Source organism: Lutzomyia longipalpis, chromosome 4 (genome assembly GCF_024334085.1).
Source record: "Lutzomyia longipalpis isolate SR_M1_2022 chromosome 4, ASM2433408v1".
Taxonomy (NCBI): Eukaryota; Metazoa; Arthropoda; class Insecta; order Diptera; family Psychodidae; genus Lutzomyia; species Lutzomyia longipalpis.
In genome coordinates this window covers 7,887,341-7,995,034 of record NC_074710.1, presented here as the reverse complement: position 1 = coordinate 7,995,034, position 107,694 = coordinate 7,887,341, and the positions used below count along the sequence as shown (strand labels likewise).

Genomic DNA, 107,694 nt, shown 5'->3' with positions numbered 1-107,694 from the left:
GGGAGGGCACAGTTTACGACCTTAAGCATTTTCTCAAACCTATGTCACGTGCGACGTTTCGAATGCTTTTTTCCTTCATCATCAGGCAAGTAATTACGGGAAAACTTTGTCTATGTTTTTTGTAGGAGTATTTTTCTATTTGTCTATGTTTCAATAAATGTGGAAAAATATTGAAATAAATTTAATTTTAGAAAATTTTGATTTTTAATGAGACATTTCCATATATTGGGCCTTATTCAGCGACCAAGAAACCCTTGAAATTCGCTTGAAATCTTGAAATTTCAGTACAAAATTTAAAGATTTCAAGGGTTTCTTGGTCGCTGAATTAGGCCCATTCTACGCAATTAAACAAAAAAAAAAGAAATAGAAATTGCTAAAAACAAGAAACAAACCATTTCGCGAATTTCATAAAAGTTTATAAGAGAAATGCAAAAATACAAGACAAGCTTATGTAATTTATTGCTTTTTATGTTTTCAGTCTTCTCAGTAGCAAAAGCTTTTTATATTTATTTCTCCTTCTTTCAAACCACAGAAAAAAATTAAGTAAATTATTTATGTAGGTATATGAAAAGATTAATTTTTTATTCGTAACATTCAAATTGCATAAAAAACTCGTGCAATTTCTCTGGAAGGCCAAATTGATTTCGTCAAAATTTGGAAAATGCTTGAAGGTGAAAAAAAATAGGTGGGATTATGTAAGGAAACACAAAAATTTTCAACGGGAGAACCTATCGGTTGGAAAATGCACAAAATTTCCCAATAGTAATATGGGGGGCAATAAATCACATTGGGAGGGGGAGGGGGCGTCCGCATAAAGTCTATTTTTATGCGATTAGAGGCACAGAAAATCATTTTTTTTGGGACAACAAATAAGGTTGGATGGCTAAATGGGCGTGTGAGGTGTGTGCGCGTAAGTTTATGTTTTAAATAATTTTCAAAAATAATACGACAATTGTTTCTGCGACGCAGTTTTTGTCCATATTATGTATAATTTTTGTGGAGAGAATTGAGGTGAGAAAATGAAATGCAATAAAAAGAGGCGCAGAAGAGATATCGGAATCAAGGCAAAGCGGGTGTCTGGCTCAAAGATAACATTCTCACTTTCGTTGAATGAAATCGACAGTTTTTCACTTTTTTTTTCGCCACACTCAATCACCATCTTTCTCCATCGAAAGCCGGGTAGACTGACTCTTTTTTGGCATTTTTTTTTGTTCCCACGTGTGTAGGGGTGAGATGGGCACAAAATGAGAAAAATGCAGAAGAAGCACTTAAATTGAATGAAATCGAGAACAATACGATGTTTCATTTATTTTCAAAATGTAATTTGAATTAGATTCTTTGTTAAATTCAATTTTAGAGGTGAGCTTCTGAGAAAAATCTTTCTTCCATCAAAGAAGTTTGATATGTAGGTGGGTTCCCTTGTGAGCTACAAAAAAAATAACCCGGGAATAGAAGTCACACATCCAGGGGCACAAAAAAAAGTTCCAGCATCGATTTCCGTAACAACATCCATGGCATCTAAGAGAGATCCAAAAGAAGAAGACGCAAAAAAAGCCCATAAAAGAGGGTGGGCCAAAGTGTGGTACAAAAGAGGAAAAAATGCCGTAATTTAATTCCATGGCGGTGAATCAGAAAGTTCGAAGAAGTTAAAAGGAAAAAAAATTAAATAAACGATATGAGAGAACTCTTAAGTAACAGCAGTTTTTCCAAAAAGAATTTCCCTCAGCTTGGAAAGAATTTTTCTTTCCATGCCATTCTATTCTATTAAAATATGGCTTGCAACATACCATGCAGGGTGCATTTTAGAAGAAGAATCTTGACAAGAATCCATGAAGAAATATTTCCTACGTGATTATATAGGTAGAATTGTATTGATTTTATTTTTAATCCTAAAATAAAACGCGCAATTTGCAGTTGCAAAGTATGCAATGAAATAAATCCGTTCGTCCTTCTATTTTCCAGGAAATTCAGATTAAATGAAAACTATGTAAAAAAAATTGCACGGAAAATATATTCTGAGATTTTTTTTGCAAAAGTTTAATAATTATCCATACCATAATAATCAGGAAGGGATGTTTTTTTTTAATTCGAAAGCTTTTCCCAATGCTAAATAATTATGGAAAAGCGTGGAATTATTTAATTGGGAAAATTAATTAGATCGCTGGAAAACTTAATATTTTAATGCTGCTATTCATATTATTAGTTTTATGTAATTAATAATGTGTATATTGCAAGCAAAAATGAATAATTTGTGGAATATATTCATCAAAATATAAACCTTTAAATTAGGCTTCTTTACTTACCAATTAAATGCAAAATTTCTTTTTGCCTATGTTCTGGCGTAACATCAGTTCGCTGATATTGTTTGTAACCCTTTGGCGACGTGCGGATTTATATTTTATTCAAAATTTAAAATGTTTTTCTTTTGTTTTCACTTTTTACGTTATTTCTCGCAAACTATAATATTTGAATGACAAAATAAATATTTTAAAAATCTTTATTAACCCTTGGAGGATTTTCCTGGACAAAGTGGCCAATTTCACGTTTTTCAAGCACAATTGAATTAAAATCTACTTAATATTTCGTGATAGATTCTACATCTTTATGAAGGGATGTTCAATTTACTTCAAGATCGCCGAAAGAAAACTTTGAAAAACATTTTCTTTTGAGAGAAAATCAAATTCAAAGTTTTGAGGTTAGAAACCTCAATCCTCCAAGTGTTAAGTTTTTATTTTAGTTTTTCAGTATAAGATGTTGATGTAATTTAAATTTAAAGACAAAAAATTAAATTTAGAAACTTATAGGAAAAAGGAATCACAGCTTAAATGCAAAATTTTATTTTTTAAAAAATCCAACATTAGAATAATCGTGAAATAAACACGCGTTTTTAGAATATTGTCAAACATTAGAAGTAAACTTCAAATTCCATATAATAAAAAAAACTATAGGTACTTCAGAAATTTTTCAAAGATCTGAAGATATTTTATGACTGTTGCTGGATGGAGATTTTCTTATTCAGATAGTCAATAAAATAAGCGCTTTGACACTATCAGCGACGTTTTGGTTTATTTTAAACCATCGTCAGGCACTACAAACAAGAATAAAGTCAAAAGCCAAGCCGCTCGTGTTATTGACTGTGACCGAATAAGAAACTTTTCAAAAAAAAAAGTATCCGAGTTTTACTGAGGCGCGATTATGGAGCCACCCAAAATTGGTTCTCCCAAAATATAAAAACGCGCCTCCCAAGATTTCGCCCTAGCCTCCTAAAATTAAATGAAATTTTGGGAGAGTGGTATTATGGTGTCATTCAACCAACATTTTCTCTCAAAATTTTGGTTGGTGCCAACCAACTGCTTTTGAGTACTTGGTTGGCTCACTTTTAGCCCCAAAATCTTATTTTTTTCACTAAAACTTAAGTAAATCCACCAAAAACGTAAAGTTTAATTAATTTTGTGTGGAATGTGACCAAAAATAGTGCCAAAATCCGTGAAAAAGTGTCATTTAGAAATTTAAAAAAAAATTGGCGGTTTTTAATACTAAATATTTTGGTTCGTTCGTGCGGTTCGCAGGTGACAAGAGTGAGTAGAAAAATTACTATTTTTTCTTCCGAGATCCTTAATTCCTTCTGAAATAAGCTCCCACTACTTGATAAGGTGCTTCCGGATGCGTAAAAACCCAAAACTCACGCAAATCCGCGAAAAATAAAATCAAAACATTGAAAAGTGAGGTTATGTTAAGTTTCGCCGCAGATTAAAATGTTCGCCACCTAAAATATGCACAATAATACCACCGCGAAGTGAATGTTGGTTACTCTTCCAACAATTTGTAACCAACATTCCCAATTCTGGGTGGCTCCATAATCGCGCCTCTGGTTTCACCTAATCCGGAAAATTTAGGATAGTAAATTCTCAAGTTTCTCATGATAGTTACGCCTTTTTACGTTTTCCTCCAGTTTCCTTATAACAATGATGCATTTTCGTCTCTTCATAGTTTGTAAATTTTTATGATTTCTCTCAATTCTGGGGAACTAAAAGTTTGGAATTCTTGATAGGGATTTTCCACGCTGAGAATTTTTACGGTTTCTCATGTTCTGCGAAACAAAAAAATACATTTTTCTGAAGATAAAAACAGATTTTTTATTTATTTTCTTTTATCCCTTCACTACAACTCTATTTAGATATCCTTTTCACATTGTTGTCATATTACATTTCCATTAGAATATTTATGGGTGATTTTTGTCAGCTCATTATATTCTAAGTACAAAAAGAATATGGAAATAATGCGATATTACCGTTTAATATATGAAGTACATTTTTTTCCACATACTATTCTTGTCCTAATGTTATTTCTATACTCGGGTGGTTTTCCCTCCCCAAAAAAAGATAAATACATTTTGTATGAATTTATTGGGCTCCTTTTTGGTTGTGTCACGCCATCGAATTTCATATGAAATGTATTTGTCTTTTTTTTCCTCCTATTTACAAAACAGTGTCCCGTGAATAATTGGAAGTCACTGTGCCTCTTGGAGAAAATTCTCAGAAAGGAAATTTTTTTTTGTACACGATTTTCCCCTTTTTTCCAATTAGCGGAAAAGTGTGGGGAAAATCCATGTATGTAGAAATATAAAAAAAAGAAAAATGTTCAATTGGCAAATTGAAATTGTTTTATTTTTTTCTTCACAAATGCATTTCAAAAGGCACAGTGTTCAAAATTTAATTGATGATTTGTTTTCAATGGGAAAAATCGAATTTTCGTGATTCAACGATGAAAGGTTAATTGCCCAAAAAGTTCTTTTTTTTTTGTACAATTTTTTTTATCAATGGGAAGTGTTTATATAGAAAGATTTCGGGAGCAATTGGTTTTTTTTTTTGGTATAAATATTGTTCATTTTGTTTTGGTGCACAATGTCACGTCAATATAAATAACACTCTTTTAGTATATATACCAACTATATATAATTCTTTTATATACCTAATATAAATAATATCATTAGGTTCCACATTGTCTTATCGAAATTCATGTATATATAGATGTACCTTTGTTCTCATTATTTTTTCTTCACAACGTTCTAACATCATTTTTTTTGTTAAATAATTGAAAAACTGTGATCCATACAGAGAAGTTGACACCACATCTTTATTCTTGTCATTTATGACCAAAATTTTCTTTTTTTTTTGACGTTTTATTTGACAATTCTTTTTTTTTTCTTTTTATATAAATGACTTATATTTTTTTATAAACATTTATATAAGATTTTTCTTCATTTTTTTTTGTTTAAATTACATTTAGTTATGACACAGTGAACGTATATAGTACACTTTAACTATTTCCACGAGTTTCTCATTAAGGATTATTCAGGATTTCATGTTAACGCTGTCACTGTTCGCTGGTGCTGCAGAATTGGCACTTTTATTGAACCCTGTTATTAGTGTTTCTATGATAAACTTAATTGTTAGTTTATAAATTCCCTCTACATTTGGTGTGTACCGATCCCCTAAAGTGGTTTCCACAGCCGTTAAAAAGGGTTTTTCTATTTTCTGTAATTAAATTTAAAAAAAAATGCATTTTTTATACACTATTAATTTACTTTGATACATTTATATGTTTTTGAAATGTTATTCAAATATTCGATTAAAAGAATTTTAATTGAATGAATAAATTAACTTCAGCTACCATTATTTGCAAATGACATTTATGTATTTTGTAATTTGCATTTTTTATGTAAATGAATTATTATAATATCGATTAATGGTTAATCAGAATTTTGCATTTAACACCTGAAAAATGTATAAGCGCGCTGATTTAAAGAAAAATCTTGAACAAATATTGAATTAGAGAAAACTTTATCTTTCTATAAAATTTTAAAGTTGATTTAATAAAAATATTCATTTTGCTTAATTTTAAATTAGGAATATAATGGTTACTTTCTATTTCCTTGAAGTAAACTCCTAAACTCTGTATTATTCTTGTAAGATTTCAATAATATAATTCAAAGGAATTTACCCGATTTTGTATGGAAAACCTCCTTATTCTAAGAAACAATCTGGATACCAATATATTTATTTATTTATTTATTTAATAAAGGGGGTGCCATCATTGCTGATGATTCCCCTGACCAATATACAATCGTGTATGATTGAGTAGAATAGAGAATAAGAAATCGCAAAATAAAAATTTTCCCCATTTGGCGTTGAAATCATCTGAGACATGTTGGCGAAAGTTTGTCCAAAAATGCAATTAATGACGTCATTATGGATTTACTTCTTTTAACCTTTTCGCGTTCCTTGGGACTTGGGACATACGTAGACCGAGACCCAAATTTTCCACAATATTTATGAATTTAATTATTTTTCAAAATAAGAAATGAATAAAATTGCCGCGTAGGGACCAAAATACATATTTTTCCTGAAAAATTTTAAGTGAAAGATTTTGGAGAATAAATATCGATACAGAAAGAATGCATGTTTCAATGTTTCTAAGTTTCACGTGGACGCAAAAGGGTTAATATAAAAATCAAATAACTTGTCAAAATCAGCGACGAAGCATTAGCATAAGTGCTTCATTCATTGAAAGATACGAAAAACACAATAATGACGTCATTTTTTGAATTTTTAGATAAATGCTTATTTGTTTTTCCCAGCTGATCTCACAATTATGATTAAAATGTACGTGTATGTCTAGAATATTTCCTTGAATTTTGTGTTTAACCTTGCGTGAGACAATTTACCCTGCTTTTCCTGTCGGCGCCAGGGGTAGAAAATTTAGAAAGTTAGACGTCTCCAAGTAATTTGTTACGAGTAAGAATGTTAATGTTTTATAAAATTGTTTTGAAGCCATGTTCAATAAAGAAATTCACCCACTTCCAGCCACTGAGGAAGGCCCGAATAAGGGTTGAAAGCTTTGGGAAGTAAATTTTCTACCTCTAGCGACGACAGGAAAAAGCAAAGAAAATTTCCTTGAATGAGAGATTTTCTCATACAGATTCGGATAAATTCATTTCATTCACTTTTTTGGTGTATTTATAAAAAAAAGTCATTTTGAAAACGACATTTGATAAAAATAGACTAATTAGAAAAATCTTCGTAGATTTTATTTGTAAATAAATCAAGTAAATCCTATCGCTAAGAAAATCCATCGTCACGAAAAGCCTAAATTATGTTAAGATGAGATGTAGAATAAAATAAAAATGAACTCACCCAAAAATAGTCCGCTTTAAAGTTGGGAATTCGCCTATGGGAAGCACCGACTTGGTGGAGATATTCAAAGAAAGCATCTAAATCATCAAGACTCCGTATGCCCTCGTCCAGTGTCTCCATCACTTTGTTAGCATGTTCCGCCAATTCTTCCGAGGTGGCTTGTTGTTCCTTCGTTTTCATTTCTTTGAACTTTGTGAACATACTTAGGAGATCTCCATGCTCTTCGAATAATCTGCAACACATTCAACATTTTTTTTATTTTAATTATATTGTATATAAATTACGTATTTGTTGGGAAATTCTTCATAATTATCTTATCAAATGTGCTATGAGGCATGCTTGATTTCTTCGAAATGCGATTTCAGTATGAAAATGTTTTTATTTGTCATATAAATGAAGTAATATAAACGCCAACAAGTTGAATTTGCAAATCAATTGAGAATATTGTGGAGTGAAGTTGTGAAGTTAATTTTGTACTTTGTTGGAAAAATAAAATCTCTGCGACGCAATGATTTTCCGGGGATATTTTAGTGTTTTCTTTATATTTTCAATGGCTATTTGCCTTGGTATTGCTCAAGATGTTGCTCCTCCTGATCTACCTGATTTATCAATCAAAACTACAACGAAAGCACCGGAAACCCAGGAAACTACCACTACGGTGCCATTCATAAGACCAACGCCTAGGCATATAAGTCACAGAATTCATTATCATTCCCGTATGTGTGATTATCGTATAGGTATGTAATAAATTAAATGAACCCTTTCACGCCCATTGTGTGCACCATCCACTGAAACATTGAAAATATTTAATTTCTCTCTAGAAAAGACCAAAGAAGATGTTCTATCTGAGAAAAAATACAAATATTTCAATGTTTTAAGTGGTCGTGAAAGGGTTAACAAAACTATTTATTACTTTACTGTATACACAAAAAAAAATCCTTTTCTTCCAGACTATCAAGGATTTTGCTACAGATGCTGCCCAAATGGCCGCTTTAGGTTTCGTTGCTGCAAGACAAGTTCCGTTTGGTGCATGAATAAATATGGTTCCTCAACAAGCCTGTTCAACAGTGATTATGGCTTATGAATTTCACCCATCCATTAATGACGAGGTTTTTATTTTGACGAGGATACATTTCTCAGGATACTCATTTAGGCATTTTGAACAACAAACTGGACGTAATACGAAAAATTTAATCACTCTCCTAATACAATTTGTTAATTTGCTACCCCTTTTCATGAATACCTGTCTAAAGTAAAGATTGCTTGTACAGTGTGTATCAAAATAATTGTTTCACAATACAAGGTGATTTTTTTTAATTCTGCTCTTGGACTCTTTCAATCTTTCGCAACAATCCAATTTCGATCCCTCTTCAATTTACGTTAAGCACAATCGTTAAGTGTCTAAATAGCTTTTAATTTTCCCTAAAAATTAATTACATAGTAGAGTTAAGGCAAGTTAAGGCATTGAAAGGCAATGAAAGTAGATTTAAACAATAAGAAAAATATTCAGATAGAATAACTTTTAACCTTTTAATAAATCAATGAAAAAGTCCAAAAAACCGGCAAAATAATTGCTTAAAGATGAGTTTATTTTTTTATTATCTACTTTAAATATATATGAACTCAATAATCCACGTTTGTTTTCATAAATTTACCAATTTTACCAAATTCGATTTGAAGGGTATAACACTGAACTAAAATTGCAAAATTTGCAATAGCTAATTCTGTGTACGTTCATGTGCACAAAAAGAGCTCAAAATAAACCAGAGACTCTGAATTTAGCAAGGGGCATTTATCTGAATAAAATTATTCGGATATTCGGAAATATTTGGATGATTCTCAAAAAAAAAAATCAAAATATTCGGCAAATAAGCAAATCTTAGCTTTTAATCTTAAATGTATAGAATAAGGGATGAAAGCACAACGATATTAAATTCAAGCCCAAAAAGTACTAAATTCTAGCCTAAAAAGTATTTTTTTTTAATGTTATTCAGTTTTCAGACCCAAAAAATCTTAGAAAGTACTAAAAAGTAAAAAAAAAAAAGTACTAAATAAAAGCTTAAAAGTACTAAACAGAAAGTTCTGGAAATTCACATGTTTAAATACTACTTATCAGAGGAAAATTAAAGGAAGATTTTTCCCACTTTCAGTACTAAATTGAAACCTGAAAATACTAAATTCAACCTAAAAAAAAAGTTATTTTACTTTTAAAAAGTTAAAAGATTTTTTAGCTGAAAAAGTCTCCGATTGAGGATTAGCAGCTAAAAAAAAGTACTAAATTGAAACCTACAACGTACTACAATCAATCCTAAGAAGTACTTAATTTAAACCGAGTAAAATATTCGGATGGTTCGCCGAAGAAATCAAAATATTCCCCAGATAAACACCCCTTTGGAATTTAGTTTGTTTATATTTACAATTTTAAATAATAAAAAAATCCCTCTGAAACTTTATTGCAAAATTTTGCCTATTTTACAAAAATATTTTGTACATATTTAAACTTCAGCCCATCCTTTCATTTTATTGATTTAACTGTCATGGTCAGTAGGTCTACTACACATTGAAAACATTCGGGATTTACTCAAGCTTATATACATTTTTCCAAAAAGCCACATGAAAATTCTCATGAGACTTACAAAGTGTTTTATGTGGGTGGGAAATATACAAACATTATATACCTACATATATGCATCGTGGACAATGGGTGAGCATTTTCCATGAAAATCTCAAACAAGAAAAATTCCAATGAATTCAATAAAATAAAAAGATGATCTTTTTTCGTGAAATAAATAATGCATAAAGGGAACATTTTTTTTTTTATGTTGAAGCATTTTATAATGTTTAGTAAGTGGGGTGATGTACTGTGTGCGCGGGACATTGATTGTGGTGCACACTGTGCGAAAAACCCTCATAATTTATTCACAATTTTGCTGAGAGGACCTATTATCAACCCTTAGCATTATCATGGGAATATATGTATAACAATACGCAAATCCCCAAATCACTCTAATGCCTTAATCCCAGAGCCATGGCTCAAACTTATGGGGGAAGTTTCTGAGACAGATGTTCCCTCGCCTTGTGTGGGGCAGCCTCTCAAGATCCGCATATTGTTGTAGGCGGAAGTATTAATTTTCAAGACGACGGAGATGGAAAAATTGCATACTATGTACACGAGATTCTCAATACAGATCAATTTATTTTATATGTTTACCTCCTCTTGTTAACTTTAAATCAATTAAATGCGATGTTGGATGGAAAGGGCGGTTATTGTGGGAGAAAATAAAATAAAGAGCAATGTTGGAAGCAAATTAAATAAAGTGGTGAGTGGAGTGATTATTTTTAATAAACCTCATTCCACATGGGGATTGGTGGGTTAAGCAATGATATGTGAGGTAAGGGAAGCTGGGGTAAAATGGTGAATTTTTGGGAGATAATTTTTCCTGAGTTCCTTGGAAATATTTGAGTTTTCCCATGACAACTATCTTATAGCAAATTTTCCGGGCTACAACCTCGTTTTAGACGATTTTTCTCTATCTGAACGGGAAAATGGATTTTCAGCCCATTTTCCAAAACCTTTCATTTTCACCATTTTGCCCCAACCCTGGGGTAAAATAGTGAATTGCGGTTTTTTGTTCCCTAAACTTAATTTAATGAGATTATTTTAGCAAAGCACTATATAATATCTATTGAGAATGAGAGATTCGTGTACCAGTTAAAACTATTTTTTAATAAAAAAAATTACAAAAAATAAAAAAAGCGTTAAAAATTTACTAATTCACTATTTTACTCCAGTTACCCCTAGTTTTTTTTGTTAGGAAGAGAGAATGAGTAGAAAGGGATTATTTTTTGTTTAATTTAAATCGTTTTACTTACTTGATGAACATACAAACTCCGGTGGGTTCCATGGCACGACTGATACCCTTCCATGAGGCCATCATTGTGTACTTCTGCTTTGCCGTGAGTGGCAACCTCGAATCCGTGGCCGCTGGCTTGGGGGCATCACTGGGAGCGAAGGCCTGCCCATCGTCACCCTTTGACACCCCAGAGAGTTTTCCGAGCTGACAGCCCATGGTGCTCGAGGATTCGTGCCAAATACGGCCCGTTTGATGAATTGATCAATATTCCTAAAGCGCGGGTGTTTTTTTTTGCTATTTTTTTTTTCAAGAGCTCACTCACTCTCAAAGGTATATGTAAGTACCTAGTCTAAAAAAATGCTCTCACACAATTTTTCTTTCTTATTCTCAAACTTTTATTCTTGCACAAAAGAAAAGTACTACAATGTTTCGCACACCGAAAATGGGCTACGAATAACCCTTTGCGGGTGGAAACTCACATAAAAGAAGGTTCACAATTTCGCACACAGAAAACATAAAAAAATAAATTTATTTTCTGCAATAAATTTAATGTTTTTTCTGGAGCATCTCAAGCTTCACTTTTCACTTTGATTCTTTTTTTTGGTAGATGTGCTTTCACTCTCGCTATCAATTCACTTGCGATGGAAATCACGATGAGAAAGAACAAAAAGCACACGCACGAGATCAAATTGCGAGAAATTGCGAGCCCTTGATATTTTTTTTCGTGTAAGGATGTCCCTGTGCCAGGGAGCTCGTGAGGTGCAAAGGATACCCTGCGAAAGACTACACACTCTGCAAAAATCACTTGCAAAGTTGTGCCTCAGGTGTCCTTCGGAAGCAATGTAATACTAACAATGGGAAGATGTTCTCTCCCTCTTTTTTTTTTACTAAAGTAAAAAGCACTTTTCTCTTTTTTTTTAAAGTTCACACTTGTAAGGTTCTTTGGGAAACTCCATATTCTTCCGCTTTTTTTCGTATCTTCTTTTCTTCTAAAAAAGGGAAAGCACTCACGGGGAATTGAGAGAAAAGTGGCGAAAATGGGGAAAAAGGTATCCTCTAGCACGAAACATTGCTTTTTCCAACCACTATGCGCAGAAAATTCTTCCACACAGCAATCCTCAAACTGCGACGACTCACAACATACTGCCACACTTCGTAAAGCATACCAAATAGCCCCGAATTTATATATACCCTGTTAATAATTTCCTGGGGTTCTGGATAACTTTATCACCTTCGTGAGCGTCGTGGCACATCGATTCCGACAATCGGTGGCGGACAATCGGTGTGTTTTTATTTTATATTTATATTTAAATAAAATAATATACTAATACTAATATATAATGTCACATTAATTTCCCCCAACACACGGACAAAGTAGAAAAAAAATAAAACATCTAGTCAGAAAAATACGAAAAAATAGCACAAAAATAGCCCAAAAGAATATTAATAAATTTTTTTTTCGTTCAACTTTAGCGTCGCCTTATGTCGAAATGATGCACAGTTTGGTGAGAATTTGTGGTAGAAGTTGGATGTTATCCAGCATTTGGTTGAATAGAACAATTTACCGTGGGATTCCCACCAATCTCTCTCCGCCCGCAATTAATTGTATTCTCTCGCGGTAGTCGTCAGAATTCTCACACGCTTTCCTGGAGATTGTCTTTGCGAAACAATGTGGATTTGCAATTTTAGTTTCATTCGAGAGATAGGAGAAGAAAAAAATGCTCCACCCACCCCCTCTTCCGAGCATTTATCTATGTATATGTAGTAGGTATATTTTAGTTATTGCAGCGAGTAATATGAAAAATAAAAGCATAAGATAGTGCTGAAATGTTATGAGCATAAGTTTATGATTCATACGATTCAGGTCTTTACTCTGCGTTGTAATTTGATTTATCTATTAAACATATAATTTGATTAAATGACTTTTAGCAATGTATCCAGGGACAGTGTTAAGGTATCTAAAAGTCTCATCAAAATTCAAGAAATTCTGCTTTTTCTTTCAGGAGGTTAAAAGAAAATATTTTCGGGGTCAAACATATTAAGAAAAAAATGAAAAATAGAGAATTTTCATTGGATTCAAACGTTAGGAAACAAACAATGCCTTTAAACGAACGTCAAACCTTGCAAACGTTAGAAGAGAAATGTCAAATCTTACAAATGTGAAATGTTTCAAAGTAAATGTTAAAAATTTGTAAGTGACAATATCTAACGATATTCAAGAAATGTAAAACGATTAAAAAGAAATTCAAAGCTTAAATGACAAATGTCAGACATTTGAAAGAAATGTCATATTAAAGAAACGTCAAACGTTTGAAAACAAATGTCAAACATTTGGAAAGAAATATTTAACAATACACAAAATGTTTCAATTGTTAGAAAAGAAATGTCAGACGTTGAAAAGACACACCAAACGTTAGTAAATAAACGTCAAGAATCCGATTGTCATTTTTATAAAGTTATTAAATAATTTTAAAAAAAAAAGCTCAAAAGGATTTCCCATTTGTGGAGACAATTCTTTCAGCATGAAACCAATACAGTCATGTTCGTGGATTTATGATGACGCAACATGGAGGTAGAACCCATCAGCACCCCCCTGCATGATATCCCTAAACCACCTCTCACAATAAACCTTCCGTGCTGTGGTATATCGACTTAGTGGGGAAACCCTTGAGGGAATGAGGCCAAGTGGTTCTTGGAATGATCCAGATTCATTGCAGGACGACGCAATATTGTCTTTTAGTTCACCTCATTTCTCATTATATTTTGCCCCCTTAATCTACTGTAATTGAAACTATGTTCATAGCTTCCTTTCCCCAAGTATCAGATGCTGTATAATTGCAGTATAGTTGGTTATAATCAAACCTAATGCATATATAGACTGAAAGTGATTTAATTGCAGCAAATAGAGATACACGAGTGCTTTTCAATTAAATGCATTATTGTGCTGCATTTCTGACATTTTCTATTTGAAAAATATTTTTCATGTTTCTCTCCACACAATTTATCGTTAAATTAGAAAAAATTTTCATCAATTTGAATTTTGATTATTTGAGGAATTTGCATTGAGGGAAGAATTTGTCGTTGTTTTATTTAATTTTTGGATATTGGTGAATTATATTACAAAACCTACCTAAATTAATAAAATAATTTTGATTGAATTTTATGTTAGGAATGCTGAAAAAATTAATCAATTACCAGCTTCAATTGAAACTACATATAAATTGTTAGATTGAAAAAAAATAAATATTTTTTTTTTTTAGATTAGATTACATTTATTAATGTCCAAAGAAAAATTGCATTTTCATAAGATAGGACTATACAGTCATATATTAATATAATATTTTAGTTGAAATGAAAATTCAATCAAACGAATTTTTTCTGCAAAATCGCAAAAAAAATCGTAATGATATCACTGAAAACTCGCTAAATAATTCAGTAAAAAACGTATTTAGCTTTAGCTTTAATTGCTGCTTTTCCTTGTATGAGTGGAAATTTCCTCTGACGAACACCGGAAGCCTTAAAAACAAATAGTAAATCTTTTATTTTACTTTTATAGAATGATAATAAAACAATTAAATAATCAACTGTCATAATATTACAATTTTCGAATTGTTAGTAACCTTGATCTTAATTTTCTCCTAAAAGAAAATGTTTTTCCAAGTATTCTTCCAATGATCTTGAAGTAATAGAACTTCCCTACACATAGATGTAGAAATTATCACAATTTTTTAAAAGGTTTTTAAGGGTTACTAGAATCGAGCCCTAATTTTGTATGACTGAAGTAGATTTCGTGAAAATTATTTTAAAATTTTTTTTTGTATTTTATGGATGCTAAAATAATTTAAAAAACTCTGTTATATTTAAGAGCGCTTTTCGATTAATGAGAATTTGCTCCAATTCTAATTAAAAAACGAAATATTCATTCGAATTTCATAATTCTAAGTTTCAAAATAGAAGTAGATGTTCTTAAAACAAATAAGTATTTGAATAAATGATTTTAATGAGTTATTCAAAATTCATAAAAATGCAAAATGATCCCAAAAGATTCACTTAACGTCCTCAAAGGTGGTTTCCTTTTGGATTATGGTGCTATTATTTTAACAATATAGGTGTGATTTTTCCTGTGTATGTCGTGCTTATTTCACTCCATAAAAACCATTGATTCCTGCGCATACATTTACAACCACGACCTGTTGCTGTTTGCATATTTTTTTATTCATCATTCCCGCACATTATTATTGAAGAGCCTTTTGCGGTTGTCCCTCTACTTTCATGTGTGGGACAGAGAGACTTAATGGGGAGTCCCAGAGACCTTCTTGATGCAAATCACATGGTTAGAACTTTCTTTAGACAATAAAAATAAATTTCTGGCAACAAATGATCGGCTACAAGTGCAAGGTGTAGCATTTCATTCATTGAATCGCTCCTACAAATTCATCGTCTTCCATGTGAGTGTGGTCACATAGAAAAGACATAAAAGGTGTAGGGTAAATAATTTAGAGGTGTTGCTGTTGAAACAGGTTTCCAAGTATTGAATTGCGTGCTTCTCATTTTTTTTCATCATGGTTCATGGTCGGATCAGGAAGGTGGAAAAAAAAATTTGGCGGATCGTTGGTGCACGATTATTAGGAAAGGGCCCATTAAAGAGGCGACTAGATAGCAATGTTATACACCACATCTTTCACATATAATGCTCCTATATATGTACACGATCCCCGTGTGGAATTGCATGATGATCTCTAAGACTTATGCGCGCGCGATCATTCCCATTTAGGTGGCTGACTTGGAGGTTCTCGAACGGCGTAACTGGAAATTGCTGTCTTGCGGCTGCCACAGCATTATGATGGTCTCTTTCACATACATTTTCATTGTGAAAGGTGTGCTGGAGCCCATGTGTGTGCGTGAATTCTTCAAGCTCTTTTATGCTTAGTTGTTAATCTGTATGGTTAGTCGAAAGCAAACACTATGCGCGTCGAGTTGTTTAAAGATCGTGGATTAAAGTGGTGAATCACCTGTGGATTGTCTTAAAGAAAAAAGTCCCGAAAATTCCTTAAAGGTTTTCCTCGTGAAACCTTCTTTTGTAATAATAATAAACCCCCAAAAAGGACGCGCGCCTTTGTTGTGAAGTTTTGAATGAAAGATTCAGTGATACAGGCCTATTCCAACAAAAGTGAGCATCGTTGAGGTCTTTTTTCTTATGGTTCGCGGTCATCCAGTGTGGCGCTACTCCTACATGTATATAAATTGTGTGCTCTTCCTTTAAGACTTTTTTTTTAATTCTCAATTTTTTTGCATTAACTGTTCAAGAGTGCAAGACAAGCTTAAAAAAATATTATTCTTTACTCACTTCCTGGGATATCTATCAACCATTCATTACACATAAAATGATTAAATAAAACCTACCTAACCAGGTTCTTGCGGACACGACGCACTTTATGAACGATTTCGCGATAATTCACGGCCAAGGGATAGACATTCAATTCAAAATGGTGTACACACACATTGATTTGGAAAATTTACTAAAAGAAATTTCCAATAATTATTTCAATGAGAAGAAAATACTGTAAAAATCTCCTCCACTTCATGGATGAGTAGCTCTTGAATTATATGTTGAATAAAAACTCAGGTAAAAAACGCAGAGATTAGATGCAAAACAATCGATTTCTAATCTTAAATTACCATTTCTTGCTAATTAATAAAAGCTTCGGGTTAATTTTTGAAATTTCACTTTTTACGATGCCTCAACGATCGTCGCATCCCCGCTGATTTTATGCTTCATTAGTGAAAATGAAGTAAATCGTTAGGCCATTTTTGAAAAGTTATAAAAATGATCTAATTTCATGTGATTTTATTTCTCCTCTCTGGTATATGTACTTTCGGTTAACGATTCGAGTAAAGAATCTCTTTCGGTTTAATAGTAGGTATAAAATAACTCTGCACGGCAATTTTTACAATATTTAGAATAATGTTGAGTGCCTGATAACAGCAATAACTCCACCACACCAGATTTCCAGCCTAAAAGTTTCTGTAGTTAGAATTAACTATTTTTTCCTTTAAAAAGAAGCGCAACATATTTCTTAAAAACTGAGGAATTACGTAAAAAAAAAAACGCCTAAAAAAATTTTTGAGGTTAGGATGAACTTAATTTTACATTAAAAAATGACGTAAAACATAAAATTGACGGAAATTAAACTGAATGCTGGTTAATTTTAAAATTCAGTTAAAGTTATATAGATATAGCGTAAAAATATAAAACTGAACGTGTTAAAATTTAGAATCTACGATAAAAGTCGACCAAAATGTTTTTTAATGTATGTACTTGATTTAAGATAAAAATTGCGTAAAAACACGTAAGTTAATGAAAAATTGATTGTACTGTTTAAGAAACATTACATTAAGAAAAACACTTTAAAAAAAATGGGTTAAAAGTGTTTTTTGAGGTTAGAATTTACTTGAATTAGAAAACAAAATGGCGAATAATAGTAAAGGTGGAATTCATCTGAGAATATGAATATAATATACAAAATTATAAAAGAAAATGTAAAAAGTAAGAAACAAATGTATTTTTAATAAGTTTTGAGTATTTTTCGTAAAAAATCTAAGAAGTATTTTATATCCCAGAATTTTAATAGTTTTATTTCACAACTTATGGTTTAGCCTTGAACTTACCTTAATGGCAAACTTTAAAGTTTCTTTCGTTTGTATTTCAAAATGCCTAAAATTGATTTTATTCCGTTGTAATACCTACAATAGGGTTCCAGTAATCTCTTTCAGAATATTCACAGACTATTTCTTTAGAATAATTCTTACAGACGATTTTTTTTAACTGACCAAGATGAGAAGTATTATTGAAATTGGCCTCTGCAATGGAGGGGATGAAAAGAAATAATAATTCCTCCAATTATGCCCATTTTGCCAAAGCAGTGTTATGTTGCAAGATTATTATTTTTTTCTTTTGGGATGAATCAGTTGGATTTGGCAGGGCTTTAACACTTGGAGGACCCAACATTTGGCACAACGCGGAGGATCAAATTGGTAATAAGTACCAGCTGATAAAATATGCTCAATAATTAATTATTAATCAGTTTATTGAACAAGGATCGAAAGTTTCACTAATTCTCAATCTCCTTCAAGCATTCCTACACCGAATTACTAAATATTTAAATTAGAAAATCGTCACTGAAAAAAAATTGCGTCGAATCAATGCAAAATTGCCAATTCAAACGACTTTTTTAGCTACAATTTTACATAATTTATTATTGCGCCTAAATAATCACAAACTTTGATTCTTTAAGTAACTTTTTAATCACTTCCGGCAATAAAATTAGTCCACATTAATTATTTTTGACTGAGGAAAAGTGAACAAGAGTACTTTATTTGGGAAATATGGGGAAACATAACCTCAAAACCACGGCAAAAATGTATGGCATTTTGACTGGTAGTTATTACCAATTTGATCCTCCACGTTGGATTCTGACTTTGACCTAAATTATCTTCCAAAGAAAAGACTTTTCTCGAGATTTTCTTTCTGCTATCATAAAGTAATTAAAATTCCCTACACATAGATGCTAAATTCATCGAGATAAGTCCAATAGATTTTATTCTGTGACGATTTTAAGGTTTCAATTGGTACCAATTACCAGTAAAGTCCTCCGAGTGTTAAAGATATTCTGGCGTTTTTTGAATACTCCTGAGGCAATTTTCTCTCTCTCTCTTTCTTAAAAACTAATTATATCTTTTGATGGGTTTTTGTGGAAAGCCTCTCTGAATGATTTCTTACTTCTTTTTTTTATCTATTTCTTCACACAAGTTTGGGAGTTTCTCGTGTTTCACATTAGAATGCTTAATTTTTAGTTTAATTTTTTTTTTTTGAATTTGAAGAAATGTTTTATTAATGTATGTGTAAATAATTTATAAAATGAAGCACATGAGCAAGAGGTGTGAGGTGTTGTATTTCAAAATTTTCCCCCGCAACAATGGGGCATTAAAAAGTCCGCAAGTCTTGACTGTTGAGAAAAGAAACTCTTGTACATTAATTCTTTTAATATTTTCACTACTTGTGGATTTTTTTCGGCCTTTACACGGCAAAGAGAGCAAAATGTGTTTGGTTGTGGAGTTGAGGAACGTTTTATTTAAGATCAAAAACGTTCCAAGAGGCAGTGGTGTATGACACGATTTCTTCGTTGTGGCTCTTTCTCAGCCACACTAGCACGCCAATTTTTATATATTGAATCGGCACTAATACACTCTTTGTGCCCCACTATGTTTGTATATAAAATACCTATTATTATATAGAATAATATATATATTTCTGCACACGTACATTACAATACTAATATTATAAGAATTTTTTCTTCTTCCATTTGTTAAAGAATGAAGAAAAAAAACAGCACTGATTCACTTGGTTAGTGACTCTTTCACTTTCGTGTTCTCTGTGTATTGGGAATTCTTTGGAGAAGCTTTTCCGCAGGCTACCCGCGGACGCTACTCATTTGAGGGTGACCGATGGAAAGCCTCAATGTGGCATAGTTTGTGAATTGCTTGTAAACACGCCAGACGTGTCTGAAAAGTCTTCTCCTCGCGGCCTTTATATACCTATACTTTACCTATATAGTGTACACAAGAAGGGGTATTTGTCTGAATCAACAAATTATCCATCAACTTAGAATTTTGACTTGTCAAGTGCTACATATACGTTCATTAAGAGTATATTTGTAAAATGAATTAAATTGAACCGTTTTTTGGTAAAAGTTTGTGCACTTTTTGGTACCTAATTTAAGTGTTAAACGGACCGTACAATTTGAAGATTACTCAAAAATTTCTTTAAAAAAAAGAACTCATTAAAACTGCTCAAATGTAGACGTAAAACTTCCCCATTAAATGGAAAGAATTTGCTTCAATTGGCAAATTATTATTATTATTACAAAGTTTAAGGAAAAATGACGATTTCCTTTCAAACTGCAGTAAATGAGTTAAAATTGAAGTGAATTTGCCTTTGAATAAATTTAAATTAATTTCAGGAAAATTTTTACTAAATTTTCCTTTAATTTAAATGGATTAGAGATATCCTATATTCTATCCAAAGTACCATTGCACTGCACTAATCAGTTTTTAAAGTAATTTGAATTGAGCTTTAATTGCTTAACCGAACAGAATTGCATATAAAGTTACTTGTTAAAACGTAAATAAATAATAAGAAGAATTAGAACTTTTTTTAAAAATTTTTTGAGCACAACACCTATTTTTTTTGTTCTTTTCTTAAGTGGATCTTAAGTGCAAAATTAATTTAAAAATAGAGGGTAGATTCTGATAAAAAAAATCTATTTTCCTTTTATAAGAACTTAAAAGTTTGCTATAAGATTTTGACAGATGAAGTTTTTAAAATCGGTTTGTTGTCATTAAATAAAAGAAAAACAAGGAATTTGTTCTACCAAAAAATAGTCAAAAAAATCATTAAAGAGCCCTGCAAAAGTAATTTTCCTTCAAAAATCCGATTAAAGAAAGAAATAAAATATCAGAATCTTATAAGATTTTTCCCAGAATACCAAAAATCTTATAATTGACAAATTGTAAGATAAGAAAAGAAAAGATTTTTATCAGAATCTACCCGTACATTAGAATTTCTTTTTAATATCTTCTTTTATAAAAATTTAATTAAATACCCCTTCGCAGCTTTTATTTCATATTCCACGTTGTTTCCTTCTCCGGATGCACCTAGAGCTTAATATTAGTGATTTTTTTTGTAATAGTTTCCGTGTAATAAAATGTAAAATATTGCTAGAAAAAAATGAAGGAAATGAATTATAAAAAAATAAAATTTCTCGTTAGAATTTTAAATAATAAAAAAATAGAGGATGAGAGTAACGCATAGAAAGAGAAAAAAGAATAGCTTTTCAATGCCACGAGACGAATTCATGCCTCGTGTTAGAACTGTACGGCAGGTGAAACAGCATAAACCGCGATTTCGAAGAACTCCAGGTAGACAAATAAGAGCTCGAATAAAAATTATTAAATGTGGTGCACTGCCTTTTATTTTATCACCTCACGCACAAAATAGTCATAAAAAACCTTCTTCTTTCTTTTTATTTTCTTAAGAAACTTTTAAAAGGAATTGACCAACAAAGTTAATTGCATTGTATTTTCTAATATTGTTGCAGATAGCTGCAGTGCTGAGAAAAATAATGGTGGATTTGATTCTCATCTACTGTCGAAGCAAGTAAATAAACCACCATCGTACAGAATGCCCCCTCAACCACCACCAGGGCCTGCAATGGTATACAGTGAGTCTACAATTCCAGGAGCTACGGCTTCAATGGATTTAACAAGTAACGTGGGCATGACAGAGAACAACCACGATGGTAATTCCGCCCTCAGGACGCACTCATCCAAGTTTCCGGTGAGTTTTAAAACAATCTCATTGCATAATATAGTTTTCATTCTCCCTCCTCTCGAGACTTCCTATTTTAGTCTACACAAAAATAAGAGGAAGAAAAGAAAAGAATCTAATTGAGATTTAATTGAGCAGATTGAAAAGGAACTCATCCTGTCTGGTGATAAGGGCTCCACAAAAATTCCCCTTATGAATGACTACAGGACCCCACCGGCGGGATTCCTCAAAAGTGGGGTCACACTGCAAATGCTACCACGTCCAGCAAGTGCATCAATTGCGCCAGATCATCCCAAACCGAAGCATCTTCAAGCATGGGTGAGTTTCAAATTTATTTTACTTCCAAACAAGAAATTTTCTATGCCATTGCAAAAAGAATTTATCAAGTAAAAGAATAGAATATAAATTGGAGATTGTCTAATACAGTGATGCTTCGCTTTATTACACTCTTTTAAATTTCAGTTGATATTTAGGACTTTTTTAAAGATCGATTTATGTTACATTTTAACCCATTTGCGCTCATGAAATTTATGTCTTTTAACTGTGTTTTCAAAATGATCTAGAAAAGTATATTCTCAATGAATCTTCTTTTGATTAGAACTTTTAAATTCTTCTTTTAATCGAAAAGAATCTTTGAAAAACAGAAAGGGGTAAATGTAGATTTTTTTTTAAAAACTCGAATTTTTTATAAAAAAAAAATTGAAACTCGTAATAGTTTTTCCATGTCCTTCGAACGATCCTAGAACCTAAATCTATAAATAATTTACTATGTGAAGTTTGACCAAATCTACCGACAATTTGACCAAAATTACCTACACTTTTGCCAAAATTACCGACAAAAAATAATTCCATTGCAAAATATTCGAGATATTAGGTTGATAGTGAAATATATTTGAAGAATAATTAAAAATATTCATTGCTTTGGAAAATATTCTTGACATTTAGGCAATATTCGAGAATATTTAGAGATAAATCTTTTCTTTTCTTTTCTTAAAATTTGTCAGTTAAGAGATTTTTGATATTCCAGGAAAAATCATATAAGAATTTGTAATTTCATTTCTTTCTTTAATCGTATTTTTTAAGGAATATAACTTTTCCAGGGGCTGTATTCTCTAAGAGTGAAAAACTCTCGTGATAAACTCCCGAAGGCTTTTTGCAGGGAAAAAGTGAAGAAAACTTCACGTGAGCATGATCCTCTAAGAAAATTGCATCCGTGATAAGCTCCCGTAAGATTATCCCGGTTTTCATGTTTCTTTTAAAGCGCTAAAGACATCAGGAGTTTATCACGGGAGTTTTTCACTCTTAGAGAATTCATGCCCAGGGGCTGTATTCTCTTAGCAGGAGAATATCACGCCGGTGATAAATTCATGTGAAACTTTTCACAATCTCGTTTTCTCCGAATTTCGAATTTGTATTCTGTTGCGGGGAGTGAAAAGTGGATGACAATTTTTGTGTAGAGCTTTTTCGAAAATGTCAAATCCAAAGCTCTCTTATAAATTATTGGGTGATTTGCACTAATTATCGCCTCAAATCACCCTAAAACTCAAAAATAATAAGAATAAATAGTTTTGTAGTGTTTTGTATCAGTATAAGTGCAAATAAAATGGACATTATTATTCATAGCAAATTGCGGGAGAAGGGGAAAAAAGTAAACATAACCTCAAATGATATTTTGGCACTGAATTTGTCATGGCGGGAATTTTATAATTTGAATTCCATGGTAGAATCCAATAATTAAATGTGTAAATTATTATGTTATTTCAATTTTCTCCATCTCAAATAGCACTAGAACATATCTCCATGGTGAAGCAATGCTATTTTAGTGGGTTTTAGAATATTTCATTACATTTTATAAGAATTTTTATACTTTTCCCCGCAAAAAGTTGAGGAGAAAAACATAACCTCAAACCATGAGCGTGATAATATCGCTGGGATATTTTCATCTCTTACAGAATACGATTTCGTGAAAAGCTTTATGAAACTTATCACGGGATAATTCTCCCGCTTAGAGAATACAGCCCCAGGGGTCTTTAATGATTTTTCTGACTATTTTCTGGTAGAACCAATTATTTCTTATCCTACAATGAAACGATAAAAGAATAATTTTAAAATAAAAACTGAAAAATCTTACATCTTTTAAATTATAAGAAAAGAAATGAAAAGATTTTTATCAGAATCGACTGCAATATTATGGAAAAAAAACAAAATAAAAGTTATATTTAATAAATTCTGTTATCATATTTTGTGAGAATATTTTCTTCTTTGACTTCCAATTATGAAAAAAAATGAAGAAAAGGTATGTGCAGAACTTCTTTCAGAAATTAAGGGTTTTTGTAAAATTCATAGCGCTACTGAAATGAATTTTCCAATATTTCTCTATATAACTTCCTCATCATTAAAATAGCTGATTAAATAAAAATTCATTTTAATTAATAATACGAATAATACAAATAACTTGTTCATTACACACAAAAAATTATAATTTTTCCTACTGAAACACCTTGTGTGGTAGTCAAATTTCATCATATACCGCAATAAATCCTCACAATGTAGCGTGTTTAGTTCATTATTTCGCATATATTGATTTTTGGGCAATATTCTTCCCACAAAAATTATGTAAAAGTTTCTTTTTTTTTGCTATTATACCAGCTGCTAATTGAATATGTTTCTTCATATGTGGCTGTTTGGTATCATTTGTAATGAAAATTTTATTAACTGTTTCACCGAGGGATTTTTCGCAGCACCTGTTGACTTTACCGTGGCCGGCATTTGAAGGGGAAAAATGTGCATTAATTTATGTACATACATAACATTTCATTTGTGTTTGTTTCACTTTTTTTCTCTCTTCTTTTCGCTGGAAATAAACCTACAATTTTTATATAAAATACAACAAAACTTCATGAGACTAATACAAACTTAACTATTAATGGTTGATGATGGCCCGGTGAAGGTAATTCTTATGGTGGAAGTAGAAATACACTCATTAGCAATTCGAACGTTGTACTCTTCATGCATGAAAGCAATTTCCACCAGGGATGGACTGTACATGCTGTAAAAAAAACTACATCAATGCGGGTACATTTGAAGAAGAATTTATTTTGCAAAAAAATACAAGTTGGGCGGGGAGCTCCCCCCTTGTGGGCCCCCAATGTGCATTTCTGCCATTGAAAAAAAATAATAATAGTGTGAAAAAATATTAGAAAGTATAAAGTTTCCATGAAGGTTTTTTTTATTTTCTTATAAAAGACAATGCTCCATCTGGCAAAGAGATGAATCCACCTTTTGCCATGAAGAATATTTGAGATTTTTAATTAAGATTTAGGGGATTTAGCGAAGAGATCTTTTTGCTTATATTAATATTTTTTTGGGGGGTACCTTTGTGCAGAACTCCCTGTCACAGCAGCAATCTGCTCAATTGCCGCCAAAAGTGGCATGTGGGGCGATTCCAAGAACACCAGCTCGCCTTCCAGAAGACGTTACAGCACTGGCGGAACGTGAGAATAACAGCAAGAATAACGAATTGAGGGATTCATCCAAGAATGCCGTGTCAAAGACCTACCACACACTAAAGGATTTGATCTCATCGAAATTCCGGAAGGATAATTCAGAAGGTTCGATGATTTGCCCATCCCCTAGTAGGGGCGTAGCCAGAACCAAATTTTAGGGGGGGTTTTAGCTATGTTTCTTTCATTTTTATTTTTTAAATTGTACGACGAAGGTTAAAAATTTCTTGTATTTTTTGTAAGAAAAACGGCCTTAGTGGCAATCAATGGGTGAAATTCACTAGTCATACCGTCTTAAGATCTCTTAGAAATGTCATAAATTTCTTTAAAAAAAACAAGTTTTTTTTAAGTTCTTATGCAAAACCAAAGATTATTTAATCCTTAAGAATTTCATAATTTTTCAAAAGAAAATCTCGATATTTTTAGGAAAATATTTAATATCCTCAAGTCTATTTCTTGTCAGGTTAAATTGGTTCAAATTCATATTTTCCGAAGATTTTTCCTGGGGCTGTATTCTCTAAGAGTGAAAAACTCTCGTGATAAACTCCCGAAGGCTTTTTGCAGAGTAAAAGTGAGGAAAACTTCATGTGAGCATGATCCTTTAAGAAAAATAATGCATCCGTGATAAACTCCCGTTAGATTTTCCCGGTTTTCACGTTTCTTTTAAAGCGCTAAAGCCCTTAGGAGTTTATCACGGGAGTTTTTCCCTCTTAGAGAATTCATGCCCTGATGCTTTTCAGGCATCTAAATTATTAAAAATCTTCGAAAAACATGCATTTTACCCGAAAACCCTGATTTTGAAAATCTTAAGTTTTGCTTAAAATATACCTACGTTGAAAATCTTTTTAAGAAATCTCACGATCCCAAAATCGAAACGTTTAGGGATTTTTGAAAGGTCAATCTGTTCTTGAGTTAATTTGGCTTGAGGGGGGTTTTGGCCCCCAAAACCCCTCCCTCACTACGCCCCTGTCCCCCACCCCCCGAAAATCTCTCCTTTAATGTTTTATTATTTTTTTTTAATAAGGCGTCGATGAACTCAATAACGTTCATCCATCTCAAATTTCGGGTAATCAATGCATGGAGTCGATGGAGCATAAATCCCCATATATGTCCCTCCCGGCGCATTTGAGGCAGAATAATGGGCTAAATAATTCTCAACCAAACATCTGGTCCGATAGATCAGCTTCGGGATCCCCGAGGATCCCATATCAGCACCACCAGATACCCCCGAGGCCGTATACGCCGGCTGATGTGATGAGGAATGTGAATCAGCAGCAGAAAGCAATGTCACAGCCACAGCTAAATATTCCCAAAGATCACGAGGAGGCCCCACAGAGCTTCCATCATCAGCATGTGAAAGCTGTGAAGAGGTCTTCCCTGGCAAATATCGACATGACGGATAGCGATGAGGGGGGTTTTGTGGCTCAACCACCACGTGTACCCGTTGTGTATCATCCCGGTGAAAAGCCCCATGGTCAGATGTATGGGAGTAGACCACAGAGCTCGCAAGGAGCAATTCCCTTTCAATCAGCCTACGCAACAAATCTCCAGCAACAGCTGAGCTATCAGGGTAACAAAGATTCCCAAACTCCCACACCAGGTAGCTACCATCAGCAGCAGCATCAGGTGCAAGAGGAGCAAATGTATAAGAGCCAAAATGATCAGAAGGATTGCAATTCATCGTACGTGCATCCCGATAGGGTGTGGCCGTATCCAAAGCCCCAAATGCAGGAGCCACCAAAAATACCCCAAAAACCCGATCATAAAACAACCACGGAGGTAGCAAAGCCAATTTCCGGCTCTGGCGCAAGCTCAGATTACGACAAGAGTGGCAATCAGAGTTCAAATGTTGACTCGGGTCGAGGGAGTGCAGCCTACTCGAGCTGCCGCAAAGGCACCACGGCGAATCCACCGGCAGAGCATCCAAATCCACCGCCACGTGCGAAGGAGAATGATTCGGAATGGGCGGACATTGTGGATGCGGAACTGAGACAAATTCTCGAGCCTGGAATGCAGAATCTCTCAATGCGACCAGAGAGTACAATCTCTGGGAGTGCATCATCGGTTACACCACCACTTCCGCCACTCTCCCCGGGTGGAAGTACGCGGTATACAACTCCGGGGGGTCAGGAAAAATCATCGGGGAAACAGGAATACGGTGCGGATAGCTACAATCGTCCTGGAAGGCATTCAGGACCAATTGGACCGTCACGTGCTGGTTGGCCGGGATCAGCTGTTCAGAAGCAAGGGCATGTGCGATCTGGTACAAAGAGGCACGAGCAGACACTCCTCAAGAGGCACTGTAAGTTTACACAAGGACACCTTTTTGTGTTTCTGAGATTTTTTAGAATTGTCTTTTTTTAGTATTCGGCCTAGATAACGATGTAGCCTCCACAACCACACGTTCACTTGACTTGGAATCCCTCTTGGGAGCACCATGGTGTGCTGGGCAGTCCGTGAGTGACTCAGAGACAGACACACAGGGTCTACGGCATATTCGGAGTCAGCTGGAAGGCCTTGAGTACATGTATAGTGAAGTTCTTCGGATTATTGGCTCAAAAATCCCCGGAATTCCCAATCGACTGCAAGATAATCCCAGGATTGGGGTGCGACGACGCCAAGGGAGTCTCTCGTCGCTTCCGTCAAGTTCAGTGAGTGGGAGACCAATCCGGGAGCGCAGGAGGACAGATGAGAGGAGGAAAGTTCGCGATATGAAGGGGATTAATAAGAGATTTCAGCGTCTTGAATCGCATGTGGTGACCCTGGCACGGAGTGTGGCGCACTTGTCGTCGGAAATGCGTTCACAGCATGTTGTAACGCAGGAATTGGAAAGATTACGCGATGATCTGGCCACGCTGCGTCTTCAGACGAATCACAGTATGGGCTTCCAAAGTCACGGGGGTGCTAATGCGGAATCACCAAATCTCACAAATCCAAAACGCGTGAAGAAGCTCACGAAGTTCTTTGGGGAAGATCCACCACTCATGAGACTCTTCCTTAAGAAATTAGGATATGAGGTGAGAATAAATTGAATTCCTCAACTGCCTCCCCAGACTCTATGCTAGAGACTCTTCTCTAGAGGGAAGAAGAAAAATTCTTTTATTCTGCGTGAAATTAATAAATTCTTTTTACCATTTAATTGCACAGAAATACGCCACATTGTTTGAATCGGAGAAAGTAGGTATGATTGAATTGCCCTATTTGGGTGAGGAGCGTCTGCAGAAGTTGGGTGTACCACTTGGTCCGAGATTGCGTATCCTGCAAGAAGCTCAAATATCCCTCTGCAAGGACACAACTCTCTGTATCGTATAAAAAGTTTAAATTCTCATACCCTTTTACCCCTTTCCGCTTACATTAAAAAGAACTTTCGAAGAAGTTCTTCTTTTACTTTTAGATTTTTTATTATTATTATTTTCTAAGTAGATTTCCCAACATTGATGAGCAAAATTTAATGTAAATCATCAAGATTTTTAGCATCATAAATTTTTTCTGGGCCGGATCAGTGCAATAGGAAAAATGTAAAATAATAAATAACTTCATTTCAGATAATAATCATTTATTGCACTCTATTTTTTTAAATTTAAATAAAACATACAATATTCACTGAAAAAATATAATTCAACAGAGTCTATTCGAAAATATAATTAGTTAACCCTTTCATGTCGACTCAAATGTTTACAGAGAGAAAAATGTCTGAACATTCCAAAAATTTAAATTTTTTACTTATGAGATCAAAAGAAACTTTTTGTAAAAAAAAGTTAGAAAAATAAAACATCAAACAGTAAGAAAAAAAGAGGCAAACTTTGAAAAGGAAACGTCAATCGTAAAAAGCAACGTATAACGTTAGAAGAAAAAGAACGTCAAGCATAGTAAGAAGAAAAACATGAAGCATTAAAATAAACGTCAAAAAATGACAGTTTGGGAAAAAAATGTCTAAAATAATAAAGAAACGTTACACAGAAAAAAAATTGTTGAACATTAACCCTTGGAGGATCTAGGTGCTTAACGCAAAAACTTTGATATTAATTTTCTCTCAATAAGAAAATGTTTTTCCAAGTTTTCTTTGGACGATCTTAAAATAATAAAATTTCTCTACATACAGGATAATAACGAAATGTTAAATTATAGAATTCTAGTAAATAAATGATTGAGTCCATAAAAGCTCAATCAATATTGATTGTTCATTAGTTGATCAATAATTGAAAAATCATTTGAGCCTGTCAGTCGATTAATCATCATTGGTCAATCTCAGATCAATTCTGATTGCTCAGTAATTTATCATCTATGCAGACCTACATGATTGATTACAAATTGAGCGATAATTGTTTATCAATCGAATTGATTACATATTGACCTGTTATTGTTTATCAATCCGATTGATCAACTATTGATCATCTTTGCGGACCTATATTGCCTCAATATGACCACAATAATTGACAATGATTGGCAAAATTTGTTTACTGGGATTATATTCTGTGGCGATTGAAAAAAAGAAGAATCGTTAATAAAATAGCATCAAATGTTAGAATGAACGTCAAATAGTAGAATAAACGTAAAATAATAAAATGAATTTTAAGTGTAAGAAAAGGTACCTTAAAAACGTTAGAACAAGAGAACTTAATATCAAAAGAATTATTTATAAATTGTTATTTAAAATTTAATAATATTCCAGCATAGTGCATGGAAGGGTTAACGATAAATAATTATTTACTCCCACAACATTGTAAATTGACCGAATATCCAATATTTCTTCATTCAATTCTTTAGTCTTTTTTTTTTTACCTGAGAAATAAGAAAATTTATCATGGGATTTTCAAGACAGAGCTTAAATCCTAAACAAGGATTTATTTCTTTTTTATTTTTTTAATACAAAAACTTTTCGAATAGACTTTCAAAATTTCCATTAAATTTCATCAAAATGACAAAAGATGAGGAGATTATCATAAAGTATTTATTGATATTAATTAAATTTAAAAAGAAAATTGCACAACCGTGACCAAATTTATTTTAAACCGTGTTCTGATGGAGACATTGCACGTTCTAGTTGAATTAAAATAAACTCGCATGGCCCACGGATGATTTTTTAGGAGAATTATCAGAATTATTGTGAATTTTTGTCTTTTTTATTTGTTGAAATATATTTTAAGATTTAATTATTATTCTTTTGTAGTTTGTATAATGTAAGTAATTTAAAGAAAAAGAACAAACATTTAGTGAAGATAAATAGATTAAAAAATCATTGTAATCCCTCTCTCTCTACTATTTAATAAGAAAAGCTCAGAGATTAACTAGTTTATACATAAAGAGCAAAAGATTATTTTGTATATTTTGCGTATAAAATCGGCACTGTTATCAAGAGAGAATAATTATGACATTGCAGTCAAAATGGAAGATAAGGCCTCTGGATTTTGTTATGTTCAACTCAACAAGACTGAAAGTATTTAGTCGATTTACCAAATATTTCTACTCTCAGTTCCATCCAATCTTTCGGTGGCTAACAAGCAGTGTTGCGTTCACCAAACATCCACAAATAATTTCAACAAAAAAAAACTTTTTAAAAATATCCATTTTTAACTTCTTTTTTTACTTAATAAAGTTTTTCTTCTTCAAGAAAGTGAAAGAACAAAAAAAAATGTTTTTCAAAGTGTCCCAAATTGGTTTTATCCTCAGCATAGTATTGTGCTTGAGTGCAGCTGAACTCGTGCGTTTTCAGGAGTGTGAGGAAAAATGTGAGTCAAAAAAAAATCTTTCATAATTCTCTTATCCTCTTAAGAAAAAAAAAGCTGATTTGAGTTTAAAAAATTTTTGCTCGTTGCGAGACTTAATCTGGCCTTATCATGTGAATTTGAATGAAAAGTAACAAAGCTTCATCGGTGGTAAAGGTCAAAATATGATTAACTCTACCAACATATGATGGGGAAAATGTGTTGATAAACTCTCTCACGATGAGACAATGACTTTAAATATTTATTGAGAGTTTAGCACGATAACTCTTTTGTATTTAAACTTTTAGTCATTTTATTGTGCTAAACATTGCAAAAATTTATGAATATGATTAATTTATGCTGAAAGTTTGATCTTGGCCCAAATAAATCCAGGAATTTCTTGATATCTCACTAGGAGCTACACACTAAAAATAATTTTAGAAAATTTCCCGTAAATGAACCATATATTTATGGAAAAAATTCGTTTTCGTTCCATGAAGAATTTCCTTAAAGTTTAGTTAAAAGAAACTATCCCTTTACAATTTACATAATATTGCTGATTTTTTAAAATATTTATTTTAGTTTATTTTAGCCCCACTTGGAGGTCTTTGGGTCTATTGACCCAAGCAGGACCGCTGACAATTTATTTTAGTAAAAAAATAGTAAAATTTTAGTCGTTATGAAGCTGAATGGTTTTAAAAGGAGCATATGAAAATGAAATTAGAACAAGAAAATTCTATATTTCAGATAATTTAATAAAAAAAAATTCCTACAAGAATTCTATTAATAACACAATAAAGTTCATTTAGAGATTTACTGAAGTTGTAGAAAATAAAACAAACAATTTAATGTTTTTCCTTGAGCTTTAGTAAAATTTCTTACTAAAATTTTTCGTAAGATTCGTGCATTTTTTACTAAATTATTTTTAATGTGTATATATTTTGAGCTTTTCTCAACTCTTGTTGACTTTTTTTTTTGCTCAACTCATACAGAATTTTAATTTGAGAAAAATTCGAGAAATTGTGCTCTATTATCATTGCCACCACTGTTAATATTCATCTTCTCCACAATAAGCTTACTTTAGCTGCAGTGGATTTGGAAGCGACTATAATCGCGACCACCCCAAACAAATCCATTATGATTCATTTTAAAATGGGAATTCCTCAATTAATTTGTTTAACAATGAAGAGAATTCCAGAAATGATACAAACAATTATCATCCGCAGAATTTAATTATTAACCTGCTGGCCGCCAAGACCTTGGAGCTTCCTTAGAGCGCCAAGGTGGGGTCGTTGAACGACCCCAAAAAGGAAGTCGATTTTCTCATAAACTATAAAACCGGGAACTGTCGGGTCACTACCTTTAGACTCCTTATATAGTCCTCTTGCCCCTTGCATCACAAATTCGCCACCCGGAAACACGCAGAAGAAGATATTAGGGAAAAACATTTTTCACTCATTTTTCACACTTTCTTCGTGAGAAAGCCACGAAGTTGACCGCAACTGCTATTTTTTTTCACTACTTCCCCACATTCCCCTCACTTCCCGCACCGTGATAAATGGCAATATTTCTCGAATATTCTTTATTGTTTTGCACATTTATATGCTTCTAATTATGTTTTATGTTGTTTATGTTACTTATTCGCGATAATTCTGACACTGAGATGGTAAAGTGAGAAAGTAAACACAACCCTTCAACCCCCTTCAACCATATGATTTATGATGTGACTAACTTCATTCTAAGAAATTTTCCGCAGCATGGCCGTTACACCAATTTTTGAATTCCCTTCTTCTACATTTTCCTTAATAACTTTTCTTGTGGTGGACGGATTGAGCTGAAATTTTTACACAACCTCCTCAGATAACCAAGGAACTTATTTCCAAAAGATGGGAACGCTAACTTTTATATTTATTAAGTTATAGCACGAAATATAGGGCTGGGGTCGTTCAACGACCCCGCTTGGCGGCCTAGAGGTTAAAAAAGATTTTCTAATTTTCTCTATGAAAGATATTTCTTCACTAATGAGTTTTTTTTTACAATAAAATAAAATTATCAATTATTATTAATTAATTATTTAAATATGATTTTTTTTCAATAATTTCTTGTTTAAATATTTCTTCAGCTGAGCTAGCATGTACAATTCATGCTGTTCGGATAAATCCATGCCCCGAAGCTGCAAATGATCTTCCGTGCAAGATCAAACGTGGCCGATCGGCAAGCATTGAATTTGACTACTCAAGTGAATTCCGTGCCACGGAGCTGGATAGTCGTGTGTACTGGAGCAACGAGGGGGTGGATCTACCCCTAATTGGTGTCGATACAAATGGATGCAACATTGTCACGTGCCCAATTGAGGCGAACATCAACAACACCTACACGTGGACACTCAACGTATCGAAGAAGTTCCCCATTAGACAATTCGACATTAAGATGAAGATTAAGAATGAAGATGAGAACTTTTGCTGCTTCCTCACCAAAATTCGCCTGACAAAATAAGCGATAGGAAAAGTGCTGAGAATAATTTCATGTGAAGACAACCACAATGCTCTCTTTTGAGGATAAAATAAATTTTCAAATTTTTGTATTTTAATTGAACTTTATTTTTCACATTTCCTTCCTTCGTTTCATCCACCACACGCAAGAAGCTTTACACTGATTTAAAGACAAAAAGAATGGTTCTCAACGTGATACGATATAATCATTTTTTTGGGCTTATTTTTTTTCTTTTTAAAGAAATAGTTTATAATTAAATATGATATTAATCATTAATATATGGCGATAAATTTGATTTTGCAACATCAATATGTGATATGTTTTTCTTTTTTCTAAAATGCCTCTATAACTTGGTCAGAATATCATAAATTCTGCAATATATATATTTTTTTTACTTTCTAATAATATCTTCAACATCTTTCTTTAAACTACGCCAAAAAACTTTGGAAGACTTTATATCATTCATTGGATTTTTTTTTACTTTCATTTAATTTATAATCATTTAATTTAGAACCCTTTGTGGTCAATTAAGGGGGTTAAAAAATTATTTTGGCTGTTTTTCTTCTTTTTTTTAACATTTAAATAATTATTAATTCATTTATTTAAGTATGAAATAATTTTGATTCCTTTTATTTTTTTTAAATAACTTAGGGGAGACCGGGGTAAAAATAGTCAATTTGCGTAAATCCTTATCTGCAGGATTCCCCAAGAGCAAGAAAATTTCCTCGATAGGTCATTCTTATAGGAAATTTCCTGGCCTACAACTTTGTCTCAGACCACTTTTCTCTATCTCCACGGGAAATATGAGTTTTCGAGCTTTTCCTAAACCCTTCCGCTTCTGACTTTTTTTAAACGCGGCGGGTAAATATAGTCACCAGTTGGCTAAATAAAGTCGGTCGAATTTTCCGGCATTTCCAATGATTTTCCACCTGAGAGATTGATAGTAGTTGATAGCTAAACTTCTCACCTTTTGATCCACGACAAGGAATTTCACTTTTATACGCACTAAAACAGAGAATTTTGCGATTTTCTCAAACACGCCATTTTGCAACAAATGAATAGAAAATATGCCAAAAATTTCGATCTCCCATATAATTTACATGGGATGACTAGATCTACCCCAAGGGGTATGTTTTGATTCAAATAATTGTACAGAAAAATCATTAAAAGTTAGTGAAAAATACACCTTGGCAACGTTTTCTGAAGTAACCTAGCTAGTGAGAAAAATTATCAGATTGGAAAATTGCTGAAGGAAAACTTCGGAAAACTCGTTTTTCTCAATACGCAAAAGTTTGGGAAATGGGCCAAAAATTTATTTTCTTTTTCAACTCCCAAAGTACTGATCACATAACCTCCAAATTACTGTCAAAAATTATAGGTTGGTAGGGCTTTGCACCCTAATTTTTTCCGATTTTTCCGATTTATGTTTTGGGAGAAATTGGCATTTGAAAATTCCAAAATGACTATTTTTACCCCGGTCTCCCCTATGGTTTAATTAGAATTTCTGTTTTAATAAATTAATTTCTTCAATTTTACAACTTAATTAAAAGATATTAGATAAATTGATTTTGGAAAAATTGATTTAAAAAAGGAGAGAATTCATTACAATGAAACAATTAATTTTCCGGTAGAAAAATTTTCTGTTTGACAGAAGAATGTTTTTTTGCCCAATAAAACGTTCTTTTTATACAGAAAAATATTCTATTTGATCAGTAGTACGTTCTTGTTGATTAAAGTAGGAGAGATTAGGAAAATAAGAAAATTATCAGAAAAAATTGTACATTTTGGTCAAAGAAAAATTCATTTTCAATCTTCTTTTTCTTTTCAATTAAATGTAATGCAAAATAAAACAATTTTCCATTTTTTTCTGCTTAAGAGAATAAATTTTGTTCATATAAAACATTCTTCTGAACTAAAAGAGTATTATTCATTTGAATTAAAGAATTAATTTCTCATCAAATATAACGTTTATTTTGTCCAGAAAAAAAAATATAATCATCAAAAGAAGAATAATTTTCTGATTATATAAAGAACTTTCTTCTGCTAAAAAGAGAATTTTGAGATCAATAACTGACAAAAAGGACCCTTAAAACGCCTAAAATGCTCCACCAGAAATTAATTCTCAGAGCAAATATTAAACTTTTAAAAAAATTATCACAATTATTAAAAAAAAAACAAATAATTTTCATCCATTTGTAAAAAAAAAAATAGAGAAATTTATGCAATTAAATAATCAATTAAGATAAGATGAAAGAGGTGGGCGGGGTACAGGCAAAGTACAGACACGCACTTAATTTACTCCATTGTACCATACTGCACCTTCTTTACTTTGAAATACCGCCACAGACCGTAGCCCGTGATGATGCAGAGCGTAACAATGGCCAATGTTGAACCCACGGCAATGGGAGCTGTCTCATCGCGATACGTCCCAGTGGCACTGCACTGATACGACGGGCCCCATGTACTGGCCTTCTTGTACATGAAGCTCTGCATTCGCAAATCTCGCAGGTAGAGCTTGGCCAGATGCCCCGAACGATCATCCTCATCCTGCGCAAACATCGTGATCACCTTTTCCGTGTCACACGTGTAGGACTTCCCAACGGGCGTAGGGAACAGCAGGGTGTTGTGCTGCGGCGTGGAGAGCTTCACATCGAGATTGGGACGATCTACGTGCTCAAAGACGTGATTTGACGATGAGTATGAGAGATCTACGTTGTTGATATACCATCGTTCCCCACCGGGGGTTTTCTTGAAATTCATCGTCAGAACGAAACCCTTGAAACCCATTGTGATGCTCGATTCATCCTCATAGCATTCGCCGCTTAAATCAACATTGTCCGGAAGAAAAATATCTGCTTCCTGAAGGGAATTTAAAAAAAAAATAGTTAAAAAAAATCAGAAACAATTTTACAAAACACGAGAAATTATAAACAAAAAAAATAATGAAACGTTAGAACTACAAATCTTAATTCCGCAGTAACTAAGAAAAACCGAAACTTGAGCGAAACTTTTGTACTTTTCACCTATTTCTATTGTTGTTTCGGGTTTCTTGTGTTCCGTAGGACTATTTTCACCTTGTTTCTAACGATTTTTGAAAACTATTTGCTCGTTTCTCATGTTCTATGGAATTAATTATGATTTTTCACGTAAAAGAATTTGTTTTCACGCTTTTCGAGTTCCGTGGAAATTAGTTTCTTTCAAAGTTTGCGTACATAGTTTCGTATTTTATGTTTCTTTATCACTTGGAGGACAAAACTGGTAATCGCTGCCAATTTGAGTTTTTAACCCTTTAACGTCCAACGTGAAACATAAAAACATTGAAACATGCGCTCTTTTATCGCGATTTTTATTCTATGAATATTTTTTGAGGACTTTTCTCAGTCAGAACGTCTTCTTTGGCCCCTTATGCGTGAATTTGATGCATTTGTAACATGGAAAAACAATTACATTCATAAATAATTGAAAAAATAAAATGTTTCACGTTTGGGTCAGCGTTAAAGGGTTAAACCGCCATAGATTAAAATCTATCCAATTTATCTTAATAAATTCTACATCTATGTGTAGGCGACTTCAGATACTAGAAGTTTGTTAAAAGAAAATCTGGAAAAACATTTTCTTATAATAGAAATTTAAGCTCAAAGTTTGAAGTTAGAAATTTGTGTCTTCCATGTTTTAAAACATTTTTCTAGTTTCTCATGTTCCATGAAATTAATTTAGATTTTCCTCAGTTTTTATGAATTTCTTCGTTTGTTTCGCATGTTCCGCGGAGATAATTTTGACTTTATTTTACTTTGTGCGAAACTAGAGTGTTTTACGGAACAGTTTTCATTTTTTTTTACATTTATCAATAATTTCTTATTTTTTATAACAATTTCTTCTAAAATAAAAAATTCTTTAAGGATTCTTTAACAGCCAATAGTTCTTACCTTGTCCTCCCCTAGTCTGTCCCTGTATTGAATACTTAGAAGCCCATCTGTCCTTATTAGGATGCATGTCGCCCCATTTGTTGCATTAACACGATAGAAAGATGTTGTGGCAGGAGAGGGAGTCACCTATTTTCAGCACAAAAAAAGCAATTTTTAAGGCAACATAGAAGATGGAAAATTATGCAAATAAACTCATCCATCCTACACTCTGTGATGACTTTGTTGTGTATTTCGTAACTCTCGGCTTCTTTGTGGACAATCCCTCGAGCTGAAGACTCACAGCGACCTTAAGGAGGGAAACTATTTGGGGGTAATTAGTTGGAAAATTCACATTTTCCGTAAACATTTTTTTTTTCCTTTCAGCATATTGAATGACTTTTCCATTTGGACTTACATAAAATAAAAATGAAGAAGAGAATTTTCTCTGGCAGCTTTTGCATTTTGCTTCTTTCCTTTTGTTGCCCTTTTATTTTCTAGTCTGTTCACACTTCTTGATTTTATTTCTCAACAATTCCGTTATGCACAATTCCACTGAATTAATCACAAATATTGAAAGATTTTAAATGCCAAATTTTCCATTAGATTTTCCCTCATTCAAGGAATGCAATAATGATTTTTTCTTGGTTGGCGCATGAGCAGAGCAGTGTGGCGTAAAAAGAGGAAAATTGCAATGAAAATCAATAGAAAATTCATTGAGAAAACTTGTAGGAATTGTAATGTTTTGTCATTTTTGCTTTAATTTTAAGGAATACAATTTGAGTTTCCTTGTGAATTAGAAATTGTGTTTAGAGAGAATTATTTAGAAAATTAAATAAAATTATTTTTCAGTTTCAACATTTTTCAGTTAGAGAGCAATTTTATAAATTAAATACCTTTTGGCGGGAATTGTGAACTGTTCTCTGTGAATGCAGCGCCGCCTTGGGGCAACTAGGTATAGTATACACTGTTTAAAAATATGTAACGGTTAGTATGGCTTTTTTCATTTTTTTTATTAATATTTTTAATTAATTTTCAATTATAAATGTTTATCTGAGAAAATTGGAATGTATAAAAAATATCTAAAATTTTCGTTAAAAATCAAATTTTTTTTTTTTTGATGACCGACATTTCTGACATCCACAGAGCCAGTCATAATGTTTGGTAAAGTCGGTAAGATATTATTCTTTGAAAAATTGAATGAAAATCCTAAAGAAAACATTAAAAACAATAAAATGTGTTTATCGACAAATTAATTTTAATATTTCTGAATCTTTTATTTCAAAATCGTGGAATATTGTCAAATAGTTGAATATTTTCTAATACAAAATATTTCCGCATAGGGAAATGTGGCCCAATTGCGACCGCCTAAATTTTCTCCCAGAATAATTGAAAAAAGTCATATTAATCATAGAACTTTTCGCAAAAAAAGCAAATTCTTTAGGTCAAAGTCTTTTGTCCATTTTAGAACACAAAACTAATTTTTAAATGATTTTTTTTGGATTAAAAACGTCTTGAAAGAGACAAAGAATGACAAAGCGGAGAGAAAATGAAACAAATTTGGCCGTTACACCAATTTTTGAATTCCCTCTTCTTACATCTATATAATAAAGAAAGGTCTGTTTGTTGGTAATCTTCCGTCGTGTTCGGCTATACAAATCTACACCGTTTGACCGATCGCGATGAAATTTGGTACAGAGGCTCCTTATATCAGGCGGTTTCGAGTGGCCGTATCCATTTTCCCCCCGAAGCCCCCCTTCAGGTATCCCCCATATAACTCTCATGCAGTTTTTGCGAATTTTTGAATTTGGCGCCGGAAATGTTGTATGAAAATGATTTCTTCCCTTTGAATTTTTTTTTTTGAGATTGATGAGTGTGCCCAATCATACTTATAAGTCATCACAATTTTTTCTCTCTAAAATTTGCGCGAAGCGCAAAACCCCCCGCGAAGCGGGGCGAGGAAAATTGGAGCGAAGCGACAATTTACCTCGTTTCTGTTAATAACTTTCTTTCTGGTGGTCGGTTTGACCTCAAATTTAAAATTTAAATTTATTTTCAGAAGCTTGGTTTTATACCTCTTAGAACTAAGGCGCAATTAATCGAAAGATATCTCTGGGGTCGGTCACCTACCCCTCATAGTATACGGAGGGTTAACAGGCGAATTACTCGCAGAATTATTTAAAAATTGACTAATATTAATTCTGAAAAATTATTTCTATAATTACAAAAATTTTCTTAAAAAAATCTATAGATATTTTTAATATATTTATGTTTTACTATTCGTCTCACATAAAGTTTATTTTATCTATAAGCTCCTTTTGGCGTCTTGGCTTTGATATCCTATCAGAGTTAATTTAGGGAAAAGCTAATTAATGGTCCTTAATCTATCTTTTTTTTTACATTAAATAAAGCTATCTATCTATCCTTAAGAACGTTAAAGATATGAATTTTAGCCTTTATTAATCGATTTTTGGGGAGTTTTTTGTTATAAATTTCTCTGAGTGTATTTTTGTAAGGGGTGACCGCGCTGAATCGATGAAAGTTTCACAGCGTCGGCGTGACGCACCCCATTCGTCTACCAAATGCTTCCAGCATCCGAACTCAATCAAGAGGACTGTTCCAGGATTCGTTTTCGGATTTTATCAGTCTCCAATGAAAGTGGCAACTGAGTACATCAAGGTTCACGTACGGAGCCTTTTTTATATTGTAATTTCTAGTGTGTAACAAAAAAAAAACTTTGCTCTTTTTTTTTGGCTTAGAAAGCACAAAATAAGGAAGAAACGAAATGTGAGTTTACATTAAATAATGTTAATTTCCCATCCTTGGCCGTGTGTTTGTGCATTAAATGTTGTTTTGCAAAAATAGGAATGTCCTGCAAAATGGCTAGGAGATAAACTCATTTTTTCTCTCTCTCTTTTCTTGCAAATGATATACAATACAGCGCTAGCTAAACTCCCTAATTGTGGCATATGTACAAAATGACGCTCATGTTTGTAGGATGAATTTTTCATTTGAATATTAAAATTGATGATTATGTATAGTTTACCCACCAATTAGAGCTTTCATCAAATTTTCCTCATATCTCATCAATGATGGAGAAAAAATTGAATATTTCACTACCAATGATTACGTTGAAATTATCGTCATTAAACTTGTTTTGATTTTCCGAAATGTATTTTTTTTTGTATCAAACGGAAGCTAGAAAAATTGTCTCACACATTTAAAGCTCTTAAATACACCAATGCTTAGCTTGAGAGGTTGATTTTGTGCATTCTCAGACACAATCTAAGATGAAATTCATTCACATACAGTTCAACCACATTTGCACTCAGGGTGAGGCACCCTTTAACTCTCTGGCAAAAAAAACAACTTTATACAAATTTTGAATAATTAAGAGACATTGGGGCGAAATGGGTCATGCAGAGGATTTTAAATGAAACAAAAAAAAAGCGCAAAAGAGTGCATTTTCCTGCAAACAAGAGAAAATTTATCTAAAGAGGAATTTTAGAGCAGAAAATGCTGAAAATTCTTTTCAATTAATACTTAGAATTTTGTATTATATTTCAATGCAAATAAATTGAAAGAGAAATTTTATAGTACAAACAACATATTGCCCCTACACCATCCCAGCTCTTCCTACTTTTCATTAATTAATTAATATAATTAAATTTATTATCATGTGAAAATGAGATTAAAATTAACACTTTCCCAACCAATTCGGGAAATTTTCAAGAATCCTAAAAGGAAGTTATGCAAAATATATTTAAAAAATTTTTAACAGGAAGTTTACCCTGAATTTCTCCAACTAATTTTTTTTTTTTGAAGAAGTCTAATTGGAAATTCAAAAAAAATCTACTTTTGATGAAAATGCTGGGAAATCTTATTTATTTTCTATAATAAAAAAGTGAAAAATACGGGAAATTGATTTGAAGAATTTTCTTTGATTGGAAAAATCCTTCCAGGCATTTCTAAGAAAAGAAGCTTCCACCTTTCCTTTACACCCTTTGAAAGATAAACTAGAATTTTCTCAGTTTTCATCTGTTTGTATAGTTTGTGTATAAAGTACTTTATGGCGAAAAATCTCACCTGTGTGTTATTTTTCCTTTTTCCTTTCACAAAGAAAATTCAGCAAATTAGGTCGTTTTGAACAAGATAATCTCTCCCCTAAGAATATTTAGCAAGTTTCTAAACAAACTATTCTTATATGGAAAGAGATTATTCACTTTTGTTCGTCTTGTGACCTACAAGCTTTAAAAAAACAAAAGGAGTTTATACATTTTTGTATAGGAATACACATCGTCCTAGAAATCTATGGGAGAATGTGATTAAAAGTTAAAAGGATATTTTGGCAAAGAAATTCTCCAATGGAATTAGTCAAGAAAAGCCGGCAAAAATTTATCTGAAAATACAAGCAATGACATCATCATTTTGTTTTTTTTTTATCTATTTCAATGCAAGAAAACATCTCCAAATAACTTCAGAAACTACAGATAAATCATAAGCATGATTGTTTTATGCTTTAACCCTTTCACGTTCTTTGGACCATTCCCTGTAATTTCTAATGAATATTTTAAAATGATTTCTTCACAATTATATAGCTAAAAGATGAACCTTTCAAGACATATTTGTTTGATTCTTAAAATTTATTTCTTTATATTTTATCTTTAATTTAAAACTAACTTTTTTGTTGGCCATCGTGGCCAAATCGACTTTTTAAAATTCTCAAAAAATTAAAATATATTTAACTTTTCGTGATGAATTCTACATCTATGAGTAGGAAAGCTTCATTACTTCAAGATCGTCGAAAGAAAACTTGAAAAATTTTTTTTTCTTTGAGAGAAAATTAAGCTCAAAATTTTGAGGTTAGAAACCTGGATCCTCCAAAGGTTAAAAAAAAAAGCTTGATTATCAAACCATTCGATATCAGCATAAAGGTGAAGTTATTATTCGCAATTTTCGGGAAAATTTTTGATTCTTTTTTTAAATTATTTTCCACAAGAATATGTGTACCCGGGTTGTTTCCTCTAATGATGTATATTTCTGATATTTTTATATTGTAACGAATAAACTCCTTTATTGAATTAATACTTAGCTTCCATATAAACAATATCTAATGTATTTGTCGACCCGATTTTCACTGAATTTTGCATTTGGTAATTTATTTAAATTAATTACTGAATTTGAAAAAAAAAACAATACTTTCCCAACGACTTCATTACCCTTTCTATTTAATACCTGATGAAAGAGATATCTATCCTCAAAAAGTCTTAAAAATGAAATTGATAATAGTCCTTTTTTTTCTTTTTTTTAGATTAATTACCAAAAATGGTAGACAGACGTATGGATACGTTTGTGACGCAACTACCAACGATTGGTACCATCGATGGGTTCGATCTCATTTCGGATTTCATTGATGGTCGACTAAATTACAGTGTGAACAGCAGCACAGAAGATACGGACTCACCACCAGAGCTCAATATGTACAAAGTAGTGATTCTATCGATTGTCGGCTCAATCTTGAGCCTTCTTACCGTAGCTGGGAATGTTATGGTCATGATTAGCTTTAAGATCGACAAACAATTGCAAACAATCAGCAATTACTTCCTATTCTCACTTGCAATTGCTGATTTTGCTATCGGCCTCATCTCAATGCCACTCTTCACTGTGACCACTTTATTGGGTTACTGGCCATTGGGGCCACATATTTGTGACACGTGGCTAGCACTGGATTACCTCGCATCGAATGCATCAGTGCTCAATTTGCTCATAATCAGCTTTGATCGCTACTTTAGTGTCACACGACCACTTACATATCGGGTGAGTTTACTAAAACCAAAATAAAATTAAATAATTTCTTTTTTTATAAAAAAATTAAAAATAATTTAAAATTTATTAGGCAAAACGGACAACATCTAGAGCTGCATTCATGATTGGATCCGCATGGGGTATAAGCTTATTGCTCTGGCCACCCTGGATATACAGCTGGCCGTACATCGAGGGAAAGAGGACAGTGCCCCAGAATGAATGTTACATTCAATTCATCGAAACTAATCACTACATTACATTCGGCACCGCCATTGCTGCATTTTACGTGCCTGTAACCGTCATGTGTTTTCTCTACTATCGCATTTGGCGCGAAACAAAGAAACGACAAAAGGATCTTCCTAATCTACAGGCTGGCAAGAAGGATTCATCAAAGAGATCAAACTCAAGGTATGGCTCAACTGAAAATTACTTGAAATGTTTTAACCCTTTCGGGACTTCATGAAAGAGAGGAAAATTCGATTTTTTATTACTGCATTTATCCCTTGAATGATTTCAGTGAAATTATGGAGAAAATTTCTGGCTTAAGCTACGTAAATTGATCCCTTTGCATTCTTTAGATCATACGTAGATCCAAACGTGAAATATTCTATTTTTTCAAAATTTTATGAGTTTGCTTTTGTTATTCGTTATCGTTATTCTACGATAATAATGCATGAAAATCGCGCTGAAGAAGCCAAAGAAGACATTTTGCCTGAGAAATGTCCTATGAGACCATCCATAGAGTAAATATCGTAATACAAGGAGAACATGTTTCAATGTTTTTGTGTTTCACGTGAACTCAATGGGTTAGACGCATTTCTAACGTTAGAAAAGCAATATTCAATTAATATATAAATTTAGAAAAATATAGTGCTTCACAATTGTGTCATCCTATGGACGTGAAAGGGTTAATGTTAAATCTGATGTATGTATGATGAATCTCTATGCTACATGAGATTCCTGAATGCATGCGTGGTTTGTAATTAAATAGAAGAGCGTGGGATGGAATAGACTTATGCATAAAATGTCCTTGATATTCTTCTGGAAATCCTAAAAATCCCTCCAGGCATTCTAATAAAATAACACGATACTCCTTGCTTTTTCCGCACTATCCGCATTATCCTAAACTATATTATTCTATCTTCGTTCTATTGCGATGGAAAATGCAATTTTTCAAGCTATTTCTGTACTTTCCAAATTGAGAAAATTGTATTGAAAATCATGAAGATATTGAGTGAATTGAACTTGAGTTTAAGTATTTTATGATTGATTGAAAATCACTGGAAATTTATCGAATTTGTTTTATAGGTCAAAGAAATAAAAAATTTTTTTTTCCATTTGTTGAGATTCATTAAAATGTGTTTTAATGAATCTTTTGTGTTAATTAGGTAATCAAAAGATACTTAAGATATGACTAAAGAAAGTTTCCATTTCTTATTGAAATCCACTGGGACAAATTGGCAAAAATGTGCCCAAAAACTGCACACAATGACGTCACCATTGTGTTATTGCTCTTTCAATGTTTGATACATTTTCGCTGAAGTTTCTTTGATGTTTTTTTTTTAACATTATTGATGCAAATATTGAATATTTTAAATTCAATTCAACTAATTTTGTATCAGAACTTTCTAGCTTTTTTTATATTAATAAATCATCAATATATGTAATAGGATAGGGGAGAGCGGGGCTAATTAAGTCACTTAAGGGTTTGAAAAAGGCTTAAAATATCATATTTCCTATCTAGATAGAACAAAATGATCTGAGAAAGAGGTGTAGGGCAGTAAATTTCCTAAAGAAATGAGCTATACATTTCGCTTTATCTATTTGGGAAATATGATATTTTGAGCTTTTTCTAAACACTTAAGTGATTTTTTTAACCCCGGTCTCCCCTACTGATTCCACATAATAATGTATATACCTGCCTATATGTACTGTACATATAATAATATTATGTAGGTATGTGGTTTGTAATAGTGTGTTGTGGGAGAAAAGTTCATGGCAAAAAGTTTCAGTGATTAAATTCACGTTGTATAGACGAGACATAGGGGGATGCATATTGCAACAGTGAACGTCGGAAGCGGAAGAAACTGTCTATGATGAATCTTTAGAATGGAAATGTATGAAGGGTGGTGAAGAATGTGATTTTGCAACACAAAAGACACACCACAAATGCCTTTGACTTTACACATAGACAATCATTTAAAAGCCTTGAACACCTATTTATGGACCTTTATCTCAAATTCACCTATAAAATAAACCTTTTTATTCAATTCCTTTATAATATTTATATCAAAAAGAAACATTTGTTTTTATAAATAAATCCTCCTTTAAACTATTAAATTATAAAAGTTTCCAAGCAGCAACGAGCAATATGCTAAAGTTTTAAAAATTAATACGTAAAAAAAACTTTAAAAGTTATAAACATACAATCAAACCAAAATCATCTACAAGCTCTCTCAAGAAGAAATTTAAAAAAAAAGTTATACATAAAGAGAATAAAAAGCTCATACAGAATTAACCCTATGCAAGTCAGTATGAAACATAAAACACTAATTGCGATATTTGTTTTTTTGATGTATACTTACAGATTTTTTTTACACTTTATTCTGCTTAAAAAATTAAATAAATTATCAAAAAAGAAAGACAAATACGAATGTTTCAGGGTTAACCCTTTAGTTACGGCATAAAACACAAAAATATTGAATCTGTCACGAATTTATCGCGATTTTTATTTAGTGGATAATTTGAGACGTTTGTGAGGACAATTTTCAGTCAAAACGTTTTTTCGGTCTCTACAATGCAAATTTAACCCTTTCGCGTCCACGTGAAACATTAAAACATTGAAACATTCGCTCTTTTATCACGATATTTAAATTCGTGTAAATAAAATGTTTCACGTTTGGGTCAGCGTATGACCCAATGAACGCGAAAAGATCAACGTTTGATTCAGCGAAAAACTTAAAAACTTCCCTTTTTGTTTTTTTTTATTATTTTTAGCGACGAAAATACCGCAGTTAATTATTCCGGAGGAATGCCTGCGACCCAAGTTGGAGCCCCAGAAACGGAGGGATGGAGAAGACCACGATCAGAATCATCGGCTGACGCTGAAAGTGTCTACATGACTAATGCTGTCCTTTCGGACTCAGCATACGCCCATGGCACCCTCTCACGCCGATCAAGTGTAAGACTAACAAACTTTTTTTTCTTCTTAATTTTATTAAATAATATGGGAGATTGGGACTTATGGAGTCAAGCAAAGGTTAATAAAACCTATAAATATAATTTTTCATTACGAGATTGGGCAAACAGGTGCGATAAAATAAAACCTTAATTCTCTATCTCTTAAACCCTTTGTCTAACTTGCCCCTATCTCCCCTATCTAAAAATTATTATTGAAGTTTTTAAGATTATTTTTCTCTTGAAATTGATAAAAAATTACATATTTCAATAATATTTTCAATGGTTTTCAAATTGAATAATACATTCATAAAAAAAATTGTATAGAAAAAAATTGTGAATTGAATGTTAACCTGCTCTTCAGTGAGTTCTCAAAAAATTCAGTAAATACAAAAATTTCTGTCTGACACAACAATATTATCATGTCTACTGAAGAAGTTGTCTAACATTTATTTTTATTTAATTTGTACATGCATTTTGGCACATTACCTGCAGACGGCAACAAGCGGCATCCCCAACAAACCACAGAGTTGTCTTGGCAGTGTAAAAGACTGGTGCATTGCATGGTGGCATTCGGGGCGAGAAGATTCGGAAGATTATGGATACGAAGCGGAGGATCCATCAGATTTAGGGTATGCAACACCTGTATCCATAGAAACTCCTTTACAGAGCTCCGTTTCCAGGTAGTCTACATTATTAACATCTTTAAAAAAAAAGTCAATCAAGCAATGTCAAAAACACAATTTTTATTTTTCAAAGACTAAAAATTAATTATTTTTTTATAATTATTTTTTCTTTGAGAAATCCTTTGGCTTACACACGTTTTTTTAGTGATGGATTGTGCTTTCAAAGAGAACATTCTAGCTTAGCTGGTAGCTCACTGATTAAATATTAATTAATGTGTTTTTTATTTGTTGTTGTTATTTATGAAATAGCTAATTGCACCTTTTTTATTTTAGTTTATAAAATTGAACACTACAATACAAACACTTTGGAGGCAAAGTGTTTCGAAACAATGAATTTTCAGCAACTGATTTACTTATTTTTTTTGAGTTTTATGTTGTTTTATGTTGTTCTGTTAAATTGCCACAGCAAGAATTTCAAATGAGTTTTTTTTTAAATTTATTTATCACAAAAAACGACATTAAGTCGTTATTGATCGTTGCCTATTTACTTTTACATATTAACAAATAGATTGAAGATATAACCCATATACTACCTATTTAGTATTAAATATAACGTAATAGAATCAATAGAATGTATTGCACCATATCAATATCTATTAGAACAAAAAGAAGTATTGACATGAGTTGTTAGATGTGTGAACGTTATTATAAAATAGTTGGAAAACTGCTTGTACACGAACCACCCAAAACAACCCCAGAATAAAAAAAAAATAGAGAATACAAAATTTCTTTAAATTTAATATACAAATTTTTGTATTCTAGATGTACATCCTTAAATGTTATCCGTGATCCTTATGCAACGGCACGCCCAGGTCTCGTGGCGGTGATACCAGATGTCTCACCAACACCCCTGCGAACATCAATGGTGCCTATGTCGCAGCTGCCGGAGATCCAGGCTGGGGCACGTGATTCGCGTTCCCTGCCCACGCCCAATCGCATGGGGTCACGATCCGTAAGTCAAGATAGTGTGTATACAATTTTAATTAGACTCCCACCGGATGGTGGGCAGGGTGATGAGAAGGCGCCCTCAATCAAAATGATCCAAGATGATGTTCCCCTACCGCTGGTCGGAGGACCCCCACGGCGTCCACTGCCGTCGCGTGATTCCGAGTACAGCCTACCCCTTGGGCGGCGTTTGAGTCATGCACCAGATGTGCGTATTCCACTGAATGCCAAAATCATCCCCAAAACGTACCCAGCGACAAAAGCTCATGCGCCCCCGCGAACGGCAAAAAAGAAGAAGAAATCCCAAGAGAAGCGTCAAGAGACAAAGGCCGCAAAGACACTCAGTGCCATTCTTCTTAGTTTCATCATAACGTGGACACCATATAATATTTTGGTGCTACTAAAACCCCTCACGGCGTGCACAAAGTGCATCCCACAGGAGCTGTGGGACTTTTTCTATGCGCTATGCTACATTAATTCAACCATTAATCCCGTGTGCTATGCCCTCTGCAATGCCTCCTTCCGGCGTACATACGTCCGCATCCTAACGTGTAAATGGCACACGCGGAATCGCGAAGCGATGACAAGGGGTGTTTATAATTGAAATTTTCCACCGCAAGTCCTTGTGACTGCGGTGCCATTGTTAAAAGATGATCCTTTTGGACCACATTCATGTGCACTCCATTGTATCATCTATACACGTTTCAGATGATTTTAATACCAACCTAGTTATTTTTTTCTACACAATCTAAGTGAAAAATAATAAAATAAGGCTTTAAAATCTTTAAAAAAAAAAGTTTTTTAACCCTTAAAGGATCATAATTTGAAAATTCTCTTGAAACAAAATGAAAAAAAAAATAACGAAAATTTTCCAATGATCCTTAAAGGGTAAATGCAAAGATTAAAATAAAAAAAAAATGAACTTTCGTAACAAAATAAATTTTAAAGTCTAATTTCATTATTTTTAGCAATGAAACTGTAGAATAGAAAATTCTGTTTATATATTTATTTTTTTACCTTAGGGGAGAATGGCCCGAATTCCGACCTCTTGAGCTTAATTTTATTTAAATTACTTTAAAAAATCATGTAGATCGCAAGGAAGTGTTTTTTTTTAGTATCTTAACTCCATAAAGGTTTCGACAAATCAAGCATTTCTTTAGAGGACAAAAAGAATTACTTTTAGGTTAAAAAATATCAAATATTAAGAAAAACGTCTTCAAAGTTAGAAAATTACGTCAAACTTTAGGAAAGAAACGTCAAAATTTAGGAAACCTGTCTAACGTGAAAAATTAATGTTAAACATACAATTAAACCCCATACGTTAGAAAAAAAAGTAGGTACATATGTACATCAAACATTAAAAAAGTAACGTAAAACATTGGAATTGCTCAAAAATAAATTAAAACGTTAATAAACCGTCGATATGGTTTAATATTCATAATTTTTATACCTAAACCTTTAACGCCTAAATCGTTTTCTTTAATCCAGACAAAATTAATTTGACTAGAATACTTTATGCTTACATTTGTCAATACACCAACTAATACGAAAGAATAATATTTTAAAAATATTTAGCTTGGAACCAGCTTTAATATAAAAAAAAACCTTACAGGGTCAGATTTGGGTCATTCTCCTCTATGTAAAAAGCTCACTTATCCAATAAAAGTTTTTAATTGGGTTTCCCTTTCGTGAGGAAATAAATATTTATCACTTTAAATGGAATTAAGAGAGTTAAAGAGTTGGACGTGTACAATTTTCCAGGAATTTTCCAAGAATTTTGTGGGAACTATTTTTTGTGATTTTTTTTCACACAATAATATAGCAAAAAAATATATATTCGATTGGTTTAAAAAATTATAAATATATGACAAAATAACTTTAAAAAAAACGATGGAATTGTTAAGTGTGTTAACCTGATGTGAAAGAAACATTTCGAATGTTTTTTAAAAAAAATCTACTAAAAGCTCCAACTCTTTGTACGACCAAAAGGCCTTTTTTTAAATTTATTTTTTCCATATAAGTAATAATAAAATTATCTTTTTAGTATAATTGTTACCTATTTAAAGCTCCATTTCTCCCAAAACGATCAAGTGAGAGAAATAAGAAAAAAAACGATTGAAAAAATCTTAAATCTTGCAAAATTTAGGGAAAACATTGAAATTATGTAATTAAATATATTTAATGTATAAAAAGAAAAAAAAATACAAAGAAAAACAACTTGTACTGTAACGTTTTATATTATTTCACTGATCTCTAAAATACATTGAAGTGATTGTTGAATTATGTACAACGGATTGACGCGTCTAAAAGGACGTTATTTTGTGATTTAAAAAGATATTATTTCTTCTGAATTAATTAATTTACGTTAATCTGTAGGTTTAACAGACATTTTTTGAAGAAAAAAAAAAGGATTTGCGAAATGGAAATGCATGGTAATGTTTTGTAAAAGAAGTTTTAAAAAAAAGTAATATTGAAAATAATAACAAGAAAAAAACCGAATTCTAGATTTTATATATTTTTTAAAGTAATGAATTACTCGTTTAGATTAAAAATCGATCTTACCAGAAACTTTTCAGTGATTGATATGCGTATTTAGATATAAATGCTTATAAATATTAAACGTAGTACCTAAATAGATGAATCCTCAAAAGGTATAAGAAGAAAAAAGATGAAAACCACCTACAAAAATTTAATTAAATATATACAAACATAGGTACATTGTGTGGTGTGTGTATTACAACAACAAAAACAAATGAAAGTGTAAATAAGAAAAATATAGAATTTATAGTTTAAGCTTTATTTTCTCACCTCTATTGTTTTTTTTTTAATAATTCACAAGATCGTTAAAAAGTATGGTCAAAGAAATTGGAAAGTTGTTTGATTAAGTTATAATGGTGCCTCATACTTGTACTTAAATACATTGTTCTAAAATGAAGTGATCCACTTGGAAAGCTCACTAGAAATCGTAAAGGAAAACATAAAGTCGTAATAGTTTTTACGCTTCCTACTCAATTCTTTAACATGTTTAAGGAATTTACGTACAAAAATCTCGAAAAAATGTAAACTGTGAGCAAACGCATGTCTGAAAAGCTTTCCAACTTTTTCTTAATAAAAAAAAAAGTTGGATAATTTTATCCAAAAAAAATCATTTAACCCTTGGAGGGTTTGGCTGGCCAAAGTGGCCAATTAGACATTTTAGCTGTGTTTCTTTCAGACACAGCTTTTGTGTACCGAGCAAAATCGAAAGTCGTCAGATCGGGCTCAAACTTGGGATGAGCACGAATTAGGGTCCCCACATTCCAAAAAACGTATGCGCCAAAAAATTTTTTTTTCCGGCCGGCCGGCCGTCCGGCCGTCCGGCCGGCCGGCCGGAGTATAACCCTAAATTGCGAGAGAACGGTGATAGATAGAGACTTGCGGTAAACGGCAAAGTTTAAATATCGACTGGAAGACATCCGATTATGACGTCAAATTTTACCCCCCTCCCCTCCGTCCGCCATTTTGGATAACCTCAAAATTTTGTTTTCGCTATATCTCAGCCCCTGTAATAGCTAAAAATCTGAAATTTTTATATGTTGTAGGGGATATCAATACCTTTCCAACGATACCACATTTTCGAAAATCGGTCAAGCCGTTTAGTCAATATGGCCGCCACAATTTTTCATCGAAAATCGACCATAACTCGAAAACGGCTTGACCGATTTTGATCAACCCGGGCTCAAATGAAAGCTCTCAACAAACCCTACAACTCTCTAGAACATCCGAAGTTTCAAAAGTGACCGCTAGGGGGCCAAAAATCAAAAACAAAATTTTCGATGAGTTTTCGATGAATATCTCGAAAACGACGACATAAATTTTCTTCATTTTTTGATATGTTATAGCTGACCATATTATCTAGCTCCATGCCAAAAATGAAGAAAATCTATGGATCCGTTCTCGAGATATAGCCCTCCAAAGTTGGTATGTCATATTTCGAGTTCTACAATTCCGATTTCGATCAACTCAAGCGCAAATGAAAGGTTTCGTGAAACCCTACAAATGTCTAGAACATTGCAACTTCGAGAAATGACCGCAAGAGGCGCTAAACTCGAAAACAAAGTTTTCGAAAATTTCGAACTCGAATTTTTCGAAAATGGCGACATAAATTTTTCTCATTTTTCGATATGTTATAGCTGACTTCAAGACCTTTCAAACAAAAAAAAATTTATGAAAATCTATGGATCCGTTCTCGAGATATGGCCTTCTAAAGATTTCTTAGAGTATGACTTTTCTACTTTTCCCGACTTTACGCGTTTTTAAACTAATTTGCGTTCTATTTTGCTCTCACAAAATTGGTACACTGAAAGAAACACAGCTCTCGTAAGCTTGGTCAGCTTACCAGTACATTTTAGCTGTGTTTCTTTCAGACACAGCTTTTGTGTACCGAGCAAAATCGAAAGTCGTCAGATCGGGCTCAAACTTGGGATGAGCACGAATTAGGGTCCCCACATTCCAAAAAACGTATGCGCCAAAAAATTTTTTTTTCCGGCCGGCCGGCCGTCCGGCCGTCCGGCCGGCCGGCCGGAGTATAACCCTAAATTGCGAGAGAACGGTAATAGATAGAGACTTGCGGTAAACGGCAAAGTTTAAAAGTCGACTGGAAGACGTCCGATTATGACGTCAAATTTTACCCCCCACCCCTCCGTCCGCCATTTTGAATAACCTCAAAATTTTGTTTTGCCAATATCTCAGCCCCTGTAATAGCTAAAAATCTGAAATTTTAGTATGTTGTAGGGGCCATCAAGACCTTTCCAACGATATATCATTTTCGAAAATCGGTCAAGCCGTTTTGTCAATATGGCCGCCACAATTTTTCATCGAAAATCGACGATAACTCGAAAACGGCTTGACCGATTTTGATCAACCCGGGGTCAAATGAAAGCTCTCAACAAGCCGTACAACTCTCTAGAACATCCGAAGTTTCAAAAGTGACCGCTAGGGGGCCAAAAATCGAAAACAAAATTTTCGATTAGTTTTCGATGAATATCTCGAAAACAGCGACATAAATTTTTTTCATTTTTCGATATGTTATAGCTGACCATATTATCTAGCTTCATGCCAAAAATGAAGAAAATCTATGGATCCGTTCTCGAGATATAGCCTTCCAAAGTTTACATGTCATATCTCGGGTTCTACAAGTCCGATTTCGATCAACTCAAGCGCAAATGAAAGGTTTTGTGAAACCCTACAAATGTCTAGAACATTGCAACTTCGAGAAATGACCGCAAGAGGCGCTAAAATCGAAAACAAAGTTTTCGAAAATTTCGAACTCGAATTTTTCGAAAATGGCGACATAAATTTTTTTCATTTTTCGATATTTTATAGCTGACTTCAAGACCTTTCAAACAAAAAAAAATTTATGAAAATCTATGGATCCGTTCTCGAGATATGGCCTTCTAAAGATTTCTTAGGGTATGACTTTTCTACTTTTCCCGACTTTGCGCGTTTTTAAACTAATTCGCGTTCTAGTTTGCTCTCACAAAATTGGTACACTGAAAGAAACACAGCTCTCGTAAGCTTGGTCAGCTTACCAGTACATTTTTAATTGTCACAGAATAAAATCTCTTAAAATTATTGTGATAATTTTTCTACATCTGTGTGTAGGGAAGTTCCATTACTTCAAGATCGTCGAAAGAAAACTTGGAAAACATTTCCTTTAAGAGAAAATGAAGGTCAAACTTTTGAGGTTAGAAACCTCGATCCTCCAAGTGTGGTTATGTTATTAACCATACAGTGGGACCCCAGTACAACGACCACACGGATGTACTCTTCACACTCATTATTTTCAATGCGCGAGAGTAGTTCAACCAAGCCGTCGTTGTACTGGGGTCCCACTGTACTACGATATGTAGTAAAATTTACTCTACGTTTTTCTCTTATTTCACTTCTTCAATTACTTTGCTCAGATTTAAAATTTAACGCAAAGCTAAAAACTTAATAAATCTTCATGATCCAATCCTTGATTTACTACGGCGTAATGAACATAACCTCACAATAATGTAATATTAAATTGTAAGTAAAATACATGAGCTTTACACTGAAAAAGGCTGGTCCTTTCTTTACGATAAATAAAAGATTACATTGAGGGTCTGTTGTTAAATACGTTGTATACCCAAAGAGCTCACAAGAGACCCTCAATTATGTGTAGTAAACTTTCCTTTACAATTTCTTTAGTGAGCTTTCCTCATAAATTAGGTGCTTTTATGTGTTTTCTCTTTTTTCCTAAAAATTCATTTTTAATTCATTTTTTTTTTCAAAAGCGAAGAGTGAAATTTTTCATTAAGCAATTTAAAAAAAAATAATAATTTTACTCCCACGACTGTTTACGTGAAAACGAGTGTGAGCAATAACTTATAAATATAGGTGTGTGTAATGTTAAAGAAAATAATTCTATTTAGCAAGAGTCTAAAGGCAGGGCATTTGTCAGAAAATAAGGAAAGAGTCATAAATTGGCTTCCATTCTTCGTAAATATTTATTTTTTAGTTTTATTTAAAGCCTAAATTTTCCCGGAAAATCAATTGATCGAAAAATAGAATATAAAATATTCCGATATAATAAAAGAAAAGTCGTAAAATAAAAAAAAGGAACAAAACCCGAAATTAAAATTAATGGTAAAATATAAATGTAAATGTAGAAAAAGAACGTATCCTTGCTGAATAAATGTTGATGCATTTTAAGGTATAATACGAGGATTTTCTACACACCACTCAGACCTAAAAGGGTACCATGAAAGTTTTTGCAGAATTTGTGGAGAAGAATAATCAGCAGAATGACGACCTGCATGATTTCTCAGAAATTCTGAAAGTATCCAAAATATTGGCACAACATCTCTCTAACAAAGCATCTATATAATGAAACAAAAAAAATATGAACAGGACACTGTAACCCTTTATATATACAAATACCACAAATATGTAATACGCACACTTGTATATTTAATAAAAATATTTAATACCTATAACTGTTTAGAAAGGCCAATAAGCGAAAATATTTGAAGAAGAAAAAAACAAACATTTAGGATAATTTCTCAATGAATTTTCAAAAAAAAAATACAAAACAATAGATAAAATAAAATATTTATAATAATAAAATAAATAAATACATGTTCTGGTACACAAATAAATCTTATTGCAATAATCAAAGATTTTATAATTAAGTAAATCTACATAAAATTTGTAATAAAAAACTTACTCGAGGAAGAACGATCTAACAAAATTTTCAAAGTCATAAACACAACAAAAATTTTGTAAATTAAATTATTTTAATTTTTTTTGAAAATCACAAACTCAAATCTTGAACATGTATAAGACGGCTATCACAAGAAAACAGTGAAATTTAAATAGTTTTGTAACAAAATGTCTCTACAACGCTATTTCGGTGTACATCGTGGGTGTGTAGATTACAGTCTAATTAATATAAGAAAAAAAAATTGAAGAGAGAATTGAACTTCCACTATTACCCAAAAAATCCAATAATTGAACACCGACAGGATTAATGAAAGAGCATTTTTTGAAGACAAAAAAAAAAGAAAACAAAAGCTTCTTGACTAAATTGGTAAAAAAAAAAATGGTCTCCAAAAAATTCATAAAAAAATCAAAATAGATTTCCTATTTCCTAATCAACGTAGAATTTGTCTCGTTTTTCTAAATCCTAAAAGAGTTTATTCACTTTTGTTCGTATGAGAAAATCATTTAAAATGCACACTGAATTATAAAAATCTTACTGAAGACAGAGAAACGTCTTAAAGAAACGCTAACAATCGGTTTTCCCCGAAATCAACTGAGAATATTTCCTATAGAGCGAAATTGAGCGATAATGAAAAGAGTGATGATTTAGTTTCTTGCTACCTATATGCTTTTCTTGATCACAATCGCGTGCACATGACGTTGGGGGTCAGAGGTTACTGTATAAGTTTCCCACTACACTATATATTAGTTTCGTTTTTTTTTTATTTTATTAAAAATTGTTTTTCTCTAACCTTTCATACTTCCGTATGTGGTGTGTAATCTCCTTAAAGTTTCATACGCGCTTGAAACTTTGTAGCTTCTGCGAGTGTAAGAGGGACGGGATATTAGTTAACCCTTCACGTTCTTTGGATCATACGTAGTCCCAAAAGGCATGAAACATTATATTTTCCTGAATATCAATGAATTTAAGTGTTCTTTTTTTTATGTTAAAATGGAGTGAATTTATATAAATGGAGCTACACAAGATGTTCTGACTGAGGAATGTTCTCTGAAAACATCCATAGAACAAATATCGTGATAAGAAGAGCGCATGTTTCAATGTTTCTATGTTTCACGTGAGTGCGAAAGAGTTAAAATGCATTAAAGTAGTAATCCCAGGGATATCATGTTCTTTAATCCTTTCGTTAGAAATACATTAAGACTACGAAGAAGAGGTCAAAGAAAACGTTTTGACTCCAAAATGACCCTTTGAGAGGATTTACAGAATAAATATCGAGATAAAATGATCGCATGTTTCAATATTTTTATGTTTCATACAGACGCGAAACAGTTAAAATGCATGAAGCTTCGTGGAGCAAATTATACGAACAAAAAATGAATAAACCTCTTTTGGTCACCTTAAAATGTATTATTTTCTATTTATTCATGCATCATTTTTATTACTTTCACTTTTAAGTCTTTATAATATTTTTTTTTACTCACTCAATATCAGTTGAAACATTTTTAGGAGATAAAACTGACCTACATTGGGTTAGCTGGTGTATTAAACTACTTACTCTACTTTCCTTAACTTTATATAGAATTTTATTTATGTTTTAAATTGACAAGTGTTCCTTTCTTAATGTATGTAAGTTAAAAAAGAATATAAACAAAAATTCTCTAAATATCTTTTTTTTATTTTAAAACCTATTATTTATGCAGTATTACAGGAATTGTGTAGGTTTTTCTTACAAAAGAACTTTTTTATTTGTGAAGTAAGGAAACCTAGTAGGGTAGAAATAAAATCTTAAATGATATGTATATTATATACATACACTTAATAAAAAATATTCTACCTACTTATATATGTTTAAGGAACAGGAATAAGAGAAAAAAATACAATAAAATATAAACGACGATCTCCTTTCGGAATGTGATGTGAGAATAGAAAGAAAAATATTCTTGTTTGAACCCTACTAGTAGATGAAAAAAAAAGAGATTTTTTCTTCATTTTTACCTGTTGCCGACGCAAATCCGCATTGGCTAACTTTTCTTGCAACTTCTCAATGCTAACAGGTGTTGATGGTGCTTCTTCAAGACGACGAAGTCTTTCAGGTGGGTGTTTTCTTACCAAACTTTCATCATTGTCATTCAGTGGAATCTCAAAAGCAGTTGAAGGTGCTACAGAATAATTAATAACTTGCATAAACTTCAATACACGAGATAATAGAGGAGTTCAGTAGTAAATATGTTTAAATTAATTCTGTTCGAATATCTTAAAGATCTTTCTTAAAATTTAATAAAACGATGAATGCGAATTATACTGCATTTAGTATTCTCGAAATATTCTTTTCTTTAAATTTTTGGACTGTATAGAAATTGGTAAGAAAAATTGTTCGTTAAAGTCGAATAAATTCAGTCAAAAAGAGAGTTTTAAAACTTCACGAGCGTAATTATAAGTACCTATATGAATATTAATCTTAAATTGATTTTTTCTAAGCAATTTAAAACTCAAAAAACGTAGAAAGTTAAAAAAAAAAATCTATGGATTGTCTGTCTGTATTCTGGAGTCAAGAATTCAAGATCTTGATTTCATCTAAATCATAAAAAGGTCTTCGTAACAATAAATATACGAAAAAATTAAATAAGATCCTAAAAAAAAATATTATTAGTTGTCTAACAAAAACCGAAGACTTACTAAATCAGACTCTAATTTAGCGAAAACAAATCAAAATTTTTTTCTTTAAATTTTTGGACTGTATAGAAATTGGTAAGAAAAATTGTTCGTTAAAGTCGAATAAATTCAGTCAAAAAGAGAGTTTTAAAACTTCACGAGCGTAATTATAAGTACCTATATGAATATTAATCTTAAATTGATTTTTTCTAAGCAATTTAAAACTCAAAAAACGTAGAAAGTTAAAAAAAAAAAATCTATGGATTGTCTGTCTGTATTCTGGAGTCAAGAATTCAAGATCTTGATTTCATCTAAATCATAAAAAGGTCTTCGTAACAATAAATATACGAAAAAATTAAATAAGATCCTAAAAAAAAATATTATTAGTTGTCTAACAAAAACCGAAGACTTACTAAATCAGACTCTAATTTAGCGAAAACAAATCAAAATTTCTTAAAGTGGAAAAGTCTGTTCGTTTTGTATATTAAAAATTTACCGAAGGGAGTAATATCTACATAATCAATAATATGTCTTCCAAAGGTTAAATATCGACTAGAATATGTCTAATAGTTGGGTCAAATCCGCCCCCATCCAATTATTATTCTGAATTATCTATAAAAGTTCAAGTTTCCTCTCTAGGTATCTTCCCTAGAGAGGAAAAAAAAGTTTCTTATGGGTGAAATGAAAGAATATTTTGATATAAATATTTTGCTGATTATTTTCTAATTTTTTAATATTTTACGTCACATGTAAAAATTGAAATAAAATTGAACTTACGATACGTATGATTAGAGCTTTCGGGAGTTTGATTCTCGGGGGCAAGTCTTGCACTTTGTGATGAAGAACAACCCATTTTGTATACCTTTTTTTTTAAATAATATCAAACAAGATCAAATCACTTGAGCAATTATTTTGTCAACCCTTTGCCAGGAATGTACGTACATATATATCCAGTCAATCCTGCACAAACAATTAAAAGAAATCACAAAACATATTATTTTTAAACTTTTTTATGGTTTCCCAATATTGCTTTACAATGATTTAAATTTATATATTTTTCTTCGTTTTGAGAGAAAAATTTATTCAGTAGAGAAGAGTTAGGAAAAACAACCACAATACTTATTCGAATTACGTATCAAAATATTGGAAAAATACATCGGAATATGTTATTTTCCCTGGGTTTGGAGGGAAAACAGCCGCAATGGAAAAAAGACGCATGCGTTTGAAATAGACAAAAGCTCCTCATTCATAGGAAGTGAAAAGTGAATCGAAATTATCATGAGTCATTAAGCATAGAGTTTCCACACTCTTCCACCCGTCCTGAACAATTTCTATCAATAATGTACATTTCAAGCAACACTGGCACTACTCTCTTTAACCAACTGAACCAACTGATCTTGCAGAAAAAGAAACAAATATAAATTTATTTATTTTCACGAAAAGACGAGCATGAAAATTTTGTAAAAAAAAATGTTGAAATTTTACAGAAATAAATTGTTCAAAATACTTTGAATTTATAGGGATAGCAACTTATTTCTTTAGGACATTTTTTGCCCTACAATTCTTTCTCAGATCATTCTGTTCTATCTAGTTATGAAATATGATATTTTAGGCTCTTCCAAACCCTTAAGTAAATTGATTTGCCCCGCACTCTCCTAAGATTTTAATTTTTTTTTAAATCTTAAGGCAAGATTGGTTGTAAAAATCGTTAAGTTTACATTATTTTATTCAATCATCTCATTATTTTCTGATCTTTATGTTTCCCTTTCAAAGTTAATAAAACTTTAAAGCTTTAAGCTTAAAGCTGTATGAAGTAGCATCAAGAGAGAGTTATATGCCATTGTTGCTGCTAATGTGCGATATGTAGATATGTATATCGAGGGCTGCATTGTAAAACCGGCTAAGTCGGTTCGGAGCTCATACCGACTTAGCCGGTTTTACAATGCAGCCCTCGATATGGAACATAATGTGTCCACATATGAAGCACTAATAGATAAAAATGAGGTCATTATTCTATTCACTCACAAAGAAGGAAAACAAGAGAGCTTTTTATGCCCAAAGGGGCTAATAATTTGTGTTTCCTTAATACTCGTGTGAAGAAATATTTTTCAAAAATTATTGTTTAAAATCTTATTCGAGCTAAAAATTAATTAAATTATTATCTCTCATGTAAGACTGATAAAAATATATAGCGCATAACTTTGCAGGTAGTTTCTTTCTTTTCTTTTTCTTTTCATTCTAAAGACACGTGACTGTCTGACTAAAGAATCCCCCCATAAGTGGTTAAATGTGTGCTTAAGCACACAGGACCGGAACTTCCTAATGTAGCAGCAATCACATCCAAAAATGACAAACTCAAGCTGAACGACAAGTGAATAACAAATTAAAGTCTTTTTAACTAAACGATACGCGACACATCTTCTTAACAATCTTAATATATATAATTTCAATACATACTACATGTTAAACACATTGTCTTCAATTTATACGTTTGTGCAAAGTCACTTGCATTCTTAACAAGAACTTTTTATTCCCGGCAAAATAGTCATGCCTAAAAAATGCAAGAGTTCCTTTGAATTATTGAAGAAAATTCTAAAATTCTGAGACTCGGCAAGAAATGGGTTAATAAACCCTCCAAAAATAGCATTGAGCACAAAAACCACGAATTTTTATGTTTTCAAAAAAATTGTATAATATTGTATTACAGAGAAGAATTTATTTTTGGCACAAATTGTTGCGACTCAAATTAACTAAATATACATATAAAATTTAGGCGAGCTCCACGAGGAAGGAAAATTTCATTTCGCTTGTTAAAAATAAAAATAAACCCCAAAAGACGGGCTTTCCTTCACATTTTTCACACACACGCACGCACGCAATCACGTACAATGTGTGCATAAACTATTTTAAATAAACTACATGTTCTTGGTTGATGTAAATAAAAAAAATACGCAAAAAAAATGTTAATCTGCTCAACGGTGTTCAAGCCAAGTATTCTTATTGGCTATCTTACCTCTACGTCACCATCTGTCTGTGAAATATAATGTAATTTGATGGGAATAGCACAATCAGCAGGAATGAAAGTTTAACATTTAATTTTAAACCCTTTCATGGTCTTTGGGCCATACGCAGACACAAACGTGAAACACTTTATCTCCTCAATTTTAAATGAATTTAATTTATTTTCCAAGTTACACGTTCATTAATTTCACGTAGTAGATGCAAAGTTTTCCGTGACCATCCATAGAATAAATATCGCGATTAACTCTTGGAAGATCGAAGTTTCTAACCTCAGAAGTTTGACCTTCATTTTTACTCAAAAGAAAATATTTTTCCAAGTTTTCTTTCTGAAGTAATTTTTCTCCCAAAATATTAAATATATTTCTTAATTCTGTGGCGATTGAAAATGTCGAATTGGCCACTTTAGCCAGCAAAATCCTCCGAGGGTTAAAAGAGCGCATGTTTCAATGTTTCATGAAGGCGCGAAAGGGATAAACTGAATTGTGAATGTTGAGCATAAACTTAAACTGAATATTAAAAAGAATTTTTATTTGTAAATTAAAATTTTATTGATTGTAATAATTTTTTTTATAATCTGTAAAAATTTATATTTTATTATAAAATTTTATTGTAATGATACATTTTTGCATATAACAAAAATTATTTATCTTTCTTTCTAACTGGTCTTGTATAGTTCCTTTATTAAGGATTTATTTTATGTATTTTTTTTAAATAATAATTCAGCATATTGTTGGAGAACTTTTACATAATAGATATGCAATGGAGATCAGACCGCGGAAACTATCAGAATTTAGCCGCCGACGTTCAGACGAAGAGATAGAAAAAAATCTCTATTTAAATAATGTTGAATTAGAAACAAAAATAAGATGGGAAAAAGATATATTTTCATCGTTAATCTGAACAGAGTTATAACTCTCCTTACTACATAACTTTTATACATTTTACAAATAATATTTTCTAGTGAATTTCTATCCAGTCAATCACCACAATAAATATTAAATGCCTATAGTACTTGTACCAGATATAATTTATAATACATAGTCGTCAAAGTATTGCAAAGGCTTGATATATACTTTGGTCTTTTCTATGCCTAAACATAAACAAAACCGAGACATTTTATGTTTTGGCTTAAATCGGACAGTATGCAAAAAAAATCCATAAAGAGTGCCCGCTTATGGTTAGATTTTATTCTAAAATGCATCATTTCTCCACTTCTTCTTCTTATTTTTAAATTTTTTAGGGCCGGACGTCATTTCGACATCCACACAGCCTCATCTCTCCACAATTTTTTCTCCACTTTGGTGAATTTGAGTGTTTCGTGTGAGCATCTATTTGTACTCGGGAGCTTTCGTGTATGTTTCGGAAGATTTCGACACACACCTACATTCTCGAAAGTGGGGAAAAATCTTTGAAATAAATTATGGAGAAATGCTGCATTTCAGATAAGAATCCACCCACTGCCTTGAGGAGGGAGGCTCTTTATTTATTTTATTTTTTTTTTAATAAATGAGCATAAAATTTCAAATAATATTTGAAAAATTTGAAAAATAAAAATAAATCAAAGGGTATGTAGCATTTTTAAATATTATGTACAGTAGATAATGATGTGTATGCAATCAGACTATATAGAAAATTGACTGCTACCATCACTCAACAGTTTCCTTCTTAATTATCACCGGTGAATGTCGTCCATTTGCACTATGTTCTTCCTTAATGGACGACAGTGTTGTGAGTGCTGGTGGGGTTGATGCTGTTGTTGTTGCCAGTGGTATTGTTATGTACTGGTGAGCACCATCTTTATTTTATTCCACCAAAAAAACAAAATAATTTACTTAATGTACCTTCCACCAGTAAAGAAAAAAATTTAAAACTTACCTTCATTTGAGCGAAATTGAAGGTGTCCCGCTTGAACGAGACTAAATAGAACATCCTGTGGGAGGTTGGCAAGGGCTGCTGCTGGGTAGAGAACACTACCTAGACCACTCTGAAGCTGTGGCATGCCACCCGCTGTGGAAGATATCACAGATGAAGACATCTTTGACGGTGTTTCCGGTTGTACACACACCGTCGATGTAGACGGATGTTTGTGCTCCACCATGTTGCTATTGCTGATGGAAACTGAGGGTGGTGGTGATTCGGCACCTGAAGAATCATCGGAATCTGCCGATGAAAGAGGTGATCGTCCATCCTGAAAATTTACAAAAGTTATACTTTTTTGTGCTACACGTATTATTTTCTTTATTCACAAATTTTCCTTTCAAAGAATTTTAATAATTTTCAATTTATTTCTTATTTTACAGTAAAATTTATCCCCTTGAATAGTTCGAATAAAATACGCATTTTTACAAATATGCTAGACACAATGGCATGAAAATCAATACCTACTACATAATGAATGTATACATATGTTATGTTATATAGAAAAGTTCAATTGATAAAGAAATGAAAATATAGCGAGTGGAGAAATCTTGTCAGAGGCATAGCGGCATTTTGAGTCGTATGGAATGCAATCATTTCCAAATGTAGATACATCATCATTGAAAACCTCGCTCCTCAGCACCAGGTAAAGTTCCCCTGTGTGGAAATGTGGAGGAATTTCACCTTGCATGCATTCTATCGAATGACAAAATGTTTTTGAGCTTTATGTGCTGCAACATTTGATGAGATTGATCACATTTATGGTGCAAAAAAAAAATCCCCAGAACATCCAACTTTGGAAATATAGAGAAAAAAAATCTTTATATTGAAAGATTAGAGATGAGAAAAATCCACTTTTTCTTACAAAAATCTCGTAGATTCTAAACTTGAATTATATATAAGCTTGCACAGAAGCTTGAAACACGTAATCCCTTAGTTTGTTCAGGCTTTTTTTTATCCCGGTAAAACACCGTAAAAATATATATAGAGGCATGTGGTACATGGAATGGAATCATTCTCCCTCATCCAGTTCAACCTGTATGTAGCCAAGAAGTCTGTCGTGCATGAGAAACTGAAATTCTTTTATGATGGGAATGCTGGGATGCACTTAAGACACGTCCCATAACATTTTACCCGCGTCAATTTTCAACGAGGAAAGAATAACTAATGAAAATTTCTTTGAAAAAAAAATTATCAGTGAGGATCTGCTTGGAAATGTATGTAAATATTTATACATGACGGTTTTTTAAATAATTTATAAAACAATTTATTATTCCTGAATTATTCGGTACTAACGAGCTCTCAATTAATAAAGGAGTTTCTTTGTTGGAAACTGAAGTATATTTAACTAAGGGCATAAGTTATGCTTATTAGACCTTCATAGAGCGTCAACCTGCGACTCAATGAAATATGAAAATTAACGAAAATTAAAAAAATAGGATAATCGTCCCAGAGGCACAGTTAAAACCTATAATACAGGGTGGCCAGGAAATTAGGGCATGATTTTAACCGCGAATAACTTTTGATTGGATTGAGATATCTCAAAACTTCTGCCACCAAAAGGTGCGTAAACTCAAAAAGTTTTATTTGCTTTTTATTTCAAGTCCATATCTTAAAAATTGTAGCCGCTAGAGCAAAAAACAAAACACTTCTTTTCACGTTATTTGCTCTAGCGGCTCAAATTTTTAAGATATCGGCTTGAAATAAAAAGCAAATAAAACTTTTTGAGTTTACCCATCTTTTGGCGGCAGAAGTTTTCAGATATCTCAATCCAAGAAAAAGTTATTCGCGGTTAAAATCATGCCCTAATTTCCTGGCCACCCTGTATTTATCTCAGATTTGCCCATTTACTATTCAGGTGAAATTTTTCCAATCGACGAGCATTTGGAATGAAAATAAGGAAAAACAGAATAATTATGTAAAAATTAAGCATAAATTAACAACTTTCAATAGTCGTTAATTTGTCTCTTTTTTAAATATGACGAATATTTTGGTAATTATGGCGAATCATTCGAATATTTACAAAGATATGAATCATTTTAATTCACATCCCTCAAACAACATCCATTGCTAAAAACTGACTAATATTAAAAGATTAAACTTTTTAAAGCTTTTTGTGATTGGAGACTGCTTTTTTTAGGGTTGAAAACCACATACTTTTAAGCTTGATTTTAGCAATTTTTGAGTTGAATTTACTACTTTTTGGCTTGAATTTATCACTTTTTGTTCTTTCTAGGCATAAATTAAATATTTTTTAAGCATTTGTTCCTCAATCTCTGGAATTTTAAGACTTAAAAAATATTTTTTACTTGAATTTAGTCTTTTTTAGGCTTGAATTTAGCATGATTAGGGATGAAATTACTATTCGGTTAAAATTTAGTCCTTTTGAGGCTTGAATTAAATATTTTTTAGGCTTCTGCTTCTCAATCTGAGCCATTTAGAGGCTTAAAACCAATATTTTGATTTCTTTGGCAAATAGCGATAATATTTCCGAAGATCCGAATAATCTCAGTCAGATAAACATCAATTATGATGAATTTTAGAATATTTTATGTGTTTCAAGATTTTTTACTGTTAATTTACATGTCTAGAAAATATGGAACTTTGCAAAAACTAAAAAAAGCTAATGAAGCCTAAATGAAAATATTAAGTACCAACCTATTCTTTCGTTTTAAAAATTATGTTTTTTAATTAAAAAATCAAACAAACATAATCAATATGCATAAAGACTATTATTTATGACAGTTTTCTCAATCATAATTTGTAACGCAATTACACCTACCACCACACCCACTTCTAATGAGAATTATTCATTAATAAGTAAATTACAATATTCTAATAATCTTAACAAATAACATTCATTAAAACATCTTATTATCGGCAAGTTGAAACATTTTCATATTTTTTCTCTTTCAAATCACACAAATTGTACAAAGTTTTTCAATTAAAATTTTAATCCTTTGTTAATTAAATGAACATGAAATACAATTTACTATGTATATGTTTATATTACATTTCTCTTATTTTATTCTCGGGTGAACTCTTTTGTTCGCATTGTTGTGTTATATATAAAGCTCTCAAGGAGGGAGAATTATTAGCTACTAACTTCTTTAAAGTTTATCCGCGAAGAAAGAGAACAGAGTGTGTTACATGTGCGGCATATAAGAGGAGGATTTGGAAAGAAACGCACCTGGATATTAGAATTGAAAAACAATGCAACACAATATAACTTTTTTACTATAAAACAATACAAATGTCTCCTTAGAATGCGATCGGTCATTCATTTTAACTTTATGAGATTTATTATGAAGCTAAATGATTTGTTAAATTAATAATAATTTATTTGTTGTTTATAAAATTATTATATTAAATGAATCATATACATAAGCAGATAAAAGAAATAAGTACCTTACCGTAAAAGATTAGAGAGAGAGAAATTAAAGAGGAGTAATAAGGAGTATAAGTCCAAATTACAAACAAACATAATATGAGCAAAATAAATAATTTCCTCGTACATTTTGCCAATTCAATATTCTTGTTGATTCCTCTTTTATTGGTTTCCCCCTTAACACAAAACCGAGAGAGAGAGACCATTTTCAATGGACAATGGCGAGGTAAAAGGAGTCTCCGCGGCACTGCGTACGCGACAGTGAACCATTGAAACAATTTTAATTTGAATAATATCCCATTTAATTGTACATTGTATCAGATAATTGTCCCTCTATCGACCAGTTTAACTTTAACTAGACAAAAAGATACGATATAATTTGAATTTTTAATGCTTTTGCCTTTATCTCAAATGGAACAATTGAAAATTTTTATATTGCATTTTACTTGGCGTATTTATACCCCACAAAACTATCATCGCATGTATATGCGGTTAAATAGGCTAGAAGAAACGATTGAAATATTTTTCGCTCTTTAATTATACAATTGGGTGTAGTTTACCAATCATGATACGGAATCCTTAATATAGAAAATTTCACCTTACAATGCCCTCACAGATTAATTCAATATTTAAATCTTATTTATATACAATAATGAGTTTAAATAATAGCACACGATATACTCAAAAGGAGTTCATTCACCGATCATTGGTTAAACGTTCATTCGAGGAAACAATCGGAACATGCGTAAACTTAAGTAAATATAAAAACTTATAGGAAATCTTCAAAGAGATTTCTAATTTTTTATACACTGAAAAAAATTGGCAAAGATTTTCTTGAAAATGAAAACAATGACGTCACCATTGTGCTTTTTTAGTCCCTTTTAACCCCTTAACGACCAATGAGACGATTCCGTTCCATAGCCAGATTTTGAAAATTCTTAAATTTCGGCAGTTATTTTATTTTTTGAGTGATGAAGCATCAGGACATGAAGGACGAAAAGTCAAAAATTTAAAAATGGAAGTTTTGGTCAAAAATGTCAATTTTAAGCTCAAAGAAACCAAGAAAAAAATATTTTCATGTCATTCCACCCACTGGATTCCTTATGGTCCTTAAGGGGTTAATGCATGTATCTTTAAAAACACCTTGCCAAAACTCTCCGACGAAGCATTAGTGTAAATCTTTCGTGTATTTTAAGAGGCAATAAAACAACCTCTTTCTCAAAAAGGACAAAAAGCACAATGGTGACGTCATTGTTTGCATTTTCTAACAAATCTTTTTCGATTTCTCTCATCTTATTCTAATGGAGCATGGGGAGATCCTTTGACGTTCGCTTTTTTACGATCTGTACATAGTTCATGCTATTCCCTCGAATGAATGACTTCCTCTACAGAAACTAGTAAAGTCCTTTTCTCACATTTTTTATGTTTTGTTCAGAAATCACAGCAGATGGACAAAACGAAATCTATCTTTTATACTATTTATTTTTCTCACCGTGGTTTGTTTAATTAATTCAGTTGTGTAACGACAATTTAATTAATTAATTAATCTTGTAAAAACGCAATTTTAATATGAAATTTTCTTATCTGCATAGTTTGCATAATCTTGTTTAAGTTTATATCTAAAATAGTTGTGGAGGATTTTATAAAAAATCACAGCTAAAAGAAGAAGGGTTCGTCATTTCTTTTAATTGAAGTCTTTCATTTATTGTTGAATTTTCATGATTTTCTCCTATTTAGAGGAATTCTTTTAGGAATAATTTTTGTGGGGACCTATTTTTTTAACCATGCTAATGGCTGTGTTTACGATATATTGAAAGAAGCTCCATTGGGAATTTTGCTCCACACACCATTGGGGGAAACCATAAAAGGCTTCCGTGTCCATCTATGGTGATGCCTCTTGTGAACACGCCACTGTGCATTCGTCATAGGTGCGTTGGTGTCTTTTGATCTGTGTCTCTCACATATAGGCTGTATGTATATCTTTTCATTAATTGAGGCAAAGTCAAGCAGGATGAATATATCTTGAGGTGTGTAAAAGCTCTTGAGCGATCAGAGTTGGACAATAAAATTAAAAACTTATGTATAAAATCTCTTTGAGGTATTATTTTTTGCAATTTTACAGCCAATGGTAAGCATTCAATTTTTGCAGTAAATTAATTTATAAACAATGAGAGTAAATTCAATGAATTTTTATATTTCTTTTAACGAAGATTTTGTTTAATCTTCATCTGTGCGCTTAATTCTTTATGTAATACGCAAAATCAAACTCAATAATTGATATAAAATTAATAGAATCGTACATAATTCCTATGTAAATGCCTGTTGGATATGAGCGTGGAAACTCCGAACCGCATTGGTTAGTGGGGCATTTGTCCCAACGCCGTTGGGACATCATGGTGGTTTCCCCCACTACAGCATTCCCCTTCACATCCGGGTCTCTCGGAATAACCGAATTTTTCTTTCTCCGTCACTTATTCACCAACCATTATACAGTCCACAATTAAAATAAAGTTCTTTTTGAAAATTTTGAGAAAAAAAAAAAAAAATAAAAGTTTTGAGTTTCCAAGTATCAAAGTGTTATTTATTGATTGCTAAGTTATTGAAGTGTGAGGGAACTGATCTAAGAAGGTACCTAAGGAGTGCAATTTAGAGGATTCAAGAGGAGAAAGCAGCTGAAGGTGAAACCTCGTGGCGAAAGGAAAGATTCAGCACAAGGCCACCACGTGGATTTTTTCTGATCCATCTCCCCGGAGGCTAATTATTTTAACCTGTGCTGTATTTCAAGGTACGAGATTCACGGAAGTGTCTAAGGGATTGTGGAGAGAATTGGGCAGAGTTTAGAGGCAATAACTTAATCATTTATTTCTACCATACTCATTGAAGGTACGCATACTGAGGAGGTATCTGTGGGATTAAGGGAGAGTTGGGCAAAGCTGGACGCAATTAATTCATTCTTTATTTCCACGCTATATTGAAGGTACGAGATTCACGGAAGTGTCTAAGGGATTGTGGAGAGAATTGGGCAGAGTTTAGAGGCAATAACTTAATCATTTATTTCTACCATACTCATTGAAGGTTAGTGTCATACATTTCTGATCCATCTCCCCGGAGGCTAATTATTTTAACCTGTGCTGTATTTCAAGGTACGAGATTCACGGAAGTGTCTAAGGGATTGTGGAGAGAATTGGGCAGAGTTTAGAGGCAATAACTTAATCATTTATTTCTACCATACTCATTGAAGGTACGCATACTGAGGAGGTATCTGTGGGATTAAGGGAGAGTTGGGCAAAGCTGGACGCAATTAATTCATTCTTTATTTCCACGCTATATTGAAGGTACGAGATTCACGGAAGTGTCTAAGGGATTGTGGAGAGAATTGGGCAGAGTTTAGAGGCAATAACTTAATCATTTATTTCTACCATACTCATTGAAGGTTAGTGTCATACATTTCTGGTCCATTCGACCCTACAAGAAGGAAGGACGAACTAGCAAAGATGGCAATGAAACAACGAGGTGGCATAGTCTCCGTGATCACGAAGGTGGAGAACTACATCAGTGAGATGACTTCCGAATCACTCGATATGATGTCCGCAAACGGCAATCTACAAGGACAAATGGATCTCGTGAGGAGTATGAAGACCAAGTTCCTCGCCACCCAAATGGAAATCATTGGCGCTCAGAAAGACCAAACCAGGAAGCAACAGGAAGAGAAGGGACTTGCGGAGTTCATGCAACGTTGTGACAATCTCATCACCAAGATTGGAGACATCATGGCCGAATTTCCCTCTGGAGACACGACACAACCTACCCAGTCTTCAGACTTGGCGGGATTTCTGAAGGAGTTTCTTGAGAAGTCACAAGCCCAGCATCGGGAGCAGATGGCCACCATCATTGAGACGCTCACAACCGCAAGTATACCCAGTTCAAGTGGTGTTCCCCCAATAAAGTTGCCCCAAATCACTCTCCCTACGTTTGATGGAAAATACTCTGACTGGATGTCCTTTAAGGATCGATTCCAATCTGCCGTTATCAATTACCCAAACCTCACTCCAGTTCAGAAGTTGAATTACTTAAAGTCATCCGTCACGGGTGATGCAGCCTCTTCAATCAAGCATCTCAATGTAACCGATAACAATTTTGAAGTTGCTTGGCAATTGCTCATTGATAGATTTGAGCGCAAGAATGAGATCGTGGCAGATCATGTTAGACTGTTTTTCAAAATGCCACGTGTAACTCCCAACACTCCTCAAGCTATCCACCAAGTACACAATATCTTCTGCGAAACCCTCATGGCTTTGGACGCCATGGACATCTCACAGCGTGACCCTTGGGTAATCCAATTCACTTTGGACAATCTTGATGCCGAATCCAAGGTGTTGTGGGGTCGTGAGTGTAATGGTGATGTTCCCACAGTAGAGAAGTTTAAAGCGTTCCTCACACAACGATGCATTGATCACAACAATTCCCCATCCTCCTCTGGGAAGCTCATGAACAATCCCACCCGTTCTCAACCGAATAAGTCAGTCAAGAAGAACTCTACTGCGCTTACAGTTTCTGCAACCTCATCCTGCCGCTGCTGCAATGAAGCAGGCCATCCCCTGTACAGATGCCCAAAATTCCTGTCCCTGTCAGTGGATGATCGGTTTGAAACGGTGAAAACTCTCAAGCTCTGCCGAAACTGCCTGGCGTCTCATATGACGAACACGTGTACCTTTCACAAATGTAGGAAGTGTCAAGGAAGACACAATGTACTTCTGCACGATCGATTCGTCACCAATCCTCCCTCCAATGAAGCTAGTTCTGGAAGCAATCCTCCGCCCACTCCGTCGGTACCTGAATCGACTCCTCAAGCGTCTTCGCCTACTGTCGCCATTTCTTCCACCTCCGGGAGCTCTGATGGTCAACCACCCAAGGTTTTCCTCGCCACTGCAATGGTCGACATCCTTTCTGCGAAACGTGAGAAAATTCCATGCCGCATGGTCATGGACAGCGGAGCTCAATTGTGCGTGATGACCACAAGCCTCTACCAGCGACTCAAGCTTCCAAAACTTCCGACCAATCTCACTGTCCTTGGCGTCGGTGCTCGACGAACCAACCTCCATTTCCGAGTACAAGCCACAATTGTTTCCCAATGGACAGGAGAAGCTTTCACGTTTGACTGCTACGTCATGCCAAAAATTACTGGGAACATTCCCAACTGGGATGTAGACGAGTCTCTTCTCAATATCCCTCATGGAAAGGTATTGGCAGATCCTCAATGGCATGTGTCAAGACCAGTAGACCTGCTGCTAAGTGGCGATCCGTATTACGACAGTTGGTTCCATGAAACATTCCATTTAGGACCAGGACTGCCGCGACTGAATGAAACAGCTTTTGGATGGGTCACTGTTGGTGAACATAAGGCTATCTCTCCCCGCTGTGAAACCAGCTACAATCTTTCTCTGGTTTCCCTGAATGAGGCTCTGCTCAAGTTTTGGAAATTAGAAGACATACCAGATGAGATGCCCATCACTGATGAACACAAGGCTGCTGAACTCCATTTCGCCACTACACTTACTCGAACTCCTGAAGGCCGATTTCTAGTCCAACTCCCATTCAACGAGGATGTTCCTCCTTTGGGCGATTCTCGACCTCAGGCAATTCGTCAATTCTTGGCTCTTGAACGTCGATTTGATCGCAACCCTGCAATGAAAGAATTGTACAAGGCTGTAATAGATGACTACATATCGAAAGGATGGCTCGAACTTGCCCCCGAGCGCCCTGTAGATGTCTCCGCTTCCTATTACATGCCGCATCACGGAGTCTTGAAGGATTCTGTATCAACCAAGCTCAGAGTGGTATGCAACGCCGGTGCCAAGACTTCCACAGGAGTTAGTTTGAATGACAAGCTGCTGGTGGGACCGACTGTCCAACCGGAATTGACCTCAATTCTACTCAAATTTCGGTTGCATCCTTTCGCCATGATTGCTGACATAAGCAAGATGTACCCGCAACTGGTACTCCATCACATTCATCTTGACTTTGTACGAATGGTTTGGCGAGATGACAAGAACCAACCAATTAAGGATTACAGAATGACTCGGCTCTGTTTTGGCTTGGCGTCTTCTCCCTTTTTGGCCACCAGGGCATTGATTCAACTTGCTATTGAGCATCAGGAATCACATCCACTCGCAGCTGCTGCTCTGCGTGAGGCTTTTTATGTGGATGACTGTGTCATATCCACCAACTCTATCACCACCGCTCAACAGATACAGAAGGAATTAGTGGAAGTGCTCAAGAGTGCAGGATTCGTCCTCACAAAGTGGATGAGCAACAATGAGCTTCTTACCCCACTTCATTCACCCGAATCATCAGAGGAGTCGGTACTTCTTCAGGACCCTATTACCAAGGTCCTAGGCATTCCTTGGAATTCAAAGTTGGACACCTTCCACTTCACATCACCGATATCTCTCTCAGAGATTGTGAAATCCAAGCGGGACGTCGCTTCTTCCATTGCCAAGCTATTTGATCCACTAGGGCTGGTGGGTCCTGTCATCATTGAAGCAAAGATCTTCCTGCAAGAGCTTCATGAGGTAAAGGCATCTTGGGACGACCCGTTACCTGAGGAATTTCTCTTGAAATGGAGGAAATTCGTACAATCTCTGGAGGGACTCAAGAGGATTTCCATACCCAGATGGATTTCAACCATCAACAACCCCTATCGGGTGGATCTCCATGTCTTTTGTGACGCAAGTTTCAAGGCATATGGCTCCGTCGTCTACTATGTTTCACGAGATAGAGAGGGAAATACTTGCTCACGAATTCTTAGTTCCAAATCTCGAGTAGCTCCGTTGAATAAAATTACTATCCCGCGTTTGGAATTATGTGGAGCCCTCGTGGGAGCTCAAATGATGAACAAAATTCAGGCGTTGGTCAACCCCGATGCAGTACATTATTGGACAGATTCCTCCATTGTGCTAAGCTGGTTGAACACACCACCTGACTCCTACAAGGTTTTTGTGGCAAACAGGATCACGAAAATCCTCAGTCTTTCCAACGCATCACAATGGCGCCACGTCCCTACCAAGGACAACCCAGCCGACATTATTTCTCGAGGTTGCACCCCCGAGCAACTGGAATTGTCTGAACTCTGGTGGGCTGGGCCTTCATGGTTGACTTTAGATGAATCGTCTTGGCCTAAGCTATTTTCTCCAATCCCGAAGGCACCATCTGATGTGGAGTGTCTGTCTGTCACCATCCAGGAGCCAGCTTGGCACACCGAGTGGATAATTCGATTTTCCTCATTGAGAACAGTCAAACGAGTAATGGCTTACATCTTGAGATTCACTGGAAGATCAACGTCATCATCTGCTACTCCTCATCAGTCAGTGAGACCAATCTACATGAGTGAGTTAGAGGAGGCTTTACGACGTCTGATACTACTCGATCAGGACCACTACTTCCCCAGCGTCAAAGACCATATCCAAAATGGGACGCTATCTCGCTCAAAATGGAAGACTCTCGCTCAATTGGCTCCATTTGTTGATGACAATGGGTTGATCAGAGTGGGAGGACGTCTCCAACATTCATCCGAATTGTATGCAGCCAAGCATCCAATCTTGCTCCCGAAATCTGCTTTGACCAGGTTGATTATGAAGAATGAGCACGAGAAACAGCTGCATGCAGGACCATCCCTTCTACTTGCAACCGTTCGGCAAATGTACTGGCCAATCTCTGGTAGGAACATGGCCAGGAAGATCATTTTCGAGTGCGTTACTTGTGCAAAGGCCAAACCTCAACTTCTACAACAGATCATGGGAAATTTGCCAGCACACCGCGTGAACCTCACCCGAGCTTTTCACGCCTGTGGAGTCGACTTTGCTGGACCGTTGATGATCCGAGCTTCCTCGTTGCGTGATCGAGCGTCACGACGTCAACCCAATGTGAAATGCTATGTGGCAATCTTTATTTGTATGGCTACCAAAGCCCTCCACATAGAGTTAGTTTCCTCATTGACTACGGAAGCTTTCTTGGCCTCATTTCGGCGGTTCGTAGCTCGTCGAGGGACTCCTCGGCACATGTATTCCGATCGAGGTCGGAATTTCGAAGGAGCAACCAACGAATTAGCAAGGCTGTTGGCAGAAGAAAATCATCAACGTGCTATACTGGACAACACGCTGGACAGCGGCGTCATCTGGCACTTCAATCCACCCAGTGCTCCACACCACGGAGGTGCTTGGGAAGCTGCGGTGAAAAGTACAAAGCATCACTTGAAGAGAATCACGATGTCGTCCGCCTTGACGTATGAAGAACTTTCCACCGTGCTGTGCCAGATAGAGGGGGTCTTGAACAGTAGACCCTTATGCAAGATGTCAGAGGATCCAAATGACGGTGAATACCTCACTCCTGGTCACTTTCTCACTGGTGGACCCCTAAATTCTCTTCCTGATCCACGAATGACAACCATCCCTGAGCATCGGCTCTCCATGTGGCAACAATGCCAAGCAAGGACCCAAGTGTTTGCTGAAAAATGGCGTACTGAATATTTGAATACCTTGCAGCAACGTTCCAAGTGGAGGGATCCTCAAAGGAATTTGAAGACAGGAGAAGTGGTTCTGCTTCTTGATGAGAATCAAAGGGATGGCTCTAAATGGATACTTGGTCGTGTCCAGGAAACTCAACCAGGAGCTGATGGATTTGTCAGGGTCGTCTACGTCCGAACAGCAAAGGGAACCTACAAGAGACCCATAACAAAAATCGCTAGGCTACCCATTCCCCCTCAAGATGAAGATATTCTGGATCCGAGAAATCAGGAGATTCCTCAGCCCAGCCCCGGGAGTGTGTTGGATATGAGCGTGGAAACTCCGAACCGCATTGGTTAGTGGGGCATTTGTCCCAACGCCGTTGGGACATCATGGTGGTTTCCCCCACTACAGCATTCCCCTTCACATCCGGGTCTCTCGGAATAACCGAATTTTTCTTTCTCCGTCACTTATTCACCAACCATTATACAGTCCACAATTAAAATAAAGTTCTTTTTGAAAATTTTGAGAAAAAAAAAAAAAAATAAAAGTTTTGAGTTTCCAAGTATCAAAGTGTTATTTATTGATTGCTAAGTTATTGAAGTGTGAGGGAACTGATCTAAGAAGGTACCTAAGGAGTGCAATTTAGAGGATTCAAGAGGAGAAAGCAGCTGAAGGTGAAACCTCGTGGCGAAAGGAAAGATTCAGCACAAGGCCACCACGTGGATTTTTTCTGATCCATCTCCCCGGAGGCTAATTATTTTAACCTGTGCTGTATTTCAAGGTACGAGATTCACGGAAGTGTCTAAGGGATTGTGGAGAGAATTGGGCAGAGTTTAGAGGCAATAACTTAATCATTTATTTCTACCATACTCATTGAAGGTACGCATACTGAGGAGGTATCTGTGGGATTAAGGGAGAGTTGGGCAAAGCTGGACGCAATTAATTCATTCTTTATTTCCACGCTATATTGAAGGTACGAGATTCACGGAAGTGTCTAAGGGATTGTGGAGAGAATTGGGCAGAGTTTAGAGGCAATAACTTAATCATTTATTTCTACCATACTCATTGAAGGTTAGTGTCATACAATGCCACAGAGGTGTTTTCAATAGGCGTTATGGTAAATAAATTTATGTATTAGACATTTAATGTTACAAAATATGACTTACTAATTTTTTAAAATCAAAATAAACCAATTTAACCTCAAGATGACATTGAAGAGTTTTCAGTGTCAGTTTTATAAGGAAAAATTTGACAATTTTTCATCTCAATTTTCAAGTAAATAAAAACCATTAGAACACCGAAAAATAAATTGAGAGTATCTCAATGACAGTCTAAATCTTTATAATCATTTACACTTTATTCTACTTTGTGATTCACTCAATAATTGACTTCAAAAGTTGCATTATACATCAACTATATACATTATGTAAAAAAATATATATTGCAAAATTCTTATTTATTTTTCTTTAAATTGCAAAAGTTGCAGAGTTGTGTAAATTGAGAAAAAAATAAATAATAATCCCGCCCACCGTATGAAACCCATATGAATCTCAGGTGGGTAATTTACTAGAGAAGTGGGGGATGGAAAAGCCACCAACAGGTGAAGCTTTTCATTTGACAGAGAAGATTCCAACAACAGTGGGATTTCTTTTTACATCTCTGTCAATCAATAAAAAAGTATGCGACAACATATATTGAACAGAGACGGTATCATCATCACATGCAATACGATCGTGGGTAAACGAACAGAGCCACATATATGTCTTTCGCGGTCAGTAGTCGTCCAGCCGGCGTACAGAGCGCATGTCTCGATGCGCGAGTCGCGATCTTTACACCGCGTTTTTAGCCCAATATTCGTGTTTGTTTTAGAGATCTAATATATTAAAAATATCATTAAATTTAAGTGATTTCATTAAATTTTCACATAAATCAATTATTTATTCAATCCTCTCTCAGTTCCATTCAAAATTTCCACTAAATTATTTGTTTTAAGCCGTTTTTTATGAATTTTTTGTACCAGATGGGCATATGATTGTTTTGAATTATTAAGCAAGATGTAAAAGACATACCAATACCATCTTTTCAACGTACATTTTGTGCCAATTCAATGGACCCGACGTGAGAGAGAAGAATGAGTCTTTTTTTCTGGTAAGTTTCTTTCACAATTTTCTTCTATTGTTATTAATTATTTTTTTCATTTTAATTTAATTTTTGTAAATTGCCTCTAATCGGAATGATACACGTTTTTTTTACAAAAAATGTCTTAAATTAATTTTCATATCAAAATAATGATTGAAGTTTTGTTATTTTTAATTATAAGAATTAGACTAAAAAGAAAATATTTGTGTAAAAAAAATTAAAATTGTTCGCAGCGTTTTATTATTTTCTTTGATATTTTTTTTAATTAACCATTTTTTTTCTACAATACTTCTTTCTACAATGGTTTTTGCCTTAAAGCCATTAGATTTTTTTAAAAAAATATTTGACTATATTTTAGTATATTTTCATGTTTTATTTATATTTCCACCGTCGGAAATTTAAATGTCTCCAAACAGAATCTTTCTTATTCTATTTTAGTATATAGGCTTAATCTTTTTACAATACCTAAGGAACTTTCTTGATAGACTTTGTGTTTAAACTTTGCGTGAAGAAAATTTTCTTTGTTTTTCCGGTCTTCGCCAGGGGTAAAATTTGGACGAAATTTTCTACCCCTGGCGACGACCAGGGACAAACCAGGTCCAGGAAAAACAAAGAAAATTTCTTGATAGACTTAATTAAATATTTTAAAAATATTTTACAAAATAATTCAAATAAATATTGAATGTTTGTTTATTGTTCTAATATTTAAATCAAATATTTTAAAAGAATTTTAATATACTCTAAACGTTCTATGTAGAATAAATTATTAGAGAGAGCTTTTTCTAATAAAAAACTACTCACTAATTTTGCATATTAGTGGGTGAACTAAAATTATTTTTTTTATTATTAGGGGAGAGCGGGGTTAAAAAAGTCACTTAAGGGTTTAGAAAAAGCTCAAAATATAATATTTCCCAAATAGATAAAGCGAAATGTATTGCTCATTTCTTTAGGAAATTTACTGCCCTATATAACTCTTTCTCAGATCATTTTGTTCTATCTTGCTAGGAAATATGATATTTTTGGCTTTTTCCAAACCCTTAAGTGACTTTATTAGCCCCGCCCTCCCCTACGGGTTACATTCATTTAGGATTTCCCCAAAATTCTTTTTGTCTCTTATAAAATTAAGCTTTTAATTTTAGAGAGCTTTTATGAGAAATTTTAAAAATTTAACTTTGAACGAAGTAAAAAAAGATATTTAAAGAAAACTTCGGAAAAATTTTACAATTTCGATTTTATTCATTCTATTTAATCAAAGATTTGCCGTTGAAAGATTATCGATTTACAATTCATCATTTATTGAGAATAGTGTTTTGAATATATAAAATGTAGGTATATAATATCTGCATATAAATTGACATCCAAAACGGAAATTGCTGACCATTTCCGCGATCAAAAAAAACTGTTACCTATACAAACATACAAACAATGGTGCAATTAATATTAAATCCTCGTTCTTAAATGTAAGGGAGTCGGCGGAACTGTCGTTAAATTGCTTTAGCAGTAATTATATTATTCTTTATTAATGAACGCCAATGCATTTTCTTGTATATATGCGTCACGACGTGACTAAAATTCATAAAATCCCTCGTGAGTAAGTCTAATAGAGGGAAAACAAGTACAAGAAGACAAGAGCAGAGACTTTATTTTGTTTATAAAATCTTGTCAATAATATTTTTTTAAATCTATTTTTACAAAATATTTTATAAAATATATTGTATTATACATTTTAATATTTTTTTCATTTATAAATATTTGCCCCATTATTTTGAATAAGTTTGAGAGCTTTATTTGTTTTCAAGATAAATTCTATAAAGCATTTGTTTTATGAATTCAAAGGAAAAACAAGGTTCAATGGAAGTCTGTCTTTCTTATTTTAAATAAAATCTTTCTCGATTTTTTCCCAATAATTTTTCAGAGGAAACTGAGAAATATTTTGGGTTTTTCTGGAAATGTTTTTTTTTTACTGTCGAAGAAATTTTAATTTATTGTCTTAATAATCTTGATGATAAAATCCATAAGCAGGAACAAAAGTGAATAGACTCCTTTAAACAATAACTTTTAGCAAACCAAAAATAATTATCATATATCTAAATCCAGTTTTAAATGTCTTATAAAAGAAAATCTGAATGAATATAGCCGGAAAAGGCTTTAGGAAAATATCAAAGTATCAAATTTCTCAAAAAGATTGAACAAAGTACTTGTAAAGAATTTCCCGTCCATTAACTATCTCTAAGACAATTTTGAGCTTTTCTTTAGACGCTTTAGTGTCCTCATTAGCTCACGTTTTTAATGAAATTTCATTCTAACGCGAAAATTCCACTACTAGCTTACACTTTAATCAATTCTCAAACGAAAGATTAGGAACTCTATTGATCAAGAAGTTTTCGAATACCTTCACGAGGGGACAAAGATGATTTTCTTGTTGTTCTTTTTTATTTCAAGTTGTGTATATTCTTGTGCTAACATAATTTAATAATGCGTTCTTGTGCATTTTATGCTGGGGCGAATATATCGGGAGCCAGTTACGATGGCGATTAGCATTGAAAGAATGCCACAAAGCTCCCAGCGTACAACAATCTCGCGAGCGTCTCCACGGAATTCGGAACATGAGAACCTGCGTACGTGTGTGACTCACCGATAAGTCAGTGAGGGCGATATGCCTGTGGGTAAAATGACAGAGATAAACTGTTTGGAGAGGACTTGAGTATCTGATGACGTGAATTTTACAATATCGCTACCCTATACTCGAAAGTATTAAAAAGGGACAAAATAAATTATTTCACGATGAAGAATTGTACATTTTATATCACTAAAATGTGCTTCCCTCACTCAGCTAACGAAATTCCTTTTGTCATCTCCGTATTCCTGCTCTTTTTTTGTGCCCAAACTCCCGCCGATGCAATTTAAGTGAAGAAATAAAAAATCCTATAACACTCGTGAAGTCCAATTTGGTATTCTGCACGAAGCTCAGTTGTTGACTGTGTTCGATTGTGTGTGATTATCGAGAAACTGCACCAATAAAGGGACTCCGCGCAACTATTGGAAAATACCCTACTTGACGATGCTGAACTTGCATTTTTTTCATTATTAAATATTCCTTTTATTTTTCTCATGATAGGACATGACTCTTAATTGTAGAGGAACTTGCTCTTATTTCCAGTAGAATTATTTTGAATTTATGATTAATTGATAGAAAATTTTTCCCAAAAAGTAGCTTTGCGAGGGCTGCATTGTAAAACCGGCTAAGTCGGTATGGGCTCCGAACCGACTTAGCCGGTTTTACAATGCAGCCCTCGTTTGTTTAAGGGGGGTCTCTTTTGAGAACTGGTGAAATTAAATGTTTTTTTTCTTGTGGTTTTTCTTAAACTCGGTTTTTAAGTGTTACCCGCATTTAAAGACTTATTATTGAAGATTAAGAAAATCACTTTCCGCCATCTTATGTGCGACGCCATCTTGTGATTTTCTTCAAAACTCAAAGGTAGGTTTTTCTCAGGATCTACTGGATGGATTTTGATGGGGTAAAAAGCAGATAAAAGAGAACATGTCAGTGGAAAATGTACCGGAACAAAATTTTGAATTTCCATTCTGGGACTAAGAAAAGTGGAAAAACGTCAAAAATATCTGAACAAAAATCACATTTTTCCACTTTTCTCAGTCCCAGAGTGGAATTTCAAAATTCTGGTCTATCAAAATCTGCATTGGTATCTCCTCTTTCATTTGCTTTCTTACCCCATCAAAATCCATACGGTAGATCCTGAGAAAAACCTTCATTTGTGTTTTAAGGCAGTTCTGTAAAAAGGTGGAAAATCACAAGATGGCGAAAAGTGATTTTCTTATATTTCAATAATTGGGCTACAAATGTAATCAACATCGGAAAACCAAGTTTAAGAAAAACCTTAAGAAAAATGAAAACATTAAAAATATGTCAATTCCAACAATTTGCCCAAGAGACCCCCCTTAAAGGAGTCTATTCATTCTTGCATAAAATTCTTATTCACCTGATTCTAGTGGAAAATAGCCGTTTTCTTGAATATTTTTAGAAGTCAAAACACTACCAAAAAAACTCCTTTGAGAAACTTCTTTTTTTTTTCAAAAAAAAAAAGAAAAGATAGTAAAAAGTATGCCGTCATTTATATACTCAAATAACTTTTTATTTCCACATAATGTGGTAATATTGAACGCAGTTTTTGATCTTTTTTAACTACATACTTTTATGTACATATATATCTTAACAAGTGTGAATGAATAAAAAAACCGCGCAAGACCTACGAGAAAACAGAGACGATGTAAGAGAGAAGTATAGAGAAGATGGAAATGTAAAAAAAAGTACATGTTCTGGTAGAGTAGAGTGGCAAAGAAATTGTACACACATCGTCATTCGGCAATAAAAGCCAGCAACCTTCCAAATAAGGATTGCACATGGTTAAACACGGGGGCTAATCTACGTCACGCAAACCCCAAAAAGCGATTTGATGCTGCACATTTGTTGTTTATGATGAAAACATATGACTTTTAGGATCATTCAATGTGCGGGGGTGGCTTTCGGGCTGCAAATTAACCACTTGTCCACCATGTGGCCTTTCCAATGGGGCGGTCGATTGTTCGCGCGATTTTGTTGATCGCGACGACGCGGCGGTTTTCTTTTCCCACTCTCCCAAACAGTATACAACATACACTATATGCCTTCGTTCCCACTGCTCTCATGTCTCTGTGTGTGCACACTTGGAGCTCTCCTCAAGATGATTGCGATCAGCCGTATATTTTAGATTCAATAAAATATATATTTTGTTACAAAATTTCTCAATTTTTTCCTTTTTGTATTTTATTCCTATTTTTTTTTTAAATACTTTCCTATTTAAATCAAATGACTTGAGAGGTTAAATAAAGACTTCGAAAAAGCTCTCTTAGATCACATTAATCCATTCCATTAGGAAGTAGATTATTTTTAGCTTTTTTTTAATCCTTGTTTACGTCTTTCTTGTCAATTTTATATACATACATATCTACAATTAATTACTATATTTATTAAAAATATTCCTTTTGTCTTATTTCATTCAACCTTAATTTTTTTTATTTAAATATTCTTATCACATAATTTCTATTATATTTTTTTATAGATACGCTACAATGAGGCATCCTTCATATTCTAAAGGGATTCATCAAACCTCTTTTGAGACTGAACTGTTTTAATTAATAACGACCGAAGATGATTAAGGGCTGTTATGAAGGATTAGAACTATTTATGAAAAGAGATGAAAATAAATTATGTAATATATTTTTTAAATAAATAATCAACTTTTTCGAGTGTTTTATTTATCATAAATAATTCATAACCATTATTTTCATTTTTTTATTAACATCTTATTGATATCGCAAAATGCACAAATTGACTTAAAAAAACATCACTAAACAGACTAAACAAGGTAATAGTTATTCATTTAAAGGAATCCTAAAAAATATCTACTAAAAAATCGCAATGCCAACATGTCTGAAGATTGACAATTAAAAAAATATATTTTAAAACTTTTTTTCAATAGTTTATAATGATTTTTTTTTAATTTTGAAGGCAATTAAAATATTTTATTTTAATCCCTTAAAATATTTTCTAACCCGTTTGCAACAACGAGGGTTTATAACGGGCTTTTTAATTATGTACTTGCCTTGTATATTTTCATTCTTTTTAAACTTTTTTCACGGTCAGTAGGTTTTTTATATGATCGGTTTCATTTTTCATTTTTCTCAATTTTAATTTATTTATTTTTTCCGAGAAGAAAATGTTAAAAATTATCCAAATTAAATTAAAATTTTTTCGGAGACAAAAAAATGAAAAAGAATTGTCCCGAAAAAAAATTAATGATAAATTTTAGGTATTTTTAAAGAGATTCTATTTATCGGTGGTTATGAAACCGAATTTTAGCATCAAATGGGTTAAGATGGGAAAACTAATTCATTATGCCGTCTTGACAACGTCTCGGACTAGGTGAAAATGTCTTGATCTACGTTTCGAAAAAAATGCTGCCAATTCAACCGCTTTATTATTTGCAAAAAATCTACTGAACAGATTTTAATAAAAGTTCATGAAAAGTATTTTAAATTGAAAAAAAAAATAGAAAATGAATTTATTCAAAATTAGATTCGTTTAACTATTAAAAAAATATATTCTTGACTTGGGAAAGAGTATTATTAATTTGTTTAAAATAATTTAAAAATGTGAGATAAGATTTTTTACAAGAAAATTTTAATTCCTTATACTGATTGTATGTATTTTGTAAATATTCCAATAAATTTTCAATTATTCTCTTGTTTTATTTTGTGAGCGAAATGGAGTGAAATATTTAACATAGTCGCCAAAACAATAAAGATAATAAATATGTAAGTAAATTTGAAGGAATGTAATTTATTTTCTTTCCTCATCATGCGTCGTCTTTTTCTACATTCTCAAATCAGTTCCAGATTTTGCCAAGAAAAGTCAACAGTAAATTGCAGAATTTTCCAGTAAGATATTCATATTCAAGTAAGTAAATAAATTTTGTACCTACTTCAAAAAATCTTGAAGAAAAGTATTAATTTATAAATTGAAAAGAATATAAAATTTTTTTAGTCAAACGAGCTTCTGTGCAATACAGAGGCAATATTTTCTCTTGCAAAATTCAATGTCAACGCTCGCGCGTGTCACTATGAATTATTCTTGAACGCGTGAATGATACATAAATTGTATATGTAGAGAACTTCTTCAGACTACTTGGCACGCGCTGCAGATAAAATTGCATTTAACCGAATAATATGGCAACATTGCAAATTCAATCTGTGCCACTTTTCCCACATTGTATGAGAAAATCCTTTTTTTCATTTATTGTAGAATTCCTTTTATTCGTCTATCAATTCTTTTGTCTTTCAAATTATATTATATAATATACATACATTTATTTTTAAAAACATTTTTTAAAAAAAATTTACAGCTATTACAAGGATTTTAAATTAAATCAGCGAAGTCAATACTAAGGATAGTCTTTTGTTTTTTCCAAATCATTCATGAGTAATTAGACATAAAAATCGTGTCTAATTTGTACAGGGATATTTCAAATTATCTGACGCTAATTTTTTGACAGATTTAGTGTTCATAACCTTTGACATTACTAATTTAGCGGACCCACATTAGAACGTAAGAGAATACGTAGAGGGTTAGACGAAAAAACGCGTTAATAGACTTTTCTATTAATTTCTTACTTAATATTTAATTAATCTCAGACTAAAAAAGTTTTTTTTTCACCTTTCATTTACATGTAACGTATTTAAATACGTTTTGACATTTTCTCACCTTTAACTTCGTCATTTTACTCCAGTTTACTTAATCTCATACTTTTAACTTTTATGTAAGTTTCGTCATTTTGAATTAGAACATTTCTTAGAAGAAGGATAATATTTCTAAGAAAGTGTAAAAGGAAATTTTTTCATTACAAAACCGAGAAGTCAAATTTTTGCTACATTTTTCCGGGGAATCAAAAAAATATTTCCATACTTGTTAACCACAATTTTCCATAATGTTAACCATTTAAAAGATAGATACTTTTTTTCTTAAATCAATTTATTTTTTTGCAATTTTTTTCCTTAGTATTGCCTTCCTGAATTTACATTCTCCATATTTATTTTTAATTTTTTTCTTATTCATATATTTTTTACCTTATATTGTGTAGTACATCGCTCATTATAATCTACATTGTCTATTTGAATTCATACAGTTTTTAATTCTTCATAAAAAAATTGACTAGACTTGTGTTTTTAATCTTTTTCCGATGCATATTATCATGTAAATTAAAAATAAACTACCGAAACTCGTAGTGTAAAGTCTGCACAATTTTTTTTAATCCTATCAATCATATATACACATAAATCATATGTAGGTGTAAAAAAATCTTTGTGGAATGAAAATTTTGCAAAATGTGTTTGATGATGAAAAATTAGTTTAAATGTTATGATTTGTTGTTTAGATAATTTTTAAATGTGTTTTTAATAGGCTTTAAAGTTTAAAATAATTTTAAGTTAAGAGAATTGAAAAAAATCAGGATTTAACTAATTGATTTTATAAACCAATTAAGATATCGTTTTACGAGGGTTAAGATTTAAAAGGAAGATAGCCCATCGAAATAGAAAGTTTTGTAAATTATATGTATTAAAAAATCCATGTAATTTCTTTTTTTTGTGTTTTATATAAAGCTACACAGATACATAACGCAATAATAGTTGGGGGAAAAAAGAAAATTTCCTCTGGAGGTGGAGAAATGATCATCTTTTTGCTCATAGCTTTATTTGCTTTAATGCTAATTGATGACAACAGAAAGTATTTGGCGCCAAATGACCAACTAGTGTGGGTGGATTCTTTTAATTTTTTTTAGCAGTTTTTCGCCGTTACTTGCGAAAATTATTACCTTAATTTTTATTTATTGTTGAACTTTTTGGATTTTTGCCATTTTGCTTTTACATATATAAAAATTTTCCTTCATTGTTTATAAGTATGGGTCACAAATTCCCTTTTTCATCTCCACAATAAGACAGTGAAGATATTGGAAAAGTGTTATGAATATTTATTTGTGATTTTGTTTTTTTTTGTATGTCTAAATCATAATGCAAATGAAATAAAAAATTAAACACTGATCTGGCTGAAAATATTGTCTTTTAGTGCTGCAAGAGCTTATGTATGTCTCAATAAATAAAAATTAGTAAAAATTAATTTATTTTAATTTATTTTGTAGAAGATGTATCAGGGATATTTTAAACAATATTCACAAAAATTTTATATAGAATTTTAAAAAGTTAAAGTATGAAGTTTATGTTCTGAGCCATTGAAGAATTTTGCTAGACAACGTAGCCAATTCGATTTTTATATTCGTCGCAGAAAAAAAATATTTCTTTAACCAATCATGATAAATTATATATCAGTATGTCTTGAGGTAATATCAATTATTTTAGGTTCTCCAAAAAAATTTTTAAAAAGAATTTTCTATTTGAAATAAAATTATCATCAAAGCTTGAGGTTAAAATGATCCCTCAAAGTGTTAATGGTTGTAAAAAGCCATACAGTATTATCAAAATTCTTTGAATATATCAAATATTCTCCAAATACTGAAAACTATCAACTTCATTTTCAAAGAAATCAAATTTTTTTATCTGTTTCAAAGTTGAAGTCAATAGTAGGGGAACGTGGCCCAATTCGGACCTCCAAAGGTCCACGCAGAATGAGAAAAATTGGTATAAAAGCAATATTCTTAAAGGTACCATTTTAAAGTCCATTAAATGCTCTTTTAACTCCCATTACTTTCTATATTTAAAGTTTTTTTCAGTTTTAAGTAATCGCGGATTGAAAAAGACCTTAAGAGGTCAGATCTGAATTGGGCTACGTTCTCCTATTGTTAAATGAAGTCATTTGGAATAAAAATTCAACAATAGCTACAAATCAATATTTATGTAGGCACATAACCGTAGATATATTCAAGATATATCACATTTGTGAGGCATCTAAAATAATTATTTTAGAAATTGTCATTTTGTGATATTTTATTCGGATTTTCATTAAAAAAATTTCTTTGCTAAAATAATGACCACTCATCCATTATTTTCATAACATGAGAGTTTTAATATATTTTCTCATTTTCCTATCCGTTCAAGGATTCTCTGTGACAATACCGTGATCAGGAAAATAACCTATAAGACATGATAATTATCCTGAAAGCTACACATATCCTACTATTTCGATATACATACATATAAAACAATCACAATTAACAGATTTAAAAAAAAGAGTTTTGAGGAATTTTATTTCAAAATATGGCAACGGCAATTGCAATAAATTATGGAAAGACACAATGGAATGTTATTTGGTTTTTTTTTATTTTTCTTATTACATTAGTAAATGAAAAAGATGAATAGCTAATGAATTGTAAATAAAATTAATACATCCTTTAGCAAACATTGGGAATGTTTGATGGGGAGATTCCTTTAACGAATCGTTCTTATTGAGAAAAAAACCTTAAACAAGACTCTTCACAGTATAATAACATTTCAACATTTCAGCGCAACAGTCAAACGTTCATTCTATTATAGAGACATGTGTAAAAACCAGCCTCTAAGTACCTATCCTCTCCTTGTGGCACTAGTCATTTATTTAAAAAAAAAACATTCTAAATATGTATTTTATTCACTATGTGTATTTTTAAAAAGAATCCATCCTTCTTTGTAGAAGAATAAAATATACCTAAGCAACAGATTTCAACTATTATTACATACCTACATACATAATCTAATTGTTGTGTTTTCTGAGAAATTCTGAGATCTCATATTAAAAAAAAAACAATTTAATTTAATTTAATTAAAAAAAATGGAAGCTACTACTTAAGGGCACGCCGAGCATGCTCATTGTAGGGGTTTTACCTCTCAATGAATTCACTACCGTTGTGCATGTGCATGACTCATGTGCGTTGCATGGGGATGCGGAACATGCCCATGATGCGTATGACCAGAATGGGGGGCATATGGGGATGCATGCGATAGTGGTGATGCTTGCCCACCACCACCACCACCACCAAATGGTTGCTGCATCAACCCCTGCTCGAGCCCATAGTGCCCCTGAGGATGCCCTAAATGTGCATGCCCATGGTGCCCATGACCATAAACTAACTGTCTTACTTTGGAGTCCTCATCACCGATGTTGTAGCTCAGCTCTGTCTCCTCGAAGCCCGTGGCGGACATTCTCTGATCACCCGCCCCGGTGCTACTTGGTGGATCCGGGGAATTTAGGCATGTCTGAATGAGAGCCTTTCCCGCTTCAGATGTGATCATAGGCTGCAATTTACGTGTGGCAAATGTGTACACGTGACCCGTTTCTGATGCCACCAGCAGCATAACTTGTGTCCCCGTCAACGTTGATAGCTCATAAGCCTGCAATGGAAATTATTTTTATTTATTTTTTTAAGGTTTTATTTTCACCGTTAAATATGTTTTTTATGAATTTGCAACATTGCATTAAAGGAATTTCCATGAGAGAAAAATTAGAGATTTTTCATAACAAAATTTCATTTGACTTCTTACAAATCTTTCAAATAAGAAAAGAACTTGTAGAACCCAATGAAAATGCGTAAAAGAAAATGTAAAATCAACGAAAATTTAGATAATTTCTACTTCCCCAAATAGAAAATGTCTTGAAAAACGAAAATAAGCAACGAGGAAAAAATGTATTTAATTGGGACGCTTCTCGTTCACATCAGGACGCAATGGCAATTTGTTTCTTTTTTAGTTCGCATGAGCGTTTTATTTATAAAACTAGTGGCGTCGGCGAAGCAACACCATTTTGCTTCCTCGTTGGATGTGACACAGCGTCGATTTTCCCCGAATATACCATTACACACAACAATTCATTCCATACAATAAATCTGCACGCCTAAGAGATTAATGAAAATGGTTTGATACATATTTTATTCTGAATTTATACATTTCAAAGATTATGGGAAATTGTGTGAATTTTAATTGAATATGCTTTGAAAATTATATTCTTCTTATTAAAAATTAAAATTTCATTGTGTTTTAATGTATTATTGAATATTAATTGGCAGGAAAAACCTTTAATTTTCTATAAATATACTATAAATAAAAAGGTTTGATTATCTTAACTCCTCCACCAAATTGTAAAAGTTAAATAAATATGGTCGATTCTGTTAAAAATCTTTTATTTTCTTACAACTTAAATGTTGTAAGATTTAAACAGTTGATGTTTTTAAATTGTTCTATTGTAGTTTCCTAAAAGAAAAATGGATTAGTTTGTTTTCCCAGAAAGAAAGATCTCTAAAAAAAACCTTGGAGAAGTAATTTTCTTTTAAAAGAACAAATAATGAAAGAAATAAACTTTCAAAATCTTATATGATTTTATGCAGAATACCAAAAAAAATCTTTTAACAGAAAAATTGTAAGAAAAAAAGGCTTTTACACCGTAGAAAATTATAGAGATTTTCCATATATTGTGTGTAATATCCTTTAACATCATCACTAAAAAATTCTCTACAATTAGAATTAGAACTCTCTTCTTACCAAAAGAAATTTTTACCTCATTTTTTTATTAAAAATACCTTGTATCGTATTCATAAATGATAAATATCTTCTCTTCCATTTTTCATTTCTACAAAAAAATCAACTTCAACAGAATTATTTATGTAATACAACATACCTACACATTTTTTCTATCGCACATAACGGCCATATTGTTAAAAATCTTTCAAAATTCACAATTTAGCCTACCTCCACAACCATTTACTACCACAAAATTCACCACCTTTCAATCCTAATTTGTGATATTCATTTTTTTCTCCTTGTCTGGAGGCTTTTGAAGCTTCACTATAAGCTCTCCCCCTACCGCTCTTCAGCTTCCATTTCACACCACTTGGTCCGTTGTTGTAGAAGAAAGAAAGAAGTTTGATTGATTTAAAAAAAAACTGTGGCTTCAATGGAGACGAAATAAATTTTTCTCTCTATAAAACGCAAAAAGACTGATGTGGTTTTCATTTAAAAACTTCTTCATGGAATCACCTCCCTCACCTCTATATCCGCACACTTTCCTGATACAGTGCCACCACCGTACCCGCGATAAATCCAATCCGGCAACCGGAAATTTCCTCAATAGCAAACGACGGTTGTGATGGTATTTAATAAGAATAATTTACAAATACACCACCAATGGAGATATATAGTGGGTAAATCGATTTCCTCCTCATGTAAAGGAAGCTGTGAGAATTCCCACAGGTAATTTAATTTTTCCCAATTTAAATAAACCAATATCGCTGTTTTCGTGGGACAAGAAAAAGGGAGAATTTAGCGAATTCTATTGAAGAATTTTGAGAAGATTTTCTGAAATTTTCCTTCTTCAAATCTTCCTCTTTCATGGAAAAAATTTTATTTCTTGTCGAGATTTTGCAATACTTCTTTCTCTTTATTTTCCAACTTTCCCCAATACTCCTGGACCCATTTCCTTTTATTCTATATTTAATTTTTAAAATTCTTTCTTCTTTCTTCTTTTAAAGTTCTTTCTTCAACAGTACATACTATGAAATAAATATTCTACTACTGAAAATAAATATTCTACTACTAGAAATATCTATTCTACAAGAAAAGTCTTTATAAAATAGGAAAATGAAAGGACTCTGTTCATTTTTGTTCATGGCAACCTAATTTTTAGGTCAAAATTAATTCTATTCCAAAAAATATTGAAAAATATCTCTTATTCTAAATCTATTTTTGAAAGAATTCTGGAAATTGTCAAGGTGTAGGTAAAATATTTTCAAGGAGAAAACATCTGTAATTCTAGACCTTAACTACTTAACCCTTTCAATCATGACAATGTAAAGTCATCTTTTTTTTTAAATTCCCAGATTCATTCCTTTTAAATAATTTTGATGAGCAACGTGATGAAATTGAAATAAATAAAAAAAAATTTAAAAGAATTTATGAAAAAAATGCCATTTAACTCATCTTGGACTAAACAGCACCTCAAGGCGTAAAAAATGTCACAAAAGCTCTTGTTTGACATTGACCCGGCTGGCAAGTATTGACTAATATAGTGATCATATTTTTGCAATCAATATAAAAAATATTTAAAGACAGAACGGCTTTTCTCGTTCGATAAATTTTAGGGAAATTTATTAGAGAAAAGCTTTAGGGAAGAAGATAAATATTTATTTTTTATCTTTATTATTTTTTAAGCATTATTAGAAAATAAAGAAGTAGTTGTTCTCTAATTTTTATGATCAATTTCAGCAATAAATAAGTACCTAATCTCTTTAAATTCTAGCCGGAACTAAAGAAATGTCAATGTACCCAATGTAAACCAGTTGGGTATTTCTTTACGACTGTAATTATTTATTTAAAAAGACGTAAAATATAATACATGCTGCAGTATTATACAAATGCTGAATGTATTGATAAAATCACGAATATTTATATCATTTACAAATAAAAATCAGATTTCATAAAACACATAAAGAAAGGAAGAAAAATCAAAAATTAGAAAAGCGAAAAAAAATATTTAAAAAATAAGACATAAAAAAGCCGTTAAATTTGCCAAAAGATCAAACAAAGAGCGAGGGAGAGAATAAGAAAAGATGAAGAGAGGGAGGGAGAGATCAAGAAAACGAGCTTAAAGAAACGGAGAAGCATGTAATAATATGTGTACACAAAATAATAATAAAAAGCCATTGACAGGCGCCGCCGCGGGTCAGATGAGAAAAGAAAATCATCGCGTTCTGCACTTGACGCATCCAAATGGTTCTTGAGAGGCATTATTTGATGCCACTGGACTGGGTAATTTATCAATAAATCCGCACATTTGCATCTTTATCGGGAAAATAAGGTGATGGATGAATTTTATGCAAGTTAAATGGGCTATAGCATTGAGGAAATGAACATGAATGTAACCATGTGGTTCCCGCCAAATTGATTGGGAAAGTGCTAAAAGAAAAGTGTCGAAAGATTCACATCTACAAACTCATAGAGATCTCTTTTATAAATTCTCTTATTCTTCGCATACCCATTATTCGTCTCTACTATTTGAACGAGCAAAAGCGTTTGATTTGGACAATTAGAGAGAATATATCGGCTACATATATCTTGTTTTTTTTTCTTTAGCTACATACAAGGCATGATGAAATTCCTTAAGCAAAAAAAACATAACGTTTTGAGGGCTAAATACATGTAGTATGATCATATCGATAGATTTATTATTACAAATTCATATACATTTTTTTAATTTAGCAATTGTCAATCGGATCTGATGTTGGGCACTATGTGATAGTTAACCCTTTTACGTCAATTGGATTGGATTTATGAATTTTATAGATTTTTAATATTAGTTAAGAACTTTATAATGAACTAAGTATTACGTATAAGTAAAAGAAAATACTTCCACAGAGAAAGTTTATGCAAATAACCCTTTCATGACAACATGAGATATCGGTCTTTTTTGTCAAAATTTATTTATTTATTTTCTTGAGTCTCCAATCTTTAAAAAAAAACGATTTCTTAAAGTTTCCTTTTTTTAAAGCATTTTCTTTGTTAACCCTTCTCATCCAATACAAATTAAAACATTATATTTTCTTGAATTTATTTAAAAGAAATCAAATAAGATAATTTCATAGAGAAAGGCCTTCGAAGTTCTTTATCAGAATAAATTATTTGATCATTTGTTTCATGTTGAATGCGACAGGGTTAAATTGCAAATTGCAAAACTTTTTTCTATTAAATTAATAAATTAATAGATGCTTAAAAGTATATGATCCAATATAGTCATGAAACTCATTAAAGAATTAAATAATTCAAATAATATTAACCCTTTCGAGACAGGGTGAAAAACAAAAGTAAATATTTGTTTTCAAATATGTATTTCCTTACAGAATATTTTTTTAAGTTGTCGGGAAAAAGGGTTAAAGCAATAAAAAAAATTTTATCTAAATGAAAATGAGTGATTAATTAAATTGTACAAATCCCATTAACCCTTTAACGTTTTTTGGGTCATACCCTGACCCAAAACGAAAATCATTTTTTAGAGATACTTCTAGTTAATATTTTTGGATGCTTTCTTCGCCAGTATAAAGCTAAAGGATCAACCTTTCAAGACATATTTTTTTGATTCGTCCAATAAATTCCTTTATAGTCGATTTTTTGCACCAAACTTGGGAAAAATTGGTCGATTTTCATCACTTTGAAAATCAGTCTTTTTTTCTATTTTATAATTTTCCGATAGTCTAAATCGACTTGAATCTTATAAATAGACTAAATAACAAGAAAAAATTGCTTTATGGGAACCTTGAAAGTCGAACCAATTTTCCAAAACGCTTTTCCAAACTTTTTGGGTCAGCATATGACCCAATGGCCGGGAAGGGATACAAAACGCGTAATTTTTGACAACTCATTTCCCATACATAAACAGTGCGGTGAAGTGGCTGGATGAGCCAGGATTTTCAGTGATTTGAGTGATTTCCTGGCCAGAATCTCTGGCCAGGATGTGTTCTGATGGAGGGATGGGTATCCTCCTTTAGTGTTGTGTTAAGTTTAATGCAATTTTGTGGTAAATAAGTGATAAATTTAACGCAAAACCGTGACAAGGTGCGTGTTTATAGTGTGGAGAAGTGGCTGAATGAGCCCCGAATTTCAGTGATTTGAGCGATTTCCTGGCCAGAATCTCTGGCTGGGATGTGCTGTGATGGAGGAATAGGTATTCTCCTTTACTATTCTGTTAAGTTTTCTTCAAATATGTGGTAAATAAGTGGTAAATTAACCACAAAACCGTGGCAAGGTGTGTGATTAGAGGAACCTTTACCTGGGATGACACTGAAAATCCTGACCAAACTACTTCTGGTCGGTCTGAATCTCATTGTAGTTCATCCCAGGGTGCTTCCGAGGCGCCTTGGGGGTAACATTACCGGCCACGGACACAGAGTGTTTCTTAATTGTGAATATCAAAAATCCGTGTTTTGTATCCCTTGCGGTCCATTGGGTCATATGCTGACCCAAAGCTTTTCCGGAAAATCCGTAAGTTGGAAAAATTTTTTTTCGACTAAAATCTGTATAATTACGCCCAATGAGTTGGAAAACAGCAAAATTTCCAAAATCGGCCCAGCAGTTTAGGCGCGGACCTTAAAGGGTTAATATTATTGTAGGAGGAATATATTTATGAATGAATAAACATAAAACTCATATATAACTGAAGATATATTACTGTAAGAAATGTACATAGGTATACATAATAAAACGCAAGAAAACTAAAAACATATCACATTTCCTTGAACTTAAACTTGCTAAAAAGAACCCGCGATGCTGCATTGAAGCATTTTATCCTTGGACATCGATTTATGTGGGTGTTAAAGCTAATTAGCCAAGTGACTTAATTACCACGTGGGCAACGTTGAATTAAATAAATGCTAACAAAAAAAATATCAAATTGAATTAATCTTTAGTTTCTTTTTTTCATCATCATAGTTTGTGAATGAAAAAGAAGTTTATGCAGTGTAGGCGTTAAAATCTTGGGCAAGTTTCTTGTTTTTCCGCAAAAGATTTTTGTCTATGTATTAAAAAACCCGCGCACTTACAAACTCAAATATTGTTGTCAGATGACACGTGTATTATATGGAAAAATGAGAGAAAAATAGGAAATTCCGTGGTATTCGAGTGAAATGGATATATTTAGTTATTCATTTGTGTTCATGCGCTGTATTCACTGTGAGAGACGTAAAATTCTGCACACAGCTGCTTTAGTATTGAAGGTGGACTTCTTCGGTCCATATAATGTAGATTAGGTTATGTCATACTTGTCAAAAAAAATTAATTCAAGAAGAAAATGAATGAAAATGCTTAAAGAAAAATAAATAAAAATAATCTCTTACCTTCTTCATGATTCCTGTCTTTCTCTTTGAAAATGTCGTATAACGTCGCAATTTGTTATCAATGTACTCCATTTTAATTTTCACACGTCCCTTGGTCTTTTTCCCATTGCTCGGCGGTGATTTCTTCTGCTGCAACGACGTAAATCCCTCTTCGACAACATCCTGAACACCACCGGAACATCCATCTAGTCCCATCGTCTGGGACCCCATGGCGCGTTCATCAAAACACTCGGAATTAGTTCGTTTGAGCCCACGACTGAGGGACCCACACTGTGTATTTGAGTTTATTAGGCCACCACTGCGACTCATCACTTGGCCCAAGCCACCACCACTTGGGGGTCTTGCAAGGGTCACATTGGGATTCCCATAAATTTCACTACTATCCCCCAACATACTCATACTATAGTTTAAATTGTACCGTGAATCACGCCCGCCGGTTGGATCCATTTTTTCTTCTTTTAATTCTTCTTTAACTTTCAGTTAAAATCAATCTTAAGACTTTTATTCTTCTATTTTCTTTTAATCCAGCCACCTAGGAACAATGATTGTCACACCCGGATTAACCAAAAAAAATAATCATTCACTTATAATCACAAATTGATAATAAGTCAAAATTCATACTGGTGGAAAACCAATTAGATATTGCACAGCACAAACATCCCCGTGAAGAAGTGAAGAATAAGGTGATATCAGAGAAACAAGAAAACACCATTCAGAGAAGAAATCATTGATTTTTGTTGAAAATACGAAAAGAAAGTAAACGAGGTTCCCGGATGATGCGTAATAAGGTGAAACCCGGCACTTACAATTCGTTACCACACCGTTAACTCACGCAAAATCACACCTTGTGTGCTATATAATTCACACAGGACAGATGAAAATTTTCACACAGACTCTGGGCCTGTTTTCACGCAGCACAAAAGCTACTTTTAACGTTTTGACGTGATAAACGTCACTGAATAACACCTAAAAAGCGCGCCTGTCTGACACAGCTGAGCGCTACAATAGAATTGACAATATCTCCTGTCGCGAACGTATAAACGGGCAAACAAAGTGAGACAGAGAAAATACGAAAACTCCCTTTTGCGTGTGTAAAATGAGTGAGATGAGATTACATTGTGCATGAGATGGAAAACTCTCGACCAATTGGAATGTATTCCACTATACCTATCTCATTCTAGCTTTCAGCAAAATCACATGATTTTGTTTCATGTGAAAAAGAGATAAACTTCTTTTGATCTGATCGTGTAATTCGACCTTATACCACACTATACGATCGATCCGTACGCAAAACCGCTCTGGCGAACTTTCCAAAATTATATGATTTTTTAAAACTTTTTTTATTTATCTTTTTAACGTTTTTATATAAGATCACTTTTTTATTTTTAAAATATTGATCTTCATTGATACGATCGCAAGTTGCGTAAACGGCGTAAAGATCACAATAGCATAAATATTTTTCTTACGCTAAAAAACAACAAATAGCAAAATCTTCTAAAAATAGAGTATTGCGGGAGAGATCGTATTTTTTTCTCTAAATGATCTATGCATTCGTGTAAATACAAGCATAAATATAGGTTTGAGAGAATTTTGTTAAAGAGAGATAACATGATAATGCGTGGAAAGAAAGCTCTCTTGTGGGTGAAGATCGCAGCAGAAGTGAAGATCAGTCTGTGAGAGATTTTCCTCCCGATGTCAGATAGTTGGAGTTTTTCACATAATACCATCTCTTTTGCACACAAAGAACCTCCAATACGTCTCTTTGGGGTGATCGTATGTGGGGACCCACTGTGTGTGCAAAGAGTGTGCGTTTCATTTTCTTGGGGACTGCCCAAATGCCATATTTAGACCAGTCGATCCATATATGGTCACATAGGCCTTATTAGGTTGAACAGAAATCCCACCTTCTTCGTCGCGCGGCCGACCAACAAATGAAATTGCGCACCAATCGTGCGATCGTGCAAAATTGTCGCGATCATAAAAATACATAAATAAAGTTTATGTAAATATATGATTACACTATGTACTACCCACCTATGGGTACAGTATTATACATATATTTTTTTTAATAAAACATTTATATACAAAAAGAAAAATTTTAAATACAACAATTAGGAAAAGAAAAACTAGAGATGAAACATAAAATTCCACGTGATCGTATTTTGAGATCAAGAGGATCAGGAGGACCACATTGACTGGCCCTGATTAATGTTTTGCATCCTCTCTCACTCTCATGATCTCTCTCACAGTGGCGCGGTGACCTATTATTAGACCATCAAACACACATTTTAACTTTCGTCACCCAGAATTAGTATAATATTGTTCCGAATTTCTGCCAAGTTTCTACATGTGCAAGAAGCAAATATTGTGTAGGTGGATGTGTGTCCCTATTTCACAATTTCACAATTTTTCCATCATTTCTTTATCGCCTCGTTTTTTTGGCTTTTCTCTTCTCTTCATGCCTAAAATATCACCGCCACTATACTAAAAACGTATAGATCGTAGGCTGAAGATCAATAAAAGAAACTGCGTGTGGCTGCAAGATTTTTGGCATTTTCTTTTATTTCATGCCTTTTTTTCTTGTGAAATGAAAATTCGTGATCAGCATACGATATGTAGATACATGAAGAATATACTTCCTCTTCCGTTCAAAAACTACATATACTACACGCATGGTATATTGTTGAAATTATATTCTCAGCAATGATTTTTTTTTATTTTTACCCTCTGCTCATTACTTTTATGATATCCGCTCTTTGATTTAATTTTGACGCAATGAATTTTAATAAAATATTCAATTTCATTTCTTCTTCTTTTGATTTCAAAATATATTAACAAGTGATTTTATTTTTATTAGCTCTTTTTGTAAGAGAATTGAAAATTCGTTTTTCCCTTTGAAAGTGTCATTCAGTGTTGAATTAACCCTTTCACATCTGAATAAAACATTAAAATATTTGGTCTTTCTTACGCAATAATTATTCTGTGCATTTTCTTAGTGGACATTTATTAGTCAAAACGGCTTCTACATAGCCTTTTCTACGTAAAATCAGTGCCGTAAACTAAATAATAGCCAGCGTATGGCTCAATTAACGACAAAAGGGAAAAGTTTTGGAACACGATTTTTCTCAATACACATGGGATATATATTTTGTCGTATGCACATGACCCTTCATCTTCTTAATGATGACTTTTTTACTGAAAAAAAATACAAAAAAAAACATTAATAAAATACCACTGTTGTGGCATCTCCAAAGCTCACTTACCATCCTGGTGGAGAGAAGAAGCCTTGACTTTAAAGAAAATCTCCAGTGTGCTCCTGCGGTTATTCAGTGGAGGATCACAGGAGCCTTGTCCTCCACTATGCTTCTTATCAACAACGCATCTAATTCTTCACGTTCCATTTGGATTTTTTTTAGATTTCTTAAACTTTAATTTTACTTTACACTTTGTACAGAGTATACACGTGATTCTAATGACGTTTCAGTTGAAAAGCTTAATAAGCTTTATGTGAACACACTATAATGTTATCAAGTATAAGCATAGTAGTGGATGACTGTTGATTAACTGAAAATTCAAAAATATAGCAATATGGTTGACGTGAAAGCAGACATTTTGAAAAAAAACTATTTTTTGTTTTCTTTGCTAAGAAAAATACATAATAAATGAGAACTAAGAGATGAAACTGCTGATTTTCCCCAAAGAAATTGTTAATAGTTGTTGATAAAAAGTAAAATTCAAAAATTTAAGGTTATGTGATGACGCGAGGAAATTCAGTTGTTGCCATTTTCTTTCTTTTTTGTAGGATAAATAACGGAGAATTAAGTTGGAATCAAAGGGTTAAATACTCACTTAACTAAAAGAAGTTTTTAGATCATAATTATCTACAAAACTGTACTAAAGATCTCTTTTACAACAAGAATATCTTAAGACGAAAAGCAAAAAATGCCAAATTCCATCATCTTCACCTTACCTAAACTATCTGTTTTATTAAAATAAGTTCAAGCAAATTTTCTTTGCTTTTTTTTTAAATTATAGAGAAGTACCCAAAGATGAGAAATATCTCTTGCATGTCACAAATGAAATCACATAAAGATCCCATAAGATATCAATTTATCATTCAATTCAAGCCAAGCACTCCTGATGGAATCTCGTCTTGGGATGGTGTGGATTTTAGTGGAGATTTTGCAGACGCAGAGCAAACGAGAAAAATATCCAGTATAGTTCCCCATGCTTGGTCATGGTATTTCACATTGCAACAAAATGTTCGCATCGTTCCAAATGTGGGAATGAAATCAACAAATTATGTCGCCAACAAGTCTTCAGCGGTGACGTGTGGCTGGGATTTCTCACTGCACTTCCTACTTTGAATTTCAATTGCAGCTAACTTTTTTTTTTGCTTTTCTTTTAATAAAAAAGCATCTCTCCAACCTCCCATCGCTCAGAGATCTTCACGTTTCCCGAGAGAAGATCGCGTTACGCAGCTTGATATTCTGCAATATCCCACAGGTTGGCTTTTATTGTATGTATGTAGTAGGTACGTCTATCTGTCTAATAGCTAATGTGAATTCTAGTTACTTCACGAGGTAGAGAAGGAAAGAATTCCAATAAAAAAGAATCCCAGATAGAATGTTACTGTACATGGTGAACAGATAAGAAAAATAAATTAGTTTTTTAAGATAAATTTCTTCAGTTCGTCAAAAATTCGCACAGATGTACAATAATGAATAAAGTCCTTCATTAACCCGAACGAAGAGGGACAGGGATCTTTTTGCATCTTCAAGAAATCCTATAAATTCCTTACCAGTCATTTTTTAAGAAATTCTTGTTGCAATTTTCTATACAAAAATCCCTAAATGTTCCTTTTATGAAACTAATTTGATGATTGATTTTTTTCGACGTTTCGAAGGCTTTATTCTTTTTTCATCAGGCCTAGAGACATAAACAAAAACTACCTATATAATTTGATTCTTTTCACAAAACATCGACTATTCTCTTTTAATGACTCATAAAGTTTTTATTTTAGTCTATCTCACTAAAATTGGATAAATTAAATGATTTGAAAATTTTCTAATTTTCCTTCAGGATACTGCCGACTTATCAATCCTACGAAGATTAAAGAAAAATCGTTTTTTTTTTTAAAGAATTCCCATAGTTTTAATGCATTTCTTTTTAAATCTACAACTGAAAATTAGATCCCTTAACCCCTTGAAGTATGGGATACTTTTCCTAAACTTTCTCACCAAATTTTTCGACATTTTCCACCTTAAAAATCTACATAAAAATGCAATATTTCGCTACAAGCGAGTTTAACTGCTTCGTGAAAAAAAAACCCGATGCAAAGATTTATTAATTAAATGAAAATATTTTATTGTGCTCGCACAAAATGTAAGAAAAAAAGATTGATACATCTCCACACGAGGAGGAGTTGGGATATTTTTGTGTGGAATGATTTTGATTCGAAATTGATGCATGGGATTGCATACAAAAATACAGAGAGGTGATCGCCAGACTCTGCGTCTCTTTTAAGTGCAAAAAACATATGACTCAAGAAATTGAGCGAGATTCTCCCGGACAGTGTGCGTGCTCAGAATCCCTCAATGTTCTTCGTATTATACAGAGGAGACAACATGCGGGAAGAGAGATGCTGAGAAGAAGGAGTTGAGCAGAGAAATATTTTCTTGGGAAGTTTGAATTTTTATTCCTTTCTTGCGTTCACATGATTTTCAATTCAATATGCTACAATGATAGGTAATTATTTACGTGGAAAAAAATATACGTACAATATTATTGCTCATCTCTTGCGTCACACACACTTTAATAAATTTATATTAGTAAGTTTTCTATTATGGCCACGAAAAAAAAAGAAGAAAAAAGAATTGAAGACCTTCCATCCTCCCACATTTCCATGCGGAGCAAATTACGTGGTATAGATGGAGATTGTGTGTGCGCGATCGTGAAAAGTTAAAAAGGGAAAAGAAGATCCCAGAAATTCCGTAAATTTTTGCGACTGTCTACTCCAACAGAAATTCTTTGAACATAAATCGGTCTCTTCATGTGTCATTTATGTTGCCAAACCATCGATTACATTATATATGTAGGTAGTATAGTATGGATGACAAGTTCGAATAGGGTCAAAGATCTCTTCTCTGCTGGCTACCGGATTGCGCATCGTGAAATGAATAACGCATAAAGTTATATCCATCCACCTCTTCTTTTAGAGGGTTGTCGCGGTCCGTGGAAGGAATTCTTTCGCTCAAGGAGTTTCTTCTTACTATACCTACTACATAGAATTTAACTTTATTTAATAAGATAATATATATAATTTGAAAGCCATAGAATTTAGGTACCTTAATGTGTTATAATTTACTTCTTTTGAATCCTTAAAATGTGAGAAGATTAAAAAATTACGAGACTTATTAGGAAAAAAAAGGAAATTAAACTTGGTCATATCAGGGTTAAATATTAAAAAAAATACTCCCTATCTACATACGATAATTGCTGTTGCAACCAGTGATTTTCCTTAATAACTTTTCTTAATGTGGTCGGATTGAGCTGAAATTTCTACACAACTTCCTCAGGTAACCAAAGAACTTATTTCCAAAAGATGGGAACGCTATTTTATACAGGGTGGCGCATAAATTAATGCACGACTTTGCAAACATAAGTAGATCCCCAAAGTCATGCATTAATTTATGCGCCCCTCAATAAATTTATTGTTCAACGACCCTGCTTGGCTTCTCAAGGGTTAATTTATATATTTTTTTCTTTATTCACAAAATAAGTTGTGTTTTTAACAAATTTTGGGATTTTTCTTTCTAAAAACTTTTTTTCTCTTAAAAATTCGTTGAAAGCCATACTTTGTAGGCAACTTTCTTAGGACGATTGACTCCTGGGGAGGTTCAACTGACAAAAATATTTTTCAGGAGGCCTTCAAAGACAAGGATGGCAATTCAACGGCAGATGTGGAAATAATTCCCAAACATTGTACACCTATTGCCCAACCTTGTGATGTTTACTTTTATAAAGAGGTAAAACTTATCGACTCTATGCATTTTCTAAGTTCATGTGTCCTAAGTTTACCTGTTTCTCACATGAGAAAAAAACGCAGGGGTCGTTCAACAACCCCGCTTGGCTTCCCAAGGGTTAATAATTAATGACCGTGAACTGGACGTCTATGGGTTTTTCAGCAATGTGTAAAATTAAATTGAAAATAATAAAAAGTAATATTTTTACCTCTCTGAAAAGTTGTTTCCCTTTATCCCATGGAAATCCTTAAAGATCCTCCAGTTCGTCCTATTGTATAATCAAGGAAACACGAAGAGAAAAAAGCATCTGCAACTGTGGAGCTATAAGGAAAATATTAGTTGCATACAAGAATTTGGTAATTATTTTAGGAAATGCACAGAGATATGTTGAGGGCTACATTGTAAAAACGGCTAAGTCTGTTCAGAGCTCTAACAAAATTAAGGAAAGGCAATAAAACGCCAAAAATACAGCATAAACAACATGAAAAAAAAACAAGAAAAAGTAAAAACACGTTAAGAATCGTTGAGGTTATGTGATACAATTCCAATTCATTACTTTTTCTACTTACCACATGTGAATTTATGGCGCTGCTAAAACGGCAATGAATTTGAAATCATTCTTGTAACTCTTTTCCGGTTTTTTTGCAATCCTAATAGTAAAATTGATATTACTTAGCTTCTTCTGAAAGCAAAACAAAGTCTATAAAACCAGGAAAAACCCCGGAAAACGCGAGAAAATTGCAACTATCCTTTCGTGGGAGAGAGATAGCATGAAATTTTCGCGCGCCGTAGAACTGTCTCATGAATGAACTGTCAATTTCACCAATAGCATTCTAATTGAGATGCAAGATATGAAACTCCATTTGTTAGAGGGAGAAAGAAATCAAATATCCTAAAAAGTAATGTTTTGATTTGAAAATTTGTGTGAAAAATTTGCTAAAAATCTCATTTTTCTGTGCATGAAAAAGCTGGAAAAATGTCGGAAACGAGTGTTTTTGAACTAATAAATACTCTCTGTGAGAAATTGATAAATGAAAATGCTAGGAAGCCTGGAAAAACTGCATCTTTTCGTACCCTTCGTGCGAATGCTTTTCAAATTATCCTTCAATCTTCCGGAAGTTGTGGGATTCTGGAGGATCCTCTGCGGGAATTGGATTTTCATTTGTTCGAGATGAAAACGAAGGCTTCGACTGTCTTCCATCGAGAGCATTACAATCAAATGGGGGAGATCTTGGAGGGAATTGAGGGGAATCCCTTCTTCCGGAGTGAATCAGGAAAATCCATTCTTACCTTTCTTTTTCACATGAAAAACCATCATCTTCCGGATGTTTACAGACACTTTCAAGTAAGATTGGTGGGCGGAGGGGATTTTCAAGAATATTTCTTATTGATTTATTTATTTTTTTCATCAGGAAACCTACCCTTTTGGCTTATTTTCATCCCTCCAATCAGCCAGAGAGACTAATCCCTACATAACAGTCACAGAGGAGATGTTTCAACTCCCTGATGCACTTCCGAGTCTCAATATCCGCGGAGAAAATCCATCAAATCCATACTTTGAGGCATTCTCTGAGAATCTCGGGAAGAATATCTTCACACAAAATCTTCTTCTTGCCAGGGAAATGTTTTCAAAGGATTTCCAGGAGATTCTAATGACCAAACAGCTGGCAAATGAAGGGAATTCACAGGAAAGGAATGATTTTGACTCCCTGTGTTCCCTTCAAATGAAAAATCCTTTAGAATTGAGCCAAATTGAATGCCCCAAAGCACCTGCGGAACGTAAAATAACTCCCCTGGAGAGCTTTATGTATGATCTTCGTGCTCTCTGCTGTGGCTTCAAGTCTCCCAGCTTTGTGTATCGCAGGAAGTACGAGGAATTCCGCCTGAAGAAGAATATTCGCGTGGAGAATGTCACGGTGAATACCCTCAAACAGTACGTAAGGCCCTTCTTGGAATTTGGCACCTGCATGAGGCGTCTACAGCAGCTAGTGGCGTCCGGGGACTACCAATCTCAGCTAGATCATGGTGGCTTCACATTTCGTGCCTTTTGCATGGAAGTTTCGCAATATTTGGCACATGTGAGGCATTTTATTGTCCTCACGGAGGGAACAACAATGCTGGAATTCTCCTACAAACTCTCCAGCATTGTCGATCAAGTCACAACTCTCGGACGTTTGTGCCAACTCAACCCTGCTGCCCCTGCAGGGAGTTTCCCCCTTGGTGGGAGACTCCTTCAGTATGTCTCCACACAGCTGAGCTTAGCAATGCGTCCGGAAATCTTCCTCCTTCTCGCCAATATCATGATCAAGTGTGTGGAATTCTATTTTAGCCATTTAGAAATGTGGATCCATCAGGGAGTGCTGGAGGATCGATACCATGAGCTCTTTATTGTGTACACGGATCAATATAGCTACGATAGTAAGAAATTCTTCGATAAGGCCTACAGTGTGCAGGAAAATCTCATTCCGGACTTCCTCACGGGGCTCACGGAGGACATTATTCTGTGTGGGAAGTACACAATGCTCCTCAAAGCGTACAAACCATTCCACCCTCTACTCGACATACCAAAGCCCAGTCTCAATATTTGCCTCTCTGGCAAACTAATAGACACCCTGAGGGCCTCCATTGCGGCCTATGCTCAGCGTGCTACAGCTGCATGTGGTCCAAAAGTTACAATTGAGGAGATAAATAGGCGAAAGCAGGTGAAAATGGAAAACCTCAAACGTCTCGTTGAGAAGACAATGCTGGAAAATCTCCAAAAATGGGAAATTGAGCGAAAGGAAGCGGATGCAGCAACGTTGGAGAGGAAGAAAAAGCAACTCAAGGAGCTACAACTGCAAATTGAAAGCGCAAAGTGAGTCTTTATTTTGACTAAATAAAATCCTCCTAAAATCCTCCAAGAAGATGACTTTGGGGTTGATTCTGATAAAAATCTTTTCTTTTCGTCAGTTACAAGATTTTTGGTATTCTGAGAAAAATATCTTAAGATTTTGACATTTTATTTCTTTCTTTAAACGGGTTTTTGAAAGAAAATTACTTTTCCGGGGCTCGTTAAAGTTTTTTTTCTGGCAGTTTTCCGGAACAACAAATTCTTTGTTTTCCTTTTATAGAACGACAACAGAACGATTTTTAAAAACTTCATCTGTCAAAATCTTAATTTGTTAGAAAAAAACAAAAGTTTTTTATCAGAATCTACTCCTTTCTTTAGACTTTTTGCCCTCAAATTTGAATTTTACTATTTTGAGAATTTTTTTAAGTTGTTTAATCTGCGAAAAATATATTGATTTTTTAGTGCGAATTATTCGAATATTAGAAAATGTCAAATAATCTGACTATTTCAGAAGATCGAAATCATTTGCAACAAAAACCAATAAAGTTGTTTAGGCTTGAATGAAAATTTTAAGGACATTTTGGCTCCTCAACCTGAGCCTTTTCAGGATTTAGAACCGAATACATTTTTCCATTTAGATTTTCCTACTTTTAGGCTTGATTCTAGTACTATAATGCTTGATTTTAGTACTTTTTCGGCTTGTTAATTAGTACTTTTTAGCTTCTTCCGGATTTGAATAATTCGAGAAGTAGTAAATACGTAAAAAGCTCAAAGTCAGAAGTTAAAGCATACTAAATACCTACTAAAAAGAAAAAGCCACAAAAGCACTAAATTTAAGCCGGAAAAGAACTGGAATCAAACCTAAAAATAGTCAATTCAAGCTAAAAAAATATATTCGACTTTTAATCCTAAAAAAGCTCAGTTTGAAGAGCAAAAACCTAAAATGTACTAAAAACAATCCAATAATCTTTTACAGTTTGAATTTAGTGCTTTTAGGCTTGAATTGAGTACTTTAATGTGTTTTTTTAATACTTCTTATGTTATTGCTCCACAATCTGAGCTTTTTTAAGACTTAACATAACCGATTATTTTTTTAAACTTGATTATAATATTTTTTCGATTTGAATTTAGTACATTTTAGGCTTGATCTTAGTACTTCTCATTTGTCTGTCTTAAGGGGGGTCTCTTGGGAACATTGTTAGAATTTACCCATTTTTAATGTTGTCACTTTCTTGGGGTTTTTCTTAAACTTGGTTTTCCGATGTTGGTTACATTTGTAGCCTAATTATTGAAATGTAAGAAAATCACTTTTCGCCATCATAGGTGCGACGCCATCTTGAGATTTTCCGACTTTTCCGCAGAACTGCCCTAAAACACAAAGATAGGTTTTTCTCTGGATCTAATGGATGGATTTTGATGGGGTAAAAAGCAAATGAAAGAGGAAATACTAATGCAGATTTTGATGTAGCGGAATTTGGAATTTCCATTCTGGGACTGAGAAAAGTGGCAAAACGTCAAAAATATCTGAAAAAAGTCACATTTTTCCAATTTTCTCAGCCCCAGAATGGAAATTCAAAATTCTATTCCGGTACATTTTCCACTGACTTTCCTCTTTCATTTGCTTTTTACCCCATCAAAATCTATCCAGTAGATCCTGAGAAAAACCTACCTTTGTGTTTTGACTAAAATTTCAAGATGGCGTCGCATCAAGATGGCGGAAAATGATTTTCTTACTCTTCAATAATAAGTCTTTAAATGTGGCCAACACCGGAAAACCAAGTTTAAGAAAAACCCCAAGAAAAATAAAAAAAATTAATTTCATCTGCTTTCAAAAGAGACCCCCCTTAAATATACTTCTTTTCGAGCTTAAATTTCGTACCTTTCAGGTTTGAGTTTACTATTTTTGTCATGCCTAAATATACTACTTTTCGTGCTTCTGGTTCTTAATTGAACCACATTTAGGGCTAAAAACAGAATATTTTTCCAGATTGATTTTAGTACTTTTCAGACTTGAACTTATTACTTCTCAGGCTTGAATTTACCACTTCTCAGGCTTAAATTGACTATTTCTTGGGGTTTTTTTCTCTTTGTTCTGTGTATTTTTATAACTAAAAACTGATATTTATCTGTCCAATTTTTTTTGGCGATTTATCCAAATATTCGGCATAATTCAGCGACCAAGAAACCCTTGAAATTCGCTTGAAATTTTAAAATTTCAGTACAAAATTCAAAGATTTCAAGGGTTTCTTGGTCGCTGAATAACGCCCATTTTCCAAGATTTGAATATTTTTATTCAGATAAACACTCTTTGTTTTTCCCCGAAGTTTGTAGAATAAGAACATTAACACACTAAACTAGATTATTATTTTTTTTGAATTTATATTTTTCTTTTTCAAATTACAAATTTAAAAAAAAAATCCAGACAAGAAAAAGCAGAAAAGAGAAGGAAAGAAATTGCTGAGGAATTGTTGTTCCTTGAGCAAAGAAATGCAATGGAAGAGAATGAAATGCAGCGGAAAATTGAGGAGAGTGAGCGGAGGATTCAGCACTATCGCGAACTCAATGATCTAGCTGAGAAGAAGCTCGAGAGGATTGGGAAAGGGACAGAGGGGATTGTCAATGAGAATTACATGCGTGGCATGAAAAAATCCGCTTCAGACATAATAAATGCCAATGAAATCATTGAATTGGATGCTGTTGCAGCACCCAATGAGGCCGAAGAGAATGTAGAATGTTTGGAGAATAATTATAAAAATTGCGATAATAGCAAATTGAATGTGAATTTGCCGGAAAGGAGTCAAATGACCCCGTGTCAGAGGAATAAGTTGAAAGTAATGAGTCATGAGTACAATATTTCAATTCCAATGGATTCCCATTTGAGTCGTGCCATCCGGGAAGAAACAATGACAGAGTTGGAGCGCAATCGTCAAAGGATTCTTCATCGAGATTTCAATTCAAACACTGATGATGATGGTGGGGGCAAAAGGAATCGCATGACGTTGAATTTGGTGGAAAGTGAAAGGGTGCGAAATCGCAAGAAAGTGCTGGAGACTGAATTTGATATTGCAATTCCAACTAAAGAAAAACTCCTCACCCCGATGAGTACAACGTCGGATTATTCAGTTGAGGCTTCGGAGAAAGTTGTAAGTCCTGATTTAGGTGGTGAGGATGAAGATTTGATTGCAGTTGAGGAGGTTGAAGTAGAAGATGAATTTGAACAAGAAGAAGAAAAAGGGAAAATTGAGGAAATTTATGTGGAAGAAGTGAGAATAGAAGTTCCACAGAAGAAAGAGCAAAAGATCAGGAACTTCTTTGAGGAAATTGAAACATTCAAAACACCCACATTTACCCATAAACCCAACACATCGAATTACTCAATGAGTGATCTTGCATCACTTAATGGGGTTTCCATGAAGGAATTCCTCCGGCTGTCAATTGCAATTCCCCTTGAGTGCCACATGTCACTCCTCAATCGAGAAATAATGAAAATGTTCCTCGAAGATCTCGACATCCTTGGGCATTGGCAAAGCCTGAGGAATTACTTCTTTCTCATTGATGGGGAATTTGGTAGTCATATTTGCGATGGGCTGTTTGAGTGCCTCGAAAGGGGTACACGTCCCGATGAATTCCTCAATTTCTACACCCTCCACACAATTCTCGATACAGCCATGAGCTACAGTGCAGCCAGTCGGGATGCAAACAGCAAACGCCTCTCATTCATTGTTGACACAATCCCCGAGAAATTTGATCTTCTCTCCCCGAATGTCCTGGAAAGTCTCCGTCTGAGCTATGCCGTTGAATGGCCGGTGAATTTAATTCTCAGCTCAAATACCCTCCATCAGTACGCAATTGTCTTCCAGTACCTCCTGAAAGTTCGGCATGTGGGGTGGATTCTTGAGAATCTCTTTCAGCATCTCAAGGAA

The 107,694-nt window shown here is 33.3% G+C and overlaps 7 protein-coding genes and 3 long non-coding RNA genes across 15 annotated transcripts in view; 7 read left to right on the top strand and 3 right to left on the bottom strand.

The window, feature by feature from the left end:
- Positions 1-4,110: 4,110 nt before the first annotated feature.
- On the bottom strand, positions 4,111-12,542 carry LOC129796237 (neuroglobin-like). Its single transcript, XM_055838022.1, has 3 exons — positions 11,070-12,542; positions 7,197-7,428; positions 4,111-5,537 (listed from the first exon to the last, which is right to left on the bottom strand). The coding sequence occupies exons 1-3, from the start codon at positions 11,264-11,266 to the stop codon at positions 5,355-5,357; spliced, it is 612 nt and encodes a 203-aa protein (XP_055693997.1). The 5' UTR covers positions 11,267-12,542; the 3' UTR covers positions 4,111-5,354.
- LOC129796278 (uncharacterized) lies at positions 7,584-8,513 on the top strand. The gene is made up of 2 exons (XR_008751191.1): positions 7,584-7,933; positions 8,147-8,513. It is a non-coding gene; the product is annotated as an uncharacterized LOC129796278 (long non-coding RNA).
- Positions 12,543-15,915: 3,373 nt separating the features above from the next.
- Positions 15,916-28,669, top strand: LOC129796049 (uncharacterized). 3 transcript variants are annotated; one of them, XM_055837731.1, is made up of 8 exons: positions 18,973-19,679; positions 20,723-21,028; positions 21,208-21,446; positions 21,576-21,755; positions 24,823-25,048; positions 25,965-27,242; positions 27,305-27,957; positions 28,088-28,669. In XM_055837731.1, exons 2-8 carry the CDS (start codon positions 20,905-20,907, stop codon positions 28,250-28,252), a joined length of 2,865 nt encoding a protein of 954 aa, XP_055693706.1. In that variant the 5' UTR covers positions 18,973-19,679; positions 20,723-20,904; the 3' UTR covers positions 28,253-28,669. The 3 variants fall into 3 exon arrangements, with proteins under 3 accessions (XP_055693707.1, XP_055693708.1, XP_055693706.1); XM_055837732.1 differs by lacking the exons at positions 18,973-19,679; positions 20,723-21,028 and adding an exon at positions 15,916-16,220; XM_055837733.1 differs by lacking the exons at positions 18,973-19,679; positions 20,723-21,028 and adding an exon at positions 16,140-16,285.
- A 471-nt stretch (positions 28,670-29,140) lies between these two features.
- LOC129796231 (MD-2-related lipid-recognition protein-like) lies at positions 29,141-33,235 on the top strand. Its single transcript, XM_055838016.1, has 2 exons — positions 29,141-30,669; positions 32,768-33,235. The coding sequence occupies exons 1-2, from the start codon at positions 30,309-30,311 to the stop codon at positions 33,139-33,141; spliced, it is 735 nt and encodes a 244-aa protein (XP_055693991.1). The 5' UTR covers positions 29,141-30,308; the 3' UTR covers positions 33,142-33,235.
- Positions 33,236-34,625: 1,390 nt separating this feature from the next.
- Positions 34,626-37,672, bottom strand: LOC129796218 (lysosome-associated membrane glycoprotein 5). Its single transcript, XM_055838002.1, has 4 exons — positions 37,459-37,672; positions 37,270-37,364; positions 37,065-37,190; positions 34,626-35,997 (listed from the first exon to the last, which is right to left on the bottom strand). The coding sequence occupies exons 1-4, from the start codon at positions 37,502-37,504 to the stop codon at positions 35,434-35,436; spliced, it is 831 nt and encodes a 276-aa protein (XP_055693977.1). The 5' UTR covers positions 37,505-37,672; the 3' UTR covers positions 34,626-35,433.
- Positions 37,673-39,684: 2,012 nt separating this feature from the next.
- Positions 39,685-52,035, top strand: LOC129796087 (muscarinic acetylcholine receptor DM1). Of its 2 annotated transcripts, none has more exons than XM_055837806.1 (6): positions 39,685-39,827; positions 42,352-42,857; positions 42,937-43,253; positions 45,843-46,026; positions 46,518-46,654; positions 47,471-52,035. In XM_055837806.1, the coding sequence occupies exons 2-6, from the start codon at positions 42,366-42,368 to the stop codon at positions 48,255-48,257; spliced, it is 1,917 nt and encodes a 638-aa protein (XP_055693781.1). In that variant the 5' UTR covers positions 39,685-39,827; positions 42,352-42,365; the 3' UTR covers positions 48,258-52,035. The 2 variants fall into 2 exon arrangements, with proteins under 2 accessions (XP_055693781.1, XP_055693780.1); XM_055837805.1 differs by having other exon boundaries at positions 46,518-46,705.
- Positions 52,036-61,416: 9,381 nt separating this feature from the next.
- On the bottom strand, positions 61,417-94,936 carry LOC129796168 (serum response factor homolog). Of its 3 annotated transcripts, XM_055837941.1 has the most exons (5): positions 94,723-94,932; positions 93,917-94,448; positions 87,183-87,434; positions 62,430-62,742; positions 61,417-62,349 (listed from the first exon to the last, which is right to left on the bottom strand). In XM_055837941.1, the coding sequence occupies exons 2-5, from the start codon at positions 94,361-94,363 to the stop codon at positions 62,201-62,203; spliced, it is 1,161 nt and encodes a 386-aa protein (XP_055693916.1). In that variant the 5' UTR covers positions 94,364-94,448; positions 94,723-94,932; the 3' UTR covers positions 61,417-62,200. The 3 variants fall into 3 exon arrangements, with proteins under 3 accessions (XP_055693916.1, XP_055693915.1, XP_055693917.1); XM_055837940.1 differs by having other exon boundaries at positions 93,917-94,932; XM_055837942.1 differs by lacking the exons at positions 61,417-62,349; positions 62,430-62,742 and having other exon boundaries at positions 82,246-87,434; positions 93,917-94,936.
- Positions 68,385-69,631, top strand: LOC129796287 (uncharacterized). Its single transcript, XR_008751204.1, has 3 exons — positions 68,385-69,002; positions 69,101-69,194; positions 69,293-69,631. It is a non-coding gene; the product is annotated as an uncharacterized LOC129796287 (long non-coding RNA).
- Positions 76,078-82,893, top strand: LOC129796282 (uncharacterized). Its single transcript, XR_008751197.1, has 2 exons — positions 76,078-76,511; positions 81,620-82,893. It is a non-coding gene; the product is annotated as an uncharacterized LOC129796282 (long non-coding RNA).
- Positions 94,937-101,697: 6,761 nt separating the features above from the next.
- Positions 101,698-107,694, top strand: part of LOC129796032 (uncharacterized) — a 6,632-nt gene continuing 635 nt past the window's right edge. The window contains exons 1-3 of the mRNA XM_055837691.1: positions 101,698-102,286; positions 102,354-103,795; positions 106,194-107,694. The exon at positions 106,194-107,694 is cut by the window's right edge and continues 299 nt beyond it. Of these exons, the coding sequence (XP_055693666.1) occupies positions 101,918-102,286; positions 102,354-103,795; positions 106,194-107,694 (3,312 nt within the window). The 5' untranslated portion in view covers positions 101,698-101,917. The remainder of the gene's footprint in view (positions 102,287-102,353; positions 103,796-106,193) is intronic.

Excerpts from the sequence above, each read along its gene's own strand:
- LOC129796237 (XM_055838022.1), bottom strand. The coding sequence starts at position 11,266 with ATGGGCTGTCAGCTCGGAAAACTCTCTGGGGTGTCAAAGGGTGACGAT. Across the intron at positions 7,429-11,069 it reads GGAGTTTGTATGTTCATCAA|ATTATTCGAAGAGCATGGAG; the intron begins GTAAGTAAAACG and ends AATGTGTTGCAG. Across the intron at positions 5,538-7,196 it reads TTAAAGCGGACTATTTTTGG|AAAATAGAAAAACCCTTTTT; the intron begins GTGAGTTCATTT and ends ATTTAATTACAG.
- LOC129796049 (XM_055837731.1), top strand. The coding sequence starts at position 20,905 with ATGAGAGTAACGCATAGAAAGAGAAAAAAGAATAGCTTTTCAATGCCA. Across the intron at positions 21,447-21,575 it reads CGCACTCATCCAAGTTTCCG|ATTGAAAAGGAACTCATCCT; the intron begins GTGAGTTTTAAA and ends TTAATTGAGCAG. Across the intron at positions 27,243-27,304 it reads GACACTCCTCAAGAGGCACT|TATTCGGCCTAGATAACGAT; the intron begins GTAAGTTTACAC and ends GTCTTTTTTTAG.
- LOC129796231 (XM_055838016.1), top strand. The coding sequence starts at position 30,309 with ATGACATTGCAGTCAAAATGGAAGATAAGGCCTCTGGATTTTGTTATG. Across the intron at positions 30,670-32,767 it reads TCAGGAGTGTGAGGAAAAAT|CTGAGCTAGCATGTACAATT; the intron begins GTGAGTCAAAAA and ends ATATTTCTTCAG.
- LOC129796218 (XM_055838002.1), bottom strand. The coding sequence starts at position 37,504 with ATGCAAAAGCTGCCAGAGAAAATTCTCTTCTTCATTTTTATTTTAT. Across the intron at positions 37,365-37,458 it reads CTTCTTCATTTTTATTTTAT|TTTCCCTCCTTAAGGTCGCT; the intron begins GTAAGTCCAAAT and ends ACCCCCAAATAG. Across the intron at positions 35,998-37,064 it reads ACAGACTAGGGGAGGACAAG|GAAGCAGATATTTTTCTTCC; the intron begins GTAAGAACTATT and ends AATTCCCTTCAG.
- LOC129796087 (XM_055837805.1), top strand. The coding sequence starts at position 42,366 with ATGGTAGACAGACGTATGGATACGTTTGTGACGCAACTACCAACGATT. Across the intron at positions 46,027-46,517 it reads CCCTCTCACGCCGATCAAGT|ACGGCAACAAGCGGCATCCC; the intron begins GTAAGACTAACA and ends CATTACCTGCAG. Across the intron at positions 46,706-47,470 it reads TTACAGAGCTCCGTTTCCAG|ATGTACATCCTTAAATGTTA; the intron begins GTAGTCTACATT and ends TTTGTATTCTAG.
- LOC129796168 (XM_055837940.1), bottom strand. The coding sequence starts at position 94,363 with ATGGATCCAACCGGCGGGCGTGATTCACGGTACAATTTAAACTATAGT. Across the intron at positions 87,435-93,916 it reads AGACAGGAATCATGAAGAAG|GCTTATGAGCTATCAACGTT; the intron begins GTAAGAGATTAT and ends TTTCCATTGCAG. Across the intron at positions 62,350-62,429 it reads TCAATTTCGCTCAAATGAAG|ATGGTGCTCACCAGTACATA; the intron begins GTAAGTTTTAAA and ends AATAAAATAAAG.